Genomic DNA, 144,179 nt, shown 5'->3' with positions numbered 1-144,179 from the left:
AATATCCTCCCCCCCAACACTGAATAGCACTCAACACATATTTGTGGAGTGGTTTTCAATGTATGGGCCCTGGACTAGACCCTGGGTGAACATCCATGAATGAGACAGACCAGTGGCCCTGTACACACACAGTTTTAATCTAGTACAGGGGTTAGCAAATTGGCATTTTTGTGGGCTTCATCCAATCAAAAGAGAGTGGTTTTTCTTTAATCTGAAAATTTCATATAAACATCACAATTTCCAGCTTCTCTTGTATAACTGGAAGTTATACTCACTCCAACCCCACACTCCAACATGGCAGCAGGTGTCTGGAGCTAAGTGATACTGTCAGAGCCTGGCTCAGGCTCTCTATTTGGCCCCAGTCCCTTGTATCTGTCCTTCTTTGCTTGCTTCTCTCACCTGTCTAGCCCTCAGGGGCATCTAAGTTTACAACCTCTGCTCTAGTGGCTTGTCCCATAAAGCAAAGCCAGACAGGTCACGGTGACACGGTGACAAAATTAGCACCTGCTACTATTTTTACAAATAAAGGTGCTGTCATTATCAATTCAAAAAGCCTAGGTTCTAGGGAGTGTCTCCCCAGCAAACAGAATATTTTCACTTCATGGTCAGAACATCAAGTTGATGCTCTGTCTTCTCTGGTTCACATTTTTCCTTCTGAAAGGGAAAGCAAGGACAGGATTGCCTTTGGGACACACTGTACAGAAGGCACGACCCTGATGACCAGTCCTGCAGCCGAGAGGAAGGGGAACAACTGTTTCCCAGGGGTAGGCAGACAGGCAGGGGCAGCAGCCCCAGCTGCCAGGCACCAGCAGTCATTAGATACTGCCCCCCACCACTCCCCAGAGAATCAACTTCGAGACTCCAACATGCTTTCTAACTAGGGCTTGATTTCAGATTTTATTAAATTCCTTCCTTAGAAGACACCACTCACTTGTTCTCTCAAGCTTCAAAATATCTTCTTGGGCAAGGAAGAAAAGTGTGGATCAACTTCACTGACTGTCTTTGTAACCTTAGCCAGAAAAAACTGCTAGCTAAGAACTCTGTTTAAGAGTAAGACAGGATGAAGTAACTACAGGAAGTGGCTGAATATTCAAAGGCCTATAAAAGCATCCATTCACGTCCACAAGCATCTAGTGGACCAACCCCCCCCCACTGCCACTTTGCACAAAGACATAGAGGCAAGAGGGAAACACCAGCTCAGAGACAGGAGTACCCCTCTCGAAGGACTTAAAAGCCCACAATTCTCTAGAGCCTGGGATCAACGCTGGCTGTTTTTGTCTCCTGGAATCCAATCTCTTATCTTTCCCCTGGGGAATTATCCCTCCCTCCCTGTGTGAGGTCGTGGAGAGACTGTCGATTGACAGTCTCACCTTCCCCTGCCTCAGGACTCAACAGGTGACCCAAGCTGGCCCATCACACCCTCTCCCTCCCAAGACACCTGAGCAAAGCAATTCAAGGTCAGAAAATACTCTGAAGCTGCTACTTGCCAGGTGGCTCCGTCCTGCCTTGTCTGTTCGACTGTGCCCCCACTGGGACCCCCAGTCCTGTCTTGGTACCTCTCCTTTCTAAGCCTGGTGCTGCTTCTCCCTCCCTCCCAGTTTGTGGGCCACGCTGTGTCCTCCCAGTAAACTCCTATGCTGTGTTAGCAACACTAGGTTTCTGTTGCTTGCGACCAGTGACCTCTAGCTGACCCTGGAACTCACTTTCTCCAGATGGATGCAACCATGATCTCTTGGGTTTCATAGAAAGACCCGGAGTCTCTGCAGCTGACAAGGACAAGTAGAGATTTTCTTCATCGAAACAAACACAAAAGAATATGTTCCGAATCAGGACAAAACCCAGCCAACGAAGCTGGCTGGAATCCTTTCTTCCCAGGTACGCCCACTGTGAAATGTTTGGTTTGGATCACACTGTCCTTTGGGCAGGTGGAAGCAAGCATAAGACCCCATGATGCTCAGAGCCCAGCCCCCAGATACTTGGCTGACCACCTCACAAGGCTTACCCTCCAGTGACTTGACTCCTTGTCCACTCACCAAACGCCTGCAAAAGTCTGCTTGGGACAGGTCTTGTGGCAGACAACCACTGGGTGCCTTTCCAATCTCCAGGAAAGAAAATAGCCAAAATATATCTCCTCATTGATCTCGTCAGGCAAGCATAAACACACACACACACACTTTCTGGTTCTAAAGAATACGACACAAACTTCACGCTCACAAACAACATAAAGTGAACTGGCAATTTGTAGCTTTACTTCTGCAGAAAATCCCTGCATCTCTAAGTGGGAGGATCCCAAGGCAAATTGTTCCTCCACCACCTGGCAATGGAGAAAATCCTGCAGCCTCAGAAATAGCCAATAACCCCAGAGCATTTAGAAATATCAAAAGAGTGAGCAATGTGCTGAGGGTTGGAGATTTTTTTAAGACATTCCCCCCACCCCACCCCCCAAAAAAACAACCCACGACTTTTGAATTTATCCAGGACTTGGTTGTTGGGGAGTTTTACCAGAATTACATACATTTTCAAAGAGAACATTGACTCTCCAACAATCGGACCCAAGGAATGGGGGCGTTCCTCACCTGTGCTGCAGGTGTGGCTTCCTTCTTGTCCCCTGGGGTTGGTAACAGCTGGTCTCTGCCTGTTCACCTCGGCACCCAGGGCAGCCCAGGCAGTACCTGGCTCAGAGCAGGTGCCCAATAATACCTCAACATCTCAATAACAAAGGTCTGCTACGTGAAGAAAGGAGGGAGGGAAGGAGGTCTCAATTGGCCATTTCTTCTAGGCCATGCCCAGTCTGCCAAATGTACAGAATTCCTGGCTGAGTCACCGGATTTCACTATCGTTGTCCTCAATCGGCCCCTCTTTGAGGTTCTTCTAGAGAGAATATGGTCTCTAGATCTCGAGAAATGGAAGAACCATGTCTTGATAGTAACTTCCACAGACACATGAGGAAGAAACCAGGCTGCCCAGATGGATGAGGCCTCAGAGACAAAACCAGAGGCTTCCCTCGGCAGACAGACCCAGGTTTCTGGCCCAAACTGAAGACTAGCTCCCTGAGAGGCCCTAGGTGAGTGGCTTCTCTCTGGGGTTGAGAAATGAAATGACTGGCTCTCCGGAAGGTCCGTCCAGCTCCAAATTCCATCGAGAGATTCCCGAATGCCCTCACTGTTACTTGAGCATCTCCGAACAGCACAAATCCTAGAGCAGGGCCCAGCCCTTCTCTCCAGAAATTAAACCACAATGAAATGTGGGGTCTCTACTCCACCCAAGCGGAGAGATTCCCAGGATCTCACCAACTGTATTTAGAAAGCTTTGGCCCAAAGAGTAGGATCTCACCAACTGTATTTAGAATCTCACCCAAGCGGAGAGATTCCCAGGATCTCACCAACTGTATTTAGAAAGCTTTGGCCCAAAGAGTAGGATCTCACCAACTGTATTTAGAATCTCACCAACTGTATTTTGATCTCACCAACTGTATTTAGAAAGCTTTGGCCCAAAGAGTAGGACTCTCCTATGTCCTACTGCCACATAACCGAGCTTAAAAATCACCCCAGGGCTTCCCTGGTGGCGCAGTGGTTGAGAGTCCGCCTGCCGATGCAGGGGACACGGGTTCATGCCCCGGTCCGGGAAGATCCCACATGCCGCAGAGCGGCTGGGCCCGTGAGCCATGGCCGCTGAGCCTGTGTGTCCGGAGCCTGTGCTCCGCAACGGGAGAGGCCACAACAGTGAGAGGCCCGTGTACCGCAAAAAAAAAAAAAAAAAAAAAAAAAATCACCCCAAAGCCACAGGCTGTATCATCCCATCAGCTCCCTGGACACGGCATCCTCCTCCCCTAATGCAGACACAGGGGCTCTGAATGAAGGATATTTGACCAGTGGTCAAAGCTAGGGAGAACAGCAGAAAAATCTTTCTGTGTTTGGTGTGTGGGGTGGGATTTCCAAGAGTGACAGCTTAAAAAAAAAAAGTTAGGGCAACAAACGCCTGCAATATTTGGAGAATGAAGCCATCTATGGAATCCAACAGATTAGCTGGTTTCCGCTCCATCTGGTACAACCCAAATGCGTCCATATGAGTTAGGCTAGAGTTTCTCTCCCCAGCCCCCAGTGACCCTAACGAATTCCAGGTCGAATGTAGGCATGAGCAATCCACGTCTGTCTGGCGTGGCCTCATTATAACTTTATGCAAAGCTGCAGACAGATGTGGCTCAAAATAGTTCCCAGCAGTGGAAACAGAAGGGGTAAAACAAGGAGCAGGTATTTTTTTAAGAATGGGGATATTTGTACAGGGATTAAAAAAAAATACAGACACCATCACACATCCCTTTAAATAACCCACAGAAAGCAAGAGAAGACACCGTTGCTAATTTTCAGGAGACTTCATCTTATGGACGGAAAAATCCTACTGAATGAAGACATGCTCGCTATGGCAACAAAAATAAAGACACTCATTTTCTTCCTAATCTAATTGTTTGCATCCTTGTGGCAGCTCTGATCATTTGATTGCTTACCTCAAACTAAGAAGACTTGAGTCCCTCTAGAGAGACAGGCTTTATCCCCAAACAAGAACCAAGCACAGGGTCAGATCCTGTCTTTATTAAAAATGTCGATATTTGGGCTTCCCTGGTGGCACAGTGGTTGAGAGTCCGCCTGCCGATGCAGGGGACACGGGTTCGTGCTCCAGTCCGGGAAGATCCCACATGCCACGGAGCGGCTGGGCCCGTGAGCCATGGCCACTGAGCCTGCGCGTCCGGAGCCTGTGCTCCGCAACAGGAGAGGCCACAGCAGTGAGAGGCCCGCGTACCGCAAAAAAAAAAAAAAAAGTCGATATTTGGTTGATTATGACTAGTGATTTTTGCACTAATTTTGACTTTTTAAAAATATCGCATTCAGTTTTATTTTACTTTTTGACATCTCCAAGTTTGCACTTGAAAGAGTGGGTCATGAGCCTTACCCTATTCTCCACCTTGCAAGAAACCCACGGAAATCAGATTTAGAAAAACCCAGAAAAGCTACAGACACCTCTGCTCTCTTGCCAACTTGCTTCTGACTTTTGGCAAAGCTGTTGGCCACTCCCCAAGTTCTGGGCTGTTCGTGCCATCACTGAGCAAGAAAGGATCACAACACGTCGGCCACATCAGCCTCTGAGGCTTTCTCATGGATGCATGAATCTGTTTCTATTTTTTAAATTACTGGGCCGGGCACAGGGTTCGCTGGCTGCCCTGGTCTAGCGTTACTGTTTATTAAGGCCTCCTGCTAAGTCAGCCCTGAAAGGCTATAAAAGAAGAGAAGACCTGTGCCTCCACGGCTCTGAACATTGCCAAGTTCTCCCAAAGCTCTTGGCTCTCCTGAGATTCTGAGCTGGGACAGATGAGAAAGGCCAGGGGATGCCCTATCCTGCTGTCCATTCCTGGAGACTTGGCCAGGAAGCAGGACTTTAGAAACCCCCTGAACTATGTCTGGACCTGCAGCTTACCTACATGGTGGCCATTGCCCAGATTTATTTTCCTTCCAAATACAATTGGCTCCTATCCCAAATAGGGGGAAAGTGTGTGTGTGTGTGCGTGTGCGCGCACACGTGTCTCTTTTTTTTTTTTTCCTTTTTTTGCGGTACGCGGGCCTCTCACCGTTGTGGCCTCTCCCGTTGCGGAGCACAGGCTCCGGACGCGCAGGCTCAGCAGCCATGGCTCACGGGCCCAGCCGCTCCGCAGCATGTGGGATCTTCCCGGACCAGGGCACGAACCTGTGTCCCCTGCATCAGCAGGCGGACTCCCAACCACTGCGCCACCAGGGAAGCCCGTGTGTCCCATTTTAAGTAGGTCTCTGTTTCCACCGAAACATGACTTAGAATGAGATGGGGTCATTTCCCTCTTAAACAGTTGATCTATTTGTTATGTGCTCCAAAGCTGAGCGTCAGTGACACGGGGTTACCTGGAGCTAGGAAAGGGGCCCCAGGCAGCCCCACTGGACGTGCTGAGATGCTGCCAATCCAGAGCGGGATGAAGAGCTGGCGTTACAAAGCCCTGTGGGCTCTGACCCAGCCGTGGGACCCCCTTAATGAAAGCAATGTTTGCTCCCCAGCTTCCTTTGTTTTAAATTCTTGCAGGAATATACCGCACCAGAGATGTCAGAGCCTTTCATCTGCCTTCACATTTAAGGCCAAGTTCCTAGCTGCAATGCCCCTTTCATCTAGCAGAAATCTAAATTCTCCCTCCAGGGTCATGCAGGGTCACGACCTCTTTGTACCGAGTTTTCTCGAGGCAAATCAAACTGCCTTCCAGCCTCAAGCCTCTTTCTCATCCAGTCAGGATCAGCTGCGTTTCAACGAACGCATCTTTGTCCCTGGATATCTCACCTCCTCACAGCCACTCTGGGGTAGAAAAGGGGACTTTCAGTCCAAGTGAACCCAACCGGAAGGTCACCTTGTGTGAGCCGACCTTGCCCACAAACTCTGAAATTTAGCCCCGAGGCCCTCAAATTTGAAAGACGCATCTTGCCGTGAAATGTTCTGAGCTACTGCTACTCAAACTCAAAATCGGGATGTAAACGTCTACTAGACTTCCAAGGGGGAGATGGTTACATGGGAGGGAAACAACTCAGGGCGTAAAAACATGATCAGTCAGAGCCCTGAGTTCAAGATCACTTTCAGTCTGGCTGATACAGTCTTTTCTTATGTGTCCTTATTTATTTACCATTTTTGTAAACAGATTCCACAGTTATTTCCTGGGATCCCTTCCTAGTGGCCCACACTCAGGTCCCCGGCGGTGCTGGGTGTCTGGGAAATGACTGCAAAGCGTTGTGTCTATTCTGCTGGACTCACCCTTACTAAGATTTCATCGTTTAACAAAAAAGTTCTGAACAGATCCTTCGAATTATCCTGAAATGCCAGACCCCCTCCCTCTCCCCTGCTTCAACTGTACCCACCTCCCCATTTAGCAGAGGGAGTCCAGGGCAGCGCCTTCAGAGAACACCATGCCGTGCTGCCCCAAATTCTAATTATTTACCAAGGTAAGTAGGACTCAAGCAAGAAAGGAGGAGCAGGAAGGGCAGGACCAAATCTCATCAAGCCTGTAACAACCTTTGGCCCCAGAGCGCTTATCAAGCCACTTATCAGCAGTCATCCAAACACACCTTTTTCCAGGGTCTGTCAACCTTATGCAAATCCAATACTAATAGCCGCACACCAAGGGCCATAGAGTAGGGAAAACCTGAGGTACCCCGGGGGCAGACTCCTCAGTGTTACTGCAGGAAGCAGCGCAAGACCAGTTGGAGGGTCCAAGGAAGCCTACCTCAGCAGGACTTGAGCTTCCTCGTCACCGGCTTCTCCAGTCACAGACTGGGATACGGCAGGTGGGGCGGCAGGAAGGGTTATGCAGCCCCAGGGGCTGTACAGTTATCTGCGTGGTCACGTCTTTGAGGTACTGAGTGTCTGCTGGAGTCCAGACACTGTGCTGAGAATGCCCCTCACGCTTTCCCATGTCATCCTCACACATCTTTACTCATAGAAGTCACGGTCAACATCAGTGTGGACCACTGTCACCATCATCACTATCGTCTACACGATCATGACGAAGCTCAGAAAGACTATCCTTCTGCCTCAGAAGCTGCATCTCCAGCAACGATACGCCCAGTCCTGACTCACAGGTCACGTGACTGTTATTGGGGTCTCTGAAGTCACATGGTGGGTGGGCAGCTGGCCCCGCATCAGTGGGAGGCTGGCAAACCAGATCCATCCGTTCCTCTGGGAAGTTCTCAAACTTAAAATGTCCCTTCTTAGAAACGTGCTGGCATATTTCTCTTGAACAACACAGGAGGCAAAGATGAGTCTGTTGAATTGTTGCCTTTTTGTGGTAGAATACATTGAAATACAATTAAAATGTTTTGTTATTATTTTTACTCTGCTTCTTTGGGGAAACAAATGTCATTCCTGAGTCAGTGTGGCCAGGTTGATCATCTTGTTAGGTCACCATCCTAGAGTCACACTGATGTCTGCAACTTACCCAGGGGCACAGGGAGAGGGTGGCACCACCCCCAGGCCACACAGCGAGTCACATCCAGGACACAGGGCAGAGCTCCTGGGTCTGGAGTCTTCCCACGAGATCACAGAGCCCAGATTTTCCACCACAGCCATGATTCCAAACATCCTGCACTGCTCTTTCCAGAAACACATTCCTACTTGTCAGCCCATGTGGCTCAGATTTTTGTTTGGAAACATGGTCACTGTCACAGCATCACAATGCCTCCCTCATTATGTCCTTGGAGGGATTTAACAGATGGCAGTTTCCCTCAATTCTCAGGAGAAAAGTGGGGAGGAACAGAGTAGGGTTCCTTGCTGGGGGCCCTGCAGCTAACTCCACTGGCCATCTGGGAATGAGTGGTTTCACTCCATAGCCAGGTGTGCAGTGTCAGGTGCGGAGGGACTGCCCTGCTATGGGGTACCATTAGCACTGAGAGCTCTGTGATGGTTAATTTTTTATGTGTCACTTGGCTGGGCCATGGTACCCAGAAATGTGACCAAGTGCCAGTCTAGATGTTGCCAGGGAGGGAGGTATATTTTAGAGGACGTTGAGTAAAGCAGACCACCCTTCATAACGTGGGTGGGCCTCGTCCAGTCAGGTGAAGAGAGGACAGAGAGGAGTGAGGTGTCCTGAGCAGGAAGGGAATTCTGCCTCCAGGATGCCTCAGACTGAAGACTGCAACATCAGCTCCTCTGTGTGCGTGTGTGTGTGTGTGTGTGTGTGTGTGTGGGGTGTGTTTATATACACATAGATATCTACATATACACGTCCTATTAGTTCCATCTCTCTGGAGACCCTGACAGACACAATCCCCCACCATGTCGTAGGGCACTCCTGTTTTTGAAGTATTCTCATGGAAAACAACCCCAAGTGCACAGGGATGTAAGCACATGGGCTACTTGTCCCTACTTCTCTCCTTATTATCTTATTCTTGGCAAATTTTCCATGGCCATAAGACGGCATGTGTTTTTCTCTGGTGTGGGGTTTTGTTTTTGTTTTTGTTGGCAACGGTGGGGTTGCTGGGGGGAGGTTAGGGCCGGGGCTTCCTAACGTGGCCAAGGAGAGCCACGAGCATCCCCTGTCCCGTGGGTGAGCTGCCATCTCAGCCGCCTCCCCAGGGGCAAGAAGAGCAGTGCCCAGGATGCACTTGGTTTGTTTCTCTTTGGGGTCCCAGACCTTCTGGAAGAAACAATGGAAGTTATGGGCAACAGCTCTGGAAAAATCCACATTCCCGCACACGTCTATGGGGATGTGAGACCTCTGGCAGCACCCACACACCCTGGGACAGCACGCCTCATCTGTGGGAGAAAGACCCGCAGACAGAACCTCAGTGACAACAAAGACAAGGGCCTCACAGGAAGTCACCAGCCTTACTGAGATCTACTGTGTGCTGGGTGCTGCTCGAGCTCAGGTCTGGAAGAACCAAGTGTGCAGAAGGATGCGGGGAAACCAGAGAACTTGGATCTCATACTCAGAAAACACCTCTGGGAGCAGCTGGTCTCTCGAGCCTTCCCTTTCCATGTGAGATACAGTAACTACAGCATTCCTCCTGAAGCTTTTGGGTCCTTAAACGCAGCCAAAACGACCATTCTCCAAGAATGCCTGCGACCTTGCAAGCATCCTTCCGAGATACAGCCAGATTTTTGCCTCTGCCTCCATGTGACCGGAAGGCAGTAGAAGGAAAGACACCAGAAGCTGAAAATCACCCAAAGTTCAAGACTCTCTGTTTAGGCACGCGGCTCCAGACTCCTGTGGGTTCCCAGCATAGCCAGCGGTGGGGACAGGATGCACCTCACACCCTGGAGAAGTTTCGAGAGAGCAAGAGGGTCTGCTAAAGAAGAGGGGGTGCCAGCTAAGGGGTGGGGGGCAGAAGCTGGAAAAGTCCTCGGTGTGCGCTCCCCTTGTCCGTTTAGCTCAATCCAGTCATTCTTCAGATGCTTCAATTTCTCCAAAGGTCCAAGTTGCCTAAAACCCATTTCCTCACTTCGCGATCTTATCCAAGATGTTTTAAAGTTTGCCAGTGGGCCTGTCCATAGATCAACAGAGAATTTCTGGAAGGAAGGAAAGAAAGAGGGAAGGAGGGAGGGAGGAGGAAAAGAAAGGAAGACAGAGAAAGACCATCCAGGAACATCTTCCGTGTAAAAGTTATGTCGCTTGTCTGACTTCAAAATGCTCAAGTCTGGCTATTGTCATTTTTTTTGTCTCCCCGGGTAGCTCAAGAAACTCCCAAACACCATATTTAATCCTTTCCCCCTAGTGTTTAAAATGAATCAGGGTCAGGGAAGAGGAGAAGAGGTAAATCAAGCTGTGAGGGGAACGTTAGCAAGTTGGCTGTCCTAGAAAAAGCCAAAGACCCATGGCTTCATCTCGGGCCCTACACGACAGCTCAGAACTGGGAGACAGGATTTCCACCAGGTCTCAGGGCTTTGCGACAATCGCTTCCCGCAGCCGGTGCTCAGGGCTTGGCGACAGGCAGAGAACTAAGGTGGTCTCCAAATATCCCCTCCTTCCTCCCCTCCTCTCCTCTGCAAAGGCCCCCCTGCCCCAAATTTGCTTAGCTTTCTTCTTTCTCCTTCTAGACCCACAGCCTGGGATTCCTACCAAGGCTGCCCTCGGTCCTGGGTTCTGTGAAGCTAATTTGGTCAGAGAACAATGCCAGGAAGATAAGAATCAGAAAGGACAAGTGTCAGCGTGATGGGGACTGTAGGAGAAGGTGACCCTGATCGCTGTCTGAGAACAGAAGGCAATCAGTGACAGCCCATCCAGGAGTCCCTCCCCAGCACACATCACTTTTATGATCTGGCCCCATCCTCCCTACTGTGGGCTGACGGTATGTGTAGGAGCCTGATCAGACACAGCCCGGCAAGCAAATTCTGCCATCAGGGTCAGCTTCATTTTGGGGAACCTGGGATAAAATGCAAACATGGAGCCCTTGCTTCAAAGAGTATTAAGCATTTCCACTGCTGTGCTGCACACCTGAAACTAACATGATATTGTAAGTCAACTATACTTCGATTTTTTTTAAAAAAAAGTATTAAGCATTTCAAGATGGCGACAATACACTTTACACCATGAGGGTCTTTCTGAGCTGGAACCCTGTGCACATGTCCAGGCTCCCCGCGGGAGCCAGCCTTGCTTGCCATGCTGGACAACAGGGTGACTTTCCAGACCTCTCCCAGATGTACTTAGAGGGCTCATGACCTGGTTTGAAACACATTCGGCCCCCCAGGTTCACCCTCCTTTGCACTTCATCCTCGAGGTGTCGGTGAAACAAGGTGGGTATGTGAGGCCCATCGAGATATCACCCAGGGTGCTCAGAGGTTAGATAGCTTGGAATGAAGGAACCCCTGAAGGACACGAATCAAGGGGCTCCAAACACAGTGGCAAAGTTGCCTTTCCAGGCCAAGGGCTCCAGGAAGGCTAAGAATCCCTAGTCAGGTGCAAGCAGGACACCCAAGAGATCCCAAGAATACCTAGAGACATCTAGAGACGTCTGGTCCAAGTCCCAGATTTTAGAGACCAGGAAGGCAAAGCCCAAAGGCTGGTGACCAGAGCAAGGTCAAGCCCTCTTCACAGTTTGCAGGATGATGTTTCTGCAGAAGGGGTTCCTGAACTGAGTCGCTGCCCATGGCCTCGGGAGAGAGTGGACTTTACAGCAAGGACACCCCACAACTAATCAGGTGCTACTGTCTCGGTCCTGCAGTAAGAGAGTTCTTAGGGACCGGAAGGGCCAAGGAGAGCTGTCCGGGGCAGGGGGTGACAGTGGGCAGGAGAAGCCAGCCTGGGGAAAACCCGTGGGCTTGCCCCTCCGGGAGGTAAGGAACCTGAAGCCCATGGAATTTCACCCCTACGGGGCAGGTTCCACTAGGCCCTGCCAAGCCCACCCCTGTGCTCCCTAGAGAGCAGGCTGCTTTCAAGGAATTTGAAACTCCTTGGAGCCTGGCAGGGTCAGCAAGGGGGGCCAGGCCCACTTAGTCCCCGGGGCAGGAGATAACTTTCGGGGCTTCTTCCCTCCCAGAGGGACTTCTCAGGTGTCTAATCCCTCTGGCTGGCTCATTTCACTCAGAGGGAGGGCTCGCCCTTCCACCGGATCAGAAACTCTGGGGTTGGGTTTCTCCTGGGCCAGACCCTCAGAGGGGATGGGGGTCACATCCTTGACCTGCAGACCTGACCTGGGCAGGCAAGAGAGCCTAACAAGGGCTGAAGGCTGTGCCAGGCGGGCTCTGGGCTGAGCAGGCTGGGATGGGACCAGGTCATCCTGGAGTGTGAAGAGAGGGGCCTGGCCCAGGAGCCCCCGCCCCCAGGGCTGACTCACTCAGGAGTGTTGATCCAGATGATGTCCAGGTGGCAATAGTAGACACACTCTTTGTCCTTGTAGGTAAAACATGTACAGCGCCGGGCTCGGTGGTGCACAGGGTCCCCCTTGGCCGCCTGCTCCCCAAACCGACCAGGTCCCTCCTCCTGCCCAGGGCTTCTGGGGCTTGGACCGCGCACTGCTGTTGTGGCCACAGTCTCCTCCGCGTCCCCCTCCGATCTGGCGGCAGAGGGGGTCCGGGGCTCGCCGCTCCTGCCAGCGTCCCCAGGCTGGGGGCGACGCACCAATCCTGAAGAAGGCAGATTGAGGGGCTCCTGAGTTGCCGAGGGTGCAGGCCCCGGACACCCACCATCCCCCAAAACCCAGGGGAGGGGGAGAGCCAAACTTTCTGCCAAGTTTGCAAGCTAATGGCACTTTGTGTCAAGTCTCCAAGCTACGCCCGAGGTTCGGAAAAGTGTGCAAAGCTAGGCGCGCCGTTTCCGAAAAGTTTGCAAGTTGCCTGCACACTTGGTGAAAAGCTTGGGAGCTCTTCTCGCCGCGCAGCGCGCAAGCTATCTATGCCCGCTGAAACCGTGCAAGCATTGTGCAGACTTTCGGAAAACTCTGCAGTCATTTTGCAGTTTCTGAATCGTTTGCAAACTTTTGGAAAAGTTCCCGACTTCACGAAATATCGACAAAGTCCGCCCCGGGCCCCGGGTCTCCAGCCTGCGTGTGGGCTGCAACCTCCCGAGCCCGCGGGGGGTACGTGCCCTCAGCTTCTGCCCCCCAGCCCGCCCCCCGGGCGCCTGCAGGGGTGGCGAGCCGGGGCCAGAGGCCTCTGCCAGCAGTGCCCCCTTCCCCGCGCCCCCCGCCCCGCCCCGCCCGTCCCGGGGTCCTTTTGTGTGCGCTCGCGCCGGGAGCCGCGCGCCGCCCCGCCCGCTTACCTGCGGCGGAGGTCACTGCGAGCCCGAAAAGGAACCACAGCCGCAGCTCCATGAACCCCGACCGGCCGCGGGAGCACCGGGCCGGAGGACGGACGCCTGTGGCCGCGAAAGGGCGCTCGTGCCGGGCACGGCGGGCCTCGCCCTCCGGCTAGGGGGTCTTCGAGGCCGGCCGCTGGCTGGCTGCGTCCCGGGCTGCGGCCAGGAGTTGGCTGCGACGGTCTCGAACTTCAGAGCGCGCTACCCATACCGGCGCAGGGCTGGCCGGCTGTGGGCTCCGGCTCTTCTGCTTCCCGCACCACCCCCCTCGCCTCCCCGCCCCCCGGAGGGGCTGGAGCTGCCGCGCAGGGCCTTTGAACCCGGGGCGCACGGGGGTCGCCTCGCAGGCGCGGGGGAGCCGGCCAGGCGCAGGGCCGGGTGCGATGGGTGGGGGTGGGGGGGCCGGGACAGCTGCCGGAAGGCCACGCACACGTGCGCACTCACGCTCACGCGCCCACCCCGCCGCGTCGCTGCCCGGACCCTGCAGCTCCCACTGCAGCTCAGTGGGAGAGAGAAAAGGCTGCACCTGAATCCTATCTTTTATCTCTGGGGCTCTAGAAAGCAGCATTTCTCAGCGCTCACCTAATGACACCTTACCCTTGCACAGACCTGCCTGCCAAGGCCCTGGGCGTACTTTACACTCGTGACTCACGGGCACCGGCAGCGTCTCCCTGCCTCTCCCGGGAGCTCAGAGCTGGTGGGTTTGGGCAGCAATCAGGGGCAAAGTCAACCAAGAAGTGGAGCTAGCGGTCCTGGGGTGTCCCTGACTTGCTCACAGCCCCCTGCACTGGGGAGGTGGCTTCGGTGAGAAGCAGGTTCCTCTCCCAATCGTGGTCTTCCCACCCCACGTGTGGGAGGCGCTCCTAGCTCACCTGAGACTGGTCTCCTGCCCTGAGCACCACAGGAGAGAGGGTCGGTTAATTTCCTCATTAAACACCCCCTTTGCTGAGAACTGTGCCTGGGCACAGGAAGTACTCAAGAAAGATTTGTCAATGAATGAATGAATGAAAGAATGAATGAATAAATGCTTCCCATGGACTCCGCCCTGGACTGCTGACCTCTGAGCACACCAAGAAGCCCTTAGAGCCCCTCCCTGGCCAGAGTTCCCCGACCAGAGGGAAGGACGTAAAGTGAGGCAGTGCTCCAGGTGGCATCGGGCACTTCCCTCTTGGCCACTGCCTACCCCATCAGCTTGGACTGGATTGGAGTTGGCTTTCCCTGAAAACTCCAGGCAGGGCAGAGAGTCACAGGCCACACAGAGGAAGATAAACAGGTCTGAGGCCCTGGAGTCACTCCTCATGTCGCAGGGTACTTGTGGTGACTTGAACACGTCCACCAATCCTTTGACACTCCTCCCACAAAAGACGCAGTCGAGTACCACCCCACTCCCCTTCAGCCTGAATGACCCACTTGGAAAAAATAGAAAGCAGCAGAAGTGACATGAGTGCCTTTGGAGGCAAAGTCATAAAAGGTGGTACAACTCCTATGTGGCCCTCTCTCTTGGGATCCTGGTCCTCTGAATACAGCCACCATGCTGGGAGGAAGCCCAAGCAAGCCCACAGAGAGAAACTGAGGCCTCGCAGACAACAGCCCATGCCAACCACTGTGTGAATGAATGAGCCTTCAGGTGACTAGATCCCCCAGCCTTGAAGACTTCCAACCGAGGACTAGCCATCCCCGCTCTGTGCCCTGTCCGAATTCTGACCCACAGAACCCATGGGCCTGAGAAATGGTTGTTCTACACCACCGTGCTTTGGGCAATTTGTTACAGAGCTGTAGTAACTAGAAAGGTACGCAAGTCCCCAGAATTGAGCTGATGCTTAAATTTCTCCATCACCTCCAGCCCCCTTCCATCCTACCCAATCCCTGAGTCCAAGTCAAGGTGTGGAGAGGGAAAGATAACATCTTTTAAGGTCACGTGTCACCAAACAGGACAAATACTCTACAGGGGCCTCTTCCTCATTTTCTGTGTTGCATGTTTTGAAAATTAGAAAAGCCCAAGACTAGGATTATCTTCTGCTCCTGCCAGGCTAGAATCTGGATCACTTTATTCTCTCTCTCCTTGGACTTAAAATATTCATCGCCTACAAAATTAAAAAATCTTGGATTGGGGGATGGCTGGAGAAATAGAAAATACAGTATACTGATCAGCTAAAAAGAGAAAAGGGGCAGAGGGCAGTTTTCTGGTATATCCAGACACAGGAGGTGTCAGGGCTCTGGGACCACTCAGGGAGTCTGCGTCCTTCCACAGCTTGGACTAAAACCTGCACCACCCGGGTGAGCCTGCAAGGCACGCGTAGCTACGGAATACCAGCATGGCACTGGCCCGTCCTCAGAGTCTTCTAATCTAGTTGAGAGAAGGAGAGTATGGTCAGCTGGAGAGTCAGAAGAGTGAGAATTTTAACTGGTCCTTCCAGCAACCTGAGGACCATGATGGAGGTGTACCTGCCATGACACTCAACAGCAGCCATGCATAGGTGAGAAAGGTCTCCCCTTTTCTACTCCTTCAGTCCTTCTGACTGTGCCCAGGAGGCTCCTCAGTTGGGTGTGTCTTTAACGTTCTAACAATCTCTCATTTTTGTGCTTAGAGTCTTGAGCAGGCCACAGAATCTAGCTAGGATTTTTTCTCGCTTTTTTTTGTTGTTGTTGTGCTAAAATACGTATAATGTAAAATCTACCATCTTAACCGTTTTTCAGTGTACAGTTCAGTGGCATTAAATCCACTCATGATGTTGGGCAACCATCACTAACACCCATTTCCGTAACTCTTTTCATCTTGTTAAAGTGAAATGCTATACCCGTTAGACATTAACCCCTCATCCCCCCCCTCCCCGGCCCCTGGCAACCACCATTCTACTTCAATCTGTCTCTGATTTTGACTACCCTAAGTACCTCATGTAAGTGGAATCATACGGTGTTTGTCCTTTTGTGACTGGCTTATTTTACGTAGCATAATGTCTTCAACATTCATCCATGTGTCAGAATTTCCTTCCCTTTTAAGGCTGAATAATATTCCATCATATAGATAGACTACACTTTGCTTATCCATGCATCTGTTAATAGACACTTGGGTTGCTTCCATGTTTTACCCAATGTGAATAAAGCTTCTTTGAACATGAGGGTACAAATATCTCTTTGAGACTCTGCTTTCAGTTCTTTTGGGTGTATACCCAGAGGTAGAACTGCTGGGTCATTAGGTAATTCCATTTTTAATTTTTTGAGTAACTACCATACCATTTTCCACAGTAGCTATACCATCTTAGATTCCCACTAACAGTGCACAGGAGTTCCAATGTTTTCGTACTCTCCCCAACATTTGCTATTTTCTGGGGGGTTTTTTTGTTTGTTTTGTTTTTTTATAGTAGCCATCCTAATGGGTATCTCATTGTAGTTTTGACTTGCATTTCTCTAATGATTATTGATGTTGAGCATCTTTTTGTGTGCTTATTGGCTATGTGTATATGTCTTCTCTGGAGAAATGGTTATTCAAGTCCTATGCCCATCTTTTTTTTTTTTTTTTGCCACAGCACGTGGCATGCAAGATCTTAGGCCCCCTACCAGAGGTCGAACCTGCGCCCCCTGCAGTGGAAGCGCAGATTCTTAACCATTGGACTTCCAGGGAAGTCCCCTATGCCCATTTTTTAATTGGATTGTTTGGGAATTTTTGTTGTTGCTGTTCCACTTAGGACTATGTAACATCATTTTCATTGCATTTAAGTTTATATTTGTCTTTCACTTAAGGCATGTGTGGTAGTAATATAAATTCCTTTCTAAATTAATTTTTTTTTTTTTTGCGGTACGCGGGCCTCTCACTGCCGTGGTCTCTCCCGTTGCGGAGCACAGGCTCCGGATGCGCAGGCTCAGCGGCCATGGCTCACGGGCCCAGCCGCTCCGCGGCATATGGGATCCTCCCAGACCGGGGCACGAACCCGTATCCCCTGCATCGGCAGGCGGACTCTCAACCACTGCGCCACCAGGGAGGCCCTCTAAATTAATTTAAATTTTAAAAATGGAGATGAGCTGGAGAAGCTGGGTTGGGTCCTGATTTGAGGCCCTGGATCCAACTGGGCCTGAAATCCATACTATCCCTGTACTTTTCATTTGTAAAAGCTCATAGTTTCTTGTTTTTTAAAGTTTATTTGGGATTCTGTCACTTTCACCTGAAAAAAATCCTGGCTGGAACACTACCAGTCTTCCTGGGCTCCAGGCTATGCAGTATGCAAAGGAAACATACAATTCACAAGCTGGTGGTGAGGGTTTTAATCATTGTTTTGCCCTATGATAACACAATTTGTACTATCATTATCCTCATTTTACAGATGAAAAAATGAAGGCTCAGAGAGGTTAAAGTGAATGTTCTACAATCACAAAGCTGTTAAGTGACAGAGTCAGTATTCAAATTCAGTTCTACCCAATATCAGGGACACAGTTCATAACCATTAGGCAGCGCTGCTTCTAGACCTCATGCCCTGTGTTTATAATCACACCCATTTTCCTCTGTGTGTCATTGACGAGTCATTGCTTCTCCATTTGTCTTGTTTCTTTATTCCCATAATCTCTGATGAAAGGTCATGGGAAGGAATGGTGACCGCATGTCTCCCCCGCAGAGGACCCTAAGGAAGGGGCCTTCTCCCCCTCTCGAGCGTCCATCCCTCGTCACCCTTTGCGGTCTCTGCCATCAAATGCCCCCCTAAGAGAAGTGATATATCAGGACACTTCTACAACTCAGCCAACTGCATGGCTAGGGTCCTTCTGTTTATTTTTCATTAACATTTTCTAAGCTGGTAGATGTGTGGATGTATCTTTGAGACTGTACCTCTCGCTTAAATTTTGACTAGAAATCCAGCTGTTAAGAATATTGTGATTTATCTAGATAAGCATCCCCTCAAGATGCCTCTTCATGTGCTTTATGACTCTTTTGAAGATTGTTTTCCCTTGAAATTAGGGGATTTAAGTGAGAGTAACATAATATGTTATGTAGTTTTCCACTATCCTGGAGTTTCTTCCTCTCGCCTGGCCTCATCAGTGGAAACCCTGAACTTGCCCAGAAATCAGATAATTAAGTGCTTTTCCATGCTGCCCAGGTCTTAGCTGTGCACCTCCCCATCTTCCTGTGGTCACTGGGATCCAGTGGAGGAGGTACCAGGCTCCAAATTCCTTGCTTTAAAAGCGACATAAATTTTTTATCAAGTTCTCAGTGAAATAAAATTACCACAATGCATTCCAAACTTCAGCCCTGCCAATTCCGTGTGCTCAAGGGCTAAAAGAAATTAGTCAATCCCCAAAAGAAATCTGACAGCGAGTCTAAAAAAATTTGTTTAAAAGAGTTTTTTCCTGTGTTTTCTGTTATGGATGCTTGCTGTTGCTGCCCCTTGGGCATTCCGTTCCTCCAGCTCTGGTTTGGACTACATCTTCCCCTGGAAAACAGCTTCTCCACACACTATATGGTTTGGGTGGGGCTGTAAGACCAGGCTTGTGTCTCTGGATTATCCAATCAGAGCATCACATCATATTTGAGATAGGTAGGCCTCCAGAATTATAAGATAATAAACTTGCTTTGTTTTAAGCCACTATATTTGTGGTCATTTGTTATAGCAGCAAGAGGAAATTAACACAATCTTGAATACAGTGATTGGTTCGGATATAAGCCCGTGAGCTAAGCCCAGCCCTATCAGAGCCAATGGGATTCAGTTCTAGGACTATGAGTGGGACACTCTTCTCTTTTTCCATGGAGGTGCTGAGAGGACCAGACAGAAGCTTGGAGGTGCTGGCAGCCATCTTGTCACCATGAGGGAAAAAGTCTGTCCAAGAATGGAGCCAATATGGAAAGAGCAGAAGTACAAAGTGGAAGTAGGGAGATGAGACTAAGTCTTGAGCCCCGGATCCAACATGGTACACTAGACTTTTCACCTACATCAGCCACTACTTTCCCATCTTTGTTTAAGCCAGTTCAAATTAGGTTTCTGCCACTGGCAGTCAAAATCATACTGATATATTTTGTCTTAACTCATTGTGAAATGGGAGTCAGTTGTCAAGACAACTGATTCAGGGGTGAGGCATCAGTGGGTAGCAACTGGCAGTAGATGTGGCTACTGGTGGTTGCCTCAAGAAAGAGTAGCAAGATGTCATGCTGGTTGACTTGGCTGGGAATGAGAAGGGCTACCAAAATAAATATTTTAAACTTTTTAGAACATCTGAGGTTCCATACTTCTAGCAGGCGAAAGACATGAGTGCCTGTTCAAAAACCATTTCTTGTGGTAGCAGGAACTACACAGGAGGGGCTGGGAGAGCTAGCTGAACCGTGAAGCAGCATGTTATACAACCATCAAATGCAGTGCCAGCCCAGAGCCTCGTGGCTGCCTGTCACAAGCATCAAACCATAGAGAGACCATTGCCTGATGGAAGGGCACAAAGACTCCACCTTTTCCAGCATCAGCCCTTGGCAGAAGCAGATTTAGTATGGGAATCTCTGGTCTACATTTCAGTGTCTGTTTTCCTTCAGCAATGCCTCCAACTCATACCTTTCCCACCCCCTCCTAAGAGCCTCCACCCAGACCACTGTCTCACATACCCACTCTCAACCTACCTCCAATGCTTTACCTAAAGGTGGGAATTTCAGGCATCCCATCAGATTAATGGGCGAGATACTTTTGAACAAGTTAAGTCAACATGCCACAAACACACCTGCCCCTTTTACCTGCCTTGAAGTAGCCTTGACTTTTATCAGAGGAATTTCTCACAACCTGTATCCTTCTAAAGCTCACGGAGGGGTAAGGTCCCATGTCCACCAAAGGCAACCAATCACTGCATTTGGGAAGCTTGATTCCAGCAGCTGTCAGAGGCCTTGATCTGTATGCAGAATAAAAATATTCGCAAAACTTTCCTCCATTCCCTTCACCTCACGGCACGAATCTTGCCCAAAGCCGCTTTAAAGCCCAAATGCTGCCCCTTCTAGAAAGTTCTACCTGATTTGCGTGTTTAAAGGGAATACCTTCTGAATCTCTTAGAGCTGCTGAAACATTTAGACTTGCAGTCAAGCCAAATGGTAACACTTGTGGGTCTTGGAACTGAACGGCACCTAACTGAAATCTTGACGCCCCCTAACTTTGCCTAGCTGTGTGACCTTGGCCAGGTCACTCCATCTCTCTGAGTCTCAGCTTCCTCATCTTTGAAATGGGGATAATAGTAGTAGTCACCTAGTAGGGTTGCTCTATGGATTCAATGAGAGACCATAGGTAAAGCATTGAATATAGGGCCTGGCACAAAATAAATACGCATTTCATGCATGTTATCCAGCTGTGGTAGTAGTTGTAATAATTACCGTTGTGTGCAGACTTTACTGATCGATTGGAAGTCCTTTGAGGGTGGCGTTTTCATTACCTAGTGACACAACAGTATGTGTAGTAACGGTAACAATTGGTCAACAAAGCACTCATTGGCTAAGCAGCTCTTCAATCTTGCTGATCTCACTCATCTATCCGGTGGTCATCTGACTGCTGGGGAGCCAGGCTGACCTTCACTGAGACAACAAAAAATGACTCAGCTCTGCTCGCATGATTCTTACCCTCCGGCAGACCAGCCCAGCCATGTCCTTCCTATGGCAGTAGAAGGGGCTCCAGAGAGAGAAAACCCGATGTGCTGACCCTTCTCAAGCCTCTGTTGTTGCCACATCTGTGAGCATCTCATTGGCCAAAGCCACTCCCTTGGCAAGCGCAAGACTGGGGAGGACACTACAAGGTTACAGGGTCAAGGGCATGGTAAGGGAGGCATGAAGAATTGGACCCCTTAGCAACCAACCACAGGCAGGAACTTAAATCCTCCAACACGCCTAAAATGGTAGGTAAAACTGACCCTGAGAAATCTGCAAAAGTTGGCTGAGTCGGACACGACCTTGGGCTCCAAACCTAAGTTGCCAATACTGCAACATCAGAATTGGCAATTAAAAATAGAGGAATTTACAGAGTACAGGTGATTCACTGTTATTGAAGTTTGGGTTCTTTTTTTTCTCCTCCAAACAGCTAGCTTTACTTCCTTAAATGGAAATCTTTAAACTTTTGTTCCCAGGGTCAGAGAAAAAAAAAGATCTATTCCATTTGCCTAAGTTCCCTGGTGTGTCAAGCACTTTTCTCCTCATCCAAGTCTGTACACCTGGGGAACCATCCAGACTTCCAAGAGAAGTAAGGAAACGAAGGGTGAGAGGGACATGAAAACAAATGGGAGGAAGAGGAAGTTTTCGCGAGGCAGGGGGGCGGGACAGAATCCTAAGGGGCTGCCTGATTCTGGAACTTTCCAAAGTTAGAATAAAGAAGGGACTCCACAGAACTTCTCAAGTTACGGCACGGACGCACCCTCTTCTGAAAGAAATTTCACAATCGTGTTTTGAACGAGCTCCACATTTTCTCCTATGAAAACGCTTTCCTTCTAAAAGACAAGAGAAGCCTCCGCAGCCGGACACCAGTTAAACAAAAGAGCAATGAACTGAGTCTGGAAGTCATAACTCAAGTTCAGAAATCCAGAGAGGCCAGGATTTAACCTGATACCTTCTCAGAGATGAAGAGCTCTGAGACGCAGCAAACTCTCCGGCCGGGCCGTGGTGATGAATTGGGGGAGGAAATGGAAACAGTTTGCTTTTTTTAACCTTAGGATTAAACTCTCAGTTCCCAGAGATGTCCACGGGTGTCACAGGGAAAGTGCATTTAAAAGGGTCCTAAGTGCGTTCCTTTATACATTCAACAACCGTTTGTGAAGCAACTGTCAGGAACCAGATACTATTCTAGATACTGACATTAGGACTTGAATGAGATGGATGTTCTCCGCGGTGCCTGCAGGCTATCAGTGAGAAAGACAATAACCAATAAACACACAAATGATTAATTCAAATGGATTTGGGTTGGGATAAGTTCTATGAAGAAAAATGCATGAGGTGCAGGAGTAGAAGTGACAAAGAGGGCAGGGAGGGGCCCCGTTTCTGCCTTACAGCAAAGTGACGCGGTGATACATATGTATGTGTGTATATGTATACATATATTCTTCTTCATATTCTTTTCCATCATGGTTTATCAGAGGGGCCCCGTTTCGAACGGACTGGAGAGGGAGGTTGCTCTGAGGACGTGCCATTTGAGCAGAGACCCAGAGCTGAAGGAGAAAGCCACGCCATGCGAAGACACGGGAGAACGTTCCAGACAGACAGAACAGCACGGCGGGAATGAACTTGGCATGTTCCAGGTAGGGCAGCAGGTCCAGACTGTTAGTGACTCTCCACAGTATCACCTGATCTGCCTTCTGAGCCCGGATCGAGGGCGGCTCACTCCCCTCCCCGTTTAAGCTGAGTGCGGTCTCCCACTCCCGATTTGTCCCTTATAGTGTTCTTCAGAGTTGTGACCAAATGCCCATTTCTGTGATGACCTGGTGAGTGTCCGGTGCCCCCGTGGCCTTGCTGGAAGGCACGGACCACGCACCTCCCTGTTCATTGCTGGGGCTTCACTACGTACTCCAGGGCCTGACACTTGGCAGCATCTCCCCAGATGCACTCGGCACCTTCCGTGCATTCTCTCCTTTAATCCTCATGACAACGCTGCCACGTGGGTACCACCATTTCATCTGTGAATGGTTATCCTCATGTCACAGAGGAGAAAACTGAGACAGGGTGGGGAAGTGACTGCCAAAGGTCTCACGGTTGCGGGAGAGAGGGGTGTCAGGATTTAATCCAGGCCTGTTTGCCTTTAAAACCCAACCAAGGCACCCCACCCTCCGGAGAGGCGATGTGTTCAGGGGTGGGCAGAGCCAGTGATGAATCAGGCAATACTGCTGGGGCTTCTGGGGAAGAGAAGCCACCTCCGTGGAAGATAGGATGGGGCCACTGAGAGAAGCAGGTCCACGGGGACATCTTCTGAGGCACTGGGTCAGCCTCACCTGAGTCAGACCTGCACACGGACAGCCAAGACTTCCTGTTCTAGGGTGGTGGGTCTGTGTCTTTGCCTGGAACATCAATATTTTCTAATTGATGGAGCATTCTGGCAACAGTCATCACCATCCCTACTGGGGTTAGTGTTTTATAGAAGAAACTAAGATATAAACATGTACATATTTTACCAGAGCTGGTTTACACATTGAGTTTTCTAGAAAGGTTTCATCCCCTCCCATGTTCTCTAACCTTCTCAGCAGCTCAAATTTCCCATGGTAAGCCAGCTGTCCCCATTCCCTGGTGTGGCTACCATAGCTCCAGAAGGAATGAGATGCCTGGAAAGTCTGGTGGTAAGAAAATTCTGAGCCCTGTCTGCCTTTTCCTCAATACCATGAATAAATGATTAATTCGTGTCAAATGCTGAAGTCAGGTAACGGTCATGTGATCACCGTTAAACCCAGGAGAGATGAATCCATCAACCACTGGCAACTCAGGAGCATTGTGCTTGGGGCCCAGGGGCAGGCAGAAGTGTGACCCAGTCTTTGCACTTTAAAAGCCTGTGATTTGCCAGGGAGATGAAGGGAAAGACAGGGGATTGTTCGAGCACAATGCAATCAGGGCTAAGTCGTGTCCCGCGGTCTGTGTGGGGGACGGGCGCTCAGAAGATGCAAGGCTGGTTCTCAGATGTGGTCCCTGCAGCAGGGCTGTCACACACACTCCACCACCACAATTCTTGCCCTAGCTGGGGACTCCATCTCTTCCTTTTTCCCTGTAACTTTTTTCCTCAAAATTTTTGCTTTAGAGAGATGGCATCAGCTACACAGACACCAGTCCATGGGCCATAAAGAGAAAGGAACTATAAAATTAAACCTAATGAAAGCACAAAGCAGCATCATCCGACATCTAACCAGACCTGATCTTGTGCAGAAGACTCTCAGCTCTTGGCTGGCCCTCTTTCTGCAAAAAAGGGAAGTGAGCAAGTGCTAGGGAGGTGCCCAGGCTATGCTATTGGCAAAGAGATAATGACTGTCTTGGAGGCAATCAGGATTGAAATAGAACTCGGGAGTGGCCTTATCAGGAGGCGATTAGTGTCAATGTCATGTTCCCTGCACCGTCTAAGACTATCTCACTCGCCCACTTGGGCACACCTGCAGGGTAGCTGTGGGCAAGGGCGTCAGCATCCCAGCACTAGTTCAGATGCTACTCAAAGTGTTGGCTCTGAGCACCAGACCTGTATCGTCCTTGGAGAAACGGAGGCAAGAATGACCACTAACCGGCTCGCAGCAAGATCCGGAGGATTTTAAGTGAGATGACCTATGCGCAATGGTAACTCATCATAACTCGACAACTCTAAGCTGCTTTATTTTTGCTGCAATTATGATGGTGACGGTAACACCAAGACCCCCAGCCTGCCTGCTGCGGGGAGTGGCTCAAGGTTTATTTATCGGGCACTCACTGTGAATGCTCCCTTGTCTCAGACACTGTCCCGTCCCTCCCGGAGTTTAGACTTCAGTGGGGCAGGAAGTATCAGTCCAACAAAAGCAAGGTGACAACTTTGACGACGGCTGCAAGGGATGAGCCCAAGTTGCTAGAACAGGGCAAGCCAGACTGGTCTGAGGAATCAGAGAAGACCTCCTGGGAAAGCGCCCAGTGCTGGTGAGGGGAGAACAGGTGAGAGGGAACATCCCTGCCATGCAAATGAGCAGGTCTGGGCAGCCAATGGGAGAGCAGCTCCAAGCACCTGGCGGAGATAGATGGGCCCTGGGAATTTCCACCCGGTGTCCTTCTGGGCAAAGGCCAGGCAGGCCTCACAGGGAGCTGATTGATCCTGGGTGAGGGTGTGGCCAGGGAGGCCCACGCTGTGTTCATTCCAAAGGGCTGCCTGGGTGTTGCCTGGCCGTTGCCAGGGTGAAGTGCTGCCACCACCCTCCGTTCCCATCACCCAGGAAACCTTGCTTTCCCCGTGAGAGCGCCTTGCTGACCGCATAGCAGTGGAACCCGAGCCAGGCACGCCCAGACATTGGTGCAAAAGTAACCCTGGAATCACTCCTTTTGCAAAGTGTAGGAATTATTTATAAAGTTGAAAACTTCGATGTGTCGTGTCTGTTTCCAGGAGACCTAAGGGCACCACAGGACACAGTCTGGAGACAACTCCAGATGGTCCATCTCAAACCCCAAAATTCTTCTTTGCTCCCAAAATGCATCTCTGGAGCAGCTTTCCATTGCAGTGATACTGAGTATGATGTAAGCACAGGAGGGGATACAGTTTACCCTCTGCGGGGCCAGATGTGAAACCCAGGAGGTGGGTTTCTGCAGAGTTGAGTACAAATCATAACTTATTATTAAGATTAAAAGCTATCATTTACTGATTCTCCGCTATGTGCCAGTCACCAGGCTAAGCTCTTCCCTTATCTCATCTCATTTAATCTGCATATCAGCCATGGGGTAGATATCCTTTTGATCCCTTTTTCGCTATCTGGGAAACTGAGGCACAGAAAGATTGAGTAACTGGCCTTAGGTCAGAAAGCTGAAAAAAAACAAAAACAAAAACGGAGGCACCGGAGCCAGGACTCGGGTCTGTCTGACACCAAACCCAGGCTTTTCATCAGATTCTCACACTCCCTCCTCTGCAGTAGCGGTCTTGCCCTGGCATGTCCCCACTAATGGAAGGGGAGCTCCTTGGTGTGAGGACCGTGTCATTGTCACCTTCATGGCCTCAGCATCACACAGTACCTGGCAGGTGATGGTGCCCAACTGAAACTCATCAGGTGAGTTTGCAGAACTGAGCTGACATTGAACATATGTGAACAAGGAGTGGTTGGTGTCAAGACCTTGCTCTGGTATTTGCGGTTTATGTTAAAGATAAGCCAACCCAGCCCCTCCTCTGGAGGAGAAGGCGGGAATCCCCTGGGCTTGGGGACCTGTGTGCCTGTCTCCATCCAGAACTGACTTGCCAAGGGCACCGTCTTGGGAGCAGAGGCTGGGAACATGCAAGGTGGCATCAATAGGACCCCATGGCAATGCCACCAGACCTTATGAGGGTTGCTCCAGGCACCAGCTGCCCCTCAATTTCCCAGGTCCAGTTGCTCACGAGCAAAGCAGTTGTGCAAAGACCAGCAAGGGTGGAATCAAGCCTCTTAAAAGGACACTTGTCATTGGACTCAGGGCCCAGCCTAATCCAGAATGATCTCATCTCTTAATTGTACCTGCAAAGACCCTTCTTCCAAATTAGGTCACCCTCACAGTTTCCCTGGGGACATGTCTTTTGGGGAGCATTACCAGTCAACCCACCACATTCTGGCCTCTGGCTCCATCTGACGTGCAAAACATATTCACCCCAACCCCAATTCCCCACAAATCTCAACCCATTACAGCATCAACTCTAGTCCCAGATCTCATCTAAATATCAACAACTCATAAGTCCAGCATCTCATCATCTAAATCAGCATGGATGAGACATTGGTTATGATCCATCCCAGGGTAAAATTATTTTCCACCTGCTTACTTGTGCACTGGGAAGCAAGTCATCTACTTCCAGAATACAATGGTGGGACAGGTATAGGACAGACACTGCCATTCCGAAAAGGAGAAACTGTGGGAAATAAAGGGGTCACTGGTCCCAAGCAACTTAGAAATCCAGCAGGGCAACTTCCATTAGGTTTCCAGGCCTGAGAATAATTCTCTGTGGCTCTTGGCCCTCTAGCAGCAGGTAAGGAATAGACTTTTGATTTCAAGGACTGAAGCACGAAGCCCAGTTAGGAGGCTTGTACAGACCAAACAGGAGATGATGATGGCTTAATCTGAGATCATGGTGGTGGCAGTAAAGAATCATGGTCAAATCAGATTCAGAAAATATTCTGGGGGCAGAGCCAACTGGATTTTGTGATATTGAACTTGGGAAGCAAGAGAACAGTGACGGAAAGGACTCAAAATGCCCTCGAGGATTTTGGCCTGAAACTCAGGAAGAAGGAATGGATGCAGATGTGTTTTGGAATGCGTGGAATTCTGAGTGAAGAGAATTTTTCATACCGTTTCAGAAACTGAAACTAAGGGGTGGGCAGCCCCTACACCCCAAGATTAGAGGGTCACACCCCAAAGTCCTTACCCTTAGCACTCAACTAGTTTCTTTCTTTTATTCCAACCCTCATCTCTACTTCAAACTCAAAGCACATTTCCTATAGACGAGTTTTTGTGGGTGAGAAAGAGAAAAAGAGTTAACTTGGAGGCCGACTCTGTAACCCAGAGTGCTGGGAGGGCCTCCCTCCAGCCCTGGGACCTCCTACCCACCCCTCTATCACTTAAGAACAGCCAGGAGATGCTAGGATCTACAATATTTTAATTCTTGCTTTCATTTTCCCCCCAAGTATTCCTTATTAGAATTGATCTTGGGGGCTTCCTATAGCTGAAATTTAATAAAGAAACTAAAAATAATGCTTGCCACTTGCTGGACACCTGCTAGGTGCTGCATATTGACACACAATATGTATAATACACAGCAGCAAGGAAGGTCATTTTATCCCTGTTTTACAGATGAGGAAACTGAGGAGCAGAAAGGTTCAGAGACTCAACTACAGTCTGAAGATTTGAATTTGGGAGTTGTCAGCAGATGGATTGCATGTAAAGCTTTCAGGATAAGCTCATCTTGGAAATAAATGTGGATCAAGAAGACATCTGGAGACTGAGACCTGGGGAGATCCAAAGTTTAGAGCTGGAAGATCCAGGAAAGAGGACACAGAAGAGAATCTAGCTGTGATTCAACCCAATGGGGCCACTTCTCCCCACTGATAAGGGTGGGAGGGTACAGACCCAGACGTCCGTGGTCACCCCCATATTCCCAACACCATGTACCCACAGCTCATCTGTTTACTCAACAAAACGTCTTGAGACGTGAGCAATGGGCAGGGTATTGCCAAGGTGCTCACTGGCTGGAGGAGAAGGCTTGTGGTACAAAACCATTCGAATTCTGCATAAGTTACCTATGAAATGCCTGCGGGTGGGGGTCAAGTTTCAAGTCGGGATCAATGTAGACCCACCCACCAGGTCACTTAGGTCAATATGCACACCTGACTACATGGATCCGGACAATCTCCCAAATAAAAAAGAAAGCCACCAGGCGACTCAAAGAAACAAAATAAGGAGAAAATCTGTTTAACTGCTGTTAAGCATTTTATAATCTAGTGGAACTACGATATCGGAACCAGGATCACACAGATGCTGTCAGAACATGGCAAATTCAAATAATGCATAAATACAGTAAAAGTTAGTTATGAATGAAAAAGCACAGAAGAACACCCTTGCATATATATGCAAATGATTTTCAACCAGGGTGGCAAGGTCATTCAATGAGGAAGAGACAATGTTTTCAACATATGGTACCAGGAAAACTGGAAATCCACATATAAAAAAGTAGAGTTGGACCCTTACCTAACACCATACACAAAAATTAACTCAAAACTGTTCAAGGACCTAAACCTAAGAGCTAAAACTATAAAACGCTTAGAAGAAAGCTAGGGGAAAAAATTCATTACATTGGATTTGGCAATGATTTCTTGGCTATGACGCCAAAGGCACAAGGAACAAAAAGAAGAAACATACTCTTCTCCACAGTGGCGGCACCAATTTCCATTCCCACCAGCAGTGCACGAGGGCTCCCTTTTCTCCACACCCTCATCAACGCTGGTTGTTTCCTGTTGTTTTGGATAATTGCCATTCTGACAGGTGTGAGGTGCTTTTTCACTGTGGTTTTGACTTGCATTTCAAAGCCAAAAATTAGAACTACCATATGATCCAGCAATTCTACTTCTGGGTATTTATTCAAAGAAAACAAAAACGCTAATTTAAAAAGGTACATGCACCCCTGTGTTCGTTGCAGCATTATTTCCAATAGCCAAGATATGGAAGCAACCTAAGCGTCCATCCATAGATGAATGGATAAAAAGATGTGGTATATATATACACAATGGAATATTATTCAGACATAAAAAATGAAACCTTACCATTGGCGACAACATGGATGGGTCTGGATGGTGTTATGCTAAATGGAATAAGTCAGAGAAAAAACAAATACAGTATGATTTCACTTACATGTGAAATCGAAAACACAAAACAAAGGAACAAACAAAACAAAACAGAAGAAGACTCATAATACAGAGAAGGAACTGGTGGTTGCCAGAGGGGAGGGGGAGGGGGGATGGACACACAAGGTGAAGGGGAGTAAGAGGTACAGACTCCCAGCTACGCAGTAAAGGGGCCCTGGGGATGTAACGGACACAGAGGGAATACGGTCAACAATATTGTAACAGCTTGGCATGGTGGTCGATGGTCTCACTGCAGTGATCACTTCACAATGTATACAAATATCGAATCACTATGTTGTGTACCTGAAACTAATATAATACTGTATGTCAACTGCAACTCAATAAAAACACCAAACAATTTGGATTTCATCAAAATTAAAAACATTCGTGCATCAAAGGACACTATCAACAGAGTAAAAAGGCAACACGCAGAATGGGAGAAAATAGTTGCAAAGCACATATCTGATAAGGAATTCATATGTAAAATATGTAGAGAATACGAAAACTCAACCACAAAGAAACAGATTCAAAAGTGGCAAAGGACTTGAACAGACATTTCTCCAAAAAAAAAAAAAAGTACAAATGATTAATAAGCACATGAAAAGAGGCTCAGCATCACTAATCACTAGAGAAATGCAAATCAAAACCACAATGAGATATCAAGTCACACCCAGTAAGATGGCTACTATTAAAAACAGAAACTAAGAATTGAGAGCAGGGACGCAGACAGATATTTGTACACCCATGTTTATAGCAGTGTTATTCACAATAGCCAAAAAGTGGAAGCAACCCAAATGCCCACTGATGGTGGAATGGATACATAAAATGCGGTACATACTGCATACAGTGGCATATTCTTCAGCCTGAAGAAGGAGGGAAACTCTGACACATGCTGCAACACGGATGAATCTTGAAAACATTTTGCTAAGTGAAATAAGCCAGTCACAACAGGAAAACAGTGCCAGATTCTATCTATATGAAGAGAGGAGAGGAGACAAATTCCTAGAGACAGAAAGTAGAGTGGTGGGTGCCTGGGGCTGGGGCTCGAAGGAGTGGGGAGGAAAGGGGAGTTCGGATCTCATGGGCAGAGTTTCAGTTTCGCAAGATGGAGAACGTTCCAGTGGCGTATGACCCAGCAATCCCACGCCTGGGCATGTGTCCCGAGAAAACTCTAATTGGAAAAGTTACCTGCACCCCTATGTCTGTAGCAGCACTATTTACAGTAGCCAAGACGTGGAAGTAACCTACACGTTCATTGATGGAGGAATGGTTAAAGGAGGTGTGGTATATGCACACAATGAAATATTAGCCATAAAAAAAAAAGAATGAAATAATGCCTTTTGCAGCAACATGGATTATCATAGAGATGATCATACTAAGTGAAGTCAGTCAGACAAAGACAAATATTACATGCTATCACTTATATGTGGAATCTAAACAATGATACAAATGAACTTATTTACAAAACAGGAGCAGACTCACAGACATAGAAAACAAACATGTTTACCGAAGGTGAAAGTGGGGGAGGGATCCATTAGGAGCTTGGGGTTAACTGATGCACATACTATATATAGAATAAATAAATAACAAGGGCCTACTGTATAGCACAGGGACCTACCTTCACTATCTTGTAATAACCTGTAACGGAAAAGAACCTGAAAAAGAATCTGCAAAGAATCTAAAACGGAATCACTTTGCTATACGCTAGAAACCAACACAACATTGTAAACCAATTATACTTCGATTAAAAAAAAAATGGTCCAATGGTGGTGGTGATGGCTGAACGACATTGTGAATTTTACTTAATGCCACAGAACTGTACACTAAAATATAATTAAAATGGTAAATCTTATGTTATCTACATTTTACACCATTAAAAATAAATTAAAAAGCGGGGGGGAATCCTCTCCCCCCGCCCCAAAAGTTACTGATGACAACAGTGGCCAAGTAAGTTTTGTTTCAGAGCCCTGTAGTCCAAGGGCAGAGGGTGACTCTTTGAAAGAGTAATTAGGGCAAATCAGTTCTCTCTCCTCCCAGCTCCTCTGCAAAGCGTAACTGGTCTGCAGTGAGCTGCTCTGCATCTTTCTCCCACCGTCTCTTGAAAGGGGAGGTGAAGCCCCCGGAGAGGGGACCCTGAAATACAATCCTTGTCTTAATGGCCGCTGTAATGCTGCCCTGCGACGCCCAGCACCGAGCGAGGCACTTGGAATGGGGTGGGTCCACACTGCTGGACGGATGTCTGGGCTTCTCTGTAGTTTTTCCAAAGGCAGTTTTAGGAAGCGGGGAGGCGGGGGTTTGAAAGATAATGCAAGTTTCAAGTGAAAGAGATGTTCCGAATCTCTCATTTTAAAAAAGTGTCAGGAGAAAGGCCAGGGAAGCAGGGTTACATGGAAATGAAGGAGGCGGGCGCAAATGCCAGGGGGGCTTTGATTTTTTATTTAAATCCAGTACTGATCGCTAGCTTCTGCTTTCCATGAATGATAAGCAGAGACCGTCCAGATGCGGCTGCGGCCTGGGGCGATCAAACCACACCATGTTGCTATAGAATACGTTTCTCTGGGTGGAGCGTTCCAACAGGTGCTGATTTCCTGGGAGGAATGACCTCTTCACCCCCAGGCGAGAAAACACCGCTTTTGCATATCCTGCCCTTCGAAGCCGGAAAAGCATCTCGGCTAATGTGTGACTGATTCCCTTGGTAGGTGTCACCTCCTTTGCTTTGGGGTCACTTGAATTATAATTTTTGAACTTGCCTGGCCTTTGGACAGACACAAGCTCTCTTTGAGCAGTTTTTCTCTCTGGAGGGGAATTTTAATTTTAAATACCAATAGCTATACAAATGAAAGCTTCCGTGCCAGCTTGGGCTTTGTTTGGAAGAGAAATGTTATTTTATGACATCTTGGAAAATATTTCAAATGAATGGATTCCTTTGATGTTCAGACATACTAAAGAGTAAATCACTCCACGAAGTTGCCAGGGACAGGAAACAAAATTACTTCCTATGTGCACGGCTTGTTTGTTTGCTTTAAATACTTATTCTGTATCAGTCCCTTAGATTTCCTTGAAAAATCAGTTTTTAAATGTACGTTGACATGGGTTCATCCAGGCAGGACCTCTGGATCATCCCTCGATTTGATCAAATCCGTGTACAAATCTGACATATTGGTCCATGGGTCTTGCTGGGGTTTTTTGTTTGTTTTTGTTTTCCTGCATTGGTCACTTAAAGTACTTTAAATTCACCCTTTTCATGTGTCATTGAGGAATATACGATTGTTTCCTTGGATTGCCTGACGTATTCTCTTGAGCACAGTCCTGCCTCCTTCTGCAAAGTGTGTGTGTGTTTGGGATGGGAAAGAGGTGGGGAAAGTCTCTGGAAAGTTGTGTCAGGGATTAAAAAAAAAAAAAAATTCCGGACAAAGCAGGGGTAATGAAATCAAAGGCTAACGTGCAAAAGAGTGCAGTCAGCTCTAAGACTTTCAGATTTGGTTTTTGCCATGGGTGCGTTTCCCCACAGAGTCAGAAATACCAGCACATTTTCTGGGAAACAGAGAAGCATTGCGGGGAAAGATGGGGCGAGGGGTAGTGATGCTTTTGACTTCTGAGGAGGTTCTGTAGCTGTGGTGCCTTTGTTCTGTATCACAGTAGATTATGAATAAGATTTCATGGTTAGAAGTAGCCTTAGACAGCTGGGGAAGCAAGGCAGGGGCCTCAGGAGAAAATCCTTACATCAACCAAAACGGAGGCCAGATGTTGTCTAAATAAGCTTTGAGAAATAACAATTTGGCAAAAAGCAGAGCCCAATTCTGTGGTGTAATGAATGTTCAAAGCTGTCCAGATTCAACAGAAGAGATGGCTGTGTGCAAAGGGAAATCCTCCTGACGTCAAAAGCCAGAGAAAAAACTTGTGTCCCTGCAGGGCCAGCCTACAAGGTCCCATTCCCGCAGGCTAAAACGCATGGAAGCTTCACCTGGCAAGGCCGGTTCTGGGACTTTTCACACCTGCAAACTGAAGCAAAGGGAAGCCTGCATTCTAGTGATGGAATCCAATTAATTACACAATCCGTTCTAAACCTTCAGCTGCAGAATTTTGGCAGAAAGCACATTTGTCATCTCAAGAGGACTTCGCTGTTCTAAATAAATAAGTGCAATTAGGACGATAAGCAAACTTGCACTTATTGGAAACCCCTTCATTATTAGGAGGGAGAAAGATAGAGACAGGGCGCAAATGTGAGCTGTGCTCGGTAAGACACTAAATGACTCCAAAACAGACCAGGGGGTGAAGGGTGACTGGCAGCCTCCGATGAATGAAATCCATTTCTCCCCCAGAAGCTTCGGGAATATAAATGGCTTGGATCAGCATTGGCATCTGAAGATGGCAAACCTCTTCTAAACCAGAAGGAGCACAAGAAATAAGATCTTGACCTTTCTTTCATTTCAATTCACCTTATCTCATTTTATTTTATTTTAGTTTTTGGCATTCTTATCCAATCCATGTGGTACTTTTTATAGAAGATGTCCAATAAATTCTTCAAAATGAGGTATTGCAGGTTTGTTTACATCAGTGGGTCTCAACTGGGGGTGATAGGCCTGCTCCCCAGGGGACACTGGGCAGTGTCTGAAGACAGTTGTTCTTTGCTTTTTTTTTTTTTTTTGCGGTACGTGGGCCTCTCACTGTTGTGGCCTCTCCTGTTGCGGAGCACAGGCTCCGGACGCGCTGGCTCAGCGGCCATGGCTCACGGGCCCAGCTGCTCCGCGGCATGTGGGATCTTCCCGGACCGGGGAACGAACCCATGTCCCCTGCATCGGCAGGCGGACTCTCAACCAGTGCGCCACCACGGTAGCCCTATTTATTATTTTTATTTATTTATTTATTTATTTATTTAGACCACATCAAACAGCTTGTGGGATCTTAGTTCTCCAACCAGGGGTAAAACCTGGGCCCACGGCAGTGAAAGCCCATGTCTTAACCACTGGACCACCAGGGAATTCCCAAACTTTTATTTAGAAACCTTACATTTGTACTGCACTTTTTCTTTTAAAGTACTTTTTACATGTTTTGTACCTTTTGAGTCTCATCATATTCTAAAACTGAGCTTTTTGAGGACTGGGATTTTTTTTGTCTCTGTATCTACATGTACCCAAAGGCTAATCAACTTAAACTGGAGAAAAAGTCCACTTCACAATGACTGCCCCCATTTTTGCATACAAGGAAATCAACAATGGACATTTTGGAGGGGTGCTTCCAAGGTAGTGTGGGAAATCAATGCAAGAGACGCTGCAGGTGTTCCTCTCGGCCACTGGGTTCCTCTGAGAGCTATTTCAAAAGAATCCCCTCCTTTCTAGTGGCTCGCTGTCCCCACTGCAGGCTGAGCTGTGGCTCTGTAAACCTCTGTTCCTTTGTCTGCTGGGCTGTTCATCCCTGGCCAGAAATTGCTGTGTTGGTTCATGTTCCTGTTTCCCACACATCCCAGTTGCCAGCAGCTACAGCCCTGACTCTGAAGCAGCTGAAGAAAGCATCATGAACAAAGCATTATGGATTGGAAGTGGAGGTGGTTGTCTACACCCGGGACTGGAGGGTCCTGGAGGGTAGGAATGGGGGCTGATTCGTCTTTGTCTGAAATAGACACACAAACTGACAAAGCAAAAATCCTCAGCAATCACTTGCTCAACTGTTAATCCATTTGTCTAATCATCGTGGACCTGCTAGGGGCCAGGGGCTCTTCCAAGTGTCTTAGAAGCATGATATCACTGAATCCTCAAAATGACCCTCCAGGATCAAGCTGGAGGATGGCATGAACTCCTGACATGATGTGATGAGAAGGGCACTTCACCTTTGTGGTCCCCTCCCCAAATGGAGGGACATGCCACAAAACACCTGACCAGTGCTCCTCCAAACCGTCAAGGTCATCACAGCCCAGAGGAGCCTAAGGAGATGTGATAACCAAATGCATTGTGGTGTCCTGGATGGGGTCTTAGACCTGCAAAGCGACATTAGGAGAAAACTAGTGAAATCTGGATAAACTGTGGAGTTTAGTTCATAGTAATATACCCATGTTGGCACTGTCATTGTCCCCAATGTACCACAGAAATGCAAGATGTGAAACATAAGGGACACTGGGTAAAGGCTGATGGGGACTCTGTACTGCCCTCGCAACGTTTCTGTAAATCTGAAACTATTTTAAAAATTAAAAAATTTGTTTAAATTGGAAAACTTGCTAAAAAATAGAACCCTTTAAGGTAGGCATTATTAATTGGCCCCACTGTGATGGTGAGGGGACCATCCAGGGGAGTCAAAACTCATTGTCTCCTAACCTGCTTATCATTCTAGCAATTTCTCTGACCCTGCTCTAAGGCTCCTGTTTACATCACGGTAACCCTCCCAGGGCTCCTGAGCGCAGATCTCCAAGGGATCATTTCTCTGCTTGGAAGCCTGAGTCACCCAAGTCGCTCTGAGGGGCAGGCAGTGAGTGAGCCGACAAGGTCTGGGAGCTCGGGGCTCCCCCAGTGATGGAATCAGTCGAGCCCCCCCAGGGAAAACATGGCCAGGTTGATTTAGAGGGATGTTCGGGGACCTTCCCAGAACCCCTGGAAGTCTTGGATGTCTGAGGAGGTTGAAAAATGGTTCCAATTCCGTGGGGCTTGGGTGGCAGGAAATCATCCAGAGTAACCTCTCACACCACCGAGACACCAAACTTTCTGCCTCTCTGCAAGGTTCAAGACCCACAGCTGCTTCCAATAAGGGGAAGCAAACTTTCCTTACGGAGCATCTCTCTCTACCCGTTCCCACTGCTGGCTCTTCAAAGCACAGTTCCTTTGCCCCGGTGCAAGGAAGAAAACCCACACGCTTTCACCACCTGGGGCCTGGGTTCCTTCCTCCTTCTCTCTTCACCAGTTTACTGCTTTTCTGAGCCCTCAGCAGCCTCCAGCCTTATCCACTGGCATTTCTTAGAAGGTCCCCTTGCTTTTGCTGTTTGCATCATCCCAGTGAATTTCCCCCAATGACATTCAGGTCTATAACCTTCCAGTGCTGCAAAAATATGCCATGGACCGCACTGGACCCGGTGGATTCTGTTTTCCCAGCAGCCAGGCTCCCATTCTCCCATGACAGCTTGGGTAGTGCTGCATCCCAGCCGGCCGGCTCTCTACCCCTAGGTTCTGATGGGAGAGGCCCCACCTCCCTCGTCCAGGCCTGGTTTAATCACAGTCCCAGTGAATGAAGGGCTCAGGGACGGGGGATACGAACCAAGCGGATTTGCCTGGGATTTTGTCACCAGCAAATGTGAACCCCGAGTGCTCTTCGACGCCAAGGAAAGTCCCCTGTGGTATGCCCCAGGGGGCTTCCGTTGGCCAATGAATGATATGACCATGCTACTCATGACACCACCATCCTCTGAGAAGGCAACCTCAACAGCTGTGTGATACATATTCCTGTGTATTCCACTACTTTCCTCTAGGCTCTGCTACAACGCATTATTGCTTCTTGCTTTTTTTTTTTTTTTTTGCGGTAAGCGGCCCTCTCACTGCTGTGGCCTCTCCCGTTGCGGAGCACAGGCTCCGGACGCGCAGGCTCAGCGGCCATGGCTCATGGGCCCAGCCGCTCCACGGCATGTGGGATCTTCCTGGACCGGGGCATGAACCCGTGTCCCCTGCATCGGCAGGCAGACTCCCAACCACTGTGCCACCAGGGAAGCCTGCTTCTTATTTTTATAAAAATGTGGGCATCTGATAAATACTCTTAGACTCAACTCGGTGGCCGTTCCCTATGATACTTACCAATCGACTCATTCTTTTGAACCCTGCAGCATATGCACTGAACAGATGTACTATGGTTTATTGAACTTTTTCTTGTGGGTGGACATTTATGCTGCATTCTCCTAAAAAATGTCTTGGGGCACCTGTCAACGTGCTTTTGTAGGATAAAGGTATAGAAGTAGACATGTTACTTGAAAGTGAAAATGGGCAATGACCACACATGGATGGACCTCAAGGGCTCCGCCATCATCACTTTGACCCCGGCTCTCTGTGGCCACCACTCGGTGGTGCCTTGAGGCTTGCTCTGTGGAAACCGAGGACAGAGCTCATGTTGAGTGAGAACCTTCTGTGTGTGTGTGTGTCGGGCTCTGAGCATTTAGAACTTTACGTGCTTTTAACCCTGTGAAGCTGGAACAATTACTACCCCCACTTTACAGATGAGAAAACTGAAGCTCAGGGAAAGTCAGTAATTTGCCCCAAATCATAGAACTGATGCATGAACAAAACAGGAATTTAGCTCCAATCTTGCCTGACTCCGGAAGCCGTGCTCGGCACCTCCCCTCCCCCTCCCGGTGGCTGTTGGTGGGTGGATAGATGGATGGATGGGTGGGTGATGGATGGATTACTTCCACAATAACTGATTAGAAATCAGACCAATTGGTGTGGGGTTAGATACGAAGTTCTCTTCATCTGGTTTGAATTATTACAAAATCAAGATTATGTTGCTATTTTTCAGGCTACATCCTGGAGGACAGTGATTATTTTCTTTTATTCATTTATTTTCTTTTTCTATCAGCTTTAGCTGCTAAATCCTCCTCAGTATAACCTTCTGGATCTTCCCAAAATTGCACAGGAAGAGGAGGCTTTGCTGTGTTCTAAGCCTTCGGCTTCATAGGATAGGTCAGATGGCCTCACAGTCAGACGGGCACTTCCAAGGTCTTTGTCTTTGGGGCTATTTTGTCCACAGCCTTCTGGCTTCTCAGGGAAAACATGTTTCTAGATGTGGAGAAAAGGGAAGCTTCGTGCACTGTGGTGGGAATGTAAATTGGTGCAGCCACTATGGAGAACAATATGGAGGTTTCTCAAAAAACTAAAAATAGAGCTACCGTGTGACCCAGCGATCCCACTCCTGGGTAGATATCCGAGAAAAACAAAAACACTAATTCAAAAAGATCCATGCACCCCAATGTTCATAGCAGCATTATTTATGATTGCCAGGATATAGAAGCAACCTGAGTGTCCATCAACACATGAATGGATAAAGGAGATGTGGTGTGTATACACACACACACACACACACACACATACACACACAATGGAATATTACTCAGGGGATTCCCCACAAAGAGACTGGGTGTTTCCGTGCTGGGCACCCACTGTCCCCTCACTGCTTTGACAGACCTGGGGAGGGGAGAGAGGAGAGGAACAGTCTCTGAGGCCAGTCTTGCCAGCCAGACGAAAGGCACTTGTGAAACATTAAGCTCCAAGCCAGCAGCAGCCAGAAGTAAAACTGCAGAGATGAAGCAAAGGACCACAGTGGGCACAACGTGTGTGGTATTAACAGGGGTTTCTCACCCCTGACTGCTGGTAGGGTGACCAACCACCCCGGTTTGCCCAAGACTCAGGGGAATCCTGGGATGTTGGGCTTTCAGCCCTAAAACTGGGAAAGTCCCAGGCAAACTGGGACAAGCTGGTCACGGTGGCAAACATCTCTATCCCATTGGGGATAAAAGAACGGACAGACCTCATGAAGGCTCAGACTGGACCACTCCCCAAAGCTGGGCCCGTGGCCCTTGATTCTCAAAGGCACATTCTGAAGAAGTTTGATGCAGTTTGGGAATGCAATAAAAAATGCTAAATATTAATGACCTTTCCCCCCAGGCGCTTCTGATTAAATCTAGAGTGTTTATCCCTGATGTGGGGCTCGATGGTGATGAAGTCAAATCCCCTTGCTGTCCTGCAGTTCTACCCAGGGCAGAACTCTATTCCACGCAGCTATCAAAGCTAAACCCACAGAGTATATGGCAGGGCCTTGGAAATTGCAAAGCATTATGCAAATGTAAGATATTATTATCATCCTAGTTTGTGAAGGTCCCTTGTGGTACTGGTGACTTTTTATATGACAAAGATCTATGCTTTTTCTGAGAATTAATAATTCACTTATGCTAATAAAACAAAGAAATCCAGTTGCCAGTGTCTCAAATACAATCTCATTTCCTCCCATGAATTCTAATGTGGCTGGGTTTTTTCCTCTTTTTTTCTTTTGAACTGGCAAATGGGAACAGGTGAGTTGCAAAGTCTTGGCATATTTTGAACCAAAAATGGTCCACGGATTTTTTTAAAGTGTGAGACATATTCCTGTGCTTTTGCTTGGCCTCAGAGTGTACCACCTACCCCCCGCCCCAAGCTGCAAGCCGTTTGAATTAACTACCTACGTTTTTGGTCAAAGCATGAGAGACCTGTGCTGATGGGACATTTTCACCCCTCTCCCTTAAAAGCGTGTGTCTTGTTTGTTCTCCACGAATTTACGTGGTGCGTTGGCCCCATCACAGCATAAGCCAAGGGGGGCAGAGTTGCTCTGAAGGCCGGGAGATTTCTAAAGCTTTTCGGGTGCTCAGACAGACAGACTCTTCTCTGTGAGTGACCTCTAGTCCCTGGAGGTGTTCTAGAATGCGAATTCAGTGATTAAGGAATGTTCAGATTCTTCAGGACTGTTTTCCAAAGCCTTGAATCTCCATTCCAATGGGCTGTCTTAGTCCATCTCTCCCTCCACCCATTTCTCTGAGCACCAAGATGAACTGGCCCTTGGAGGATGGGGTGGGATCATTTCCATAACAGAAGGATGTCACACTGCTTCCTGGCTGTCCCACCCGGTCTCATTTACCAAAAGCTTCCTGTGTCTGACGCTATTCTGGGTTCTCTGAATGAGAAGGGGTAGGGAGGAACACAGACCCTAGGAGCAGACAGCTGGGTTTAAATGCCAGCTCTGCTGCTCTTAACTGTGTGGCCTCAGGTGCCTCAATTTCCTCATCTGTTAAACGGGAATGAAAATAGTACTTACCTGGAGGGTTATAGTGAAGATCAAAGGACTTGCCACAGTGGTGCTGTGGTGAGACCTGGGGTCCCTTTCAAGGGGTTTGACACCATTTTCACAGAAATACTCAGATGTTATTGGCCTTTTATATTCAGATTCTCTTAGGAGCACATGGTGGAATTTTCCAGAGACCACATGGAGTGTGATACTGCAACAGACATTGAAAGAGATGTGCAAAAATGGCAAACAATGCCCCTCTTTTCACTAAATGCCTGGTTTGGAAAATGTTGCTGTTTTCTATATAAAGATATGTAATGGGTTTATTATTACTACTTTAAAATGAATTAATACATAATTTTAAATATTTTTCATGTTGATTTATAGAATGATAAATATTGATCACCATTTTGTAGTAGAGATTTTGTTATCATTTTGTAATCATTTCAGGTTCCCAGTCATTCTTAGGGTGTCGTCAAGTTCTGAGACCAGAGCTGCTGGCTAAGAGATGAAAGGCCCTCATTTAATGCAAGAAACCCAAGAGCTGGTTCTCACTGTCCCTGTTTTATGGAAGGAAAAACTAAGGCACAGAGGAGACTCAAACCAGACAGACTCCAAGCAGAGGCAGACTCAAGCCCAGGTTTGTCTGGGTCCAAAGCATTGAACACATGCTCCTAGAAGCCTGTGTTTTATCTAGTGACTCGTGGACGCTGACTCTTAAGATTTTAGGCACTCTGGCTTGTTGGTGGCTTGTTGAATGAATGAATAACTGAATGAGCATTCCAGCTCACACTATATAATTGAACATATCTTATTCTGAGCCTTCCTGTGAGCAGAAACAGGTCTGTCTTGGTCTGGGAATCTCGGATAGCCAGCACCAGCTGGACCCACAGTGGCTACTCATATGCAAATCGGCCATCCCCGGTGATTTTGGGGGGTTTCTTCTCCATGAAAGCAAAAGACTTTCTTGTTCAAGGAAACCATCCTCCTTTCTTATAATCAACCCTATCACAAACACCTTGTCTTTTGTTTGAATGCCGGAGGAAAACTCTGGAAGCTTAACCGAAGAGGATCTTTCAAACTTGGATGGTAAAGAATGCATATTAATTCGGAAAAGCCTCCCCCAGCTGACCTTCACCTTATCTCGACATTTAGTGAACCCCTGAGAGATCATTTAAATACAGACACAATCTGCCTTTTGTCTCTCTGACTTTCAGGGTAGAAAATGGCTGAATGCACCCAGAGGTAGTTCGTATTCAAGGCAGATCTGAAGTCTATTCAGGTCAGGGCTATGGCAAAGGGCTCTGTAGGAAGGAAGAGAGCATGTGCTTCAACAGAGCGCTGACCAGGTGGGGCCCTTATGGACTGGGGCTTTTCACCCACACCGTGCCCACCCCCAATGCTCTGTAATTCCACCATTTTATGGGGTGGTGTAGTTCTGCTCAAGTGCGTCCAGAGATGGGTTGCGACTCCCCAGCCACACGAATTCTTCCCTCTGGTACACCAGGTGTCGTTTGAAATTCATACGTATGTAACTGGAAGCTACATTTCCTCCCGGTGTGCAGGAGACCCCCAAGCAGTGACCACAGGGCTGATTAATAATATAGCTGCTCCTAGGTTTAGGGTAGAAATCAATTAGATTTCCACCTTTAAGTTCCCTGCTGCTCCAAAGCATATTATTTCATTCAATCTGTCAGTAATTTCCAACAATCTGCTTATAAAATCAAAGTACAATCCTTAGGATTTTTTCCCCTCCATCCCTCCTCCTATAAGCTCTTTCTCCCTCAGATGAAATTGTGATGAAATCTGCACGATGAGGTTCTTATCTCTCGGCGTACGGCGGCGCCCTTGCACGGTCCCACACCTGCGGGTCTTTCCGGGCAGAGAACCATTACTTCTCCAGCTCTGTTAATGTTTTGTGGCAAATGTGTAACCCCAGGAGGGGAGTGCGGCTTTGCTTCCTTTGCCACTTGTGAAAATTGAGTTCTCACAGCACGGGGAGTCGATCATCATTTCTAATCCCCCCTTGGTGGGAAGCATTTAGCTTTGGGTCAGTTGCACGGGCCAAGGCAGGTACCAGGACAGCGGGGGCAACAAGCCCATCTTTGTCACCCAGGCGCTTCCTGTAGCTGTGAAGCCACTGGTGGTTTAAAATGTTAAATGTTCTTCCTTTTCAACCGTTTCCTTAATTAAAGACCAATATGCACCTTCTGTTCCCAGGCTCCCAGCCCTGAAGGGTTATGTTCTGACACTTTGAAGACAGCACATTTTGAAGTGCTTTTTCCGGATGCCTTCCTGGTCGGATGTGGACCATTTTTATAAGCATCAAATAAAAGACGACTCATCTACAATGACCCAGGAACTGTTTTTTTTTAATTGGCTGATCTCTACGGGGTGAGAGCTCAGCTACTGACTGAAAAGGTTAAGCTTTTCAAACTGTAAATCTATGTGAAGTAAGAACGGAGACAGCCGAACAAAATAAAGCAGCCCCGGCGGTGCGGTGTTCTGAGTGAACCTGGGTAAGACCACACATTAGTAGAGTCTGCTCCTCCTCAAGCCAAAAATAAGCTTGTTTTTCAAATGCTTCCCCACCATTCTCTCTCAATGAAGAGGGAATGAGAGGGAGAGAGAAGAAGGAAGACTCCAAATGCGAGTCTAAGACTCTGGAATTTTATCAGATCCAAATTCATCTCAATTCTGTCCCTCCGTAGTCAGAAGAGAAATGTCTTACTTCATGAGTCCCATAAGACGCAACCCCGGACAGCAGACATTTGGACTCTTCTGGTTGTTACAGTGACTTATTTTCTTTCATCTTTTCATCCAGGTGACTGTAAAAACTGCAAGGCAGGGGCTTCCCTGGTGGTGCAGTGGTTGAGAATCTGCCTGCCAATGCAGGGGACATGGGTTTGAGCCCTGGTCTGGGAGGATCCCACATGCCGCGGAGCAACTAGGCCCGTGAGCCTCAACTACTGAGCCTGTGCGTCTGGAGCCTGTGCTCCGCAACAAGAGAGGCCGCGATAGTGAGAGGCCCGCGCACCGCGATGAAGAGTGGCCCCCGCTCGCCGCAACTGGAGAAAGCCCTCGCACAGAAACGAAGACCCAACACAGCAAAAATAAATAAATTAATTAATAAACTCCTACCGCCAACATCTAAAAAAAAAAAAAAAAACACCGGCAAGGCAATTCAAGCCGTCTGCTTCTTCATTAGAGGGTTTACGGACGGCAGTTCTCAAATCTTGTGGGCAACTGACCCTTTTAAGTATCGCGTTTTAAAGCTTAGATTATTCCATTGAGATGAGCTGCTGTGAAAATTACCACGGTCAGGGTGAACCAGATGCTGAGACGAAACCCTGAACGGCTCCGTATGGAATTTTGTGCAGCTCTGTGCAGCTCCCTCTTAGGCCCGTTGGAAGATGGTATTTTCATCTTAGGTACCTCCCATTCTCAGGAACTGTATGAACTTTGCCGACAGGAGTGTGCATTTACAATTTAAGCCAATTTCCAGGTTTCTAGTCCCAGAAGAATCTCCTTCCTAGATCCCCAGGATTTTTGGTCATAGCCTTTGGCATAAAAGCGCACTCCTTAACTCTGCCCATAAAATCCCCAGGTCTGGTCCTTGCCCGCTGCAGTCTCACTGTCTGCTCCCATCCCACGTGTCAGGGCCACACCACTGTCCTCTCAGTTCCTGCCACTCAAAGCTCCCTCCACCTGAAACATCAATTTTCCTCTCATCCTAAGTCAGCATTCAGGCTCAAGGTACCCCGATTCTGTCAGTTCCCCCAATTCTTTTCTCTTTTCTCACCTGGTATGGTCCCTTTTTATCATTTGACAAATTTTAAGTAAATAACGTGTACTATTTTGTTTAATGACAGCTTCTCTACCAGGCTATGCCTGGCAGACGGCAGGTGTTCAATAAATATTTGTTGGATGCATGGAAGTAAGGAAAGAAGGAAGGGAGGGGGCTTCCCTGGTGGCACAGTGGTTGAGAGTCCGTCTGCCGATGCAGGGGACGCGGGTTCGTGCCCCGGTCCGGGAAGATCCCACATGCCGCGGAGAGGCTGGGCCCGTGAGCCATGGCCGCTGGGCCTGCACGTCCGGAGCCTGTGCTCCGCAACGGGAGAGGCCACAACAGTGAGAGGCCCGCGTACCACAAAATACAAAACAAACAAAAAACAAAACAAACAAACAAAAAACCAAAAAAAAAAAAAAAAAAAAAAGAAGGGAGGGAGGGAGGGAGGGAGGGAGGATGGATGTGCCCGCAGGGGAGCCTCACTGTCGTGGATACTGTGAAGTGCCACCAGAACCTCTTTAGCAAAGGATTGTTGCCCCAGGTGCCGGAAGTGCTGTCCGCAGGCACTGTTGGTCCCTCTGGCGACGGCCTCAGCTGCAGAGATCTGCCTCCCCAAGGTCATACCCCTTCTCCAGAGCAGCCCATGGGTTGGCCAAGGCTGTCATGGTCTGTATTAGAGCTCAGCTTCTCGCTCCACCCAACCTGCTTCTCTAGTCTCCTTTGCACAGCTGTGGACCTCAAGGGCATCCCCTGATAGACCCCGGCACTGAACACTGTTTCAGAGTCTGCTTCCAGGAAAAGCCAACCTGAGACTCGTAAACCTCTCCTTACGAATGGATGTCCCCTAGGCCTAGATGGACCAAGCCCTAAAACACAGGTTCCCATGGGGGGTAAGGGGACAAAGTGAGATTCCCAGCTGCATCTCTAAAGTTGAACCATAACAGTTTTGGCAAAAACCTTAGAAGAATGGCCTTTCTCGAACTGTTGGAATCCAGCAACGAGGCATCTAGAAGTTCTTGACTGAAAGTAATTTTAAAAGTAGAAAAAGTCACAGAAAGTGTAGCCTGGTGCCTGGCAACATACTAATACCCAATAAATGTTTGTTGAAACAATGAAAGCTTCTTTTTCTTTTCTCTTGTTCTCTGTTTCTCCCCTAAGAATTTAAAACCAGAAAAAGATAATAAGACTAACATATTCAGTCCCATGTAGTTATTTTCTCCAAATCACTCGTTTTTAGCACAAAAGGGATAACTACTTATGATGTATTTTTCCATTATTTTCTTTGTGCAGGAGGTTTTTAAATTAATTTATTCTCTCTCTGCATCAGGTTGTCTTATAATTGAAGATGAGAAGTGTTTGTCTTCCAAAGGCTTTTTGGTGATGTCTTTTTTGCTGTTAACATCTTCTTTGTCTACGCTTGTGATACCTGCCAAATTTATTGTACTCAGGTACATAAATTAGGGGACCACATAGGCACCACTCACGTCTATTTGAGTCCAGATGTCTTAGGAGAGAAGTTTTCTTTTTGCAAAACCAACAGAATCACACCTAGATTAACTAGAACATTTGGGGAACGGGTTAGTCCGGATAATTTAATTTTCTGGATGATTTCCAGTTAACCAGACCTCCATTGATATTTCCCAATCCTGATGCAGAAAACCTTTATAAAATGTATTGTTCTGGGCTTCCCTGGTGGCGCAGTGGTTGAGAGTCCGCCTGCCGATGCAGGGGACACGGGTCCATGCCCCGGTCCGGGAAGATCCCACATGCCGTGGAGCGGCTGGGCCCGTGAGCCATGGCCGCTGAGCCTGCGCGTCCGGAGCCTGTGCTCCGCAACAGGAGGGGCCACAGCAGTGAGAGGCCCGCGTACCGCAAAAAAAAAAAAAAAAGTATTGTTCTATTTGACACTCTTAGCAAGGACAGCAGACATAATGGAAGATTTCAGAGGCAGGATCTGGTCGTGTCATGGCAAGCATGTTGGACTTTGGGACTTTGGTATCAGTCACAGCCTTGCCTCTGACTCGAGCCAGGACCAAATCCTCTGGTTCTCAGTTTCCTCTACAAAGAAGAAGGTTCAAAGCAACCTTTCAGATTTGGTGCACCCCAACCAAATCTGAAAACTCCCCGGTTCCCAGCAGCAGTATTCATGTTCTTTCATTCCATTTGGCTGTAGAGGTCAATGGAGTAGTATGGGACTTTGGGTTGCATTTACCCTCACAGTAAAAGCTGATCTTTTGATCTGTCTTTACTGAATGTCTAGTTGATATTCACACATCTGTTCACATTGACTTAACTTCCCATGTCCTGGTTCTTTCTCCTCAAGGTGGAGTGAAGAGCGAAAGAAAAAATGAAGTTAATTGGACCATAACCCATAGATGGTGTGTAGACTCAAGACACAAGTCCTCACGCAACTTGGAAAGTTCCAGATGTGAGGCTATGGAAAGCATACTGGACTGGGATACGGAACACCGATTCTGCTTCTGGTCCTGCCAAGGCAAGTCTTTCTCCCCGTTCTAATCTCGTCATCAGTTTGAGGACAGGGCTGTTCTAGGGTCTCTAATAGACTGTGACTTTACCTTATTAGACCAGAGTTCCTAAACCTCAGCACTACTGGCAGTGAGACTGGATACTTCTTGATGGGGACCATCCTGTGCCTCGTAGGATGTTGAGCAGCATCCCTGGCCTCCACCTCAGATGCCAGTGGCACCCCTCACCCAAGCTGTGAAATCAAAACTTCCTTTGGTCAACACTTCTCCAAAGAAGACATACAGATGGCCAATAGGCACATGAAAATATGCTCCACATTGCTAATTATTAGAGAAATGCAAATCAAAACTACAGTGAAGTACCACCTCACACTGGTCAGAATGGTCATCATTAAAAAGTCTACAAATAATGCTGGAGAGGGTGTAGAGAAAAGGGAACCCTCCTACACTGTTGGTGGGAATGTATAATAAATTAGTGCCACCACTATGGAAAACAGTATGGAGGTTCCTTAAAAAACTAAAAATAGAGCTACCATATGATCCAGTAATCCCACTCTTACGCATACAACTGGACAAATCTATAATTTGAAAAGATACATGCATCCCAATGTTCATAGCAGCACTATTCACAATAGCCAACACATGGAAAACACCTAAATGTCCATTGACAGATGAATGGATAAAGAAGATGTGGTATATATATATACACAATGGAATATTACTCAGCCATAAAAATGAATGAAACAATGCCATTTTCAGCAACATTGAATGGACCTAGATATTATCATACTAAGTGAAGTAAGTCAGAAAAAGACAGACAAATACCATATGATATCACTTATATGTGGAATCTAAAATATGACACAAATGAACTTATCTAGGAAACAGAAACAGACTCACAGACATAGAGAACAGACTTGTGGTTACCAAGAGGGAGGTGGGGAAGGAATGGATTGGGAGTTTGGGATTAGCATACACAAACTATTTTATATAGGATAGGTATACAGCAAGGTCCTACTGTATTGCATCAGGGGACTATATTCAATATCCCATAATAAACCATAATGGAAAAGAGTATGAAAAAGAATGTATATGTGTATAACTGAATTATTTTGTTGTATAACAGAAATTAACATAACATTGTAAATCAACTATACCTCAATAAAATCAATTTTTAAAAATAAAACATTAAAAATCTTTTTTAACTGTCTTTGGTGGGCTTCCCTGATGACGCACTGGTTGAGAGTCTGCCTGCCGATGCAGGGGACGCAGGTTCGTGCCCCGGTCCGGGAAGATCCCATATGCCGTGAAGCAGCTGGGCCCGTGAGCCATGGCCGCTGAGCCTGCGCGTCCGGAGCCTGTGCTCCGCAACGGGAGAGGCCTCAACAGTGAGAGGCCCGCGTACGGCAAATCAATCAATCAATCAATCAATCAATCAATCAATAAATAAATAAAACTGTCTTTGGTCATTGTCTTATGTCTTCAGGGAGGTAAAACTGCTCCCTTTTGAGAACCTCTGACTTTAAGGATGCTTTCTTAACCTTTCCTGAGAAAAAGAATCCAGACTTGAGCACATCAAGTCATCAAATGTTTGATGGTTTCTCTCGAGAAACTTAGCTGCAAAATAGTGCCCACCTGGGTTTCTCTGCTACCGTGGGATCCAACAGGTGTTCATCCTCTAAGTGCTACGGTATGTGGAATTCAGCACATTAGCACAGGTAGCCCCAAATTACCATGCTTACTGATGCTAACTGAAGCTTTCAGGAGAGTAAGAGAAATTATAAGTACAAGACTAGAGACACGTCATCCTGCAACATTCTCTGCTTCATGTGCGAAGAATTGAGGTGGTGGCATGAAACAGAAAAGGAGGTAGATCTTAATGTGTAGGATGGTTTCTCTTCTACTGAGGACAACAAAAGAAAAATGTTTATTTGCATTAAACGTTTTGAATTAGGGTAAGATAAACTTTCTAACATTCCCTTTGCTCTCTTAGCCATTGGCAACGTCTGGTAACACGTTGCTTACATATTTGTTTGCCTGGTTGGTTCATGAATTGGCATTCTCTCCCCCAAATAAAAGCTCCACGGATCCTGTATGCCTTTTCCACCCCTATATTCTCCTGTGCCTGCTATGTACTTAAGCACTCAATAAATATCGGGCGAATGAACGGGATGGAATAGGTAATGGAAAATCATCGCTTAATTCCGAAGTTGGTGAACAGGCACTTGTCTCGATGTCTTTGTTCATCTCTGATAAGGAGGCAGGTCTCCATCAGAAAAGGGGTGTGTCAAATTACTCATCTTAGAATGTTTCTTTCCTCTCCCTGCCTGGTGAGCTATTTCCATTCATTTACTTAGCAAGTGTGCGTTAATACCTGCTCTGAGCCAGGCACTATTCCGAGATGAAGACACCATGGGCCCTGCCTCCAAGGAAGTCTCTTTGGGACTGTTTATGTGGCCATTTCCTACCTCATTGGCCCACTCCACCCAATTCTTTATTTTAACAAGAGGACTTTCAGAGTAGGGTGTGGCTTACCTGCGTGTGTGTCTGTGTGTGTGCGAACGCACGTGTGCCCGCATGCGCATAAGGTGGGGTTCTTTAGACCAAACACAAGCCTAGATATCTGGCCTTTCATTTACGATGGGGTCAAGGGGCTCTGTCTGAATTTCTGCTGAATTCTGCTGAATTCTACTCTATTTCACACAACATACACATCGAAGACAAACTAGATTGCCACTGAGGCCAGAGACAGGGCTGGGTCCCGTGCCCAGATGCTGCTCATACAAAACCGCCAATTCCCTATAGGAATCCGTTCACGCCTGCATTTATCCAGAAAACAATATCTCTGCTTCTGGGTAGAAATCGCCTGGATGCTCAGTTGTAAAGGGTGTTGAGTTTGCCCCCGGCAGAAGCTGAGGGAGGCTGAAAGCAGACGTCTGTCACAGCTGGAGACAAATGTCCTAGATGTTACCAAGCAATTCCTTCTGCGTTTGCAGCCCAGAGATCAACAGGCTGTCCCCAAGCAAGAGACTGGAGAATTGTTCTCCGTGGCTGTTAGTACAGCCAAATCCATTTGCTTCCAATTCAAGAGTATGGAAGCGGGTGTTTCATCAGAACTGATGGGAGTACTGGTGGCTCAGCATGAATCCCTAGCTACGCTTTCCTGTATATCATTCTGTACTCGTTAACCAACCAACCAACCAATAAAATACCAAAGAAGAAAAAATATATATTGACATTGTATGATTGTTCCTTTGAGACTAAAAGAAGTGAGAATCCTTTGACTTGGAATGCTAATTCATCAGCTGTAAAGTTTGCCTGAAGACACTTACCTGATAAACCGGCCGCCACCAGTTCTGCTGGACTGGAGAGAGAGCTGAGCTTAACAAAAACTGGAGTAACTTGGTCTTCCCTGGTGGCGCAGTGGTTGAGAGTCCGTCTGCCGATGCAGGGGGACACGGGTTCGTGCCCTGGTCCGGGAAGACCCCACATGCCGCGGAGCAGCTAGGCCTGTGAGCCATGGCCGCTGAGCCTACGCGTACGGAGCCTGCGCGTCCGGGGCCGGCGCCTACGGAGCCTGCGCGTCCGGAGCCTGTGCTCCGCAACGGGAGAGGCCACAACAGTGAGAGACCCGCGTACCGCAAAAAAAAAAAAAAAACACAAAAAAACAACTGGAGTAACTCAAGAACTAGCAACACATGTACCTTTTAGATTAGCTCCATGCTTCCCCCGAGTGTGGGGCGTGTGTCGGGTAGTACAAAGATGATATTTAACTGGTACATGGATGACCAATCTTAATACTTTTAATGCGTATCAGAAGATACACACAACTACCAAATTAAGGCTGAGATTTCACAGATATTATTACTTAGGAAAAGAATAGCTTCTTTAAGACAGAGATGATTTAAATAAAAGTATTAAGTAAATAATGTACCCACATGTGGACACATATGGCAAAAAGCAGTAAGATGGTTCTCAAATGGTGGAAATTTGGAAATAATGGATTAATTTATCACTATTAGAGTTTGATAAGTTAGCAAAAAAGCTATGAAGATCCATCAGTTGGTGTATCTGTTCCTCCCATGTTTCCATTCCCACTTTTTCTCCCAATGCATTGTGTCTTCATTGACTTCACGTGGCTTCAGGAGGTATAGACATAGAAGAATATTGTGTTGGTATGTAAAATAAGTCGACTTATTCTTGCCAAGAGTACATGATTTATCTTCATAAGGAGGCATTGTTTTGAATTACAGATGTTTTTTAGTCTGTTAATGAATAATGTTAATTATCTAAGCAACATCAATTCTAAGGGGAAAACTTTGGGATTATTGCACTGTGGATAGTGCCCTCATGTGGCTTCAAAATTTTAGCTACATTTAGGAATTTAAAAACACATTTCTAAGTTATGAACCATAAAATATGGCAGACAAGACAGAAGAGACACATAGGAAAAGAAAACAGCACAAGAAAACGTGATAATTTGCCATTACCTAATTTTTTCGTTGAGTGGAATGGGATACCAATATGGCGGCCAGGACGCTTGGTCAACTATTTAGGAATAATCAGACATCCAATTTATATAGGATATTTTTTGTGGTAGTTTTGGTTAAAATGTGAACAAATCACACAAGGCATTTTCATTTTCAGTTTTATTTTTATCAAAACAAAATAATTTAACCATATAAAGAAGGAAATACATTTAAACAACCAAAAAGCCAGTAGCTTCTTGATTCTGAACAATCAATAGAGTAGTAAGTTCTGAAGCGTTGACTGCATGTATAAGGTATTGAGTCATCTTCTAGGGCTTCAACTGACTGAGGCTATTTTCCCTGGCTTCTTTTCTTCCAGTGGTGAAGTAAAATGCTCAATGTTCTAGACTTCAGATTGAATTATATGTATTCCCACATAAGTACAAAGCATGGGTGAAAAGCATTGTACAAGGTACAGATCTAGCACTGGATTTTTTGGGTCCTGACACCTATGTTTAATGAGTATCTGAAAGAGAAGGGCAAAAAATTGTGCTTTATATATTGAGAAATGTAGTGTTTCAAAAGCCAAAGAGTCTCCCTCACAAGAATTATGGGAATCACAACTGAAGTGAGAAGAAATACACAAGCCCTGTTTGCTGTGGTTGTAGAAATATGATCACCATAGGGCCAGGCAGACCATTTTCTCCTCACCATATTGAATTATGTCTGGGGATTTGAGCAGTGGTACATCCCAATAACGATGAGTTTCCATAACTATAAAAATCTGCTACACCAGGCAAATTTTGTGCAAAATGCAAATTTCTATGCTGGGGGAAAAATGAATAATGTGATCATTCTAAGTAATGAATGTAAATGCAAGGAAATATGTTTTGGCGTGAGGCTGCAAACTGTTCACCTGTCATGCCAAGAACTGTGGCCACGATGCGTTTTTACAAGGCCACTCTTCCCATCTGAGCTTTAGAGGAGGGATTTTAGGAAAGGGAAGTTTAACCTGCCCTCAGGTACCCATCATGCTATTGACAGGGTTTTGATTCGAATCTAGAAGCACCAATCCCCTGTCTTGTTTTATCTCTTGACAAATGAACCATAGGTTCTTCTGGATTGTGAAGTAAAGGATATTAGCTTCGTCCAGAATCTCAAAGGTCATATGCAACAGGAGGCATGAATTGTCTCCATCATGCTTTACAACAAGGAGGATTCAGGTTGTCCATCAAAAAGCACATGACATTAAGAGCCACTTAACAGTATAGGTTGCCAAGGGGGAACGTGAAAGCTCTTTTCTCTATGCATCTTCAACAAGTGAGATCTGGCCAGGTGTAGGTACAGCTGGAGAAAGAAACTTGGCAGTATCTTGAGCATCATGGTTAGTGGCATTTGTATACCTTGCTCTGAGAGAAAAGGAAGGAATTCAAGGTGCCCTTTATCTTAGTCGGTGCCAGCATCCCAGGAGTTATTTTCTGTGGGAGAAGCTGAGACACCATGCGTTAAGACCCTTACCTGAAGGTACAATGAAATTAGCAGTACTGGGGAGAAAGGGGAATCCCTGATCTTTAAACTCTAGTTTGCCCTGTTCTAAAATAAATTTGTTTTCCCTGAACCATTACACAGCACACACTTGTAGAGTCACTGCAGCAATGATCAATCCATATTACTGAAGTTTTATTTTCAATAACCCAAACTGGGTTCTAGATCACCGATATTATCTTTAAAATGTATCCGTATAGTTGCATTCCACTTTAAGAAAAACCCTAGGAAAGTTAAGATTTATAAAATCAGAGATTGTTTGTTGCTTTATAAAAGAGTTTTTCATCAAAAAAAATATTTACCTTGGGATGATTTTCAATAGCCAAGTCCCCTCGGGTCATTCAAAATACATTAAAAAAATTTTTTTAAACCCACTGAAATATAGCTTTTCACAAATTCATGTTGATATAAAGTGAGGTACACTTGTAAAACATTGCCACCAAACTAGCTAAATGACCAGCTGAGACAGGAAATTTTGGTAACCTGCTCACTCTTGTATGAGAGACACGGGGAGTTCAAGATGGAATCAATGTCCCGCCATGTTTGATGGAGGTTGGGATGTGGCAGCCAGCATCCGTGGCTCGTAGAAGGATCAAGTTTCCACCTAACCTGACTATCCTGAGGTCAGTGCTACTGGGAGCAGTGACTTACTGACCTCAGTCCAGTGGTCCAGCCAACAGCTCAGCAGCCGTCCAGGAGAGAAGCATCTGGATGACCAGTACCTCCCAACACAAAGTAACCAATCCAGCCCACAGACATGTTGTCTTCCACTCACACCGTAGTGTTCTGTTTTTGCTTCTAATTTTTGCATTATGAGCCACCATTTAGAAATGGGTTGATTGCACCCCCAAATCTAGAGCTCTGGAGAAAAAAAAATTGGAAGGAGCTTCCCTGAGCTCACATTCTTCAAAAAAATAATTGGCTTTAGTTCCCCACAGCGCCCTCCCAGACTCCTTGAGTGCAGGACCCTTTCCCGTGGGGACCACCTCCGAGCCACTTGCACAAGGATCGGGGCCTGAAGTCACATTCAGCACATCTTGTCTTACTCTCTTCTTCCCAGTCGGAGAAACAGGTACTGAGAGGGCATGAGTCTTCACCAAGATTCCCCAGCCAGCTCAGGACAAGGTCACTTTCTCTCCCTCCAGGATTCAGATCATTTTCCTAGACCTCTCTCTCTCTCATTATAGTGGCACGGACAATCCAACGGGTAGATAATTACATCACTTTTGTTTGGTTTAGAAAGTACACGAAGTGAATGCTTAGCATCCTTTTACCACCCTTATGTTTTTCTTGGCTGGGCTTGAAATCACTTGGCTATGTATGAGTGCATCTGAAATGACCACAGACATATGCTAAGTCACCCGGGGCAGCTGGTCCCACCTTGAGGTTTCTAGAGTTACCCTAAAATTGGAAAATTCACTTGAAGATACATGAAATCGGACCATCCTTCGTCACAGGTAAGGATGTATTAAAGCATCTTGGTTCGTGGGAGATGTTCTGCATTGCTGCCCCGTCTTTGAACTACAAGATGTCATATGAACATCCTTACATCAAAGTGAAGCCAAAAGAGCTCAGCTATAAATTTCAAATTGTACAAAACCATACCAAAAGCAAGTATAAAATTTTATTGGAATGCAGCAGTGTAAATCTCTTGAAGTTTTTCCTCTCCCATTTAAGGAGGAGGAGAAGAGTGCAGTAAATCGGAAGCTTTGCTCACTGCGTTGTCTGACGCAGATCACCTATTTTCTTCTGCACAGGGGCGCACGGGCTTGGAACACTGGCGAATTTTCTCTGTGCTGTTCTGACTTGCACAATACAGAGGCTGATTTAATTTGACAGCAAAGTAACACCAAGCCCCCAAAATAAAATTACTGAGATGTAAAACAGCGTCAAAACTCCAATTAGTTTTGTATCCTTGAAGCTTCTGGAGGAAATCTAAAAGGCTCCCATCACGATGAGCAGGCATCAGTTTAAGCTGCAGAGATTACTAAAATGTAACCCTCTAATTGAAATTGCTCAGAGCACAATATGACAGAAAGAATCAGAGGAAAATAAGTGAATTTTTCCCCCTCAAAAATGACTCATTACAGAGACTGTTCTATTAACTTTTAACACAACGTTCCTTTTGCAAGAGCTGGAAAAACCAAGGGTTTCAGAGGTCTCCACAGAAGAGGCACCGGGCACAAGAGCTGTACATGCTCGTGTCACGGAATCATACATAAGCATTGACCATTTGTGCAACACTGAAAGATACTTAGTATTTCACCAGATCATGGGCATTTTGAAGTATATTTACAACTTCCATTAAGGAGGCAAATTACTGGGACCAAACTTCAGCTTTTGAATGAATCTGGATTTTGTCTCCAGAATAAACAGAAGTATCTCGATGCCCAATTCGCACCCCATCTCTTTTGCAAGCTACCCCAGTTTTCCCAAGTATGCTCACTCCCTTTGAAGCCAACCTCCAGCTCACTAACAGAGGAAACCTGTCCCCTTGACTCTGGGGGGTTCACATTTGTTTGGAAACAAGTCGATCGTGGCTCTCTGGGTCAATGCCATTTTCCCAGATGAGGCAGTGAAGGACCAATGCAGAGGATCCAGCTGGGAGTCAAGCCACAGTCATTGTGTAGGTCAAGACTTCTTAGACCTTGCTTCACTGCCAGCTTTGCCCAGCCTGGTGCCTTGTGAGCAGGGCCTCTTGGGAAGGGTGAAGCTGAGTTTGGGTTTCAGAGTTGGTTGGGGAGATCATAGAAAGACCCCCAAATGGCTTTCCTCTCTGTAGGGGCTTCATGAATAGAGTTCAGTTCTCCTGCCCGCTTGATGGCATTTACTGGGAAGCATCATCCGTCTTTGACCGTGGACGCATCTTTCTCTGGAAGCTTCAGATCTCTATCACCAACCGATCTTCATCATCGCTGCTGGTGTCGCTGAACTCCACACGAGTTTGCTTTCTCATTCCTTCCAAACTCCTCTTCCTGAGGGTTTTCGAAGGGGCTGCAGGGATCTCCGTGGGCTGCCCTGGGCTAGATGGAACCACACCATCCTTTAGAGCGATGAGTCCAGATCCTTGACATTTCCCACTGTCATTTCCCACAGGAGGGCAGGGGACCCGCACTTCTCCACACCCATATTGCCCCCCCGAAGGGAAAAATGTCTTGTGTTTCCCTTCCTCTTGGTGTGAACTAGCTGAACCTGGTCCTGAAGCTGGTATTTCAAGATGAGTTTTTCCAGTGGACCCCAGTGGAACGGAACCTGAAAGTCTCTGCCCAGATGAAGGTTTCCCTGGCAAGAGGGATGGGGACACGCCCTCTGCTATCGTTTTTCTTTCGGGGGAGCTTTGTGTCAGAGTCTCCCTTGCACCCTGGCTGTGGTCTTGTGGTTCCACACTGTGAATTCCCAGGGCTGTGTGACCTGCTCTTTCCCCCAGAGAAGGACAAAAGGCAGCCACAGAGGTAGCAAGGTCATGGCAGAGAGAGGTTCCTTTGGACTCAAAGGAAGAAGGCTCTTGAGCATCTGAGAAAATGCGTGGTGTGGGGTCTGTTGAGACTTGCTCCTGGGGGGGCGGCACGTGAGTCTCAGGCAATCCCACGTCCAGACCTTTGCCACGGGCTGGAAGTCTGTCATTAGCCACTGCCACCAAGGAGTCGGATGGCAGAGATAATCCTGACCTCACAGCTGTATTCTGAGGACGACGATCCCCATGCTCACCGGCAGATGGAGAAATCTCCTGCAGCAATGTGCAAAGGAAAATAAATGGAGGGAAAAAAGGTTAATTGGTACAAAAAAACTTGTGGTCAGAAACGTGGTCCTCAATGGGAACAAGGTCTGGAGGTCTTAATGATTCTTTACAGAGCCTGAACTTCAATATAATGTTCTCATCCGTTTTCATTAATAACTAATTGAGGCATTAACTCCAGTAAAGTTCCGTGTTGACACACAATAAGCTACTGAGACAGCTCTGCATTTGTATCTGGCCTTGTGAAAACCCAGCCACTCAATTATCCAACCAGTTCTGAGCATCCGATTTAAAATCATCACTGCTCCTGCAGCGGGTGTGCTACTACCGTGCATTTGAGTTTTTCCAGATTAGCGGTTTTTCAAGGTGCGGTCTGGACTAGCATTTTCATGTTTCTCAACCCAAGGCCCCCCAGTCTGCCAAGGCCCCCCAGTCTGCCTGGCGTTGATTCCGCATTGCAGTGACCTCCGCAAGGTGATAGGCATCTCTATTCAGGTATGAAATAATAAGGGACTTGGGATTTTTTAATCAACTGTGAGATCATCCCAAGTTCACAGCCCAAGTCACCGGCTGATTGAGCGCCATGTTTGGAGGCATCTGTTTGCCTCACGGGGTTTCTGTGCCAGGAAACCTCTAGGTGGCCCAAGGGAGTTCTGCCACACTGGGCACTAACAAGAAAAAAGAGGGATAAATCTAGAAAAGAGAAAGGTAGACCGCTCAGAACCACAGTTCCCACCTTCGAGGTTGATTTGTCTGTTTCCCTGACCGCTCTTGAACTTGGGTGAGGACAGGAGCTTCCCGAGCTGTGTCTGCTGCCCTCCTTCTTCTCCTCCTTCTCTCCGTCCCCAACACAAAGAGATGATTCTGGGGCAGCACAAGGTGGCTCCCCTGACAGATTTAGACCTAAAAAGGGGGGAGGCACACGGATATACACCTGAAATTATAAAGTCAGCCAACAGTCATTTCCTAGGAGTTGATCTGTGTCTTCAGGACCAGCCCCGAACTGATAACCTCATCTCACACGGTGTATCTGGGAAATGGATTTACCGTGAAACGGTTCACATGGTCAAACAAAACGTCTCCCCTGCTGATAAGGAAAGAAATGGCAAAACCAATTCCCAAGGCAGAAAAATCCCTTGATTACAGATATTTTAAAAGGTATTTCATGTGAATCTTTTTTTCATCAAAGTCATCTTCCTGGCCACATTGGTTAATTTTGGATCGGTTTGAATTCTCTGGCCATTCAACTAAGGGTCGAGAGTAGAAATTTTCCTATCATGTAGGATGCCTTAGTCTCCATCAGAGCGCTGACAGCAGGAGGGAGGTTGGTTTTTGTGTTGCTGTTGTTCTGTGGTGGTGTTTGTGATGTGTGGGGGGAGAGGGGTGACAAAGATATGGCCTTGACAGCATCCCCCAAACAGCATCTCCCTTTCAGGGGAAGAGGTGCCCTTCCCGCGTCCTTCATCATTACTCTCTCCTCCATTTTGTCATTATTGGCCTGGGATACAAGTCAGAAGGACCACAGAGTTTCTGATCTCCTCTCATGATGGGATCAGAAAAACATTCTAGAAGAGCTGTGTCACCAGAGAAAAGCATTCAACCCACTTTTACATCTGCTTTTAGCTTGATTAACGCTACACAAGCACAGAGTTTTTAAAAGTCAAGTATTTCTGTGTATTAAGAGAAACAGCCACACCTGCCCACCCACTCATCTTTTCCCACTTTGGATTCCTTTTGTATTTATCTCCTTCCCTCCTAAGAACAAGCGTGTAGCACCCCTTCTGGATTCCCTGTTTCCGGTTTGGAGGATAGCCTATGACGTCATGAGGGCAGAGGAGGGTTTAGGACGAGCTCCCCCCACAATCCTTATCACCTGCACACCTGGGCACACCCCCCTCCCCTCTGTCCTCTCTACAGTCATACGACTATTATGTCATAATTTTGTTTAGGATATCCAACGTTTACATCACTATGTTCAGGAACACGCTCTTCACCACCAAGCCAGGTAGTGTGCTGTGATTACAATGACTTTCTTGCCAGCACTGTTTTCCCTGGAGTTAATCATTATTTTGTCTTTTTCTTTTGCTTACTTTTTTGTATGGACTTATTCCTAAAAATCATCCTCCCACCTCCTTCCCAGTGGTCTTTTACTTCATTTATTAGGTTCCATTTCATTTCCTTGGAAATCTCTCTCTCAAAGCTTTCTGACCTGCTCCCCGTGGACCACTGCTCCCTTGGCCCGATGGGGGCTGAGCCCCTGTGTCACCCTCATCCTGGCAATTTTCTGCACCTCCTTGGTTCCTGGATACCCATGCTTCTTTTACCTGGGTTTACTCTCTTTGCATTCTTTCTTAATGCAAAACTTCCAGCAGCTTCATGAGAAAGGGTGAAATAAAATTGTTTAGACTTTAATTGGCTACTTGTCTGGGTATAGCTGTCTGAATTAAAATTCATTTTCCTTCAGAATTGAAGATGTGGCTCCACTGAGCTCTAGTTGTTGAGAAGTCTGGAGCCAACATGATTTATGGTTCCCGATCCTTTGGAGGAAACCTTTTGGTTTCTCTCTCTCTGGAAACTCCTAAACTCTTTTTTATGCCAGTGTTACCATGGTCCTGGGTCTATTTCCATTCATTGTCTGGACACTCAGTGGGCCCTTTCAACCTGAACCACGTCTTTCCATTTTAGAAAAATATGTTATTTCTTTGATATATTTTTTTCCTTGTGTTTTGTCTTTTCTCTTTTCCTAGAACTGCTCTTCGTAGGTTATTGGACATCTTGATCTCATCCTCTATTTTTCTTATCTTTTCTCTCCTATTTTCTAATTCTTTGTCTTTTTCATTTGGGAGAACTCTTTCAACTTTCTATTTCAACTCAGAGGTGTCCGTGTCTGCTATCATGTTTTTAATTTCCAAGAGCCCACTCATTATTATTATTAATTATCATTATTCCTTCTTTATAGCATCCTGTTACTATTTCATGGCTCCAACATCTTCCCTTCTGTCTCAGGCAAGATTAATAATGATCTGTTGTCATTGTTATTGCTGAAGTTTGCCTCTTCCTATATTGTCTCTCTTTCTTCCAAGTTCCTTTGTTTCTGTATGTTTTTATCTCTCCCTTTCCTACTGAAGGCTTCCCTGAGATACCCGGCAATCTTAATTACCTGCTCATGTTTAGGAAATAGGCACTGAAAAACTGGTTAGAAACACTTTACAAACATAAAATGTCAATCGTGGACCTCCCTGCAGGGTTATCTGGTTGCCCTGTTGATGTGGGAAGACCTGAAGTAATCCCCGTTAGGTCTTCCACCCAGGCTGGTCGGCTTATGCCCAAGGAGTTCTCTGATGTCCTGCCTGGAAAGTGTAAGGCAGGTGTCAGCATCCTGCAGTCAGAATTGGGATTGAGAGCAGGGGCCTCAATGTGCGGTGCCAACCTTTGGTTAAACCCTCTGTTTTCAGTACAGCCCCCTTGCTCCCCAGCATTTTGTAGAGTCTCCAGAGACTAAGCCCCGAGTATTATTTGGGGGCGAGAGTGAGGGACGTGACCAGGCTCTGAGAAGCAGGGGTGGGGTGCAGATCTGGGTGGGGGGATGAATGCTGCTGATTCTTTCAACCAACGCTCCTGTTTTCAGCCCCACCTGGTACCATGGATTTCTGAATGTCTAGGGCTTGACCACCGTTAAACAAGGATTCAGTTCACTTGGGTCTGCTAATCAGTGACCACTTAGCCTCTGCATTCCAGCCCCTACAACTGTGGCGCCATTTCTTCTCCGGTCATCTTGTCCCCTTGGGCCAGGACATTCCAAACACATTCCTTCACTAATGTCTGGGAGGAAAGTGTAGGAAGTGTATGTCCTCCACCTTGAACCCAAAAGAACAGACCTACTTCTTACACCCCCAGGGGTAGGTCACTAGATCATCGAGCACACTAATCTTGAGCAAATCAACTTTAAAAATCCATCAACGTTGCGACAATTTGGGAAAGGAAGCAATGATTTTTCCTTTAATACAAACAATCTTCACTTGAGCACCACGTTACTGAGATCACCTAAAGATGCAGCACAGGGGTCTTTGGTATTTCATTCCTCCACTCAACAGACATGTCCTGGGCTCCTTCAGGGAGCCAGGTACCATGTTCAACCCTGAGGAACTGGAGGACAAGACCAAGGTGCCCTGGCCCTCAGGAGCCTCTGTTCCAACGGGGAAGAGAAACAGAGACAAGTGAGATAATTGAGGTTGTGACGGGGGTCACGAAGGAAATAAACAGGGGGGAACCCCAGAGAGGAACGATGCACAGGAGGCTATGACAAAGATGCAATGAACAGGAGAGGGTAGAGTAATAACAGAAGTGATGATAAACAGGGAATATTATAGAGAGTAACAGTCCCTGAAGGGCGGATTACAGAGAGTAACTGGCTTGCCTAGTTGAGGAAGGCATCTCTGAGAAGGTGACACCTGAAATGAGACCTTCAGGATAAGAAAGAACCAGCCCTCAAAGGCCATTCCAGACAAAGGAGGAACAGAGGCAGGGGCCCTGCGGTGGGATGGAGCTGGGAGGATTAAGGAATCAGTGGAAGGCCGTGGTGGAAAGATGGTGGGAGGGAGCCACTAAGGGCTCAGATCTTGTAGGGTGCAGGCAGCCCTGGGAAGGGGTTTAGATTTTATTCTTTATTCATTGTGAAGAAACCAGTGTTTCCAGCAAGAGGTCTACATCTTCTAAAGAGGCACTTGGCTACTATATGGAGACTGAAGAAGGAGAGAGGGGACTAGGATGGGAAAACCAGTTACAAGGTTCCCAAAGTAGTCTAGGGGGCCAGGTGAGATGACTTGGCTAGGGCAGTGGAAATAGAAATGGAGAAAATGTACGGATTTGAGATCCATTTGTATTCTCACCTATGAAAAATCACCCAAAGACCACAATGATGAAAAACGTTTCTAGAGCCCCAGAGTTTACCAAGCCCAAGCGCCTCGCTCTAAGTGGATTAAGCTGTGCTCCCACAGTGACAAAACCACCAGGCAATTCATTCAATTCAAAGAAGAAGTAAAACCAATTAGTACAGAGAAAATAATCAGATTGGCCAAGCATCTTCTCAGCAGGTCGTTTGGGTTTTTAAGCTCAACGAAAAGGCCATGCACGCCTTTGACCAATAACTTCTGACTCATCCGAGAAAGCAAGGGAAGAAAATACATTGATTTAATTTGCTTGTGACCTAACAGTCTACAGAGAAAAGTGCGTTATCTTTAATCACTGTGAAAAATGCCCAAATAATGTCACAGAAGTGTGTTAAACGAATTGCGACTCTTGAAGAAGGAAAGCATCCTTGCTATTAGATGAATGGCCCTTTTCAAAAAGTCAGTAGGGCTCCAGTCAAGTGTTAAAGCACAGAATGGCATCCTCTTTACGTTTCGGCATCACTCTGTGAATCACTTTGTACATCTTCAGAAATTATGGATTCCACCGTCCTACCGCAATCTTTGCGAATTCGACCGCTCTTACGCTATTACCAGAATCTTACTATAGAACCCCTCTCTCGTCACAGCTCTGTGTGCTGTTCTGCCCCCCACCCCGATTAAAGGCTGCGTTTTTAATGATTTCCCTCAGAAATAATTGCCAAACCACGTGGAGAGAGGAAGAGACTGCTTAGTACTGTAGCAAATTTAAATTTAGCCATCTTGAAAAGGCGACAGGAAACTGTAAAATAATTAGAAGGAAAATGGAGTGAAGAAACAACACGATGAAACTTACAGCTTAACTGGTGACATCTTTAATGTCAAGCCTCCTGCAGGCTGTCTCATTGCAAGGCCTTGTTAAAATGCTAATAGACATATTACTCAAATATCATTATCTGAAAATGTAAGTAATTTGATGCCTTTTCATTAGTTGCCCCAATATACCCCAAACCTCCATGAATTTGGAGTCCAAAGACACTGAATTATAAGGAAGGGGTAAAAATGAGTCTATCACGTTGGCCTCATTAAGTAAGCTATAAGCATCAACACAATCCCAGGGGTAATCTCCCAGACTACTAATTTATCTGAGATGAAATTGTTTACAAGCACCCCTGCCATTGAAGGATGCAAAATGTGCTAGCAATTAAAATTTGCAATTACTTAAGGAAAGCGGGGCAGAACTCTAAGAGGAATCACTATGTGGGCAGTTATTTGCTCATATTCCAAATACTAGTTGAGCCCCTTTGAGTCCATATTTTTTGAGTCCATTTATGAGCCCATATGATTGAGCCTAAATATTTATTGAGCACTGAGCACAGTCAATGCTCTGTGCCAGGAACTGTGCTGAACACAGGCAATTTATTCAGTGACAGAGGCAGATACCCTCACAGAAATGACAGTCTAATGGGGGGAGAAATTCAGCCAGCAAATAATTATACCAAAAAAAAAAAAAATCACTTACAAATAACAAATGCTAGAGAGGGAGAAAAGGGAACCCTCCTACACTGTTAGTGGGAACGTAAATTGGTGCAGCCACTATGGAGAACAATATGGAGGTTCCTCAGAAAACTAAAAATAGAGCTACCATGTGACCCAGCAATCCCACTCCTGGACATATATCCAGACAAAATTCTAATTCAGAAAGATACGTGCACCCCTATGTTCATAGCAGCACTATTCACAATAGCCAAGGCATGGAAACAACCTAAATGTCCATCAACAGACGAGTGGATAAAGAAGATGCGGTACACATGCACAATGGAATACTACTCAGCCATGAAAAAGAATGAAATAATGACTTTTGCAGCAATATGGATGGACCTAGAGACTATCATACTAAGTGAAGTAAGTCAGACAAAGACAAACATCATATATCACTTATATGTGGAATCTAAAATATGACAAATGAACTTGTCTACAAAACAGAAACAGACTCACAGACACAGAGGACAGACTTGTGGTTGCCAAAGGGAAGGGAGGGTTGGAGGAGGGATGGACTGGGAGGTTGGGGTTTAGCAGATGCAAACTATTATATATAGGATGGATAAACAACAAGGTCCTACTGTATCACATGGGGAACTATATTCAATATCCTGTAATAAACCATAATGGAAAAGAATATGAAAAAAATAAGAAAAGTCCAATTGGAAAAAAAAAATCACCAAACATATGTAGCAAATGCTAGGAAGGGAAAAGCAGAGGGTGCAATGAGATGGTACAATGGGGCCCTGACCCCACCTGTATCCATGGAAACGAGTAAAACCATGCATACTGTAAAACTGTTCCCACAGGCCACCTGTTTGGGGCTTGTTTTCTCTCTACCGAGTCTGAATCATTCATTTGAGTAATTATTCAACCAATATTTTTTAAGGCTCTATGGCACACCAGATATCGGACTAAAATTTTTTGCAAGTAAATTCATTTGTTTCTGCAATCCTATTACAATTTTTGTTTATAAGGCCTCTGAAGAAGAAAAAAAATACGGCTGAAAATGATGGAGGGAAGAAGCTTTATCCTTCTCAGGCAAGGGCTGGGGACAGTCATTCCAATCAGAAAACGATCAGAAGTGGGTGGACTGTAGGAGGTGGGGAGTGGCCACCCACTTGAGTCCCACAGGCAGAGAGCGACTTGAGAGGGAGCCAGGAAAATATATTTATCGAGAACAGCATCGGATATTTCTGTGCTACCCTAATGCAGTCTTCGGAAAGTTCGCCTCTAAGTAATCACAAATGAATCTTTTATTTCAGAAACCACTTTCCTTCGTGGTTCTCATCTCTTTTCTATTCCTTTGATGAAAGGCAATCAGGACAAGAACTCTTCCCGCACAGAAATTCTTCACCTAGACTATGTTTAGTGCAAAGTGGTGTTTAAAATCTTGCTTTAAGTTAAAAGTTGTATCCTGTCCAGACAACAAGAGAGTGACTTTAAAATACAGAGTGAAAATAGGATGATGAAATCACGTCAGGAAAGGAGATAATCAAAGAAATGCCATTTGAAACGTTAAATGCCAAGACAGAACGCAGCAGCCCATCTAGTCTATGTATCGTTATTTTAAAAGTTTCCTATGGCTAAATGAAAATTGTCTACGAGGGTCCCTTCCTGGGGACCTAATTGATACACTCACAAAAGCTTCTCCTCTTGCCTCGAGATTTACACCTTGGAAGGAAGGAGAAATTACTCTGTTTCAGCAATTCCGGAGCTCTGTGACTTAACTAATAGCTTTAGGGAAAGAATTAATACTTCTCTATTAATTCTAATGAGAAAAGATGTAGGAAAGTCATTTGCTCCTGTCAGAGAAGGAGAGAGAAGGCAAAGGGGGAGAAAAGCCCTGGAGAGACCCCTCCCCAGCCTTCCTGATTCTTCCTGATGCTCAGGAACATTCTGAGGAGAACTCTTGTGAGAACAGAAGGGGAGAAGGGTGCTTGCCCGAGGCCCTAAATCACAAAAAGAAACCATTGCAGAAAACCCAAGGGAACAAAGGCAATGTCTCCCTTTCTTCCAGGGACTTATTCAAGCCTCTTCATCCAGTATTTAGAAACTGTACCTTTTATGTGTGTGTAATTAGGTAAAGCTTTTACTTGAGAAACCATCTGGAATCACGGCCGTGTCTACACTTCTGTTCCGGAGATGAAAGGAAAGTGTTTTGATCACTTTCTCCTCTCAGATATTTTCTCCCAATTCGGTGAATGGGGCTGGTTTGAAATATTTCCGTGACTTTAAAGCTTGGTTGTGTACAGAATTCAACAATATTCCTTCAGAAAGCGAGAGAGAGGCCTACAGGATAGAGAGAAATAATGAAAGTGGCTCAGGAACACTCTTGGAAAAGTTGATCTCAACATCTACTGAAGAAAATGGGATTTGTGGGTCTGTTTGAGCCAGTGGTTTTCAGCCGGAGGTGATGTCCGGGGACTTTCCTGGAAGTGTGGTACACAGGATGGACCCACGGCCCACCCTGGATGGACCCACAGCCCACCCTGGATGGACCCAGCTGCGAAGGTCAATAGGGCCACGGCTGGGAAACCCTGGTTGAAACCAAGAATCACAAACTCAAAAGCTACAGGGCCAGACCAATAACAGAAACAAGGGCTTCTGCCTGGGGTGAGGGCTGTGGATGGAGAGGGAGGACAGGTCCAGCCTCCAAGGGCAAGGCTGCCCCTCAGCTCCCACCCACCAAGACCACCGAGGACCAAGCATCCAGTTCGCCAGAACTATCCATTTTCGAAGAGAAACCAGAAATCTGAGTTCCATGATTCCCTTTCAAACACTGATAACGAGTTAATTTTCAAACAACAGTGCCGTGCTAGCCAACACATCCGTGGCCTGAGTGCTGCCAAGAGAGGCCAGCGTGAGACCCTTTGTCCATGAAGAGGTTCAAGGGTGCCCACGTTGAAGGCAAGGCTTTCGTCTCCGCGCAGGTTCTGCTCCTTTGCAGAAGCAGAGTTTCCTTTCAAAACTACTGTTAAAAAGATATTTATGGGAGAGTAACCCTGTTTTCGAAAAGTAATTTAGTAGTATCTTATAAAATGAAATTTATAATTATAAGACACGCATTGATCCAGCAACTGCTCTTTGCGAAATGGAGCAAGAATATTTACTGCAGCAATAGCTGTGGTAGGAAAACCAACAGAACCAACAGGAACATCCATCAATACAGGAGGAGTTGAATAAATAAATATGGTACAGCTATACTGTGGGATTTTGTGCCATGATTAAAATGATCTATCTATCAATCTGTAATATATGCCTAGAGTTATATACAAGATATATTAAGAAAAAAGAGTCGTCGATGACTATGTATGGTACGATCTACCTGTGTAAACAACAAAATAAAGTGTCCATCATGTACGTGATGGCACATCAGCCCAACCTTGGCAACCTCGGGGGGCCATGAGGCCGGGGATTGTCAAGCTTTCCTTGCATATGTCAATGTTGCTTTTTTTGTTGCAACAAGTATGGGATTGCTTTATTCGTCTGAAAGAAAAATCAGAGGCAAATAATGACACTGGCTCTAAAATTCAGACTGAAAGTCATGAAGAAAAGCCCCAGAGTGTGCAAGGCAAGTCATTTCAATCAGAATACACATCTGACAGACGGAGATGGACCCTCACTCCCTCATACCTAGAGTTCAGTTTCTCAGGCAGAGAAAAGGTTGAGAGACTCAAAAGGAAAAGAAAAATATATTTTCCCATCTCTAACCAAATCTGAAGTACTTCTGTTCTAGCCTCATTTTTTTGTGTGAAATTTTGCCTCTTCCGAGTAATTATTTTCCAATCTCTTTTTTCCAGAAACCACTTTTCTCTACGATTTAAATTTCTCTTCTCTTTCTCTGATGAAAGGCAATCAGTTTGAGAACACTTCACTTACTGTTTTCTCTAAAAAAATATATTTAGTGGGAAAGTATGCTTAAAATCTTTTGACAAGTTGAAACTTGAATCATCCTCAGACAATAAGAGAATGCCTTAAAATAAAGAGAGGACAAATTGTGGGGAAGAGAGAAAATGAAATGAAGAACAAAAAAAAAAAAAAAAAAAAGAAAAAAGAAGAACCCAGCTAATATTATTTGAATTATTTAGTGCCAAAATTAAATCAAGAGAACCTACTTTAAGGGATCATTACTTTCAAACTTTCTTAACTCTAAATGAAAATTGTAGCAGAAAAAAAGTTCAGGCTTTGGAATATAATTGATGTGTTTAGGCAATTGCCTCATCATTTCTTAAGATTTACACCCTGAGAAGGAGGTGTTATCCCTGTTTCAGCAATTCTGTAAGCAATATTACTTAACTAATGGCTTTAGGAAAAGAATATCTCCCCATTAAATCTGACAGGAAAAATAATGGTACGGAGCCATTAGCTCTAGTCAGAGGCGGAGAGGGAACTGGTGGGTGCGGGAACCCTGGAGTTCAGGCTGCCATTTTGTTTCTCTCAGGAAAACGTCTGGAGGTGATGTGTGACAAAGAGAGCAGGGTACGAGTGACATGAAGTAAACCTCCCCAGTCCCACCTCTCCCAGTTCACTCAACTAACAAAAGTTGAAAGGGTGAAAAAAAAAAAACCCACAACAATTCACAGCTACTTAATTTCAGAGAATTACATCACCATCCTCCCATAATATTGAACTATTCTACCTTTTCAACAGGATTAGGTAAACCTTTTATCTCAGGAAGTACCTGTCAGAGAAGTTCTCTTTACCTTTCTATTTTTTCAATGAAAGACAGCTGCTTTGATAACGTCTGCCTCAGAGGAATTTTTCCTAAACTATGTTAACGAAAAAAAATCCAGTTAAAATATTTCAGTCCCTTAAAAGCTTAGGTATGGACAGAAAATTCAAAAGAAGAGATTCCGGTGAGAAAGAAAGTAAATGAGACCAGGAGAAAGCATAGAAGTGGTTCCTTCACCCTGGAATTAAATATGGGTTTCTTGTTAATGATTTAAGAAACTCAATTTTGCCTCGCTGAGGTAGTACACACGTAGGTGAAGAGAAGAAAATTAGGACATACTTATATAAGGATTGGTATTGTGGTAAATGCCACAAAGGAGATGGGTTATGAATCATACCACAAGGACACCTAATCTGGCTTGAGAGGAAATGACCAGCCTGAGGAATCATGAAAATGTCACCTCACAAAACCATCTAAGGATTGGACTGAATCTGCAGATTGCCTTGGGTAGTATAGTCATTTTAACAATATTGCTTCTTCCGATCCAAGAACACAGTGTATCTTTCCATCTGTTTGTGTTGTCTTCAATTTCTTTCTTCAGTGTCTTATAGTGTTCGGAGTACAGCTCTTTTTGCTTCCTTAGGTAGGTTTATTCCTAGGTATTTTATTCTTTCTGATGAGATGGTAAATGGGATTGTTACCTTCATTTTTTTCTGATCTTTTGTTGTTAGTGTCTAGAAATGCAGCAGGTTTCTGTGAATTACTTTTGTATCCTGTAACTTTACTGAATCCATTGATGAGCTCTAGTAGTTCTCTGGTAGCATCTTCAGGATAGTATCATGTCATCTGCAAACAGTGACAGTTTTACTTCTTTTCCAATTTGGATTCCTTTTATTTTTTTTCTCCTCTGATTGCCGTGGCGAAAACTTCCAAAACTATGTTGAATAAAAGTGGCAAGAGTGGACATCCTCATCTTGTTCCTGATCTTAGAGGAACTGCTTTCAGCTTTTCGCCATTGAGTATGATGCTTGCTGTGGGTTTGTCATGTGTGACCTTTATTTTGTTGAGGTGGGTTCCCTCTATGCCCACTTTCCGGAGAGGAATAGTATGAAACCTCAACTGGGTTCTTCAGAGAGAACATAGCTGAAGGACCCACCAGAGGGACTGAAAAACACAGTTATCGAAATCTCACTACATGCCAGAGTATTTCTTTCTCCTAATGCAATTTTCTAAGCAATCATATGTTTTATTTCAGAAACTACTCTTAGTGGTACTTACTTTTCTTCTTTGATGAAAGGCAATCAGTTTAAGATTTCCCTCTCAGAGATTTTTTTTTTCCCCCTGAAAGATGTTGAGTGGAAAGCCATGTTTAAAATCAATCCTGAAGTTTGTTCCCAGACCATAAGCATGTACCTAAAATTTAGAGAGCCACTCTGGGTATGAGGTGAAAGGGAAAAAATACAATTACTGAAAATACCATTTGGGGTCTATAATGCCCAGATCGAAATCAAGAGTATCTACCCTTTGAATTATGGTTTTCAATGTTTCTCATTACTAAATGAGTCTGTAAAAGATGGTCCATTTCTCGAAATATGATTGAGATATTTGAGAGAGCTCATTTGTTCTCAAGATTTGCATCCTTAAAAAGAAGAAATTGATCCATTTCAATGGTAACAGCTGGGAAGAAAGAGCTTCCCTTTTCTCCTTCACTAATCCTGATAAGGGGGGAAAACTGACTAATTTCCAACTAGAAACAAAGACAAGAAAGAAAATATTGGCGTTGGCCTCCTCCATTTTGGTTATCCAATCACCTTAGGAAAGAAAACATTCTAAGTTCAGTCTCTGTGAAAAGATAAATGTTCAGGGGAGAAGCTAGCTCTTCCCTCAAACCTAAACTGCAGTAAAACTTAATTAGACAAGAAAACCAGGAAACAGAATGAGAGAACACTTTTCTGGTTTTGTAACATGTTTAGGTACTCCATCTCACATGGTGCTTGGGCATTTCTTTTCTTTCTTCAGAGCACCTGCCACTACAGTTCTATCTTTTCTGAGGAAAGGCAAGTGTTTGGAAAGCTGAAAACTTTCTCCCACTGAGATATTTCTCCTAAACGACATTAGTGAAGGAGTCAGGGTAAAATATTTCAATAATGTGAAATCCTGTACGCACACAGAATTTGACAGCATTTCTTAAATACTATTGAGAAGCAAAGGGGACTGGGAGAAAGGGAAAAGAATAAAAGCAGCTCAAAAGACTCTTTGAAAACTTTTCAGACCAAAATTTACTCAAGAATGTATGCTTTCAGCCTGATTTTTTCTTAATAATGAAAGAAACTCTACTGGGTGGACTCTGCCATAACTGAAGGACTTTCAACTTGGCTTCAGCTTTTCTCAAGATTTCCACCTCAAAAGAAAGAGTACTCCTGCGACTGCAATTCCGTAGCAATGCGACTCAATGAGTGTGTTTTGAGCCAAAGCCTCTATGTGGTTTCTATGGATGCTGGCAGAAAATAAAGGGGGCCAGTCATGAGTTCTTTCAGCCGAAGTAGGAAATAAAATACCAAGGGTTGACTCTGCCCTGAGATAAAGAGGCTTGACTCGGAAGTGCATGTAACAAAGGGGAAAAGAGTAATAGCAGGAAGAGATGGACCCAATTCTTTCAGAATCCTATGAAGTCACTCTTTTGTCCTCCCACCAGCTTTAGAAATTCTACCTTTTATGATGGGAAACTTGAATTCAGGACTTTTTTTTTTTTTTTTAACTTCAGAAACTCTCCTAGACTCAGGGTCACACCCGTTATCTCCCCCTACATTTAATCAGTCTGCTTAAAACACACTGGAAATGTAAAAGCTCAGTTACACAACCAAAAGCTTTCCGGGAAATACAGGTAGGACTCCCAACACAACATTAAGGAAAAAGAGAGACTAAAAAAGAAAGAATACCGCCCCAGAAATAAATGTTAACCCTACCAAACTCATTAAGAAATTTGATTTCTAGATTTTTTTTTTTTTAAGCACAGTGATTGACACATTAGGACCGTTGAGAAAGTCAACGCTTTGAGGCATTTAAGAAATCTTTACATCTTTCCTTGAAGATTTCTACTCCATCACCCATAAAGGGAGTCTGTTTTGCAAGTCAAAACCACTTTAGGAAGGAAGACCCAGATCTGACAGAAAGTGGGAGATGCCCCTTAACTCTTGTCTGGGAAAGAGTATAAATAATGTCACGCATCCAGAAAATTCCACCTGGGGAAGGAGTAGGGAATGGAGTGGAAGATGAGACTTGAGGTAGATACACAATTCTGCACAAATGATATACAGAGGCGAAGGAGGTTGTGGGAAAAACAGAATTTAAAATATGCAAATTTTGGGACTTCCCTGGTGGTCCAGTGGTTAAAAATCTGCCTTCCAATGCAGGGGACGCTGGTTCAATCCCTGGTCTGGGAACTAAGATCCCACATGCTGCGCGGGGGCTACTGAGCCCGCATGCCACAACTGGAGAGAAGCCTGCCTGCCACAACTAAGACCCGACGCAGCCAAAAATAAATAAATACTAAAAAAAAGAAAAAAAATTTAAAAAAAAATGCAAATCTTGCTCCAGGGAGAGAAGACAGTCTTACAAACTCCTGCCTTCAAGCAGTTTCTGGAATCCTCACTGGGGGTGGTCCCGGGCAGGGTCGGGCTGGGGGCACCACTGCACCTGACCACACAGGTCATAACCCCTGGTTATTTTCTTGAATCAAAGACAGCTGGTTTTGATAAGACGACCTCCCCACTCCAACATTTTCTCCTCATAGAAGTCCCAGGATCTGTTTAAAACGCCTGGAGAAAGAAAGGATGACTCAATTACGTATGTAAAACTAAGGTCCAATAAAGGGACGTTAAAGAAGGGGAAAAAAACCCCAAAACCCGGAAACATCAGCAGTTGTCATTGAAAAATTATTCAGGAAATCTTCTTGACTTCTGTTTAAAAATATGTTATTACTAAACTCAAATCAGAAAAAGAATACACGGCTTACATTATCATGGAGTAAACTAATATAATGGTTTTGAAATAAAGTAGTTTACACTGTTTCTGTGAAAGCTGAGAGAAAAATAATGAGACAATAGTATGAACATCTATCAAAGAATGAGCGCTAGAGGCACCGAAGAGGGGGTTCTGGGAGGCTTTCTCAGTCAGACTCTCATGAAAATCTACAAAGAAGAAAAGTCACTGTGGGGAGAGCATTAGAAAGATGGGAAATGGGCTTGAACCCCAGAGGATGCTGGTACCCAGAGAGACAGGATGACGGCAGCCTGCCGGGGAGGGAAGTCATAAAGATGCTCACAGAAGCTTTCTGCCCTTTCAAGTTTTCAACTTCTCTATGCGAAAGCAACCTTCAACACTTTGAGAAATAATTAGTCTATCTTATCTCAAGTATTTCTCTCGGACAGAGGAAAACAAGCCTGCCCATTTCCCTTGCAGAATACCCTCCAATCCTGTATATTCACCGTGAGTGTCTGCCAAGCATACTTCATTATGACGAAAGTTCTCTCAGGGAAAGAAATCCCTACCGAGCCTCTAATAAATACAAGGGGGGAGGGTGAGAGGAGGTGAAATAGCAAGAGGGAGATGATAAAATTTTAAATAGGTTTTAGTGTAGAAATGTACCCTGCCTAGAAGGTCACCCCTGATTACAGCTTCTGAGTGTGTTTTCTGAGCCAGAATGGGGCAGCTTTGATGCTGTCTCCCGCACATATTTCAAAGAGAAGAGAAAATTAACCCCTTTCTTTCCAGGGTTTGGCTTGGCAAAGAAAAAGTGAAGGTGGCCTTTCATCACTGGTGGAGTGACAGGACTTGGAGGATGCACGCCTCCCTCACCGACCTCGCTTGGGGTCTGGGTGTCTGGCTGAGCGGCCTCAGGTCACAGAAGGAAATGCCTTATCCAAGGGAAGCAACCCAGAAAGCAAAGACGGGCAGAGGGAGACACAAAGGGAAGTGGGGAGAGAGAGAGAGAGAGATCAAAATAGACCGATTACAGGCGAAACTGGGGGGTCTGGGTGCCCAGGTGACCGGACCAGCCTCCCACCCCTCTTAAGAGACAACCGGTTAAGAGCTGGAACAACTGACAGCCCAGGAGTCAACCCAGCTGCAAGAAGAGCCCCACGCCACGCAGGCAGGGAAGAGATGACAGAGCACCCCCAGGCTGGCCGGATAATGCAGACGTGAAATCAGACATGAAAGAACATTCAGGTCCATTTTCAAGCACATGGAGTCCCCCCAGGATGGTCTGGGCCGGAAAGGGGGGTCTGAGGGCCTTAGGGAAAGGCGGCCGGATGAAACGTGGATGCCCAGTTAAATCTGAATGTCAGGTCAACAATGAATCATTTTTAGCATAATGTGTCTTATTGCCATGTTTGGGGGCATACTGCGCTAACATATATATATGCGTATATATTATATACGTATATATGCGCATGTATATACATGTACGTATTTACTGTTCGCGTGAGATTCGGCTTTAACTGGGTGCCTGCATTTGCACCTGCTAACTCTGGCCCCTGGCGTGAGGTGTGGGGAAGGGGAGCTGGCTGGGCTCAGAAGCATCTGCCCGGGCAGCCACCGCCTCCCCGCAGGCTCCAGGCATTGCACGCCGCCGTCAAGCCAGGGACGGATTGACTCAGGACGAGCCATTATTATCAATAAAGTCGCCTCTGTGAGGAGGTGCCTCGCAAAGGTTTTGAGTGGGGACTTGGCCCCAACAGCCCTTGGTGACGAAATGACTTATGGGGGTTCCAAAATCCGTGCGGAGACGAGCCCACCAGCAAAAGACAAGAGGGGAGCAGTATTCTATGGCCCTTCTACTACGGTTAAGAAATGTTTACCACCACCACAAAGCAACAACCTTCAGAAATTCCCAGTCTCTACAATCTCAGAGTTGTTTCTCCCATCCCTGTGGATCCAAGGACCCCAGGCTATCTATGATCGTCCCCTAAGCCAGCCCCACCAGGAGAGGGCACCATGGAGAGCTCACTGTTACAAAGGGTTTTTCTGGGTGAGAAAGCTGGGCGAGTCTCTAATAAACACAAGAGGGGAAGGACGGAGCGGCAGAAATGGCACGGTGGAGATATTCACATTCAACAGAGGCGCCACGTGGAAACGCTTTCTTGAGGTCGGAGCCCAACGGCCGCATTCCAGTAACTGCAGGTCTGGACACATTTGCTAGATGAGAGTTTCGTTAGGCTCATAACTTCTACCGCTACAGTCGTTTTTGTTTTGGTTTGGTTTGGTTTGGGATTGCACTGCACGGCTTGTGGGATCTTAGTTCCCCGACCAGGGATCGAACCCGGGCCCCCTGCAGTGGAAACACGGAGTCCTAACCACTGGACCACCAGGGAAGTCCCCTCCCACTAGAATGTTTAAGCGGGGGCAGGGGAGAGAAAAAGAAGAAAACCCCTTTGCTTCCCCATTTAAGCTAGGAGGGGAAAAGAGTGCAGACTTTGGCTTTTATAGTGAAACTTGTCCATGGTGTGTGCTTCACAGAAGGGAAAGGGTTGACTCTGCCATTCACCTGAGGGCACAGGGCTCGTAAGAAAATGGTACCCATCCGAAGGAGAGGACTCAGCCCACAAGACAGGGTTCCCTGAAGGGACAAACCAAGCCACCCAGGAAGACACTGTGTGTCCATCTCCGCCGCTTCACCTGGCAGAGGGGAGAGAAGAAAACGAATGGACGCATGGCAGGTCGGGTCCAAGCGGCCAGTCGGCCAGCGGGGCAAACACACACACTTCCTTTTGTGTCCGATGGAAGCAGAAAAGGTCCAGGCACGTCATGACAGTACCTTGAGTTCGGAGGGCTCTCAGACAGGCCCAGATGGAGGAATGAATTTAGAACGACTTCGGACAGACCCAGGAGGCCACAACACATAGACAGAAGGGAAAGGATTGATGGACGGTCAGCTGTGAAAAATCGGAATCCCACATACTTCCTGTCAGTTCAAGACACTTTTAACCTCACTACGCAAAATCAGCCTTCGAAAAGTCTATTTAAAAAAAATTACTAGTCTGTTCAGCTCAGAAACATTTCTCCCCCGCAGATGAGGACTCCAGGCGATCCACTTTTTCCCACTGAAATCACCCTCCGCTGCTACCTTGCCCTCCCTGGCAGAGAATCGGATGCGTGCTCCATTATCACGAAGGTCCTCTGAGGGCAAGGAGGCTATGCCCACCTGCTCATAAATTCAAGGAGAGGAGATGGGAATCGATGAAAGAGTACAGGGTAAATAATAAAATTCGAAATAGGTTTCAGTGTGGAAATGTACCCGGTGGTTCTTTCTTTTCTTTATATAGGTAACATCTCTCCTCTGATGATAGGTTCTGGGTCTATTTTCTCAGCAAGGATTCTCATGCACTGCCTATCAAATGTTTTCAAGGAAAATAAAAGTAATTTATTTTTCCAATAATATTTTGGTTCGGGTAGAGACGACGGTGAACTTGGTCACCAGTAGCGGCTCTGGGTTCTTTGTCCTAGAAATAATAATTACCTCCTGCATCACAGGAGACGAGATTGGGCGAGTGGGGAGAGTCTTCAGGGCAGAGTTTGCAACCGAAGGAAGCCAGGGGTAGAACAGGGACGCAGAGGCAGTCCTGGACACCGCCGGTGGAGAGAAGCAGAGTTCCTGTGGGTAAAATGTCTGATGGTGGGAGGAGGTGTGGGATCACTTGACAATGGAGAACCTGAGAGACCTCAGCCAGGGGATCAAGGTCAACATCAGCAGTGATAAGCCATGTTGATGGTTTATCCTTGATAGGATGTTATGAGAAGGGCACTGCACATCTGGGGTCTTGCTCCTCAGACCCATCCCCCTAGTCTAACCTTGAGAAAACCATTAGACAAACCCCAGTGGAGGGACATTCTCCACAACAACTGAGCGGGGACTCCTCCCAACCGTCAAGGGCATCAAAAACAAGAAAAGTTGGAGATGCTGTCAGAGACAAGAGGCACCTAAAAACCTCCTGGAAGTCCACACTTTCTCCCTTACTCTTTAGATCTTGGGCACACGATGCAGCTCTTCTTCTGAGATGTATCATGAGAGCATTTTTCCTTCACTGATGGGTCTTGAAGTAAACATATATATATATATATATATATATATATATATATATTTTTTTTTTTTTTTTTTCAGTTCTCCCATTTCAAACCACTTTCTCTGACACTACCCAGGGTATTGGGCAGTCAGGACAAACTACCTAATTTGCAGGGCCGAGTGAACATGAAAATGTGGGGTCTTTATTCAAAATGATTAAGAATTTCAACTCATACAATAACCAAGATATAGAAGCATCAATAGGTGAATGGATAAAGTGCCCATCAATAGACAAAAGGATAAAGATGTGGTATATACATGCAATGGAATATTACTCAGCCATAAAAAAGAATGAAGTCTTGCCATTTGCAACAATATGGATGGACCTAGAGGGTGTTGTGCTTAGTGAAATAAGTCAGACAGATAAAGACAAATACTGTATGATTTACTTATATGTGGAATCTAAAAACCAAAACATCAAACAAACATAACCAAACAGAAACAGAGTCATGGGTACAGAGAACAGACAGGGGTGAGGAGAAGAAGAAATAGGTGAGGGAGATTAAGAGGTTCAAATTTCCAGCTACAAAAATAAATGAGTCACTGTATGAAATGTACAGTGTAGAGAATACAGTCAATAATTATGTGATACCTTTGTATGGTGACAGATGGTAACTAAACTTATCATGGAGAACATTTTGAAATGTATAGAAATATCGAATTGCTGTGTTGTATAACAGGAACTAACATAGGGTTGTAGGTCAATTATACTTCAAAAATAAACTCATAGAAAAAGAGGTTAGATTTGCGGTTACCAGAGGTGGGGGCAGGGGCGGGGGAATTGGATGAAGGTGGTCAAAAGGTACAGACTTCCAGTTATAAGACAAACAAGTGCTAGGGATGTAACGTACAACAGGATAAATATTATGAGCACTGCTCTATGTTATATATGGAAGCTGTTAAGAGAGTGAATCCTAAGACCTCCCATCACAAGGAGAAAAAAGGTTTTCAATTTCTTAAATTTTGTATCTGTATGAGAGTGTGGATGTTCACTAAACTTATCATGATAATCATTTCATGATGTACGTAGGTCAAATCATGCTGCTGTATATCTTAAACTGATACAGTGCTGTATGTCAGTTGTATCTCAATACAGCTGGAAGGAAAGAAAGAATTTCAAGTCATCCCAGCAGACCAAGCGTGGGGCCTTCTGAGTTTGGCCCTGTGTGCTGCACGGGTCACAGGCACACCAGGATTTCCGTTAGAAGGTGTTTATTTCTTCTGATGAAACCAATCTTAACATCAACCATGACAAGAACCAACAGAACAATTCTTCAAGGACAGAACGAGCTGAAGAATGGAGCTCTTATGTGGAGCGGGGTGAGGCTGTGTCTGAAGATGAGGGGCACACCTCTGTGCTCTGTTACTCCCCAAAGGACCCCGAGACCCCCAGACCGCTGGCTGACCTTTCTTCTCAGGGAGGAACCCAAAGCCCATGGTGGCAAAGCTGCCTGCGGCCAGAGGGAGGGAAAGCAGTGAGAATGAGAGGCCCATCTGGGTTGTTTTCTCTTGTATTCTTTTAGAGGATGGGGAGGGGGCGGAGATTGTCGGGCACAGACGCAGACACACGGATTAACACACACACACAGATTAACTCATCAACGCTGGACACAAGGTGAAGGCAGTTGTCAGTTTTGATCCTCAGGAAAATTAGAAAGGCCTTGAGAGGATCCTTCAAGGTCTCTCCCCAATTCCTGCCATGTGTTTGGGATAAAGCAGAGGTGGGCTTTAGGTCTGATAAATAAAACTTTCATCTGACCACAGCCCCCGTGTTTATGGAGGGAGAGGAACTTTGGATGGGGAAGAGGCATGGATGCTCTTCTTCCTCTGAAGTTATCGTTTTGAAACCCTTGGCTTTGGTAGAATTTAAGTTCTTGGCTATTTCCTGATCAGACTGGGGTCTCCTGTTTGTTTGCTTTGGAGTTTTGTGTTTCGGCCGTCCTATGGTCTAGGGTGGAAACAGACGCAGCTGAGTTTCCCTTGATTATAGTGAGGCCACCTGTGCCCCTGCTATGCAAGTTTCCCCCCCACCGCACTCAGAGGGGCTCAAAGGCAGATGTTGGGGGGAGACCATTGGCCAAAACGGCAGCCTTGTGAGGTACAAAGCCAGTCGTTTCGGGGGTGGGGGGATGGTTACTGAACCGGCCAGGAGTTGTAAAGAAATGCTCACCTCCATGCACAGATCGCGCCCCTCTGTGCCTCGGTGTCCTCATCTGTGCAATGGGAGGAAACTAGCACTTCCTGCCAGGGCGCTTGAAAGAGTTATATGGGTTCATACCGCAAGCACCACTCTCAAGACCTGGGTTTTTAAAAGCTCCTGGGATAACGGCAGGGCTGTTATTCCTGCTGGCATGGCCTGTATCATCATCGCCGTGTGTTGTTGTCTTAGTCATTAATTTGTGGTTTGTGGCCCGTCTCCTTCCACCTGGAACGTCAGCCCCATGAGTGAGGGCTCATGGCCTGTCTTTATGGTCCCCATTTTTCCAGCACCTAAAGGTCTATGAGTGAACAGCACATATTAGGTGCTTGATAAATACCTGTGAAATGAGCTTAGGGAGTGAAACTAAATCGGTCTGACTCCAAAATTTGGGCCAGATGCTGCTTTTCCCCTTGATTTCTCAAAATGGCAAATATGACCCCTAAACAGAGATTTTTTTTTCCCTTTTGATGTGACGGTAGGTGCACAAGCTCCAGGGGAAGTTCGTCAAGGGTTATTAAGTGTCCAGCATCTCAGCAACTCGGGTAGGGGTCCCAGGGCAGAGGCGGACCCCAGGGAGCGTTCCCAGTTGGTCAGGCTTTACAGAAAACCTCCTTTTCCAATGAATTCATGGCAGTTCTTCCTTCCCACCCCCACGAGTGAAATCAATAATGATTTGACTCTCCTTCACTATTCCCACTGATGATAATCATATTTTAAAACCCTGATCATTTTTTTAAACTCCATTTAATGTCAATTTGCATTCATCAAGGATTTTTTTCTTTTCTTTAAAGGGGTAGTTCTCTTCAAAGGCTCAGTTTGAATTCTGAAGGTAACAGGCTCTATGTCTGAAGGGAATCTGAAGAAGAAGATTAAAGGTGAACACACTTTTCAGTCCTGTTTTCCCCGTGAAGCGAAGCAGAGCCTCAAAATTTACAAGCCAGCTCACATTTCCGGGCCCCCTACAGCTTCCATCCTCTCCGTTCCACTGAAATTAATTTTCTTCTAGGGGATATATAGGTATAACCATGAGTTCTCCCTGGCTGATCAGTCGGGGGTACTGGGAAGAAACAGTAGCATATGTACGAATAATGGGACACCCTCAGGCAGCTATGACAGTCTCACACCTTGTTCTGTGTAAACAGTAGCAAGGTGTTTTTACTACTGCTATTACCATAGCTCACCATATAATTTGAGATTCCTTCAGTGGGCGATGCAGGAAAAGCAGCAAGGACTGAACGGAAGTGACAAGATGAAACCAGCCACCATCAGGTGCAGGACCTGGAATGGTGGGGACAAAGGAGGCAACCTGGTTCCTTGTTTGACAGTTGTGGGGGGGGGGGTGAAGCATACCAAAGGGGTTAAAAGCAGAAGCACGTGAAAGAACTTAAGGAAGAAATGCACATCCCCGAGCTTGTCGACGTGAACAAGGGTGTTTAGTAACAAGATTCCTGAAGTGGTATCACTTGCTTTCTCCAGATAAACAAACAAAAACATGTTTTTCCTCTAACTAGAATTTCAAAGTTCTGTCTGTAATTTTTTTTTAACTTGTGATGGGGAGTAGGAAAAGGAATAAGATGTTTCTACTGCCCAGAGAGACTCATGATCAAGGCACAGAGGGGAAATCTTAGCATGTACATAGTACCTGGAAAATGGCATTACTGGCATGAATATTAACTGAATTTAAAGTTTGGACTTTCACCCCGTCTATATCTCTAGCCCTAGTGGCAGAGCATGGGAGTTGTCTCCCTATTCTCTAATCCTTTTTCTTAGTAATGAGAACCCAGTTTCTGGATGGGGTGTGTTGCCACTCTGCTAAAAACTACATTTCCCAGTTTTTCTTGCAGCCAAGTATGACCAGGTAACTAGGTTTTGGCCAACGAGATGTGAGAGGATGTGATATACACAGTTTCCAAGGCATGCCCTTAAAGGGAGGGCTGGTCCCCCCTCTCATTCCTCTTTTTTCCTTTCTATTAGATGGAGTGCAGATGTGATGGCAGGAGCTGAAGCAGCCACCCTAGACCACAAAGCAGGAAGCCTATGGTGAGGAGAACAGAGCAACAAGACAGGAGGAAACTGGGTTCCTACCACACCATCGAACCACCATCCTAGATCGTTCTACTTACACCCAATTGTTATTTGTGAGAGAAATAAAATTTTACAAGTATCTTTTAAAATTCACTGTTATTTTCAGTCTTCACTAGAGAAGCCAAAGCTTTATCATACTAAATACCACAGTGATGAGAAATATTTTACAGTAAGAGTCTAATAAACTCTAGACTATTACCTAAACTTTGCTTATCCCCATACAACCTTGATGAATTTGGCTTGTCTGCTGAAGCCTGCACCATTTTGTGATATCTACAAATTATCTGGACCAGGGATCAGCAAACTACAGCCTGAAGACCAAACCTGGCCCTCCACCTATTTTTATAAATAAAGTTTTATTGGAACACAGCCATGCCCATTCATTTACATATTGTCGGTGGCCGTTTTCTCCCTACAACGTCAGAGGTGAGTCTTCGCAATAGAGACTTTATGGTTGGCAAAGTAAAAAATTTACTATCTGGCCTTTTACAGAGAGAGACTATTAATTACATAAAAACACCCACCCCCCACAATCCCCTTTGGTAACCGTAAGTTTATTTTCTCTGTCTGTGAATCTGTTTTTGTTTTGTAAATAAGTTCATTTGTATCGTTTTTTTAGAGTCTACATATAAGTGATATCATATGGTATTTGTCTTTCTCAGTCTGACTTACTTCACTTAATATGATAATCTTTAGGTCCATCCATGTCGCTGCAAATGGCACTATTTTGTTCTTTTTTATGGCTGAGTAATATTCCATTGTATATATGTACCACATCTTCTTTATCCATTCATCTGCTGATGGACACTTAGGTTGCTTCCATGTCTCAGCTATTGTAAATAGTGCTGCTACCAACACTGAGGTGTAGGTATCTTTTCAAATTAGAGTTCTCTTGGGATATATGCCCAGGAGTGGGATTTCAGGATCACATGGCAACTCCAGACAGCCTTTTAAAGGCACACCCCTTTGGATCTTAGGCCTTTTCCCTGCCTGAAATGCAATCATGATGCCTGGAGGGGCTGCGGTGATGATCCTGTGCACAGGATAAAGGCACAGGGTGGGGAGGGCAGGGCAAGAAAATGGAGGGACCCTTCACTGCTGGGCTCCCTGCCCAGCTGCACTAGCCCAGAGCACGTATCCCTCGCCTACCCATTACGTGAAAAGATGAACCACCTTTTTTTAAGGGCTGGTAAATGTGTTTTAAATTGCAACCACATGCACTAAATAGAAAGCAGGGTTGACTGATTACAAGAACAAAAAAACAAACAACAGCTTCCATTCTTCACCACTCCCTGTATCCACACCCTTTGCAATGTGATTTTTAAAGTCCCCCATCAGGAGGTGGAGTCATTTTCCCCCCCTTGAATCTGGGCTGGTCTGTGACTCTCCTTGGCCAGTAGAATGCATCAGGGTGATGTCATGCCAATTCCATACCTAGGTCTCAAGAGGTCTGTGAGAATCTGCCCTCTCACTGAAACCCTGGGAGGTTGGAAGACATATGCTTCATGCAACCCCACTCTCCCTGCTGACAGTCAATCAACGTCCAGGATGTGAGTGGAAGACCATCCTAGACCAGCCAGTCTCAGTCGTTTCCCCGCTGACCCCACAGATGCGTGACCAAACCCAGGAAGACCGCCAAACCTGAATGTCCTGCTAACCCAAAGACTCACAGGCAAGAATAAAGATTCATGAACCACTGAGTTTGGGGGTGTTTTGTTACATGGCAGTAGCTAACTTATATCACAGGTCAACCTATGTTTGACGTAAGTTAGCTACTGCTATACGGTAAATATATGTATCATTACCTTTGATACAATGTATATGCATATATTTATCATGACTAATATGTATATTTGGGGATGATTAAAATTCTTTCAGAATATCTGTTTATAAACCATAGACGTAAACGTACTTCATTTGGGGCTTCCACTGATAGTTAGTGAGATTGGGAACGAGAAGCACAGCATTTCAGAACCTGGGTCTGGAGGCAGATTGCCTAGATTTTCAGCGCTTGCTTCTCGTGTAGCCTCCTCATTTCCTGGCTTTAAAATGAGTATAGGGGAATTCCCTGATGGTCCAGTGGTTAAGACTCCACGCTTCCACTGCAGGGGGGCGGGGCACGGGTTTGATCCCTGGCCAGGGAACTGAGATCCTGCATGCCGCACGGCACAGCCAAAAAAAAAAAGAGAGAGTATAATTTTAGCACTTGTATTTCCGTCAAGAAGTTCACAGGGGATGATAAAAGGGCTCAGAAGAGTGACTCGCCCATGGCGTCCACCCCGTCGATATTTGCTAAGATTATTCCTCTTGTGAATCTTATTAGATAATATAAGACACTGCAAACAAATTATAATATGGCTGAACAATGAACAGAAGTTTGAGAATAAAGATGTTTATAATAAAGGAATTTGAAATGAATGACGTTTTAAAATAATACATGGGCTTCAAAAACAAACTTACCAAAGGGGAAACGTTGGGTGTGCGGGGGCTAAATCAGGAGTTTGGGATTAACGTACACACAGTATTGTACGTAAACTAGGTAGCCAACAAGGACCTACTGTAGAGCATGGGGAACTCTACTCAGTACTCTGTAATAACTTATATGGAAAAGAATCCGAAAAAGAATGGATATATATATGCATACAACTGAATCACTTAGCTGTACACCTGAAACCAACACGACATTGTAAATCAACTATACTCTAATATAAAATACGATTTAAATTAAAAAAATAAAAGCATAATGCTAAAGCAGAAAACAATAAAATAAAACAATGCATGGGGAAACATAGCTTCTCCCAAATATCCCCGTATGATTGGATCACCATTTAGATATTAGGTCTTTTTCTACCTCTGTCTGTACTAAGACAGCAAAGAAAGCATCCCTTCTCCATGTCCTCCCAAATTTCACTTTGCTTTCAAGGTGTCACATCTGAGCCAAGCAAGACCAGCTGGTCCCATTTCGGTTCCTTTGATGATCACTCAGATGATATGATATGCCCAAGTGTAAGAGAGGTCCCCCCACTCAATTTATCCCTCAGAAAAGAAGGAGTTGCTTTATTAATCAAATCCCTACAAAGTCTCCCATTTTTCAGGGAGCTCTCTCCGTGACTTCATTGTAAATGACAAAATACTATTTAGGAAGACACATTAGCCTGAAAGAATGCCAGTCAGTGCTGGTTTGGGTCCTACATAGATACCATCTGAAAAAATTGGTTTCAAAAAGTGATGGGAGAGGGGACCCTGAATATACATTTAGTCATTTTTCCTGGGTGCTGGGGACACAGTTATAAGCTTTGGGTGTTATCGTAAACAAGTCCCTTGTAGGCTGCTTTAAAAAGCGAAACAGGATGTGTTTATTTGGTGGAAATTGGGAACAGGCACCTACCTGAGAAATGAAAGTGGCCGTCCTAATATTATGTAAATGGGTGCTCAGGGCCGTGGAGAAGTTTCTAGGATGGTATTGCACTCTGATTCTAAAAGTACTAAATCTCAAAGAGCTGGGATGAAAGTGAAGATGCTGCCCTTGGAAATCTCTATTAGGTGACTCAAACCAGGGGCTCTAGCGATGACAAAAGCCATCTCAAAGACGCATGCTACAAGTGCCGCTACAATGGCTTCGTGAAATGTGACTAAAAAACACAATGTCGCTACACCGATATCTTATGTAATGTGTGATTTAAAGGGCTATGTGCAACCAGTTGAATACATTAAATACTGTAAGTAGAAGTCTGCCTACTTCATCTCCGTCTTGATGTTGTATTTCAGGTTGGTCCAGAAACTCCTTCGGATCTTTGTGTTGAGAAAACAGGGGAGAGCCTTATACTGGGGAGTAAGTGGTGAATAGCTGTGATTCTCGATTCATAAATAACCGGTATCTTGGGCTCTTGTGTAACTGACTTATTGAGGGGGCCCACCTGAGAGAAACTTGAGATGAGTGAGAGAAGCCAGATGAAGTTAGGTAACAAGGATTTCTGGAGATGCCCACAGGGAGCTCTGGAGTGTGAATTGTATCACAAAACTCATCCCACCCGGAAGCCAAAGGGCTGAGTGGTCCTATCCCTCCATCAATCAGTCAGGGGCTGTGGACCAACCCCAGGGTCTGTGTGTATGTTGGGGGCAAAGTAATTCCCATCAGCCAAGGGCCCATCCTTTGGAGAAGGGTATAGATAAGAGAGGGCAGCAGCCAGGACGTGGAGATGGGTGGGCGCCTGGCCCGAAAAGGGATCTGGGCAGGGCACCCGTGGTACTGACTACAACTGTCACCTTGTAGCCCACAGCACGCAGAGTGCAACTGTCCTGCTCTTTGCTCTCCTCTACCTAGGACGCAAGAGTGGGTTGTTCTCTGATTTCAGCAGCCTTTCCTCCACCTTCCGGGAACATCTCTTCTCCATATGAGTTGGCTGGTTTATAATCACCACCACCCCCTCCCATCTCCAGGAGTGGGCCTATTCCACTGATCCAGACAAACAGAAGGTTCAGGGCTAGGCATGAGACCCAAATCTCACTAAGTCAGAGTCAGTGCTGGACTTCACTTAGAACGCTCCCTACCGCAATTGCTAAGTGGGTAGCATGTACGCTGGGGCCTCTGGGGACCACCACGTGCCTGGGAATGAAAACCACCCAGAAGAAGGCTAACTCAGATAGGAAGAGAGATAAACCTCTAACCCTAACTCTGGTGATACTGTTTGAGTCCCTGGGCTTTTTGTTTCATGAGGAATCACATGCTTAAATCTTTCTGAGCTGGATTTCGGTCCCATGCTGCCAAGAATTAGAACCCATGACAAACTGTTCTCCTGACTCTTACAGACATTGCTTACTTTCCTCTGTCCCAGAGGAGGAGGTGGGTGTGTGCCATGGATCCCCAGGATCCCCAGCCCCTTCCTAACCATGTTGAATGTGGGATTAAGGATTTACCTAACGTCACCTAGTGACAGACTTAAAATTTGAGCCCTGATTGTCTGCTCCCAGCCCCTGGAAAACCACCCAGTGTGGGCACACACCATGAGTCCAGTGAAAGGAGCCAGTTTCTTCTATTAAGAGTCCCTTCCAAAGGACAGTGATTCATCTAGTTTCCCATTCTTCTCAGCAAAATAATAGAGAAATCATCTTCTCCCTTATCTAACTACACAGATGACGGCTTCGTGACTCCTCAAATTTATTGAGTGGCAAAACTGGAAGCAAAGAAATATGTCCTCTGTCCTCAGAAGCACTGAAAGCCTCAAGCTGTCAGAACCAACGCAGGTCTTACTAAACGAGCTGCAGATAATCCAAGGAGAGATGGGGGAAGGTAAACAAAAGCAAACACAATCAAAAAGAACCTCTTCCTCTTCAAGGAAACTTCCAGACTAAACCAGGCTAAGTGGATTTTCTTAGCTTTGATGCAGCATGACTTAAAAGTCACTAAACATGTTCCCCATTTCTTAGTTTAAAAAACAATATGTATGCATTGAATCTATAATGAAATGTTACTTAAATTAATCCAAATTAATTGGAATTAAACACAATAGAACATAGAATTTAAAAGGTAAAGCAGATAGAGATTAACAAGTGAAAAATGAAGAGCCTTTCCCCCTCCACTTAGCAACACGCAGTATTTTGCTCTGCAGAATGAAAAGGGAAAGAAGAAAAAAAACAAAGCCAAAAAAAACCCGTACAGACCCAGGAAGCAGTTTTAAAAGGAAAATAATTGCTTTCATACTAAAACACACAAAACCAATTTCTTTTGAACCACTAATGTGTGGATTTTTAAAAATCAGTAACATATTCTATTTACTCCATCTGAACAAAGATAAATGGGAATTCGTGCCTCTGGTTCTCGGTACTCTAATGCTTTTTGGAATCACTGTGCCATGTAATTTCTGGTGTTGTTTTCTCTATGACACTTGGAGAAGCTTTAAACTCTCAACATTTTTGGAGACAATGGGAGCTCAGTGAAATGGGCTTGATTTGCCCTTCAAGGAACAATGTCACAGCACAATAGATGTTCAGTAAGTGGCCTCTGAGTGCATGGAGGGCCGAGTGAAGGAAGCACCTTGCCCAGGGATGGGCCATGTGCAAAGAGCAGCCAGAGCGATCAAAGCAGTAAGAGTAGATGGGCAGTGAGTCACGTGCTCAGGCATCGGGGCAGAAGGACATGCCAATCAGGAGGGGACACAGGAAACCCAGGAGGGGACTAAGCAGAGGCGAGGCCCCCCAATGCTCTCCTCTCCTGGTGCAGGAACTTATGAGAAGCCAGCCTGGCAGAGGATGTCACCAAACCGAAGACAGAAGCCAAGATGTGCCTTGAAACACCAAGGCTGAAAGGCACCTGGGCTGGTGAAAAGCACACGGTTGCCAGGAGGGGCAAGCGGGGTCTCCAGGGACAAGGAGGGGAAGTCCCTCCCCCCACTCCTCCGTGGTTGCCCACATGCCAACACATTTCCATCATGGCTTCCTGGTGGGCATGGACTCAAAGTGGGTCCCCTCCCACGTTCTCGGGGGGACAGGTGGGGGGAGGGGAAAAGGGGTCATTTCCCCCAAATCCATTCACCCTGAAAGAACTGTGACGCCACTGGCTTCAGCATTTGGTTCAAGTGTCCCGGATGTGCGGGTAGTAGGTGACAGGGAGGGGTGGCAGCCAGCTCCCTCCTCTATCCCCCCTCCCCTCCCGTGCCTCCCGGCAGCCTGCCAAGTAAAGGTCTCAAAGTACCTGACTCTACTGGGGCTCAGACCACTGTGTATGTATGTGTTTGTTTTTTAATGTGAATTCATTCCCATCAAGCACAAATTGGGAGATTTAACTTAATGGAAAAGTCTGGGTCTCTGGCTTCTCTCTCGAGATAGATTAATAAACAGGAGCTGGCATGCTCACCGTAAAATATGATGCTAAGCCCTATTTTAAATGATATGTATGTGATATGTCAACAGCCCAACAAAACGGATACTGTTATTTATCGTCTCCACGGCACAGATGGGGAAACTGAGGTGTCGGGCAGCTGAGACGCCTCGGGAGGACGCGGGACCGCAGCTCCCCTCCGAGCCCGCCCTCCTGACGCTGCCCCGCTGGTGCCCCTGTGAGGTGGGCTGCCGCAGGCTCTCTCCTCTCCCGCATCCCTAGTTTAGAATATTTGCTTTTTAATATTTTTAACGTGTGCGTCTTAAAAACACGGCCAGTTCTGAAGGAGAACCGGTGTGTTTCCAAGTTGGGAAGGATAGAAGCATCTCATCTACTTGGCACGAAAAGATCGAAAAGTCCTGCTCGGTGTGCAAAGAGCCTGGAGCCTGCGTTTGCAGCAGGATCCCGGATCCTGCATCACATACCTTGGGACAGGGAGCCCCGAAAAGGTCCGGCAGCCTGCCCTCCCACCCCGCTGAGTCCTTTATTTTACCCCCGTCTTATCACCCTGCTCTTTTCTTCCTCTCCCCCCGCCCCCCTCGGCTAGGGCTTCTGCTCCTTCTCTTAGCACCGGTTGTTATTCTTGCACATCTGGGTGGCATTTACATGAGAGCAATGAAACGACCGGAAAAAAGCCAGGGTCGCCTGTGTGCTGAGACAGTGGTCAGAGTCGCTTCTTCAGCGGGGGCCCAACCTCTTTCAAACAGCACTCGGGCTCTTGGATCAAAACTGTCCTCTCCCATCCTTGGGCTGCAGTCACCTGAATTCCAAAGAACAGAAAATAAATTCGGGCCAAGGGGTCGCCTGGTATTCAGAGCAGGTCTCCCCGAGAGCACAGCTTCCCCCGCACTTGAATCGAGGTCCGGTCCAGAGACCAGCACACACACCCCCGCCCCCACCAGAGAGGGACCCCAGAGCTGGGGTTTCAGCCGGGCTCGAGGGCGAGAGGGAGCCGCGCTGCCTGCTCCTCGCAGGCCGGCGCTAGGGGGCGCCCTTGAAGCTTGGAAGACGATTTCACATCAAATAAAAAGTCGTGCTTTTTTTTTTTTTTTTTTTTTCCGGGTAATAAATTCCCAGGGCTTCTTTTTTAACCCCCATCAGAGGTTAGAACAGTTTCATTTAAAAAGTTTTGGTAAATTCATGGGCAACTTTTGAGGTTATGTGAGGTTGTTGTCAAAAAAAAAAAAAAAAGAGAGAAAGAGAAAAACAGCCTTTCTCTCTGCTCATGCAAGACTCAGCATCACGGGGTGTGAGGGCGCACAGGAGGGGGTCTTCGGGCTTCTGTGTTTTTCCAGAAGGGTCCACTCAGAGATTGGGGTTCTCGAGGGTCCCTGATGCCAATCAGGGGGGCAGGGCCCCCCGGGAGCTGAGCCCGAGCTCATCCTGCACCGGCTCCGATGCCGCAGAGCTGCCCGCGGCCCCGCTGCCCATCAAAGGCTGCCTTTGCCGCCTTCTCGATTTTTCCATCCATCCCACCCGCAGTCCCGGGCGAGTGCTGGTCACGGCTTTTGCACTCATTTCTTCCCGGCAGGTAGTCAGGAACAAACAAAAAGTTCCAGCCCCTGAGTAGGGGTTAAAAAGAATAAGAACTTTATCGGATTGATAGGAAAAGAGACAAGAGGGGGCAGGAGAGAAACAGCGCGGTTAAGGGAGGGGGCGTCGCGCATTAACTATGATTCAGAGACTCAAATGCACTGAGTTCATTTTTCACTCTGCCTTTAGCGAAGGGAAAAAGTCAGGAAATTATAGAAAATTGAGAAACAAACATCTCCGGGAGTGCTTTGCACCCGGGGGTGCTTAATGAACACTTAATAATTTCAAACGCGAGTACTTAGAAAAATGGCTTTTGTCCATTCCCGGCATGCCAGGTGCCTCGTAGCAAAAAGGGAGAGCTGAAAATGACTGAAAATGATCACTAATGTCGGTATGGAGGGGGGCACGGAAATTACTTTTTCGTGTCTCTGGAAGTTAGAGAAGTAAACAAGCCAAAATTTAAAGAGTTTTAGCAAAGGGAAAACCTTGGAATGGAACTTTCATTCTTTTCCTTCATGTCTGAACTTGGGCAAGACTTCTAATTAGGATGGAGAATGGCCACGACATCCCCCTCCTGACCCCATGGGGCCATACTGAAAATTAGATGAAGAAAAACATTTGGAGGAAACTCTCCAAATGCTCAAGCAGGAAGCAATGCCTGTTGGACCAGATTCCCCAGTGCTCCCTGCCAGCATCCAACGGTGGGGTGAAGGCCACCGAGAATGCATTTATTTAGAGGAAGACAGTGTCCCTAAGAAGAGCTCATCGTTGCCAGGGAGGTGTGAGATGGGATGGGGCAAGAGCAGAGGATTATTCAAATCCCTTTGTCTCCTCTACCTTTGGGGCCAGTCTCACCCCGGCAGGGAGAGCACCATCTGTATCCAAGTGCATAAATTCATGTGCCCCCAAGTGTCGGCTCAATACCACGTAGCTCCCTAGCTGAAATTCACTGTTCCTTGATTCATCGCTTTGACTTGCAGATGTCTTTCCCAGACCTGGGTGGAAATATAGCCCATGGTCCCCCACTGTCAGCCAGGATAACCAGCACACCTACAAAGTCCTTTACAGGTGACAGAGCATCTTTCCAACTCACCATCTCATGTAGCTTGGGTGTCTCAACAGTCCTCTGGACAGATGAGTGGGATATTTCTAGACTGCTCTCATAGGCTTTTCAAGGGCCAGGTTAGTGAGTCAGCATAGGTGAATGTCTCGGACACCTGCGGACTCAGAAATGGCCCCATTTCACAGATGAGGATCTGAGGGAAAGAGAAGGGATGACCTTGGCCAAGGAAGTGGTAAGAGGAGAAGTCAGGACTCAAATGAACTCTTCTGACTCCAAAAACAAAGTTTCTTCCCCTGCCCTACTCTTGGCCTAAGGGAGGCTGAGAGAGAGGGAGAGGGAAGTATTTGGTTTTTCAAGGCCTACTGTAGGAGGAAGCTGGGTGAGATGAAGTATCTGGCCTGAGAAGGCCCCTGTCAAAATACAAACAATAAAAACAGAACTGTGTTCTCAAATTCTAGCTAGAGGTTGAAACCCAACCTTTGTCTGTTCAAAGGGAGATTAGTAAAGACTTTTAGTTGGGCAGGTGTTAAAGACATATTAGCATCAAAACAAGACTTCCTTTGTGATGTAAGCAAGAGGCTTAACAGGGAATTGAGAACGACCTTCTCATTAGGACTCCATGTAGTTGGTCTATATAACAGTATTTCCCCTCTGGGCTCAATATTGGTGACACCATTCTGCCTCCCCTTGCCACTAATCCCTTAGTTACAATTAACCCTAAAGGCCACCTGTCTCCAAAACCAAAGCAGCCTTGCCCCTCCTGAAGACCAGGTCACAGTGGAGGTGGGAAGATCCAACAAGGGGAGCCCGGAACCCTTCATGACTTTGTCCCCCATCTGCAGGTCTGTTGAAATCATCACTTCTCATCTTGCCTCATCCTCTCATTCCATTTGTCTACCAGCCTTCGACATAGAAAATTCTAGAACAGGACTCCTTTTGTGGGTTTTGCTGAGAAGGGGCTCTCCCAACGCAAAGGTGAGGACAGTTTCCAGAAAGTCCTTCCAAAGCAGAGCAGTCTCCATTTCAGGTTTGGGATTGAAGGTAGGTGCCTCTTTTGTTTTTAAAATTTTTTAACATAATACACATTTATCTTTCCAATATCCAGATTTCAACCTCTTTAAATGACTCTACGGCCCTGGCCTCCCACCTCCCCAGTGGAACTGGCCATGAGTGCACTGGCCACTTTTGCCCTCCCACCTTCTGTTGGCGCAGAAATCAGAATTCAGATCGTGTCGCCCCGTTTCTTTAGGAATCTGTTAGCGATTGCCAAGGGAAACACATAGCATTTTAGGTAAATAAGTAAATAGTAGTTAAGTGCTGTGCACCTCCATTTCCAGCAGTTTAGTGTGGATGGCAAAAATCCTGTATGATCCAAAGAGGAGAAAAGGAATGATAAAGAGGGACAGGCTGCGGGTCTCCGTAGGGGGCCGCACTCCCCCTGCAGTGGGTGCCCCGATGGAGGGGCCTTGGGGATGAGCGTCGGAAGCACGGCCCCCTCCTGTTTTGTTCCTGCTTATGCTAGCCCACTCTCCCTTCCCGCTCCAGCCGGTCTTGTCAGGATCCCTCATTTGGAAGCTTAATCATATCAGCGAGCTTACCGCATTGCATGTGTAATGACTTGTTTACCAGTCTGTGCCGGCTCCCTCTGCCAGACTGGGCTCTCCCTAAGGACAGGGTAGTGTCGTGTTCTTGTCTGCCTCTCATTCTGCTCCCACACACTGCCTGGCACAGAGCGGGCCCCGCTAATTGCACAGGAACTCTTATCTATTTCACCAAGGTGTCTCGGTCCACCAACTGGTCCCCAAGCTCCTTGAGGAGAGGACTCATGGCATCTTGTGCTTCTCCCCTCTCAGGGGGCATGACTGCTCACACAGAGATGCTGAATTCCATTAAGCCATGAGTAAGAGGCGGTTTGGACATCTGGGCCCCAACTCTTTTGGGAAACTGTCTCTCCTCTACTCTTAAGGGCTGTAGCGGAGGTGGCCCCAACCCGTCCCTCCATACAAGGACAGGGGCCACTCAAATCCCCAGTGACTGGTTCAGGAGAGACGCCTACCCCCAACCAGGCCACCCGGATTCAGTTTGGGGACTTGGGTTATGGAAAGGAGTCAAGCATGTTCGGGCAGGGTAGGTACTAGAGGAGCCAGTGATACTGACCCAGAAGAGCAACCAAGAGATGGAGAGAAACTGAGTCCGAGTGACATCATTGGTACCTCTGGATCCAGCCATGCCTTAAGCCCCCTTCTCTGTCCCATGAGATGATGAATGTTTCTGTCTAGGTCAATTTCAATTGAGTCTCTTTTCCCCACACCCCAAAGAGTCCTTTCTGATACAGGCATGCAGAGTTGAAATTTCCACCTCTGGTAGAGCAACTTTTCAGAGAAAGATAAGCAAGGTGTCTGTTTGGGGATAACCACAGCTTGCAAAGAGAAACATTGCTATCATATTGGCAGCTGCGGCTCCACGAGCCTTCTCATTTTATTCTGGGAGCCTGGACTGTGGCCCCAAATCCCACACTAAACCAGAAGGGGCTGAGAACTTCATCGCTCTGGCTTCTGTTTATAATGAGGAATGAAGACAACGCTCAACCTTTGACTAAAGCCTCACATATTACTGTTTGCTCTGTCGAGCTCCCGGGCGGCCTGAGCTTTCTGGGAGGTAGCTGAGTAACACTCAGTGCTGGGCAGCCTGCAAATCAATTAATCTCTTCTGCAAATTGCTCACCGGGTCTAATGAATTGGCTCGGCACAGAGGAAGTCCCGTGTGGCCTTGTGTCCTTTGCAGTGACAGACCTCTCTAGGAGCAGACTAAGACTTCGTGCCTCGGCCGAGGAACAAATCTATTAATATTTGGAGAGAACATCAAATTGTACCCAGTGGACTTAAAGTTTGGTCAAGAGAAACTCACTTCTCTGTGATTTAAAAACAAAATAGTCTACTCATCCCTCCATGTTTTTTTCCACTGGATAATGCCAGCCTTCCTCATGGTCTCTCTGGGGAAGGGACCCCCCCAGTGGGATGCAAGGCACAGGTGGAAAGGCCCTCCTGGCCATGGGCATTCGAGGTAGCGTCTTTTACCCATCTTGCAGATTTTTTTAAAGTTTGATAAGATCAATGAAAGAAGTACTCTAACATGCTATTTATGGGAATGTGAAATAGAAAGCAACTTGGAAATATCTATTAAAAATATGCAATGTAACAAAACTACAATGCGGTATCACCTCACACCGGTCACCATGGCTATCATCAAAAAGTCTACAAATAATAAATGCTGGAGAGGGTGTGGAAAAAAGGGAACCCTCCTATGCTGTTGGTTGGAATGTAAATTGGTGTAGATGGAAAACACTATGTAGGTTCCTCATAAAACTAAAAATAGAGAGCTACTATATGATCCTGCAATCCCACTCCTGGGCATATATCTGGAGAAAACTCTAATTTGAAGAGATACATGCACCCCAGTGTTCACTGCAGCACTATTTACGATAGCCAAGACATGGAAGCAACCTAAATGTCCACTGACAGATGAATGGATAAAGAAGATGTGGTGTATATATATACAATGGAATATTACTCAGCCCTAAAAAAGAATGAAATAATGCCATTGGCAGCAACATGGATGGACCTAGAGATGATCATATTAAGTGAAGTAAGATAAAGACAAATATCGTATGACATCATTTATATGTGGAATCTAAAAAAAATGATACAGATGAACTTATTTACAAAACAGAAACAGACTCACAGACATAGAAAACAAACTTATGGTTACCAGAGGGGAAAGAGGGTGGGGGGAGGGATAAATTAGGAGTTTGGGATGAACATATACACACGACTATATAGAAAATAGATCATCAACAAGGACCTACTGTATAGCACAGGGAACGCTACTCGATACTCTGTAATAACCTATATGGGAAAAGAATCTGAAAAAGAATAGATGCATGTACATGTATAACTGAATCACTTTGCTGTACACCAGAAACTAACACAACATTGTAAATCAACTATACTCCAATATAAAATAAAAATTTTTTAAATGTGCAACGTAAGAAAGACCCAGTGATTCTTCCTCTTGGGTCTTCCCTAGAGAAGCCCCCTGCTTGGGTCAGGGAGTCATGGACAGTGGATCCAAAGAGCACGATGCCATAGTGAAGTACTGGCAATGAGGAACTGTCCATTACTGAGAGAACGACCAGCTAAAATTACAGCAGCCCCACCCCGAGAGACTCTGTCCCTACCTACACTGCTGAGATACGTCTATATGTACTAACAGTGTGGGAAGACCACAAAATGTTGTGGAGTTAACCAAAAGCAAGCTGCACAATGAGATGGGCAGTGTGGTACCACTCATGTTAAACACAGACATACACACACATGTGCACACGTGCACAGAAATAACGATCTGGCAGATGCCCTCCTAATTCCAAACTGTAGTTTTATCTGAGAGGGCCATTGTGAATGGGGGTGGTGGTCAAAGTGAACATGAGCCTTATTACCATATTTTAATGTGTTAAAAGAAGCATGGTTCATGATTACATGCATAACTAAAAACTAATAATTAACTTTTCTATTCCTCTAGGTGGAGCATCCCTTTTTTCCGAGTTCTTTTTCAATGCAAACCTGCCCAACCTGTTTCAGGAACTTTCTCATCAGTCCCCTAGGTATCCACTCTACCTACCCCAAGCCTCTCTCCACCCTGCACCTACGTTGGATGGTCTTCCCTCTGCCCTCCTCTCCTGCATCCACATCCACCAATGGCTCCCCACTCTCCTCAGGAGAAGGATGAGCCCACACCAAGGTCTCAGATGTGCCTGGTCCCTCCCACCTCCTCTCTCTGCACCCTGGGCATTTCGCACCATCCCTCCTTCAGCCACGGAAGCCTCTGGGTCAGCATCTCAGATTTTGTGTGTGTGTGTGTGTGTGTGTGTGTGTGTGTGTTTGGTACGCGGGCCTCTCACTGTTGTGGCCTCTCCCGTTGCGGAGCACAGGGTCCGGACGCGCAGGTTCAGCGGCCATGGCTCACAGGCCCAGCCGCTCCGTGGCATGTGGGATCTTCCCGGACCGGGGCACGAACCCATGTGCCCTGCATTGGCAGGAGGATTCTCAACCACTGCGCCACCAGGGAAGCCCCATCTCAGACTCCTACAAATGCAGAGTTTGAACCTGCCTCGGAGACCTCTGACACCCCCAAGTCCCACCCCCATGAGGCAGAAAAGGTTCGGTCTGCAAGCAGGGTCTTTGCAGAATGTTGGTCCATGGCCTCTACAGCCAACTCTGTTGAATGCAGAGTTTAAACTGATACAGGTGAAGGCCTTACAAGAGTTGAGGAAATCCCAGATAGGACCATAGAAGCCAGGGGGATCTTACTGACAGAGAAAAGCGGATGTGACAGCACAAGAAAGTCCCAGGGAGGGGTTCAGACCCCCAGTAGGCGGTGAGTCCCAAGCTTAGTGTTAAATAAAATGGAATCACCCAGTGAGAAAGCTATTCTCCCTACATCCCTCTGATTAGGGAAAGACCATCTCAGCTGCGTGCTAATATATCTCTATCACCTCCCTAACGCTTCCAAATCTCTTTTTAAGCAAAGGGAGTGTACCTAGGGCTCTTGGTCTTCTGCCCACAACAGTCTAGCTAGAATTTATTTACCAAGAAAATATTGTTCATAGCATTTTCTTTCTGTGAAGTTCTCTTAATGGCATGTGATATTGGCTTTCCATTTTTGGTGTCAATAAACAGTTTTTTTTAAAATAAATGTATTTATGGTTTTTGTCAGTGAGCTTAAATGGATCACATAAGCAACTAACTGCACAGGTGACATGCAGATGTGACATTTCTGACAGCAGGAAACACCATGGACCCCCAGATTCATCATCTGGGTGGCCCTGGGCAAGTCACTGGATGCCTCTCTGAGTCTCAGTTTCTCTCTCTGCAAAATGAGAATGAGTCACTCATCACAAGTCTGTTGGGGTGATTAGATGTGGGTGCAGCTCCTAAACTGAAAGTGCCCTCTGAGTTTAGTTATTGGGAGATTTTTCTAAAATCTCACTTTTAAATGTAGCCCCGAATCACACGGTGTTTACTGCCAGAAGCCACGCCAGCTGCAGGAAATTGCAAACCCAGAAACTCGGTGGAGTTCTTATCGTTCAATAAAGCATCTCCCTCAATCAATATGACTTCAGATGTGTCATCTGGGCACAGGGCCACGCTGGGCTCCTCTTCAGCGTTCCAATTTTAGTCCGTGTACCGGCAGAAGCAGCACAGCTTCCAAAGTGCCCGGCAAAAGCCCGAATAATTAACCTCAACCACATCAGTGTTCTCCATTCAGTTCCACAAAATGCGTTTCTAAGGAAATATATAAGAGTGCTCTTTATATCACGGAATGTTTTAATGTATCCCAGCATCGGAGTAAATAGAACAGGTCTCAGTTAATGGAGCAGGTCCTTTTACCACAAAGGATTTCAATAATAAAAAAAATAAAAGTTGGTATGTCATCGGCTAGAGAGAAAGAGATGTGCACATAAACACAGAAACAGGGCAAACCTAATTATGAGATTCTTTTTTTGCAGCCCAGGGTCAATAACTGTGATATTAGGAAAAGGGTAACAGGGCTGTGGCTGCTGATGGGTTTTAAGCTCCCAGAGACTAGAATGTCCCACTTCAAATGCAAACAGAGTTGAATGACGTTGCGCTCACGCCCCCGCCCCCACCGCCCCCGTGCCCCACGTTCTGGAAAGAAAAGTCTTCATTTCAGAGCGGTGACCTCATCAGGAGAGATGCATCAGGAATTGTATAACCACAACAAAAGAGAATCTCAGTAGTGGCTTTTGCTCAGGTGGTGTCACCCACTTTGTACGGACGTGTGGGTTTTTCAATTGCTTTTCCTAATGGAAAAATAACACTCAAATGCGAGCACACAAATGCGCACGCGCGCACACAACACGCACTTGCAAAGCCGCCCCTCCTAAGTCCCTAAGACCCTCACTTGGTAAGTAAACAGCGGAGAGATCGTTTTCATAACAAGCTTAGTGGTGAACTTCCCCTTAAGCTACAAAAGATGGTCTTTCTCTGACCGTTAATTACACGGGCGTAATTGCCAAGTGGAGAACGGCCCCCCAATTCTTAAAGTGGCACCAGGAAGACAGGTGCTCAGGTAAGATGAGAAACCGCCCCAGCAGGGGCCCATCACACATTCAACTTAAACCCTGAGTTCTGAAACTCACTACCTCCTACACAGATCCAACATCTCAGTTAATCCCCCGGCAACAAGCCAGTCCAGGAAGACGTCATCACAGTTTCAGACACTTCATGCTGAAACCAAATCGCATACACCACACGGCCAAGGCGGGACCTTTGAGCATTCCTCACCAGAAATTGCTGTTTGTTGTCAAAGCAGCCCGGATGGACGGACTGCCTTTTTTCTTTCCTTCCTTTCCCTCAATGGTCCTCAAACATGTTACGCCTGAGTATTTCTGCTCAGAGTTGTAGACACCGTTCATACTCTTATGATGGATTTGTAGAATTTTCAAAGATAATTTTGACTACTGCTGGCTTTGGAAACACATCCCCCACTCAAGATTTGGTCCCTCTGTGGTGTAAGAGAGGACCCCAAGTTAAAAGACATCAGAGCGAACACCTGCCGGCTCAAAGCTCCCATCTTTGTCTCGCCAGAGCTCTCACCTGTAAAGCGGAGGTGGCATTAGATGATCCTTACGGGTGAAGATGGCGATTCCACAAATCTGAATCTAGCAAGGGGGTAGGGGGAGCTGGAACTTTTTTTTAGATAAGGAAGTTTCTTTTATGAGGAAAAGAACGATGAAGTTTGCTTTTATGCTGCTTAGCCCACCGCCATCCAAACTCGATACCCACTGGATTCTTCCATTGCTGACACATCCCCAAAGCACCATCAGGAACGAAACCTCCAGATTGCATGCCCCTTCCTTCATTCTTAAAGATTTGGGGGCTGTTTTTGAATGTCCTTTCAACTGAAGGTGAGCTTAAAGGAAGCTTAAAATAAGGAGACTCACTTCTGCTGTTCAGTTGGTCATTCAACAAACACTACGGATCTGCTAGGCACCTCGTGCAAAGGAGAAGATGACTTATCAGCTGGACAGGGTCCTGATTAGCTGAGATCACTGACAGGGAGGAAAGACCATGAAAAATGAACTCATTCACAATGGGGACCAAAATTTCACAGTAAACAGTGGAAAATTAAGGACTTGGAGAATTTATCTTGAAAAACCATGAAACCTAATGTTGTGAAAATAAGCAGATGAACCTACAAAAATGAAAGTAAAACAAACTTCCAGTTTGTGGGTTATAGTGACAAGCTATGAGCTAATTGTTAACATCCACAAAGGTTAATCGAATGTTGGTGGGGGCAGAGTACATTTTTCCACCAAACCATAGGGTAGAACAATGGGCTATTCTTCACTTTCACATTTACTTTCAGAGCAAGATCATCGAGAGAGACTTTTTCCCGTCCAAAAAATATTCTAGACTTTCCTCAAGTTTTCTAAGGGCTTCTCTTAAGTCTTTGATGTTCCCGTCACTCTCTGGAATTAGCCTCACCTGTTTTCTCTTCTTCATTACCTGATTCTGCCAATGGGAATGAATCAACCCAGTGGTCACTCCCATCAATCTCATTAAATTCAATGTCTTGAGCATGATTTGGGGCTTCACGTGGCAATCAGTTTACATGACATTGTGAAAGTCAATCTAAAGGGCAGGGATGGAAAGTAACGGTAAGGAGAGATGGAGAGAGACAAAGAGAAGTGTTTGAATGGGGTCTAAATGTATCAGCAGTCAGTTTAGTAGGGACTGTTCTCATCCTGTGACAGTCACTGCCTCCCCAGCCAACCTCCGACTGGGAGGTGAATCCCATGAAGAACGTCTGGATTATGAGGACTGTCCTCAAGGGGAGGTCTGCTCTCCTGGGGATGTTCAACTACTTGATATCTAAGAACCATTTTTTACCAGTCCCTTCAGTGAAGCAGCTCAAGTGTCTGAGATTAAATCCACCTAACTCCACACCTCAGCCCTGATCTGGAAGTGACCCTGGGTGAGGAAGGACATTCTTTGAAATAGGAACAACGCTGCAGTTCTTAGTCACATTCAGCCTGGGGCGTTTGGTAAGTCAACGATACTTGATGTCTCCAAAGAAACTTCCAGCTCCCTCCACACCTTTGCTGGGAACTTGGATGGGATGGACCACTGAATTTAGGTTTTAAAAAAGTTCACTCAGTATCACTCATCATTAGAGAAATATAGATCAAAACTACAATGAGATATCACCTCACACCAGTCAGAATGGCCATAAGCAAAAAGTCTACAATTAATAAATGCTGGAGAGGGTGTGGAGAAGAGGGAACCCTCCTACACTGTTGGTGGGAATGTAAACTGGTGCAGCCACTACAGAGAACAGTATGGAGGTTCCTTAAAAAACTAAAAATAGAGCTACCATTTGATCCTGCAATCCCACTCCCGGGCACACATCCGGAGAAAACCATGGTTCGAAAGGATACATACACCCCAGTGTTCATCGCTGCACTATTTACAATAGCCAAGACATGGAAGCAACCTAAATGTCCATTGACAGATGAATGGATAAAGAAGATGTGGTATATATATACAATGGAATACTATTTTTTTTACTCAGCCATAAAAAAATAATGAAATAATGTCATTTGCAGCAACATGAGACCTAGACATTACCATACTAAGTGAAGTAAGTCAAAAAGAGAAAGACAAATACCATATGGTATCACTTATATGTGGAATATAAAATATGACACAAGTGAACTTATCCACGAAACAGAAACAGACTCACAGACATAGAGAACAGACTTGTGGTTGCCAAGGGGGAGAGTGGGTGGAGGAGGGATGGATTAAAAGTTTGGGATTAGCAGGTGCAAACTATTATATACAGGATGGATAAACAACAAGGTCCTACTGTATAGCACAGGGAACTATATTCAATATCCTGGGATAAACCATAATGGAAAAGAACATGAAAAAGAATATATATATGTATATATATAAAGAATATATAAATGTATATATATATAAAGAATATATATATGTATATATATAAAGAATATATAAATGTATATATATATAAAGAATATATATATGTATAACTGAGTCACTTTGTTGTACAGCAGTAATTAACACAACATTGTAATTCAAGTATACTTCAATATAAAAATTTAAAAATAAAATAAATAAAAGGCATGTGACATTCATAACAAACAAACAAAAGAATAAAATAATGCCATTTGCAGCAACATGGATGGACCTGGAGATGATCATACTAAGTGAAGTAGGTGAGACAAAGAAAGGCAAGTATTCTATGATATCGCTTATATGCGGAAGCTAAAAACATACAATGAACTTATTTACAAAACAGAAGCAGACTCACAGACATAGAAAACAAACTCATGGTTACCAAAGGGGAAAGGTGGGGGGGAGAGATAAATTGGGAGTCTGAGATGGACATAAACACACTACTATATTTAAAACAGGTAACCAATACGGGCCTACTGTATAGCACAGGGAACTCTGCTCAATATTCTGTAATAACCTAAATGGGAAAAGAATTTGAAAAAGAATAGATATATATATGTAAAACGGAATCACTTTGCTGTACACCTGATACTAACACAACATTGTAAATCAGCTATAGTCCAATATAAAATAAAAATTTTTTAAAAAGAAAAATATTAAATTCGGTGATGTTGGAAAGTCAAAAAAATAAAAATAAAAAAAATGAAAAAGTTCAGTTCTAAGGAGAGTCTCAAAGATCCCAGTCACCATAAAATCTTATAAATTAGGTCTCCATCCTTCATAACTCCTCTGGCCTTCTGCATGCAGATGACTTCACTACCAAGCCATCTGTTAATTCAAATGATTAGTACCAAGCTATTGGAATAGTTGAAAGTAGAGGGAAATTAAGCATCCTTTTAAAAGATATTTTTCAAAAACATCCTCTCTCTCATTTTCATAAATTATTGACAGGAAGTTTCTCCAAAAATAAAGAGGAGAAAGAATCCGTTACAATATCTTATTTCGGCCCCTGGATACAAGTATTCCTGTCTACTTATTTGAAAATGTTTTGCTGATTCTAATTGGCCTTCAAGGATCAGGACCAAAGGTTTTCCCTACCTTCGAATTGGGAAATTCCCCTGCAAAGGTTATTCTCAATTTCTTTGTTGGGTTTCATCAAGTTCCCCCAAGTTACAACCCCTCAGGTCACCCAAAACAGATCACCCTATCATTGTCCTGCTGTGGAAACCAGGTCCTCCCCCCACAAAAATATACGTTTGCATGCATTCACAAGTATACTGACGTGCGCGCACACGCGCGCGCACACGCACGCGCGCGCACACACGCACACACACACACACACACACACACACACACACCGTGAGGTCAGCTCTCTCACTGAGCAGCCAGCTCTGATCTCTCCAACCAGGACCTGCCAGGTCAAAGGAGACAAGAAATTTGTTTGTAAATGGTGGGCGACCAAGGCCCATCTTTAGGTTCCTTTGAAGTTACAGCACTCAGTCTTCAAACACCCAACACTCTGAGTGCCTGTCAGTCTGCTGTGAAACATTGGCTTTGGGAGATGGTGTAAATAAACTTCCCAAGATCCTTTGATTTCCAGGTGGTATTTATTTTAATGCACTCTACCACCTGCCCCCAACCCAGTGGTGTCCATAACAGCCCGTCCACCCCGGGCTTGCTGGTTTACCCCACCCGCCATCCCTGTTCCCTCTCTGACACTTCAATAAGGAATGGGGGTGGTGGAGTGATTAATATTCCCCGGGCGAATGCTTAGACCACACCCCACAGGCTCACATCTGCCCTGAGTGGACATTGTGGCGGGAGGGAGCCCTTTGAAAATGGGCACCAGTGACCCAGACCTCTGACTCAACTGGATGTTCCAATAACAAACATGAAAGTGCAGACATTTGTCACCAGCCTGGGCTGTTGCTGCAACATTATTACCTACATGGGGGGAGGGGCACTAGGTTCCCAGGGGGATTTGCATTACATTTGGCCTCTCAATCTTAGCTCCACATTTAGATTTCGTTTCTGATTTTTTTTCTGTTTGGGGCTGGTTTTATCCCCCATTCACTGGAGCCCGCAGTTTGCTCTTAGGATTTTGGTAGGAAAGGCTGATGTTGAGATCAGAAGTGTACAGAAGTGGGATTCTCCCAATGTGGAGGGAGAAAGGCCATTCCTGAGGCCAAGAGAAGCTGGTAAAGGAAAGATGGCATGGAGAGGACCATGAAAGATCAGAGGCTTTCCAGCTGGTCTCTCTGCTGGCACTGGGGCCCCCAGGGGTACCATGAGCAGATGGCGTACACATGTAAATTAGGAAGAGGCAACCACTTCCACTGGAGAATGTGTGGAAAGGTGTCCCCCACCCCCTTGGGAGAAGGAGGAAGGAGCTCCTTGCTTTGGGTTGACAGCCCCACAGTCAGAGCAAAAGGCTGCACCAACCAGTGGTGGCTGGATTTCAGCCCCTATGGGCACCATCCACACAGCCACACTCAGAGGCCCTGCCCGCCCCCTATCCAGCCGGCCACAGGCCTTCTTCCCAAAGAGAAGCGAATAGGGCCCCTTACCCAACACACCCGTCTCACGATCGAAGCTGCCTGTAGTCACTTGGACAAGATTCCCCGCAAGTGTGAACACATCCTGCTGGGTGGGGGGCTGGGTGATCCCGTTTTAATGAATACACACTGATTTAAGCTTATAATAGAACTTTCCTGCCAAAACTGTTTGCACACCCTAAGAGCACAGATGATGGGCATTACTGTAAATTGAGTGTTCATGGGTGCTGCTGCCTTTTTCACTTAGAAACACATTTTAAGGTCCCTTCTGTCGGTTCCCAGATAGGGGGAAAGTTGTTGAAGTGGTCAGTGGTTGAATCATGCCTCCCCCTCCAAGTGCTAGGCCACAGAACCTGTGACTGTGACCTTACTTGGAAAAAGGTATTTGCTCATGAAATGAAGAATCTCAAAATAAGATCATCCTGGATTTAGAGCGAGCCCTAAAGTCAATGGCAAGTGTCCTTATAAGAGAAAGACAGAGGGAGCTTTGACCCACAGAAACACAGGAGAGAAGCCCTGTGAAGATGAAGGCAGAGATTGGAGTGATGCGGCCACAAGCCAAGGATGCCTGGAGTCCCCAGAAGCTGAGAGGCAGGGAAGGATCCTCCCTTAGATGCTTCGGAGAGATAGCGAGACTCCTGGCCTCCAGAACTGGGAGAGAATACACCTTGGACCAAGGTGTTTTACATCTTGGACCAAGTTTGTGGCAATTTCTTCGGCTGCCACAGGCAATTTTCTTCCCCAGTCCAGAAAGCCTCTGTTCTATTCTCCCTACACCTGAATTTCCAGAAGAAGCCGTCTCCCTCCCGAGAAAACTCCCCCTTTGGGCTCTTCCTCCAACCCTGACCTTGTCCTCTGCTAAATAACAGGCACACTGGTTACCACATGCTCCACACTCACTCGGCACTCAGCATACGCCAGATCTTAACACACGTATGCTTATTATGCTCAGGAGATAATTACAATCAACATTTATCACCTGCCTTGGAGTCCGCAAATTCCCTGCCGCACACGAGCTCGCTCTATCCTCACACTGAGCCATTGGGTGGGCAAGACCTCCATCAACGGCCTCGCTATACAGATAGAAGATTCCCAGGAGGGAGCTCACTGACCCGCCAGTGTCATTCCCCACGTGATTTGAGCAAAGGATGGCCAGCAAGCCTGTCTCTGTCTTCACCCTGAACCACATTTATCCAGAGCAGGGATTGTCATCTTTTCCCTTTCAGTTTCTGGCATGGAGCTTAGCAATGGAAACATGGAAGCTGATGTGCGTTTCCAGGAGCAGCTTGATTCAGCTCTATTTAGGGTGCTGGGAAGAGAGCTGGTGGGAAAGCACTGCTATTAGGGACAACTGACAGTTCTGGTGGGTTCTGTTGTGGAGGTGGTATCGCCCGTGAACACCCCAATGGGCAGTTCCATTGGCTGCATCTACCTGACCAGGAGGAAAGCAGTGGAGTTCAAGGTGAGGACCCACAGAAAGGGCAAAGCTGGGTGCCCTGATTGCATTTTTTTTTTTTTTTTTTGCGATACGCGGGCCTCTCCCTATTGTGGCCTCTCCTGTTGTGGAGCACAGGCTCCGGACGCGCAGGCTCAGCGGCCATGGCTCACGGGCCCAGCCGCTCCGCGGCATGTGGGATCTTCCCGGACTGGGGCACGAACCCGTGTCCCCTGCATCGGCAGGCGGACTCTCAACCACTGCGCCACCAGGGAAGCCCTCTGATTGCACTTTTGTCTACACCCCCTCAGCCTCCCCCAACAAGGTCTTAACCCTTGACGTTCCATAAAAAGACAGTGCTTTTCCTTCCACAACGGGCCATCCAGTTGAGTAAATACCTACCTTGATTTAAACTCTCACTGAGCAAAAGACTAATCCTCGTCCTTGCCTGCCTACCAGAGAGGGCGTGGGGGTTGGAGGTGGGGGGGTCGAGGGGCAGCATGGAAGCACCATCTGCCCGCAGGGGGCGCTGGAGCCACACAGAGGTGGAGGAGGAGGGGCCCCAGGCAACTGTCTCCAGGGACCAAAACTGCAGCCAGCAGGCAGAGCCGAGGGTCAGCCCTTGAGCCAAACAGACAGCAATCAGCCACGAACGGATGGTAATTCAGTCACCGCTGGCCAGATGGGACCGGCCACCTTCTCAAATATGGTCTCCATCTTCCCCAGTCAACACACTGCCAGCAAGGCTAAGGCTGGGCTCGTGACTGCCAGGCGGAGGGGAGGAAGGGACGGAAATTGTGGTCCAGAGAAATTACGCGATTTGCCCTCGTTGCCCAGCGATTGCACCTTAAAATAGCCCTTTTCCAGGAAGCAGCCTCCATTAGTTCATCCTTTGTTGGTTTCCGAGAATGATGGAGAGGGCCCCTCTTACCACCGCCTGTGGAAGCATGTTCCCTGCAGCCCTCACATCATAACTGCTCCCTATTCTTCTATCTCACACTCATTCGAAAGCCCATCCACTGACCCACTTTAGCCTCACAATGGCCATGTGGAAAGAATCCAGTGAACTTCCTCTTTAATCGTGGGGAAAAAGTAGAGGCACCCAGAGTTCCAGTTCAGGTTTTCCAGGTCCTGGAGGGAATCTGTACTTGGACACAGGGCTGGGCACCCGTGGCCAGTACTTGAGGACGTTTGTTGTCTTCTCAATATTGGATTCTCAATATCCTCACCCAGGACCCTCTCCCCTAGTTTAGGGTCTCGACTGTCCCACAGTGGTGACACTTTTGTCATCACCCCACACGCATCCGTCTCCCTGCTGGACTTCAGGCTCCGGACAGCAAGGATGGCTGCTCTGCTCATTTCACATCCCAGCAGCCTGGTGCCCGGTTTGGATCCACCTCCAAGGAGACCCTTACCTGCCGTTTCGGAAGAAGCCTGCCCGCAGGTCCTGTGTGGGGCCAGCCCCTCGGATGGGGGTGAACGGCTGTCTTTTCTCAGCACCCAGTGTGGCTTCCTCAGTCTGCTGGCTCTCAGCTGGAAACGACTTTGCAAGAAATTCCCTTTGTACCTGGGGGACGAGAGCACATGGGCAGTGATCAGCCTTGAGAGTGTGTCCGGGAGCTCATAGGCACAAAAATCCAAGACAGGATGCCCAGAGGATAAAACCCAGGTCCGTGTGGGAAGCCTGGGAGAAGACAGGGACGTGAGGTCCAGGCAGCTCGTCAGCTGTCAGAAGCCCCTCTTCCCTCCAATCCTCATTCTCCTGCCAGGACGTGGGGAAGACAACAGGACACAATTCAGGCGGCCGTTGTAGGGATGAAATGAGATAGTGCCTAGAAAATGCTTCCCACACCACTTAGCACACAACAAGCACTTAATAAAGGTCAGTTGCTGTAATTAAATACTGAATTATATGGTCTTGACTACTTACTAAACAGGCTGTCCAGTAGAACTTTCCACAGTGATGGGCGTCTTCTATAACCTGCATGGACCAATACGGTGGCCACTAACCACAGGCAGCTCTAGAGTGAGTGAAGTGTAGTTCATGTGTCCGAGGAACTGAGCTTTACATTCAATTTCATTTTAATGAGTTTAAAGAGCCACTGGTGGCTAGTGGCTACCGTTATTGGACAGGTCAGGCCTAAAGCGTCTCCTCTGAAAAAACGGGCATCACACATGCTCCCCCCAGAGAAGCTCTTCCAGATCATCTGGTCTATGTAAAATAGAAAGCTAGTGGGAAGCAGCCGCATAGCACAGGGAGACCAGCCCGGGGCTTTGTGACCACCTAGAGGGGTGGGATAGGGAGGGTGGGAGGGAGGGAGACGCAAGAGGGAGGGGATATAGGGACATATGTATATGTATAGCTGATTCACTTTGTTATAAAGCAGAAACTAACACACCATCGTAAAGCAATTATACTCCAATAAAGATGTTAATAAATAAAAGGTGAAATAAACATTCAAAAAAAAAAATAATCTCTAAAACAGAGCCTTCACATCCCAGGGGGAGGGCATGACAAGGGTAGAGAAAGAAAATAGTGAGCTTCTCAACATCACTAACTTTAGAGAAATGCTAATCAAAACTACAATGAGGTAGCACCTCACACATCAGAATGCCATCATTAAAAAGTCTACAAATAACAAATACTGGAGAGGGCGTGGAGAAATGGGAACCCTCCTACACTACTGATGGAAATGTATATTGGTGCAGCCACTGTGGAGAACAGTATGGAGGTTCCTCTAAAAACTAAGCATAGAGTTATCATATGATCCAGCCATCCCACTCCTGGGCATACACCCAGACAAAACTATAATTCAAAAAGATACATGCACCCCTGTGTTCATAGCAGCGTTATTCACAATAGCCAAGACATGGAAACAACCTAAATGTCCACTGACAGATGAATGGATAAAGAAGATGTGGTATATATATACAATGGAATACTACTCAGTCATAAAAAAATAATGAAATAATGTCATTTGCAGCAACATGAGACCCAGACATTATCATACTAAATGAAGTAAGTCAGAAAGACAAACAGCATACGATACCACTTACATGTGGAATCTACAATATGACACAAATGAACTTATCTACAACACAGAAACAGGCTCACATACATAGAGAACAGATGTGTGGTTGCCAAGCGGGGGTGGGGGGGTGGAGAGAAATGGATTGGGAGTTTGGGATTAGCATATGCAAACTGTTATACGGATAAATAGCAAGGTCCTACTGTATAGCACACGAAACTATATTCAATATCCTGGGATAAACCATAATGGAAAAGAATGTGTATATATATATATATATGTGCATGTGTGTGTGTGTGTGTGTGTGTAACTGAATCACTCTGCTGTATAGCAGAAATTAACACAACACTGTAAATCAACTATACTTCAATAAAATAAATTTTAAAAAAATACTGAGCTTCTATCTACAGTTTCTTTTTTTTTTTTTTTTCGGTATGCGGGCCTCTCACTGTTGTGGCCTCTCCCGTTGTGGAGCACAGGCTCCGGACACGCAGGCTCAGCGGCCATGGCTCACGGATCCAGCCGCTCCGCGGCATGTGGGATCTTCCCGGACCGGGGCACGAACCCGTGTCCCCTGCATCGGCAGGCGGACTCTCAACCACTGTGCCACCAGGGAAGCCCTATCTACAGTTATTTTTATCTAGACTTTCTTATATCTATTGTTGCAGGCCCTTTATAATGTACATAATACATTAGGGGAGTAGAACAGATGTATAACTGGTAAATGAACAGTTGTGCATTTCTTAGGGTGCAGCCAAAAGCAGACCAGCAAGCTGGTCTAACCCCCCACTTGGCAGGTGAAAGAACGGAGAGGCAGAGCGCCTGCAATATGCCCTAAGACTCGAAGCCCTGTAGCCAGTTGGGAGCTAAACTCTTGACTCGAGTCCCTGAACCATTTTGACCATTATCGGTGGTCAGCTCTTTGAAAAGATCTTTGCACCGCCTCTAGCTGCCTGGCTGAGCCACAGGGACTCCCTTCCCTTTGCAAGCCTCAGTTTACAAGAAATCTGTTCCCTCGATGATGCTCTTTAGAGCCACCAGGCTGGGGAGGAAGGTGAGGTAACCTGCTTGGCCATTTTTCTTTCTCATTTGTCTGAGCTGCCGCCAACATCCAGCTGCAGTCCCCTAATAATCAGGGCTGCTTGCAGAATTTAAGTAAGATCTGCAGAATTCCGTATCCTCTTGGGTGCTCATTTTCATAGCAGCAACAAGGAAAAAGTGACTTTTTCTTCATCTTTTTCATGTTTGGGAGAGGCTCCACTTACAGGCACTATGGCCTCCCGGGTCTTGGGCAGGAGCTGTCACTCCCCAGGGGTGCCTTCCTGGTTCTTTGAAGCAACCCATCCCTGCTTGTCAAGACCCCAGGTTCCTGAAAGACTATCTGAGCCCAAGTGGAGAGCAACAGGGCTGCCGTTCTGCTAATCACAACCCCCTGAACCAGTCGGGGCTCCTGCTGGGCCGGGGGAGAGTGATTTCCAAGTACAGAGACAAAGGCAGGAAGGAAGGTGGGAGGTGTGGGAGCAGTCTTCCCCTGTGTGCCGTGGGTCACCTTTGCCCCCAGTCAGTGGGTGACTGCCACAAGCTGGCAGGTGTTAAGAATGGCACAGTTTGAACTGCAGCGAGGTTTGCTTTTGGAAAACGGACAAAAGCGAGGAACTGCGCTCAATGAAAATAACTAGGAGACCGCTGAGAGAGCTCCAGCCTCTGGATTCAGATCTCATTAAGGCGAAATTTGGACCCTTTTGGCCTTGGGGGGAGCCCAAGTGGATCTTGGCATTGTCTTCAAAGCAATTTTTGTTTAGTCATGGGCAGGGTCTACTTTTTTCCCTCCTGTGTTCTCCAGAACATTCTGTGTGCAGCCCCTCCTAGAGCAGCATCACCCTGGGAAAGGACAGTCAGGGTGGGGCAGGTCCTGCACGCTCGCCGTCACCCGTCCTGCAAGGCCCCTCGCAGTTCAGCAGATGCCATTAGCGCCTGTCTCCACCGCCTTCACCGGGCTGCTTATCTGTGGCCGGCTGCTGAGACCACCTTCTCAAGAGGGCTGCCCTAGGCCAGTGGGAGCCAGCTTGCCTGGAAGGCCTGGGAGAGTGTGCACACCCCCCATGAAGGGCCCTTAGCCACTGACCGACTGTCACAGGGTATGAGAGCCCAGTCCCTTTGCCTCTGAGCAGGACCATCTCTGGGACGCACTCCACACTCCAGAGCTCCCTGTGGGATCAGGCACGACTGGACACCCAAGCCCGCATCTTTGCTGAGTTCTTCCCTCGCCCTTGTCTGCTTCCGACATCCCTTACAAGTCTCCTGAGAGCCCTCCCTGCGTAAATCTCTTGTACAAGAATCCCCGTCTCAGGCTCTGCTTCTAGGCAGCCCAACCTCAGATGCAAGGTTAGAGTGTCGCCCCTGCTTCTCTTCTTCTCACTCCCATCCGCTTATTTCCCCCAGAGGCACTCGGGCATGTTTGCCAAACCTCCTTAAATAGGCATGTATGCTTATAAATATGTAGTGTCGCTTTTGTGCGTGACATTGTACCACAGAACCATTCTTATTCTCACTTTACTTTTACTCAAGGCTATGTTTTGAAGATCAGTCTAGATTTTTGTGTTCATGTCTAATTTTCTGCTTTTAGCTGTCTTGTATGGTGCTTTACATTTTGTTTTAATAAGCTGCTATTTAAGGGCCAGACTTTAAATCCAACTCATACTTGACACACCCTCTGCTCTCTTGGTCTCTGTAGATCTTCCTGTAAGAGCCGACATTATCAGCACTTACAAAAGAACAGCACAATATCTTTGTTTATAGACCTCATGGAAGACCAATCAGAAAAAAGCTTTCTTACCCCAGGTCAGCTCCAGCCGGGGCACTGATGACTGGTGGACCAAGGTCAAGAGCGCAGGGGACACCAGCTTTGACTGGAGTCCAGTGGGAAGCTCACAAAAGGAGGCAGGGTGAGGTTTGTCATTTATCTTGATGCCGGTTGACAGCCATTGACCGCCCTGCCTACTCCAATCCCACCCTGACCCCCATGCCCACTGTCCCTTTTATCAGCCAGGTCTTGGAAGGTAGATCCAAGGAGGCAGACTTGCAGGTTTGCGTGGCCTGCCTGACACATGCTCATCCTGGGGAAGGAATATGTGGTCTGTCCTATTATCCTCCTCACTTTCCTCTCTTGATCCCACAGGGAGTGACAAAGCAAAGAGAAGTGGAGTGGAGGTATAGCAGACCCTCAGCATCCCACCAAACCGGACTTGGGACTGGGGTCAAAGCTCTGGTGCCATGGAGCACGTCACAGAGGGTCTCAACCATGAGGAGTGGCAGCCACCTCGTCCCTAGGTCTGCGTCTCCATCTCACTTCAGAGTTACCTCATTGAATAAGTAAAAAGTGAGCAGACACACGCTTCAGACTATAAACATCTGCTTTATAAGGAAAAACACCATCAATTAAGAGATTTCCATCCTCTGTGTGTCCTCCTGTGCTCTCCCCTTCTGTGATGAATCTACATTTTTAGGGTTTACAAAGCACCCTTCACCCATATAACCTCCAATCTCCTCCTCACTCATCCCGATTCACTTGGGGCTTCACAATTCATTGTTCATTTGTCAGAAGCTCCCTAGAACAAGGCTCTGAGCGTTTCATGCTTCGTACAGCACTGTACACAGTTACAAATTAATCAATAAAATCCAATTCCATGGTCCAGTGCCTGCTCTGGGCACAGCCGAGACATTGTTTCTGAATGTTCTGAATCTCTAGGCCTCTAGTTAATGTCAGGGCAATTAGGTGTCCAAGTATGAATTTTCTACATTTTTCCCATTTCCACTCTGAAAATGGACCCTGCCTTTTCTAACCCCTCTAACTCATGTGCTTTTATTAATGACAACACCCATTTTCATTACAGTGTGGTGTTGGGAGTTGGCAACAAAGAGTCAAATGATACAGAATGGAGGGCCCTGAAATAAACTTCAGGTACAAACGGGAAGTTAAAATACAGCAAATAAGTGAAAAAAGGGGATTGGGCCAGGGGTCTATAAGCTTTTTATATAAAGGTCCAGGTAATAAATATTTTAGACTTTACAAGCCACATACAATCTCTGCCACACATTTTTCATATACATATATATACACATATGTGTGTGTACATATATATATATATATATATATATATATATATATATATATATATATATATGTATTGGGTTGGTCATAAAGTTCGTTCGGGTTTTTGGTACCATCTTACAGACAAACCTGAACGAACTTTTTGGCCAACCCAGTATACATATACACATTCTTTTTAAAATGCAAAAATCATGCCTACCTCACATACAGGTATACAGGACGTACACAGGGCATACAGAAACAAGCCAAGAGCCAAACTTGACCCAAGGTCCACTGTTTTCTATATAAACAAAAATAAAAATAAATCCTTCTTTACATTAATATATAGAGAGAAAGAACATAAGAGACTATCTTTTTCTATTTGTGTCATTGGGGGCTTGAGACAAGGAAAAATTTCTTAGACAAGAACAAAATATAATAATCGTAAAGGAAAAGGTAACTCCATCTGACTACATCAAAATATGCAATTTCTTGATGATCAAAGAAGCATAAGCAAGGTTAAAAAATAAGAAGTCCATTGCTGACTTCCGGGGAAGATGGCGGAAGAGTAAGACGCGGAGATCACCTTCCTCCCCACAGATACACCAGAAATACATCTACACGTGGAACAACTCCTACAGAACACCTACTGAACGCTGGCAGAAGACCTCAGACCTCCCAAAAGGCAAGAAACTCCCCACGTACCTGGGTAGGGCAAAGCGGAGAGATTCCCCCACAAAGGATCGGCGCCGACCAGCACTCACCAGCCCGAGAGGCTTGTCTGCTCGGCCGCCGGGGTGGGCGGGGCTGGGAGCTGAGGTTCGGGCTTCGGTCGGAGCGCAGGGAGAAGACTGGGGTTGGCGGCGTGAACACAGCCTGAAGGGGGCTGGTGCGCCACAGCTAGCCGGGAGGGAGTCCGGGGAAAAGTCTGGACCTGCCGAAGAGGCAAGAGACTTTTTCTTTCCTCTTTGTTTCCTGGTGCGCGAGGAGAGGGGATTAAGAGCGCTGCTTAAAGGAGCTCCAGAGACAGGCGCGAGGCGCGGCTAAAAGCGCGGACCCCAGAGACGGCGTGGGACGCTGGGGCTGCTGCTGCCGCTGCCAACAGGCCTGTGTGCGAGCACAGGTCACTGTCCACGCCCCCCCTACCGGGGAGCCTGTGCAGCCCGTCACTGCCAGGGTCCCGGGATCCAGGGAGAACTTCCCCAGAAGAACGCACGGCGCGCGTCGTGCTGGTGCAACGTCACGCCGGCGCCGCAGGCTCGCCCCGCCTCCGTGCCCCTCCCTCCCCCCAAGCCTGAGTGAGCCAGAGTCCCCTAAGCGGCTGCTCCTTTAACTCCGTCCTGTCTGAGCGAAGAACAGACGCCCTCCGGCGACCTACACGCAGAGGCGGGGCCAAATCCAAAGCTGAGACCCGGGAACTGTGAGAACAAAGAAGAGAAAGGGAAATCTCTCCCAGCAGCCTCAGAAGCAGCGGATTAAAGCTCCACAATCAACTTGATGTACCCTGCATCTGTGGAATATATGAATAGACAACGAATCATCCCAAATTGACGAGGTGGACTTGGAGAGCAAGATTTATGATTTTTTCCCCTTTTCCTCTTTTTTGTGGATGAAAGGCTCTTGGTGCTGCACCCAGGAGTCAGTGCTGTGCCTCTGAGGTGGGAGAGCCAACTTCAGGACACTGGTCCGCAAGAGACCTCCCAGCTCCACATAATATCAAACGGCGAAAATCTCCCAGAGATCTCCATCTCAACACCAGCACCCAGCTTCACTCAACGACCAGCAAGCTACAGTGCTGGACACCCTATGCCAAACAACTAGCAAGACAGGAACACAACCCCACCCATTAGCAGAGAGGCTGCCTAAAATCATAATAAGTCCACAGACACCCCAAAACACACCACCAGACGTGGACCTGCCCACCAGAAAGACAAGATCCAGCCTCATCCACCAGAACACAGGCACTAGTCCCCTCCACCAGGAAGCCTACACAACCCACTGAACCAACCTTAGCCACTGGGGACAGACACCAAAAACAACGGGAACTACGAACCTGCAGCCTGCAAAAAGGAGACCCCAAACACAGTAAGATAAGCAAAATGAGAAGACAGAAAAACACACAGCAGGTAAAGGAGCAAGATAAAAACCCACCAGACCTAACAAATGAAGAGGAAATAGGCAGTCTACCTGAAAAAGAATTCAGAATAATGATAGTAAAGATGATCCAAAATCTTGGAAATAGAATAGACAAAATGCAAGAAACATTTAACAAGGACCTAGAAGAACTGAAGATAAAACAAGCAACGATGAACAACACAATAAATGAAATTAAAAATACTCTAGATGGGATCAATAGCAGAATAACTGAGGCAGAAGAACGGATAAGTGACATGGAAGATAAAATAGTGGAAATAACTACTGCAGAACAGAATAAAGAAAAAAGAATGAAAAGAACTGAGGATAGTCTCAGAGACCTCTGGGACAACATTAAACGCACCAACATTCGAATTATAGGGGTTCCATTAGAAGAAGAGAAAAAGAAAGGGACTGAGAAAATATTTGAAGAGATTATAGTTGAAAACTGCCCTAATATGGGAAAGGAAATAGTTAATCAAGTCCAGGAGGCACAGAGAGTCCTATATAGAATAAATCCAAGGAGAAATATGCCAAGACACATATTAATCAAACTGTCAAAAATTAAATACAAAGAAAACATATTAAAAGCAGCAAGGGAAAAACAACAAATAACACACAAGGGAATCCCCATAAGGTTTACAGCTGATCTTTCAGCAGAAACTCTGCAAGTCAGAAGGGACTGGCAGGACATATTTAAAGTGATGAAGGAGAAAAACCTGCAACCAAGATTACTCTACCCAACAAGGATCTCATTCAGATTTGATGGAGGAATTAAAACCTTTACAGACAAGCAAAAGCTGAGAGAGTTCAGCACCACCAAACCAGCTTTACAACAAATGCTAAAGGAACTTCTCTAGGCAAGAAACACAAGAGAAGGAAAAGACCTACAGTAATGAACCCAAAACAATTAAGAAAATGGGAATAGGAACATACATATTGATAATTACCTTAAATGTAAATGGACTAAATGCTCCCACACAGATTGGCTGAATGGATACAAAAACAAGACCCATATATATGCTGTCTACAAGAGACCCACTTCAGACCTAGAGACACATACAGACTGAAAGTAAGAGGATGGAAAAAGATATTCCATGCAAATGGAAATCAAAAGAAAGCTGGAGTAGCAATTCTCATATCGGACAAAATAGACTTTAAAATAAAGACTATTAGAAGAGACAAAGAAGGACACTACATAATGATCAAGGGATCGATCCAAGAAGAAGATATAACAATTGTAAATATTTATGCATCCAACATAGGAGCACCTCAATACATAAGGCAAATACTAACAGCCATAAAAGGGGAAATTGACAGTAACACATACGTAGTAGGGGACTTTAACACCCCACTTTCACCAATGGACAGATCATCCAAAATGAAAATAAATAAGGAAACACAAGCTTTAAATGATACATTAAACAAGATGGACTTAATTGATATTTATAGGACATTCCATCCAAAAACAACAGAATACACATTTTTCTCAAGTGCTCATGGAACATTCTCCAGGATAGATCATATCTTGGGTCACAAATCAAGCCCTGGTAAATTTAAGAAAATTGAAATTGTATCAAGTATCTTTTCTGACCACAACGCTATGAGACTAGATATCAATTACAGGAAAAGATCTGTAAAAAATACAAACACATGGAGGCTAAACAATACACTACTTAATAACGAAGTGATCACTGAAGAAATCAAAGAGGAAATAAAAAATACCTAGAAACAAATGACAATGGAGACACAACGACCCAAAACCTATGGGATGCAGCAAAAGCAGTTCTAAGAGGGAAGTTTATAGCAATACAATCCCACCTTAAGAAACAGGAAACATCTCGAATAAACAACCTGACCTTGCACCTAAAGCAATCAGAGAAAGAAGAACAAAAAAACCCCAAAGTTAGCAGAAGGAAAGAAATCATAAAAATCAGATCAGAAATAAATGAAAAAGAAATGAAGGAAATGATAGCAAAGATCAATAAAACTAAAAGCTTGTTCTTTGAGAAGATAAACAAAATTGATAAACCATTAGCCAGACTCATCAAGAAAAAAAGGGAGAAGACTCAAATCAATAGAATTAGAAATGAAAAAGGAGAAGTAACAACTGACACTGCAGAAATACAAAAGATCATGAGAGATTACTACAAGCAACTCTATGCCAATAAAATGGACAACCTGGAAGAAATGGACAAATTCTTAGAAATGCACAGCCTGCCAAGACTGAATCAGGAAGAAATAGAAAATATGAACAGACCAATCACAAGCACTGAAATTGAAACTGTGATTAAAAATCTTCCAACAAACAAAAGCCCAGGACCAGATGGCTTCACAGGCGAATTGTATCAAACATTTAGAAAAGAGCTAACACCTATCCTTCTCAAACTCTTCCAAAATATAGCAGAGGGAGGAACACTCCCAAACTCATTCTACGAGGCCACCATCACCTTGATACCAAAGCCAGACAAGGATGTCACAAAGAAAGAAAACTATAGGCCAATATCACTGATGAACATAGATGCAAAAATCCTCAACAAAATACTAGCAAACAGAATCCAACAGCACATTAAAAGGATCATACACCATGATCAAGTGGGGTTTATTCCAGGAATGCAAGGATTCTTCAATATATGCAAATCAATCAACGTGATACACCATATTAACAAATCGAAGGAGGGCTTCCCTGGTGGCGCAGTGGTTGAGAAACTGCCTGCCAATGCAGGGGACACGGGTTCGAGCCCTGGTCTGGGAAGATCCCACATGCCGCGGAGCAACTAACCCCGTGAGCCACAATTACTGAGCCTGCGCATCTGGAGCCTGTGCTCCGCAACAAGAGAGGCCGCAATAGTGAGAGGCCCGCGCACCGTGATGAGGAGTGGCCCCCACTTGCCACAACTAGGGAAAGCCCTCGCACAGAAACGAAGACCCAACACAGCACAAATAATTAATTAATTAATTAATAATAATAAAATAAATAAATATTTAAAAAAAAAAAACAAACAAATCGAAGGAGAAAAACCATATGATAATCTCAATAGATGCAGAGAAAGCTTTTGACAAAATTCAACACCCATTTATGATAAAAACCCTGTAGAAAGTAGGCATGGAGGGAACTTTCCTCAACATAATAAAGGCCATATATGACAAACCCACAGCCAACATCGTCCTCAATGGTGAAAAACTGAAACCATTTCCACTAAGATCAGGAACAAGACAAGGTTGCCCACTGTCACCACTCTTATTCAAAATAGTTTTGGAAGTTTTAGCCACAGCAATCAGAGAAGAAAAGGAAATAAAAGGAATCCAAATCGGAAAAGAAGAAGTAAAGCTGTCACTGTTTGCAGTTTATAAAGTTTAAAAATTTTAAATTTACATAAAATTTAAATTTTATGTCAAATATTCTTATCAAAAAACAAAAAAGAGGAAGGGAAGAAACTTCTAGAGATGATGGATAGGTGTAGGAAAGTGTAGGACACTGAATGTGGTGATGGCTTCATGGTGTACATGTACCTTCAAACTTGTCAAGATACATATATTAAATATATACAGCTTTTATGTTTGTCAATCATACCTCAATTTAAAAAAAGAAGAGTAAAGAGCAAGAGACTATAAAAATGACCAGGCAGATTTGAAAAATAATTAAATGGAACTTTAAAAATAATTAAATATAATATTGTCAGGAATTAAATTTAAAACTCGACAGACATGTAAAACAGGGGACCAATTAAGAGGCCATTGCATTAGTCCAGGGACTTCTTCTGACTGAGATGATGTAGCAGTGACTACATGTGCCCTCCCAAATAAAAAAATGGACAAATGTCTAAAACAATGATTCTCAGAACATTAGACACCAAGCAATGAAAGCAGTGGTCCCTGAGAGAAGAGGAACAGATGAGGTGAGTCTCATGATTGCCTTGGCTTCCTGGTGGGGAAACCTTCCAGGTCCAGCAACATTCGTTGAAAAGACTATACTTTTGCCATTGAATTTCCTTTGAACCTTAGTCAAAAATCAATTGACCATGTATGTGTGGTCTATTTCTGTATTCTTTATTCTGTTTCATTGATCTATTTGTCGATTTTGATGTGAATACCACACTGCCTTGAATATTTAAGTTTTAGAGTAACCCTTCAAGTCAGGCAGTGTCATCAAGACAGCGTGGCATGTGCATCAAAATAGACAAATAGATGAACAAATCATGCTGGAACAATTAGGTATCCACCTGCAAAACTAAGAACTTTTATTTATACATCACACCATATACAAAAATTTGATCCTAGGTCTGAATATTAAACCTGAAACAATAAAGCTACAGAAGAAAACTTAAGAGAAAAATCTTTGTGGCTATGACTTAGGCCAAGATTTTTTAGTTATGACAACAAAAGCACAATCCAAAGAAAGAATGATAATTGGAATTCATCAAAATTTAAAATGTCTGCCCTTTAAAAGACACTGTTAAGAGAATTAAAAACAAAAAACAACAAAAAACAAGGCACAGACTGGAAGGAAATATTTACCACTTGCATATCGGAAAAAGGACTTATAGCCAGAATATATAAATAACTCTCAAAATTCAATAAGAAGAAAACTAACAACCCATTTTTAGTGGGAAAAGATGCAAACAGATAGTTCACCAAAAAAGATACATAAATGACAAATAAGCACATGAAAGGATAGTCAGTATCATCATTTATTAGGGAAATGTAAATTCAAACTAATACAATACCATTAGACATCTATTAGAATGACAAAAATTAAAAAGAATGGCCATACTAAGTGTTGGCAAGGAGGTGGAGAAGCGGAAGCTGTCACACACTGCTCGTGGAAATGTAAAATGATACAACCACTTTGGAAAACAGCTTGGCAGCATCTTAAAAAATTAATTATGCTTCTACCATATATGATCCAGACATTCCACTCTTCAGTATTTACTCAAGAGAATTTAAAGCTTATACCCATACAAAGACTTGTATATGAATATTTATAGTAATTTTTATTTATAACAGCTCAAAACTGAAACAAGCCAAATGTCTACCAACAAGTGGTTGTATAAACAAATTGTGCCATATCCACACAATGGCTTACTACTTAGGAATGAAAAGGAACAAATTACTGATACACACAACATGGATGAGCCTCAAAATAATCATATGGAGTGAAGAAAAAGCCCAGCCAAAAAAAAAGGTGGGGGAGGGAATGTATATATTGTCTGCTTCCATTTTTATAAAATTCTAGAAAAAGTGAAATACTCTACAGTGACAGCACAGCAGCGGTTACCTGGGGGTGGGAGGGTGGCAGAGTGGGCAGGAGGAAAGAATTACAAGGAGATACATGGAAACTTTGGGGATTGTGAATACGTTTGCTATCTTGATAGTGTTGTTGGTTTCACCAGTGTGAACATGTCAAAACTTATTATATTGCACACTTTAAATATGATTAATAATATTAAAATTCAATATATGTCAATAGTGCTTTGAAAAAAACACTCAGTGGATTAAGAAAATTAGTAACATTTTAAAGATACATCCAAACAAAATATCTAGATTATAGCAGGGAGAGACAAAGTTGTTGAAAATAGAGGTTAAGAGACATGAAAGACAGATCTAAGATGCATATTTCAATGTTCCAAAGAGGAGGGAGACTGGGATGGAGGCAACATCTGAAGAACAATGGCTGAGAATTTTCCAGGTAGACATCAATCCAGAAATTATAGAAGCCCAATGGATTCCTAATGGAATAAATTAAAGTGACGTGTACCTGGATACATCAAAGTAAAAGTATGGAACACCAAAGAAGATCTTGAAAGTAGCCAGAGATAAGAGACCTTCAAAAGACAGATGAGTAGACTTCTAGCTGACTTCTCACCACAAGATAGAAGCCAAGTGATGATGCAATAACAACTTTGATGGACTGAGAGGAAATAACTGTCAACCCAAAACTGTGTACCCAGAAAAAATAGTTTTCAACAACAAGGATGAAATACATGCACTTTCAGGCTAATAAAAACTGAGATTTTTCTTCTCTAAAGGAAATTCCAAAGAATATACTTCAGACAGAAGAAAACAATCCCAGAAGGAAGGTCCGACATGCCAAAAGGAATGAAGAGGCAAGATATTTGCAATTATGCGGGTAAATATAAATGAATGGGCTTAAAAAGTCAGATAATAGACCTGGAAAAATATCTGCAGGGTTTCCCTGGTGGCACAGTGGTTGAGAGTCCGCCTGCCGATGCAGGGGACACGGGTTCGTGCCCCGGTCCGGGAAGATCCCACATGCTGCGGAGCGGCTGGGCCCGTGAGCCATGGCCGCTGAGCCTGCGCGTCCGGAGCCTGTGCTCTGCAACGGGAGAGGCCACAGCAGTGAGAGGCCCGCGTACCGAAAAAAAAAAAAAAAAAAAAAAAATCTGCAGTATATATAACAGGCAAAGAATTTATGCAAATCTAGGATATATACACAATCCTACAAGTTCTGGGTGGGCAAAACATTAAAAATCTGCTCCTAACAAACATAAGTAAGAATATGGGAGCAGGGTAGACTCTCACTGTTAGCTGGAGGAAACCTACAGTGACACAAGCACTCCAGACAGTGATTTGGTAATAACTTGTAAAGTTGAAAATGTGATTATCTTATAACCCAGTAATTCCATTTTAGGTATATTTCTTAGAAAACTTCTCACGTTGTGTCTAAGGAGGCACGTATAAGCATGTTCATTGCAAAGTTAGCACACACACACAAAAAACTGGAAATGATTTAAATGTCCATAAATAGGGGAATGGAAAATACAGTGTGTTATTTCCATGGGATAGAATACTCTACAGCAATTAAGATGCATGAATTTTATCTGTCTGTACCAAACAAGGCTAGATTTTCAAAAACACAATATGGAGTTTAAAAATCAAACTGAAGGATGATAAATTCAGTGTGAGATGTATATATATATATATATATTTTTTCTTAACAGTGTGATATATATAGATATATATATATATTTTTAAAGACACCAAACAATATTATATATTAGTGGATACATTGATTTGTAAGGTATGAATCCATGGATGGAAACAAACACACATAGAAAACAAACATATGGTTACCAAAGGGGAAAGGCGGGTGGCGGGGGCAGGGATAAATTAGGAGCTTGGGATTAGTAGATACAAGCTACCATGTATAAAATAGATAAACAACAAGGACCTACTGTAGAGCACAGGGAACCATACTCAATATTTTGTAGTAATCTATAAGGGAAAAGAGTCTGAAAAAGAATGTGTGTGTGTATAATGAATCTCTGTGCTGTACACCTGAAACTAACACAATATTGTTAATCAACTATACTTCAATTAAAAAAAAAAACCTAGGGCTTCCCTGGTGGCGCAGTGGTTGAGAATCTGCCTGCCGATGCAGGGGACACGGGTTTGAGCCCTGGTCTGGGAAGATCCCACATGCCACGGAGCAACTAGGCCTCTGAGCCACAACTACTGAGCCTGCGCGTCTGGAGCCTGTGCTCCGCAACAAGAGAGGCCACGACAGTGAGAGGCCCGCGCACCACGATGAAGAGTGGCCCCCACTTGCCACAACTAGAGAAAGCCCTTGCACAGAAATGGAGACCCAACACAGCCAAAAAAAAAAAAAACTAAAAAGAAAAAAAAAAGGGAAAAAAAGACACTAGGGAGAAGTGGGGACTGAGGCAGGCTGCAGAGCACAGGCACTGTCCACAGGCATAGCTGCTGCTCAGCCCCAGCCAGCTGCTACCCTGCAAGAAGACAGGCCCAATATCTTCAGAGCTTCAGATATTTTAAGAGAAGCCGAAATCCAGGTTTATATGTGAAATCTCCTGATATTTATTATTTGGATACTAAGCGTCAAAACTTTCAACAATGTTGCAGCCCAAATAAGATTCTTACATGGGCTGTTTGGCCCCAGGGCTGCTGATGGGTTTGCAAGGCATCCTGGAGAGACATCTCCAGGCCTCTCGGAGGACCAGCCTGGGACCATCAGCCTTATTTGGGAATGTTTCCCCAACGGCCTCCACGTGTAGACACCTGGCACCTAGCAGGTGCACAATGAATGTCTGTCGAAACAGTCAAGTTCCAGGGTTGGGAAGGAGGGAACTGTAAATGAGGCACCCCACCTTTCTCCCCCTCCCCACATCTCCCGGGACTCTGACTGAGGCCTGGAGACTTCAGGTTTGCCAGCTGTCACTCAGATGTAGTTTAGTGCTTTGTGGGAGCAAAGCCACATGCCAATATCCCTGAGCTCCCGGGCTGTGGTTTGGGTGATGTAAAGCATTGCTCTCCAAGCTAGCTCACTGGACCAGCATCCTCAGCATCACCGGGGAGCATGTTAGAGATACAGAATCTCAGGCCCCAACCCAGACCCACTGAATTTGACCCAGCATCACAAGAAACCTCCAGAAAACCCTAGGTGACCCTCATGTCCATTACGGGCTGGGAGCACTGGGGCAAGCTGCTGTTTGGCACTTGGGCTCTGGAGTAAGGCTCGCTGGTTCAGATCCGGGTCCTTGGGGAAGTTGCCTGACTTCTCTGTGTGTCTCAGTTTCCTCGAGAGAAAAATGCTGTGCCTGGCACACAGCAAGCCCTCAGCGATGCCAGCTCTGGAAACGTGGTCCTGGCAGACAAGTGAAAGGGGGTCCAGGGGCCTCAGAAGAGGGTATGTCATCTCTGGCCAGTGAGAGCCTGAGCAGCTGTAGGCAAGCATTAGGAATTTGTGTGGCCGCTCGACAAATGCCTATGTCTGGACCAAACACTGACAATAGGAGAAGGCCAGGCATTCTAGGAAGGGGAGATTGAGGGTGCAGGAGAACCTTGGGGATCTGGGTTCAGAGTGTAAATAGAGTGTCAGATAGAGAATAGGCAAGGGCTGGGACCATATGACATCACACTGAGAGGGAGGGGGGCGACCATGGGAAAATGGGACCGAAAAGCTTTGCGGGGCGGGGGGCCGGGGTGTTGGAGGGAGGAGGGTACACAGTGGGCAACCTGAAGGGTTTTGAGCAAAGGAGCGAGACAATCAGAGTGACGCGATGAAAGAGGGGTTTTAAAATCCATCTGCCCACCCCCACCCCGCATTTGCAGTCAGGAGATTATGTACGTGCACAGATCACGGAGAAAAGCCTAGAAGGGCATACACCTAAACGTGATTGTCTCCGAGTGGTGAGATCACTAGGATGTTTTATTGTCTTCTCCTCACTCATCTGTATTTTCTAATTTTTCTGCAAAGGACATGCATCACTTGCATAATTAAAAAAGCAATAAAAGCTGTAAATAATTAACATGCTCTCTCTTCAGGACTTAAACTGGATGGATGTGTTTTCAACTCAGTTATTTCGAATATTTGCTGGATGCCTGGCCTTAAAAAAGGCACCACTGAAAAACACACAGCCGGTAGACTGATGGGGAAACACATTGAGTCCTTTAACCATGAAACTCTAGACCCCAGTTCCTAACCAGGACTCTGTCACTCTCTCTCTCCCTGGAACACAGAGATGCCTTTTGAATCCCTTGTGAAGTTTTCCTTGGGGGTTTATTGAAATCGCAGTTTGCAGTTCCTGACACTGTGGGCACACGGGGAAATGACAGAGGTGGCCACACACCCTACCTTCTCGAGCGGATGCTCAGTTGTTTCTGCTTGCTGCTCCCACGAGGCATCTTTGTCCTCCTATGAGGCCATCCTTTCTTCCGTTCTGGCTCAGACATCCAGTCCTGGGATGGCATCCCTGGGGCTGTTGGGTCGGAGAGCTGAAAATACCAGGCACGCTGGCGTCATATTGCTCACAGCCCTCATGGTGGGAACAACACAGAAGGGTTCTCTCTCTGCAGACAGGATGCCTGTCTGGGGAAATCGGGCATCGAAATGCTGCATTGCCAAATGGTCTGCGCATTGCTGGGCAGAACCTTCTGGAATCCTGCCTGGGCTGGATCCACAGAAGAAAAAGCCCAGACCTTTGGTGATGACTGGAGGTCTAGGGAACACCGCGGCCAGCTCCTTTCCCTCCTCCAGGAATGCCCACACCCAGTACCTGATGGCCTTGTGGAGGAAGGAGGCTAAGCTGGGCCTTGGATTCGCCCTCTCTCAGGCCCAGCACATTCTTTCTTAACCCCCCACTCTCGGGATGAAGGCAGTGTTACCATGAGAACAGCCTTCAAGCTCTGGGACACAGACCCTGTTGTTCCACACGATTAAGTTACAACTGAGGCTGCAGGATCCTCTTCAGTCCCCCTGGCCCAGGACATCCCAGAGCAGGACAACACCCTCAATTATACAATCCAGATGCATGGAGTCGCTCTCAGGATGGGACTACAGGGACTTCCCTGGCGGTCCAGCGGTTAAGACTCTGCGCTTCCAAGGCAGGGGGTGCAGGTTTGATTCCTGGTGGGGAAATAAGATCCCGCATGCCGCGAGGCACGGCCCTCCCCCCCCCCAAAAAAAGATGGGACTATACATTTATTTAATCACCAGTGAGAACTCTTTAGAGCACCCAGCTCCTTTCCCGTTTTGCCACTGCTCCCAGGAAACTCAGGGGTAAGTTGAATCTGACCATAGCAGCTATTCTCTCTGGAGTCCCTGGTATGATAACTATCTCCTTTTAAGAGGTTTTGTCTGGAGTCTATCTCTCAAAAAGGGTTTCTGATTTATAAGCTCCCCTGACCAGCGTTTCATTTTTACCGTTTGCCTCTGCTACCAGGAAGCTCAGCGTTAAGGTTTACGTCTAGTTATGGAAAATCTCACCCGGAGTCTTGGGTACAGTCATTCTGTCCTTTGAAACTACTTTTTTCATGATTTTCTTTCGTTTTATTTTACATGTTGCACCTTTTTTCTCTCCCTTGGGAGCAGGCTAAGAAGATGTTATAATGGACAGCAGATGCTACACAGGATGGCTTCATACTTTTCCTCCATCGCTACAAGTCCTGCCTGCCAAGCATCCTCCCTCAGCCCCCAGGGCCCTGGGACAAAGCTGGGTGTTACCTTCAATGTCTGCATCTGCCCTCCTCCTCCAGGGCTTTTCCTGGTCCATCCTCCAGACACTGCTTTGCTGGCCGGCTGGGCGTCAGGACCCTCACCCAGGTGGCTGCCAGCAGGGAAATGCAGCGCCAGGTGCATGGAAGCGTCCTTTTCCTTCTGCTCCAGCGGCAGAGGGAGGCTGCGGCTCAGGCAACACCATATGAGCCGGGGCTCAGCCCTCAGCGAGGGGAAAGGCCCCTGGGCCCTGCAGCTCCCGGGGGTCTCCACGGGCGCACACGAGGCCAGCTCAGGCCAGCCCGGGGGTGGGAGGGCCGAGAGGGAGGGGCCGGGCTGGCGGGAGCAACCGGCACTGAGCCCAGCTAGTGGCCCTGAAGGAGGGCCCCGCGGGGCACTCTCGGGAGGCCTTCCCAGCTCCCCAGTGCATTCCCAGGGATGGAGGACGCCCCCAGAGGGCCTGGCCCGCGCCCAAGTGTTGCTGCTGCAGACTTGTGGGGTGTCATGGGTCCCACTCCTCAAAGAGTCACACGTTGGCGTGGGCGGGAAGGAGGCTGCCCCCCTGGGGACCCCAGCTGCTGGGGTGCCAGTGTCCAAGCCTCCTTTCTCCTCTCCCTGCACCCCCTTTCTCCTGTCGCACGGCATGGACAAGCTGGGGTCCTCCCTGAAGCTGTCTGCTCCACCAGGGGCCTGGCCTGAGGTTGGGCTGGGAAGCAGGGGTGCCTCCAGCCCTGACTCCATAAAGGATGCCCGTTCCTCAGGTCCCCCTCTCCTGCAGAGAAGGCCCCGGCCTTGGTCCGGCTTCTGGGGGACGAGCGGCGAGTGACGGGTCTCTCCCTGGGGTAACTTGAGGAGGTATTGTGGGGGGAAGGCCACGTCCACTGGGGCAGCGAGGACACTGGGGGCCCGAGGCTGCGAGACCAGCTGGGAGGGACACCCGGGGGCTGCAGCTGTAGCACGCGGCCGAGGCTCCGTGTCCCGAGGCCCTGCCCGCCTCAGGGCCCCAGCCCTGACCCTTGCTATGCAGTTGCCACCTCCAGGCAGCCCCCCTGGCTTTTCCCCCGGGTCACTGTCCTGTTTCTGAGGGGGCGGGGAGGCAGCCTGCATGGGGCCCCCCGGGGTCTCTCCTCCTGCTCCCAGGGGCTCCTGGCAGCTTAGCGCCTCCACCTTCAGCTTCTTCCTCTCCGAGGGGAGCTTGTCCTCTGTGGGCTGGGGCTCCCCGGAGCTCCCGCCCGGCCGGCTCGGGACCACGTGGGCCTGCTGACAGGTCTCCTTGGCGTCCCCTCCGCCACCCCGGGTGCCACCTTCCAGCTTGGGGTCCGGCAGACCCCGCCTGGGAGCCTCTAGGTCACCTCCTTTGGGAGGACTGGGTGCCGGCAGCAGCTGACACCCCAGCTCCAGCCTCCCGTTTGGGGGAAGCAGAGTGCTCTTGCTGCCCAAGCAGAGGGGTCCCCTGCAGCTGAGGGCGGGGCGTGAGGCAGCCCTGTGCACACGGGGCTGGTCCCTGCCTCCGGCTCTGGCCACTGTCTCCCTCTGCTTGGGGGGCTCAGTCACCAAGAGGCCCTCCCGGGCCGGTGGGCTTGCGCAAGGCGCTGGCCTGGCCTCCACGGCAGTGTCCTCGGGGCCCGGGGGCCTCCTCCCGTCCTGGGAGGGGGCTGCACGTCCGCCACCCCCTGCATCCTGCTGGAGAGGACGGTCCAGCTCGACCCCACCGCCCGCTGGGACCTCCCTAGCCTTCTTGCCTCCGTGGTGGCCGGCTTTCGTCTTCTGGTAGATGCTCTTGAACGTGTCCTTCCCGTACACCTGCCACTTCTCCTGGGAGAACATCTTCAGCCTCCTCTGGCCGCGTGGCTTACCAGCCGCCTGGCCCTGGCTGGCCTGTCCCTCCCCCGCAGACGGTCTCTTTCCATCCGGGTCCTCCGCCGGGGCCGAGGCGTCTCCCGTCGGGGGACACGGCAGGTCCTCCACCGCAGCCTGTCTGACCAGGGCCCGGGGGTGACCGCCAGGGACATCGGCCAGTCGGGCGGGGGCAGGCCTGGGGCTCAGAGGCCTCTGCCTCCGGGACCAGGCGTCCCGGGGGTCCGGCGGCTCCGGCCACGTCCCCGTGCCCTCGACAAAGGGCAGCGAGTTGCTCCTGGTGACAGGCACACATTCGGTACCGGTGGAGAGCTGCGTGGGGACCGAGTGGAAGAAGAGGGGCCGCGCCCTGTCCGGGGGCGCGCAGGTGGAGCGCGCGGCGCGGAGGGCGGCAGGCGTCCTCCTGGGCTCCGGCGGCCGCAGGTCGAAGTGGAAGGAGTCCTTGTAGGTGTAGGGCATGGGCAGGTCGATGCTGCCCTGCTTGGACAGGACCGTCTTGCGGGGCCGCACGTGGGCCAGCTGGGGGTCGTCCACCACGGCCTGGTTGTGAGAGATGAGCCTGGCGATGCGCTCCTCCAGCCGCCTCTTTTCCAGCTCCAGGCCGGCCGCCCGCTCCGCGCGCCCGGGCCCCGGGCCTCCCTCACCCTCGGACTCGGCGCTGTGCTCGGACAGGCTGTGCAGGGGGCTGCCGGCGGCCGGCGGCTGCTCTGCGCTGTCTGAGCGGGACAGGTAGCCCGAGTCAGTGCTCTCGCACTTCCGCAGCCGACCCTCCGAGGGCTTGGCATCCCCGGGCTTCTCCACCTGCTGCTGCTGCTGCTGCTGCAGCACGGAGCCCGGCCTGCTGGCCGTCGGGGACCGCTGCTCGGGCAGCTTCCGCCTCGACTGCGAGCTGGCCAGCGGGAGCCCGGGGGCAGAGTCTGCAGGGGCCTCCCTGACATCGAACGTGGACCCTGGACAGGCAACAGCGTCCAACTTCAGGTCCAGGTTCTTGGCAACCGGGGACAGATGTGCCTTAGGCAGCAGGCAGTGCCCAGCGGCCTGGGCGCCCGGAGAAAGGGGTCTCTCTGATCGTGCCGCGTGGGTCCCAGAAGGCACTCCGGCCTTGTCCCCTTCCTCCGGGAGGCTGCTTCCCCCGCCGTCCGACTCCAAGGACAGCCTGGAGTTGTTGAGGTGTGTCTGGGTCCGTCTGTGCTTGTACAAGTTGCTCTGGGTCTTAAAGGCGATGCCGCAGGTGGCGCACGGGAAGGGCCTCTCACCCGTGTGGGAGCGGATGTGCTTCTCCAAAACGCTGGGCTTCAGGCAGTCCCGGCCACAGTGCGGGCACAGGTACTTGCCGGCGTTGCGCACCTTGCCAGGGCTGCCCAGCGTGGGCCCCAGGCCCGGTGATAGGACGGGCAGGGCACCCACGAAGCTCACGGCGAGCGCTGGGCCCGCTGGCTTCCCCACCTGGGTGGGGCCGGGCCCTTCAGGCTGCAGCAGGGGGCTGAGAATGAAGGGCACGCTGGCCCCGTCCACGCTGCCTGACACGAGGGGGGCACGCGGCTGGAGGCCCCCCGGAGGCACGGTGTGGTACAGGGGGATGGGCAAGGCCTTCAGGAAGAGGGTGGGGGCCAGGCCCTGCTCTGGGGGCAGGATGATGGGGCCCAGGGTCAGGTGAGGCGAGGCCTGCCCACCTGGGGCCCTTGCGGGGCCAGAAGCAGAGGCTGGCTGGTCCCTGGCAGGCGAGGCAGGGCAGGTGACTTCTGGCACCTCCATCCCACATCGTCTGGGTGGCCCAGGATGCCGGGCAACCTGTGAGCAACAACCAAACTTTACTATGGGTAACTCTCTTCTCTCATTATGCAGTAAACTCTTCCCTACCCCCCATCAGGCATTTCGTCACCTCCACTGAAGCCACAACAATCCCCCAAGAAAAATACCCTTATCCCCATATAAGGAAAGGGGAAACTGAGGCTCAGAGAGTGGAAGTGACTTGTCATGCAGCTGATATGTGGCAAAGCAAGGTTCAGACCCAGGTCTGTCTCAATCCTATCTCATTTAATACGCCCAAAGGGAATTCTCTTTTTTTTTCACATCTTTATGGGAGTATAATTGCTTTACAATGTTGTGTTAGTTTCTGCTGTACAACAAAGTGAATCAGCTCTATGTTTACATATATCATCATATCCTCTCCCTCTTGAGCCTCCCTTCCACCCTCCCTAGGCCACCCCTCTAGGTCATCACAAAACACTGAGCTGATCTCCCTGTGTTATGCAGCAGCTTCCCACTATCTATCTATTATTATTATTATTATTATTTTTGCTCTGTAGCTCCTTTTTTTTTTTTATCTTTATTGGACTATAATTGCTTTACAATGGTGTGTTAGTTTCTGCTTGATAACAAAGTGAATCAGTTATACATATACATATGTTTCCATATCTCTTCCCTCTTGCGTTTCCCTCCCTCCCACCCTCCCTATCCCACCCCTCTAGGTGGTCACAAAGCACCGAGCTGATCTCCCTGTGCTATGCGGCGGCTTCCCACTAGCTATCTATTTTCCATTTGGTAGTGTATATATGTCCATGCCACTCTCTCGCTTTGTCACAGTTTACCCTTCCCCCTCCCCATATCCTCAAGTCCATTCTCCAGTAGGTCTGTGTCTTTATTCCTGTCTTACCCCTAGGTTCTTCATGACATTTTTTTTCTCTTAAATTCCATATGTATGTGTTAGCATACGGTATCTGTCTTTCTCTTTCTGACTTACTCCACTCTGTATGACAGACTCTAGTAATGTATATATGTCAATGCCTCTCTCTCACTTCTTCCCAGCTTCCCCTTTCCCCCCACACCGTGTCCTCAAGTCCGTTCTCTACATCTGCGTCTTTATTCCTGCCCTGCCACTAAGTTCATCAGTACCGTTTTTTTTTAGATTCCATATATATGTATTAGCACACGGTATTTGTTTTTCTTTCTGACTTACTTCACTCTGTATGACAGACTCTAGGTCCATCCACCTCACTACAAATAACTCAGTTTCGTTCCTTTTTATGGCTGAGAAATATTTCAAAGGGAATCCTTTTTTTGGGGGGGGGCATCTTTTTTTTAAACATCTTTATTGGAGTACACTTGCTTTACAGTGGCGTGTTAGTTTCTGCTTTATAACAAAGTGAATCAGTTATACATATACATGTGTCCCCATATCTCTTCCCTCTTGCATCTCCCTCCCTCCCATCCTCCCTATCCCACCCCTCTAGGTGGTCACAAAGCACCGAGCTGATCTCCCTGTGCTACGCGGCTGCTTCTCAAAGGGAATTCTTGATTCTTCCCCTGCACACAGGTACATGGCAGGCTTGTCACCATTGTCCCCCGACACCCAGCACAGTGCCCTGTGCAGAGGAGACACTCAGAAAATGTGCTGACTTCATGAAAAAGAAAAATCGTGTAGCTCAGCAAGGTCCTCAAAGTCCACAGTGATTCCATGAGCTGGGGCAAGTCCCTTTCCTCAGATGGGACTCAGTTTCCAGGTCTGTAAAATGGGCACCTCCCTAGGGCCCTTCCCACTCTGGAGTTCTGAGTCTCTGCTATTGGATGAGGACAATAAGGAAGAAAACTGACCTGAGGGGACACTTACTAGATTGAGCAAATGAAAATACAAGATTCCTAGATAAATTTGAATTTCAGATAAACAATGCATACTTCCTTAGTATATATATGTCCCAATTCTTGTATGGGTCTTACTTACACTAGAAAATTATGCATTATTTACCTGGAATCAAAATGTAACTGAGGGGACTTCCCTGGTGGCACAGTGGTTAAGAATCCACCTGCCAATGCAGGGGACACAGGTTCAATCCCTGGTCCAGGAAGATCCCATATGCACAGAGCAACTAAGCCCGTGCGCCACAACTACTGAGCCTGTGCTCTAGAGCCCATGAGCCACAACTACTGAGCCCACATGCCACAACTACTGAGGCCCACGCACCTAGAGCCTGTGCTCTGCAACAAGAGAAGCCGCTGCAATGAGAAACCCATGCAAAGCAATGAAGAGTAGCCCCCAGTTGCCACAACTAGAGAAAGCCCACGTGCAGCAACGAAGACCCAATGCAGCCAAAAATAAATAAATAAATTTTTTAAAAATGTAACTGAGCATCCTGTATTTTATTTGGCCATCCCAGCAGGAAAAAAAAACACTTCTTTAGCTTCAAGATCAGGCTTGGGTCTCTGCTCAAAGGTGGGGCTTCCAAAGCCCCTCCAAACCCGACAGAGACACAATTGGTTCCCTCTCAGCCAGGGGTAACAGCTGGGCAAATGCTAGGTAAGGGAACAAGAAAGACCCAGCCATGCTCTTCCAACTGTGGGAGGGAAAGCCAGATGCAATGAGAAAATGTAAACAGGCCCATGGCTACAGAATTGGGGGCCTCCAGACCCTACACCCTCAGGTGCCCATCCCCCAGGGGCTCCATTGGTTGAATTCTACTTCAACCAATCCCCAGCTTAGCTCCTCAAGAAAAACAAATCCAAATTCCAGCCTTAGCAGCAAGGCTGTTCAAGCAGGGAAAGGTAGAAGTCATGGCAGCTCATACCAGCTCACACTGGCTCACAAGAGCTGATTGTTAACTTTTCAGAAATTTTGCAAGCTAGTTGTTAAATGTGGCCATAATTAAAAGTTAAATTATATAGACTTACAATTCGATAAATTATATTAAAAACAAAGTTACTACAACTGGATATTCACATGCAAAAGAATGAAGTTGAATCCCTACCTCACACCACATACAAAACTTGACTCAAGGTTGATCAAAAACCTAAATGTAAGAGATAAAACTACAAAACTCTTAGAAGAAAACATCGGGGTAAATCTTCATGACCTTGGATTTGACATTAGATTCTTAGATATGACACCAAAAGCAAAAGCAATTAAAAGAAAAAGATAAATTGGACTTCTTCAAAATAAAAAAACCTTTCGTGTATCAAAGGACACTATCAAGAAAGTGAAAAGACAACTCACAAAATGGGAGAAAATATTTGCAAATTGTATACATGATAAATCCAGAATATATAAAGAACACTTCTAACTCAATAACAAAAAGACAAAGAACTCAATTAAAAAATGAGTAAAGGACTTGAATAGACATTTCTCCAAGGCAGATATACAAAGTCCAAAAACACATGTAAAGATGTTCAGTGTTATTAGTCATTAGAAGATGTAAATCAAAACCACAGTATGACTTCACATCAACTAGCATATTAATAATAATAATAAACTGAAAATAACCAATGTTGGTAAGGATATGGAGAAATTTGAACACTTAACCACTGCTAGTGAGAATGTAAAATGATGCAGCCACTGTGGAAAACAGTTTGGCTGTTCCTGAAAAAGTTAAACATGGAACTACCACATGACCCAGAAATTCCACATCTATGTATATACCCAAAAGAATTGAAAATAGGTATTCAAATAAAGACATGTACATAAATGTTGATAACTGCACAATACAAAAGAGCCAAAAGGTGGAAACAACCCAGATGTCCATCAACTGATGAATGGATAAACAAATTGCAGTCTATCTGTACAATGAGATGTTATTTAGCCATAAAAAGGAATGACGTATTTATACAGGCTACATCATGGACGTGCCTTGGAAACATGATGCTGAGTGAAAGAAGCCAGTCTCAAAAGGCCACACTGTATGATTCCTTTTACATGAAAAACCCAGAAGAGGAAAATTCATACACACAGGAAACAGATGACAGTGGTTGCCAGGGGTGGAGAGGGAGAGGGAGGCGTGAATGCCTAACTGGGAACAGAGCTTCCTTTATGAAAGGAAGTGATGAAAATGTTCTGGAACCACATGCAGTCAGTAGTTGCACAACATTATAATGTACTAAATGCCACAGAATTGTACACTTTAAAATAGTTAAAATGGTGACTTTCATGTTATGTGAATTTTATGTCAGTAGTAGAAAAGGAACTAAATACACCAAGCTTATCACTTACTAATTATTTTATTACATCTTAGCATGATCAATGCTCTGGACGTGACTCACGTGGATTGCGTTGGGATGGTGGAAATACTATGTAACACAGTGGCACTCCACGTCTCCACCTCTTGCCAGTTTTAGGTTCAGTAACGTCACGTTCATAGTTTGCGATTGGCCATGGTGGGAGTATTTACACCACAGAAATTGGCAAATGCTACAGTCAGTCCTTTTTTTCTTTTTTATCCCAAGACCATCATTCCCATTCTCTGTTCCTCATAAACCTGTCTACATTAGAGATCTCACAGATGTGAGACCTTATCATTTTATAAGGAAAGATTTAAAGACAGAAATCCCTAGAGATGGGTAGGAGCTATTAGAATTCCTAAGCACTGATGTGAATGGAAGACAAGGCTTCCCTCAAGCTGAGAAAGTTCGAGATGCTTCCCAGGGGAACCATCAGACCCACCTTCCTGTCCCTGCTCACCAGGCTTGCTGGTGGACACCCCTGAGACCCAGCTGCCAGGTCACTTGGGCACAGCTCCTGGAAGGATCAGATGAAATAACGTGTGAGAAAACACCGAGGGTGGCGTCAGGCACGGAGGAAGTGCTTGGCTCAGTTGAGTTTCCAGTGATACGCCATAATATTTTGAACTATTAACTAGCGAATCCTCCCCACCCCACCTTCCCTCCTACCCCTTGTCTTTTCCCCATCAGTCAATGCAGCTGGCTCCCTTCAGTGCCTCCGGGAAGGGATGCCGTTCTCAGGTGCAATTCCCAAGAAAGAAGGTCATTATAAGGATTCTATCTGGGAGGTGATTTCAGGCAATGCTAGCAGGGGGGCGGGAAAGCTGGGGTGAAGGACGCTTTAAAGAGTGTGTCATCAAGCCAGTCCCCACCGAGGGCAGCTGGAGCTTACTAAACTCGGCTGGGGACCAAGAGATCACATAGAACACGTTACCCCACAGGGGACTGAGGGAGCAATGGTGTGCTGGCATGTCCCGCTGGCCAAGGGGACACACCCAGCGGGCTCTGTGGCCCCAGAAAGTCTCATGCCCAGCAATGCTGCCTGCAGCTTGTTCCAAAATGGTGAAATGCAGAGGGGGATTGATGGGCAGGGCCTCCACTGAACTTGCTGTGGCAGAAACAGAGTAAAGACTTGTGAATTCCAAAGCCCTAAACCCTAAGGGGAATCTGAGGAAGACCGGCCAGTTTTCCCCATCCTCGGGTTGGGAGGAGGTGGGAGGGAAGAAAGTCGGAGGGAGGCGACGAGACCCTCCAGCTTTGGCTTCAGAGGGGACTTGGGTAGAGAGAAGACCTGGGACCCCCATTCCTCGGGGCAGTCGGGAGAGCCCCCGCCCCCGGGACAGAATAGCAATAGCCCGAAGCCCGTGTCCAGGAGGGAGGGAGGGAGGAAGCCCCCCGGGTTCTGTGCCCAGAGCCGGTGCAGCTCAGGATGAATCCCAGAGCACCCAAGAGGGGGCTGAGAGTGCCCGAGAAAATGGGTCAGACCAAGGGTAATGCTGCAGGAGGGGTGACTCAGCGTGGAGCTTGGGGAACTGGGGGCTGAGCACCACCTGTCCCCCGAAAGAAGCCCATCCTCAGGGGAGAGAGAAAAGAAGCCCAGAACTGCCTGCCTCAGGGTGGGAGGAGCGGGGGCTTCAAAATAGAAATTCCAGAAAAAGAGCGTTACATTTCTGACACACCTGCCACGATGATTATTTTTCTCTCTCTGCAGCCTGTTCTGTGATCACAGCAAGATCGATGCCTTTTAGCAGCAGCTGATCGCTGACTGGGAGGCAGCAAGCCCACCAGCACCTTCCTGGGGGATATGGCACTTTTCCTGGGAGAACCTCAAAGGGCTGCCACTGATGATTCTCACTCTGAACCAGGGAGGCGGCAAGTTGTCTCATCCCCATCGAGCAGGGGGGAAAGTGAGGGCGGGCGCACCAGGGAAGCCTCTGGGAGGACCACCTGCTCAGCGAGACCCACTGCCAAGCGCTGTCCCCGCGCCCGGTCGCCATCACGAGGGTCCACCCTGCAGGTAGCTCATCGGACCCCTCGCTTCCTCCCTCTGCCATGCGTGGGCTCCCCACTCCCCGACAGCCCCCCCCCCAAAGCTATGTTCTTCTGAGAGAGTGTGCCACCCCATGGGGAGGGAAAGTGACTATTTCCAAAGCCCCCTTTCTTCAAAGCAACCCACGAGGGGGCCTGGGCAAAAAGAGAACGTGGGAATGCCACAAATAAGTTTTAAAAACTCATGTTTTGGGGCCTGAGAGAGAAGACTATGGAGAATGGATTAAACGTATTCAGCAGATCGAACTTTCCAGAAAGAACGTGGGTGCTGAGACTGTTGTTCTAGTTGCAAGTTTCCCAAACTTCAGTCTGTCCTGCATGCCTGCCAACCGCCGTGCCATGTGTGGGACCACTTGCTTCCTCCCCACCCCTGGGTACCTGGACTAGCATTACGTTAAGAGGGAACTATGGGGCTTCCCTGGTGGCGCAGTGGTTGAGAGTCCGCCTGCCGATGCAGGGGACGCGGGTTCGTGCCCCGGTCCGGGACGATCCCACATGCCGCGGAGCGGCTGGGCCCGTGAGCCGTGGCCGCTGGGCCTGCGCGTCCGGAGCCTGTGCTCTGCAACGGGAGAGGCCACGACAGTGAGAGGCCCGCGTACCGCAAAAAAAAAAAAAAAAAAAAAAAAAGGGAACTATGTGCATAAGAATGTGAATGTACTTAGCACCACTGAACTGCACTTAATAATGGTTGAAATGATCAATTTTATGTTATGCATATTTTACAACTTTTAAAAATTAAAAAAAGGGGGGGCTATATCATTACCCAATTATCCAAAAACTTATTTTCATACAAAAGCCTGCAAACCTGTTTATATCAGCTTTATTCATAATTGTTAAAACTTAGAAGCAACCAAGATGTCCTTCAGTAGATGTGTGAATAAATAAACCATGGTGAACTTCCCTGGTGGCACAGTGGTTGGGAATCCACCTGCCAGTGCAGGGGACACGGGTTCTAGCCCTTGTCTGAGAAGATCTCACATGCCGCGGAGCAACTAAGCTCATGTGCCACAACTACTGAGCCTGCGAACCACAACTACTGAGCCTGCATGCCACAACTACTGAGCCCGTGCTTCACAACTACTGAGCCCGTGTGCCACAACTACTGAGCCTGTGCACCACAACGAAGAGTAGCCCCTGCTCGCCACAACTAGAGAAAGCCTGCGCTCAGCAACAAAGACCCAAAGCAGCCAAAAATAAATAAATGAATAAATAAATTTATAAAAAATTTTTTAAAAAAACCATGGTGCATCCAGACAGTGGAATACTATTCAGCATTAAAAAGAAATGACTTTAATTAAAATTTAATTTTAATGACTTAAAAGACTTGGGCTATCAAGTCATGAAAAAACATGGAAGACACTTAAATGCATATTATTAAGTGAAAGAAACCAATCTGAAAAGGCTGCATACTGTATGATTCCAACTATATAACATTCTGGAAAAGACAAAACTATGGAAACAGTAAGATCAGTGGTTTCCAGGGCTCATCAATTATAACAAAAGTACCACACTAAGAAAAGGGAACCCTCCTACACTGTTGGTGGGAATGTAAATTGGTGCAACCACTATAGAAAACAGTGTGGAGGTTCCTTAAAAAATTAAAAATGCAGTTACCATGTGATCCAGCAATCCCACTCCTGGGCATATATCCAGGAAAGACAAAAGCTCTAATTCGAAAAGATACATGCACCACAATGTTCACAGCAGCATTATTTACAATAGCCAAGACATGGAAGCAACCTAAATGTCCACCAACAGATGAATGGACAAGGAAGATGTGGCACATATATACAATGGAATATTACTCAGCCATAAAAAGGAATGAAATAATGCCATTTGCAGCAACATAGATGGACCTAAAGATGATCATATGAAGTGAAGTAAGTCAGAAAGAGAGGGACAAATACCATATATCACTTATAAGTGGAATCTAAAAAAGAATACAAATGAATCTATATACAAAACAAAAAGACTCACAGACACAGAAAACAAACTTATGGTTACCAAAGGGGAAAGGGGGTGGGGGAGGGATGAATTAGGAGCTTGGGATGAACAGATACAAAGTACTATATACAAAATAGATAATCAGGGCTTCCCTGGTGGCCCAGTGGTTGAGAGGCCGCCTGCCGATGCAGGGGACACGGGTTCGTGCCCCGGTCCGGGAGGATCCCACATGCCGCGGAGCGGCTGGGCCCGTGAGCCATGGCCGCTGAGCCTGCGCGTCCGGAGCCTGTGCTCCGCAACGGGAGAGGCCACAGCAGTGAGAGGCCCGCGTACCGAAAAAAAAAAAAAAAAAAAAGATAATCAACAAGGACCTACTGTAGAGCACAGGGAAATGTATTCAATATCTTGTAATAACCTATAATGGAAAAGAATATATGTATATATCTATGAATCACTTTGCTGTACACCCAAAGCTAACACAATATTGTAAAACAATTATACTTCAATTAAAAAAAGTATCACACTACATGTAAGATATTAATAACAGAGGAGACTGCATGAGGGGTGGAGGTAAGTGGTGTCTGGGAACTCTCTGTGCTTTCCCCTCAGCTTTCTATAAACCTAAACCACTCTAAAAATTGTCTATTAATCTTTAAAATTAAAAAAATCAAAACAATTAATTTTTTTTTTTTTAAAGACATATGTGAAAAGACATTTACTCTCACTGGCCAAGAAGTGCAAATTATATACCAAATGCCATGTTTTGCCTCTCAGAGTTAAAAAACAAAAACAAAAAAACCCAACAAATAAATACTTGTAATAACTGGAGGGGAAAAGGGAGGAGGACTATGTCATTACCAAAAAAAGGGAAGATCCCTATTTCTTCTAAGAATGATGAAAATAAATGTATAATGATTGCTCTTTTAAGCTGTGTATCTGTCATATGATCTAGCACAGCTGAGCGGTGTGGTCCCATACTTTGGGGAAACATGCCTCTAATTTAAGATCTTGACCTGAGATACCTTCAGGCTAGACCCTCCAGACAGATCCCATCTTCCTCCCTCTGCCCTGTGTTCACAGGGTGTAGCCTCCTGTCCTGTGGTGTCTACACCCACAGGTCAGAGTGAGGAGGGAAGAGAGTCAGGCCAGGGCTGGTTCCAAGGCTGCTCTGTCCGTCTACTCAAGGCCACATTTTTGCCAGGAGACATCCCCCAGTCCCAGTTACGGTTCCCACCGTCCCCAGTCCCTGGGGTAACACCGCCGCCCCCCCGCCAGCCCTCACGCCCCCCCCATTAAACTCGCCCCACTTGTGCATCCCACTCGCATGTGCATCAGGCCTGCCAGGCTGCAAAGTGAAATTACCACTTAAATTACGTGCATGGGTGGATTTTCCCGGAAAGCGAGAGTATCTCTGACTTCTGTCGGATTCTCAAGGGTCTGGAAGGGTCCCTGAGAGGGGGACTACCTAGTTCGGGGCATCACATTCCTGAAAGCGGCTCCGGGACCTGACAGGCCCAAACACACATTGGTCCCCACCACTACTTCACCCAAACTCATTCCGCTTGATTTGCTTGAACAAAGTGAGATAAGGGAACGGGCCAGAGTTTACAAACAGAAACACGCCGTGCAGAAGGCTTGTGCGAGTGAATGCAGTAGAGCATCCCGGGCGATGGCCTAGTTTTCATACACAAATTACGGGATTTCCCTGTAGACGGTCGATAGCTTTCAGATGTTTGGAAGAAAGGGCGGCTTTGGCAGATGGGAGGCAGGGGGGACTCTGCTCTGGTCCGCTGTCCCAGGGGCTGGGGACGCCTCGGTTGAAGAAGGAAACCCCCTCCAGGTTCACCTTCCAGTTTGACCACTTACCCCCGTGTGGCTTCTGCAAGTTCTTTTAACCTCAGGTTCTCATTTGTACAGTGGGGATGAGGGGTGGGATCACGGAGGATTACACGGACACCATCTACAAGCACTCGTCACAGCATCGGGGCGAGACGGGGGCAGTCGCCTGCAAAGTAGTCATAGGCTTCTCTGTTTTCCTTTCCTAAGTTAATCAGTGTCACCTTGGGCAGCCCGAGGCAATTATCTGCCCAAAGAGAAACCGAGAACTTTTACAGGTTCAGAGCAGACGTGGCTGAGCCTCACATAGCGCCTACCACGTACCATGTGTCACTGTGCAGAAGGCTCGACATACACAAGTCATCTAACCCACACAGCGACCCTGTCACGTAGGCGCTGTTACTGTGCCAACGAGGGGAGGCAGGCGCGGAGAGCTGGAGAGATACGCTCAGGGTCAAGTGGTGGGGGAGGTATACCCCTTCCCAAAGAAGGAAGAGAGACACAGAGAACAAGGGAAGATTCAGCTGCCAGCATGCAGAGTAGGACTTCTGGGCAGACCGAAACCTTGAGAGCAGATATTATTGTCGAGAGTGAAACGTTTTTCAAAATCGCCTTCTCTCTTTGCTTAATGCTTCAGGCTCCAAGGCAAGACGTGTGTGGGGACTTCTCCTGCCAAACAGAGTAGATGCCCCCTCGTAACAGGGCCACAGCAGAGCTACAGGAGTAGCTGCTCAGAGGTGGAAGGAGGCTGTGATGTAAGGGAAGTGTAGTGGGTTGAATCGTGTCCCCCAAAAGCATAGGTCTATGTCCTAATCCCTTCTCCCTGTGCATGTGACCTTATTTGCAGTTAGGGTCTTTGCAGAGGTCATCAAATGAAAGATCTCAGAAAGAGATCATACCATATTTAGGGTGGGTTTTAAATCCAACGACCAGTGTCCTTATAAGAAGAGAGAGGACACGGACGTACAAGAGAGACGGCCATGCAAAGACCCATGTGACCACGGAGGCGGAGATTGGAGGGATGCATCCACAAGCCAAGGAACACCTGGAGCCATCAGAAGCTGGAAAATGCAGGAAGGATCCTTCCCTGGAGCCTTCAGAGGGAGCATAGCTCTGCCTACACTGTGATTTTGGACTTAGAGCCTCCAAAAATGCGAGAGAGTCCATTTCTGTTGTTTTAGCCTCCCAGTTTGTGGGACTTTGTTACAGCATCCACATGGCACTAATAGAGGAAATGAAAGAAAATGCTGCTATTTTTATAGCCTGGAGAGATGGTGAGGAGGGGACCTGCCAGAGGACGAAGGCAAACGGGAAGATCAGATTTCAACCAAGAGAGGAGAAGGTGTAAGTCAGGGCAACACCAGGGCTGTCCCCCACATCCACCTTGAAGTGCTGTAAAGAGATGGCTGGAGCAAGGCCAGGTCCTGCACAGAGACCCCCTCGGGCTGAGCTGTCCTGAGCCCCGACAGGTCCTCCCGTGGCCTGTGGGGTCTGGCTTGGAGCTCGCAGAGTGCTGGGAAGGGACGCCTAGAGGGAGGAATAGCTCTGTAATGAGAGCCCCCGAGAGGACCCAGTGGACCGCCAGATGCCATCTGGAAGACATGGCGGTGGGGAGGGGGTAATCAATTCGTTGCCTGCTTCAGTAGTTCATTCCTTTTGTTGCTGAGTAGTATTCCCGAGTGTGTGTGTGTGTGTGTGTGTGTGTGTGTACGCGCGCCGCAGTGTGTTTATTCACTTCCCTCCGTGCTGGGTGGTGTCTGATGAGGCTGCGTGGAGTGCTAGCATGTTCACCACCACTCAGCAGCAATGAGGCCAGTCCTGTCCATGGGGTCAGTGGAAGCCACGTGGGGAGCAACAACCCGGCCTCCTATTTCCCCCGGAGATACCAGTGATGGCCGAGTGGGGAGCCAGAGCTACCACCACATGAAGCGGTGATGAGGAGCTCCCCCTTGGGGTCAACAGAGACCGAGTGGGCAACCCGGACTTCCATCCACCCTCTTCCCCTGCTGAGCAGCGTCAAAGGAAGCCAACAAAAACAGAAGGTTTAATCCATCCAGACTCTCATAACATAGTACCCAAAGTGTTCAAGTTTCAATCAAAACTCACTTGGGACTTCCCTGGCAGTCCTGTGGTTAAGACTCCGAGCTTCCACTGCAGGGGGCGTGGGTTCAATCCCTGGTCGGGGAACTAAGATCTTGCAGCACGGCCCAAGAAAAAAAGGAAAAAGAAAAAACAACAAACAACTCACTTCTCATACCAGGAAGATGTCAAACTGAATGAAAAAAGATAATGCATAGATACCAACACCAAGATGCAAGAGGTGTTGGGATTATCCGACCAAGATTTTAGAGCAGCCGTCATAAAATTGTCGCCATGAATACTTACAAATATGCTTGAAACAAATAAAAATAGTCTCAGCAAAGAAATCAAAAGTAAAAGAACAACCAAATGGAAATTTTAGAAATGAAAAATACTGTAACCAAAATTTTGAAAACTCAGTGGATGCACTCAACAGCAGAATGGAAGGGACAGGAAAAAGAGCCCATGAACCTGAAACTAGAACAATAGAAATTTCCCAGTGTGAACAACAGAGAGAAAATAGGCTGAAAAAAATGAGCAGAGCCTCAGGGACCTGTGAGGTTAAGAAAGGTATAACATTCTCACCATCTGGGTCCTGGAAGGAGACGAGAAAAAGGACTGGGATAAAACAATACTCAACGAAATATGGCTGAAAACTTAAATTTGGCAAAAGACATAAACCCATGGAATCAGTATGCTAGTGAACCCCAAACAGGATAAACCCAAAGAAATCCTCACCAAAACACATCATAGTCGAACTTCTGAACTCTTAAGGCAAAGAAAAAATTCTTCAAAGCAGTGAAAGAGAAAAGACACCCTTCCTATAGGAAAAACAAATCCTAATGCCAGCAGGTTTCCCATCCAAAACTTGGGACCAGAAAGAAGTAGCACAACATTTTTCAAGGGCTTAAAGAAAAGACCTGTCAACTGCAAATTCTATATCTGGCAAAAAGATTCTTCCTGAATGAAGGGGAAATTAAGGCATTCTCAAATTAAAAAAAAAAATACAGAGAAAATTTGTCACCAGCAGGAATGGCTAAAGGAAGTTTTCTACATAGAGAGGAAATAATAAAAGAAGGGGGAATTTCCCTGGCGGTCCAGTGGTTAGGACTCTACACTTTCACTGCCGAGGATGCAGGTTCAATCCCTGGTCGGGGAACTAAGATCCCACAAGCCACGAGGCGCAGCCAAAAAAAAATTTTTTTTTTTTTTTTTGCGGTATGCGGGCCTCTCACTGCTGTGGCCTCTCCCGTTGCGGAGCACAGGCTCCGGACTCCCAGGCTCAGCAGCCATGGCTCACGGGCCCAGCCGCTCCGCAGCATGTGGGATCCTCCCAGACCGGGGCACGAGCCCGTGTCCCTTGCATCGGCAGGCAGACTCTCAACCACTGCGCCACCAGGGAAGCCCCCAAAATTTTTTTTAAATAAAAAATAAAATAAGAAGTCATCATAAATTAATGGAGTAATCCATTGTTGTAAAAAATAATAATAATAACAGAAGGACACTTGGAACCTCAAGAAGGAAAAGAATGATGGAAAGAGTAAAAATACAGGAAATACAACATTTCCTTTTGAATTTTCTAAATGGTGTTTGATGGTTAAAACAAAAACACTGTCTAATGTATTTAGAGAAATATTTAAGACAATTATAAGTGGGAGAAGGTAAGAGAGGTAGTTTTTACATTTCACTTCAGTTGGTCATAAAGCAGTGACGCCAATAGACTAGGATGAGTTATGAATCTATAATGTAATACATAAAACAACCACATAATTAATTCGAGGATATCCAACAGAGCCTGCCCAACCACAGGCCACAGATGTGATCTCTCTGCAGCCATAGAGCCTCGGGTTGGAGAGGTTGTGGCTGCAGCTTTCTTGACAGCGAAACTAGGACCCTGTGCAGCCAAGGCACATCCCGTCTGTGGCTGGGGGCCCACATGGACTGGTTGCTCCCTCTGCAAGCCGAACTTCCCTCCACGCAGCCCATGAGCTTGGAAGGCTTCCGTCCCCACTGGCATCCGGACTCCCAATGCATACCCACGTCCCCTGCTGTCCATTGTCTGCTTCCTACCCCCACTCCAGAGGGTTACCCATTGTGTGCCCAGTGATTCCAGACCAGCTCCAATCTGGCTAACCCAGCCACCCTCTCTGCTATTCGGTGACTAACCCACAGCTTCTCCAATGAAGTCTGAACCCCTTCTGAGTTTGCCCTTTCTTGGGCAGTCTCTCTCAATCCTAGGGACCATACAGAATGTTCTTATGTCTTAGAGTTACTCTTTTATCACAGTTAATCAGTCTTATCCTAAACTTCCCCAGTGTAACTGACTATGTGATTTCTATCTCCTGATTAGATACAAATACTACAGAATTAGTAATGGGAGGGGTCCCAAGAGATAGATCGGTGAATGTGGGATCAGGGGACTGATTCAGCCATACCCTCGGACTTGAGTGTGATGCTGAGATCCTTGCCAATGAGAAATGGGATGCTGGCCACCCATGACGTGCAGTGGCATTGCAATTAATCAAGCCATCACCCCTGGTTTATTGCGATAAAGTGCCGATGGGAGCGCGTGCCTTGGGAACACAAGCTGCATGGCAGTAATGATGACAATCAGGGATGTGGTGTGAGATGAATTTTTTTTTTTGAGGGCCCTTGAGCACTTAGAGAGAAAATGACAAACCCAGGTCCATTAATTCCCACCTCAAGTCATGATCTGAGAATCAGACAGTTTCCAGGACAGCCCTGAAAGGATTTCTTATTTCTTGTAGCCACAGGGCTGACTCGGCTGAAAATCAAACACAAAATTTAATGGTGCAAGTTGTTGCATTTAAATGGCAGTTGAATTCATGGCCTCACCAAGTTTCTCAGGTGAAAATGAGGGCATTAATCGCGTAAGAATGAGATCCTGAAACGTGGAATAAGGACATCTTATCGGATCTGGAGGAACTGACAGCATTGACCTCCAAGTCATTCTGAGCTTCTCTGACCAGCAGTGGCTCAGCAGTGGCTTTTCCTCCAGGGTCCAGGAAGACCAGTCTTCCTCAGCTCAAAAACCCTGTGATAACCCTCACTTGGGGTAGATGCTTTGAAAGGGGATGCTCCCTCTTCTTAGAGCCCACCACAAGCCCCCCACTTTTGCCGTTAGACCCATAACTAGAGCCAAGTGTCAGCCTCATTCAGGGGACAGGTACAGGCTCTAACTCAAGAGGGAATAGCTTATACACCAAAAGAGCTGTAGGTCCTCAATAAGATATATCACCAGGGAATGCATGTGCTGGAATGGTTTCTAAGGGCATTATACCAGAAAAGGCAGAAAAGAACACCAGCAATCGGGCCACATTTATTGATAAGGGTGCTTATTAGACAATGTATTAGTTGAGCAATGGGATGTGGTTTTCACAGCTTACTTGGTTGGTTAACTGAAACCTGGACCCCATAGTGACCTAGATTTAATGAGGTTAACATGCCAGCGCTTCTCTGGCCTGATGTGGAGGTGAGAATTCAAAGGCTCAGATAACTAGGAAGGCTGGCCTGGATGTACCACGTGCAACATTCAGACCCACCCACCAACTCCTCAACTACAATTCTCAAGAAGACCCAGAAGGCCCTCTCCTCCCTAGGGCATTGAGAAATACTTTAGTGAGGGACACTCGCATCCCTGAAAACCTCTGTGGTTGCTCTTTTTTCAGGCCAAGTATGACTAAGGGATGCCAGCCTTGAGATGGGCGTCCTGATTTCTGTGGGAATCCTGGGAGAGCAGAGGCCAAGAGGCAACACTTAATTGTCAAAGGAAAAGTGGGCACATCGAGCACAGGGCAATAGGAAGGTGCCAGGAGTCAGAATTCTTTGGGTCGCAGAGATCTTTAGCAGTAGCTAATTGACCATGGTGTCCCTAGGGGTAAAATAAGAGGTCACCCCACTAGGATATGGCTTGCTCTACATAACAAGAAACTCTACGTGGCCACTAGTAACCCAACTTGAGTCACCAAAAAAAAATCACAGCCCTTCATCCAGTTTTCAGACCTAAATCAGTTCACAGACCCAGAGGCCCCTGATGGAAGGGAAGCCCAGATCCCCTTGATAAAGGTCCCTGCACTATTTCCACAAAGACACACTGTCAATCTTCCTACAGCCTTCCCCAAAGGGACCTATGTGACTGTGATTTGGGAAAAAAAGTAAATACTCAAACCCTCCAGGGATCACTAGATACTCCAAGAGGTAAAGAACCCAGAGCAGCTGAGGTTCTGCCCTAAGGGCAAGGGAAGGAGAAAGTCATGGACATGAACTAGAACCTGTGTCCACTTCCAGAGGCAAGGGCTGGGAGGGCTTTGTGTGCGATGCTACGCACGTTCCAGGAATGAGTTATTGACACGTACCAGTCATTCTCTACTTCCCTCTCCTTCTTCGTATGTTTAAACTTCTACATGAGTTATTGGGGATTAATTTTACACCTTAGTCTTGAGAGAACAGAATAGTCAGTGAGTCATGGACAAGATTTGAGGGACCATTAATAGAGCCCATGGTGGATACAATGACTGGGGTTTCTCATTGTGAAGAAGAGTGAGAACTTCTTCATTTGTAAGGAGAGATGTATCTGGCTGGGTGGAAACACACAGTTGTTTTGTTGTTTTAAGGAAGTTCCAATGTGTATAAAAGGCTACATGCAGAAGCTGAGCAGCCAAAGGGATAGACTGTGTCAGTTATTTGTTTATTGCCTCTCAGCTCCAAATGCACCCTTCAACATACGCTGTATAATAAACAACACGGGCTTCCCTGGTGGCGCAGTGGTTGAGAGTCTGCCTGCCAATGCAGGGGACACGGGTTCGTGCCCCGGTCTGGGAAGATCCCACATGCCGCAGAGCGGCTGGGCCCATGAGCCGTGGCCGCTGAGCCTGCGCGTCCGGAGCCTGTGCTCCGTGACGGGAGAGGCCACAACAGTGAGAGGCCCGTGTACCACAAAACAAAAAAATTAAATTAAAATTTAAAAATAAACAATACAATTCAGTTAGGCTTTTCACCTTCAGAGTGGGCACCATGCTCAGTTTTCCCCATAGAGGATGTGGGAAGGACACTTTGGGAGGGAGAGGCTTCCTGCAA

General features: G+C 46.6%; 2 protein-coding genes across 2 annotated transcripts in view; both read right to left on the bottom strand.

Moving 5' to 3' along the window:
- Positions 1-13,301, bottom strand: part of EDN3 (endothelin 3) — a gene marked incomplete at both ends in the record, with an annotated part of 19,379 nt that extends 6,078 nt beyond the window's left edge. The window contains 2 exons of the mRNA XM_079719114.1: positions 12,327-12,615; positions 13,250-13,301. Coding sequence (XP_079575240.1) covers positions 12,327-12,615; positions 13,250-13,301 — 341 coding nt within the window. The remainder of the gene's footprint in view (positions 1-12,326; positions 12,616-13,249) is intronic.
- A 41,915-nt stretch (positions 13,302-55,216) lies between these two features.
- On the bottom strand, positions 55,217-126,944 carry ZNF831 (zinc finger protein 831; the record flags this gene model as incomplete). Its single annotated transcript, XM_079720105.1, has 5 exons — positions 55,217-56,062; positions 56,808-56,974; positions 104,521-104,672; positions 121,974-122,113; positions 123,342-126,944. 5 exons carry the CDS (start codon positions 126,942-126,944, stop codon positions 55,217-55,219), a joined length of 4,908 nt encoding a protein of 1,635 aa, XP_079576231.1.
- Positions 126,945-144,179: the final 17,235 nt, after the last annotated feature.

Source organism: Hyperoodon ampullatus (assembly GCF_949752795.1).
Source record: "Hyperoodon ampullatus genome assembly, chromosome: 14".
Classification (NCBI taxonomy): domain Eukaryota; kingdom Metazoa; phylum Chordata; class Mammalia; order Artiodactyla; family Ziphiidae; genus Hyperoodon; species Hyperoodon ampullatus.
Note: the sequence above shows the minus strand (reverse complement) of the source record. Positions and strands in the feature narration are given on the sequence as shown.